This window comes from Notolepis coatsorum (assembly GCF_963971535.1).
Source record: "Notolepis coatsorum genome assembly, chromosome: 4".
Classification (NCBI taxonomy): domain Eukaryota; kingdom Metazoa; phylum Chordata; class Actinopteri; order Aulopiformes; family Paralepididae; genus Notolepis; species Notolepis coatsorum.
This window is the reverse complement of record NC_140168.1, coordinates 49736391-49880569: the sequence shown is the minus strand read 5'-3', so window position 1 is coordinate 49880569 and position 144179 is coordinate 49736391. Positions and strand designations below refer to the sequence as shown.

Sequence of the window (144179 nt, the reverse complement as noted above, 5' to 3'; positions counted from 1 at the left end):
GCGGCCGGCCATAGATTGATGTGGGGGACCCGCCCCGGGCCTAGGCCCGGGGCGGGTCCCCCACATCAATCTATCGGCCGCCGCCCATGCACGCACAGGGTGGGGTGTGGGAGGGCCTAGGAGGGGGAAGGGACATGTGGCACTGCAGGAGACAGGGACATTGGACGAGAGGAGGAAAGGGGAGGGATTTGCAAGTTCACTCACAGGATCCCCACACGATGCTAGTAAGGGTTTCGTTACTAGGATGAAATGGAGACTTTGAGTAATGAGGGGGCGTGTGCATGTGACGTAGGTTCTCTCTCTCTCTCTCTCTCTGTCTCTCTGTCTCTCTCTCTCTACGTGCATATTATAATGTCCCGCATGGGGCGGTGCTTGGTAGGATAACACAGTATCGGTGTAAAGTCATTGACACACTTATCCCACAGACATCGAGGTTCTCTATCTTAGAGATATATCTGTGGGATAGTTATGACAAGGGATTTACGTTCTATACATACAGGCGTACACATCCGCCGTATACAGCACCATAGGACCATGGGTAAGAGGCTACTAGGCTACTGGCTACTTTGCTACTAGGCACTAGGATACTAGGCTAATAGTAGGCTAATAGGCTACTAGGCTACTGGCTACTTTGCTACTAGGACGCTAGGCTAATAGCAGATTAAGAGGCTACTAGGCTACTGGCTACTTTGCTACTAGGATACTAGGCTAATAGTAGGCTAAGAGGCTACTAGGCTACTGGCTACTTTGCTACTAGGCACTAGGATACTAGGCTAATAGTAGGCTAATAGGCTACTGGCTACTTTGCTACTAGGACGCTAGGCTAATAGCAGGCTAAGAGGCTACTAGGCTACTGGCTACTTTGCTACTAGGATATTAGGTTAATAGCAGGCTAAGAGGCTACTAGGCTACTGGCTACTTTGCTACTAGGATACTAGGCTAATAGTAAGCTAAGAGGCTACTAGGCTACTGGCTACTTTGCTACTAGGCACTAGGATACTAGGCTAATAGTAGGCTAATAGGCTAATAGGCTACTGGCTACTTTGCTACTAGGACGTTAGGCTAATAGCAGGCTAAGAGGCTACTAGGCTACTGGCTACTTTGCTTACTAGGATATTAGGTTAATAGCAGGCTAGAGGCTACTAGGCTACTGGCTACTTTGCTACTAGGATACTAGGCTAATAGTAGGCTAAGAGGCTAATAGGCTACTGGCTACTTTGCTACTAGGCACTAGGGATACTAGGCTAATAGTAGGGATCAAATCACAGGACCCAAGATGGCAACAATATTAATGTAACATCACACAATGTAATGGGATGCATAAATATGTCATTGTCCTTCAATAAAGAATAATTAAACGCAAAGGTATTCGTCTGTATCTTATTCACAATAAGGAGTCATTTAATAAGACCACGTCAGCATGTCAAAGAGGTCATATTAGAAGTCATCTGCCATCTTACATAAACTAACCATAGACAGTCTTCAGGAGTGGTGCAGTGTCCACGTCTGCATGAGCCTTACATAGATGGAAGGCAGTGATCCAAGACCACTAATCACACACACACACACGTTCAGAGAGGAGAGAGAGAGAACCTACGTGGAGGTCCCCGGTTTGATTCCCGACCCTCCCGGGCAGTGTGTCGATGTGTCCTTGAGCAACACACTTCACCCCTAATTGATCCCGATGAGCAGGTTGGCACCTTGCATGGTCGCCTCCGCCATCAGTGTGTGAATGGGTCAATGTGAGGAACAAATTGTAAAGCGCTTTGATCAAAGTGCTATAGAGAGAGGAGAGAGAGAGAGAGAGAGAGAGAGAGAGAGAGAGAGAGAGAGAGAGAGAGAGAGAGAGAGAGAGAGAGAGAGATGAGAGAGAGAGAGAGAGAGAGAGAGAGAGAGAGAGAGAGAGAGAGAGAGAGAGAGAGAGAGAGAGAGAGAGAGAGAGAGAGAGAGAGAGAGAGAGAGAGAGAGAGAGGAGAGAGAGAGAGAGAGAGAGAGAGAGAGAGCTCTTGGAATGGGTGTCTGGGAGAAGGTGGGGGTCTTTCGATGTTGATTAAACGGCAAGCAACTAATGTCATGAGTGCCAAATTAAAGGACAATAAATCCAATCTAACTGAAATTGTGTAGCACAGACCGTTTCTATGGATCAAAACCTCAATATTATTATGGTGTAGTTAATACTTCATGTATCCTTAATCCTAGGCTAATGAGGCACTAAGATGTTAGTAAAAAAAAAAACATATGCCAATGACAGGAAGTAACGGTATATGTATGTGTGTGTCTCTGTGTGTGTGTGTGTGCACTGTGCATGAGTGCACATCTAGGGGCGGTGTGTAGATTTGGTCTCCCTGATGTTGACTCCTTAGCCACAGCCTTGGGTTGTTTAATACTGGACAAGTGTTTCATAACGGCCGTTGTGTGGGCCGGTTTCGGGGCCGGTGCGTGGGCCGGTGTGTGGGCTGGTGCGTCTGAATGTCCCGGGCTGAATTTGTGTCCCAGTCCGCCACTGGACTCGCCTGACCAAGAAAACTGCACCCGGAGACATTTGAATGTAACACGTGTATGAAAAAAAGGTTTCGAAGGGTGGGCGATACTGCCACTACCTGGATGCGTCCGGTATTGTACTCTAGCAATCTCAGAGTGGTTCCCTATGCTAACCCTGAGGTCCGTGTGAGAGAAATGAATAAAAATATCGAATAAAATAAATAACGATGAAAAAAAGTCTGGCGCTGATTGAGTTAAACAACCCCCCCACACACACAATAAAAAGCTGTATTACAGTAAAGCAAACTAAATGAAATAGCCCTGTAGTCATTACTAATCTGACCATTATGACATTAAATTGCCTATTTTCCCAAATTGTTTGTACCTTCTTTACTATTTGTCAATAAAATATCGTGCCAAATTGACTAGTCTCTACCTATGTATTGTTGATAATGTGTCTTTTGTCAGGTAATATCATATCAGGCCACTAGAAGGCGATGTATCACAAAGGATTCTTGCATTAACTCATTGACTGCCATGCTGTTTTCCCATCTCTAATCCCTGGCGCCACCGTTTCAGACCATTTTAACAATGTTTGTAGACCCATCGTATATTTTATATTATAGCTATGGAGACATACTATGGCTAATTTGAAATGCTTATATTTATACTCCCAACAGGGAACAAACCGTTTGTTTATACATACATCCGTTGTAATGCAATCCCAGGCTAAAGAGTGGGCATTTCCCAAAAGTCCCTGCAAATTTTCTAGGAAGAAAGATATCGCGTCTTTTCAGAATCATGCGCCTGGCTTGGAGTTGGACAAGACCCCCACATGTATTTGTAATCCATAAACGTACCTCGTCCTGTAACATTTGGGGTTTGCTCTCCTCAGGGAGAGGTTCTGGAAGGCGTTTTCTACCAGCCTCTGCACCTCCTGTCGTCCGGGTTCCACCCTCAATCCAACGGGCAGACAGAGCGCAACAACCAGGACCTGGAGGGTGTGCTGAGGTGCTATGTCTCCGGCAATCCACCAACTACACCCTGAGGCACCCAAGTGAACGTCAGGTGCCGTTCGTCAGGGGGGGATACTGTAACGTTTGGGGTTTGCTCTCCTCAGGGAGCAAACCTCTAGCATTACCTGGTGGGTAATTGACCTGCCTCCCTGTCCTAATTACACTCATTCGTACCTGCTGTGACTCGTTAATTGTCTCGTTATATTCTCTTCCGTGTCACACAGCCAGTGTCAGTCGATCAGCAAACTGTCCGTGAGTAATACCTACAGCTCGTAATACCGAGATGTCACTCCATGTTACCTGTTACCTGTTTACTGCACAATGTTGTTTTTTCATTTTTTGATTCTATTATATGTTGTACCACTGTATTGCACATCGTTGCGGGCAAGACCACCCGCATTTCATTGTATACCTGTATGCCGTGACAATTAAAACTCTTGACTTGACTTGAGCTCTAGTCTTATCATTCCTTGTCACGGAAGATAAGTATGTCGCTATGTGTTTGTATCACCATGTTATTATTGATTGACTATACGACCGGGGTGCCCATGTACATGTCAAAATACTTCCCAAAGGTCAGTGAATACCACAACCACTACACCAGAGGAAGCTCAACAAATCATGTTAAACCCAGATTCGGCTCAAACAAGGGACTAAACACGTTCCGCAATTATGCCACAACAATGTGGAACGCCCTACCCAAAGCTGTAAAGGAATGTGAATCCCTGCCCACATTCAAAACCGCCCTTAAAGAGCACCTACGGGAGGCTGCAATTCGAAACTGGCCACCGTAAATGCCCAAAACCCCCACCACCTCCTAATAGACAGTCTCCTCCCCACCGCATGTATATATTCCCTCCCCGCCGTATGTATATTTCCCTCCCACCCACCCACCCCCTCCTAATGTACAGTCCCCTCCCCATCATATGTATATACTCTGTCAGGATCTAGGGGTAACAGTACTGTATATTTGAATACCGCCTATGTCACAAATGTATCAGTACTAAATACCTATATGTCCCTATGCCATAAATGTCATGTATGTTGTGTATGTCATAAATGTCTATATGAATTGAAAATGGGGGACCCTGATGGACAAGACAAACGTCTTTCTCAGGTCTGCATCCCCTTAACAATTGTATGTATTGAGCCGTACTGTATTGTACCCATTCTGCAATCTGTTAAATAAAGTTTTCATTCATTCATTCATTCATTGCCGTGTGTATCCGCTATAGTGGAATATTATCGTATTGTGTGTGTGTGTATGCAACTCCGTCGTTTGATGTGTGTGCCAAGTAACGTGTTTTGGAGACAGTGCTCTCCACTTTGTTTTCCCCGTTTATCGTGTGAGTACCCTATGTATTGGGGATTCATATATAACGTGTTTTTGAGATGGAGATTCATCTCGCTTTTCATTTATACGCCATCGTCTGCGTGTGCCGCTCGTTACACAATTAAAGTAACCGTGCCTTGTTTGAAAACCAACATCTGCCTCTTGTCGTATCTGTTCTGTACTGCACCAACACACCTACCAACTCGTAACATCGTCCATTTTGTGTGCCAGCGAATTTGCAAGAAGGAGGCTGGGAAGAGTGGCGCTATGAGGAGCCAGAGCTATAGCCTCAGTCGCGCCAACTCTGCAGCCCCGCTTCTGCTTTCGATCCCTCTGCCGCCTACGAGGCCTCTTTGTCCGGGGAGGCGATGTAAACAGACCCGGTGTGCCCGGAGGTCTGACGATGATGTTCGGTCCATCGAAAAAGATGGTAATACCCAGTAATCTGACATGTGAACCAATGTCCAGTAGCTCTTGTCTTGTGTACAAAGTGTCAGTGCGAATATACTGGGCGAATAGACTGAACATGAGTATGCAAATAATAGTTTTATTATTTTTTTATTATTATCTTTTTCCCCCTCCTTTTTCCGGTTTTTCTCCCATCCCCACTGTTAGTCGTTATGCCAATTCCCCCTCCCCTTCCTGGTTGTTGCGCACCCCCCCTACTGTTGGTCCGAGAGGCCGGAGACTGTCACATGCTTTCCTCCGACGCATGTGCAGCCAGCCGGCAGCCAGCCTGGCAGCGCAGATTCTCACTGGGAGAGTGTAACGTGTGGAAGGTCGCACTACCTCTCTCCAGATCCTACCCTCGCTGTGCAGGCGCCCCGACCGAACTGTAGGGGTCACTGTCCACAATGCCCAGGACCCACCCATGGCTTCCCTCCCCCTAACTCAGCCAAACGAGTTAGTATAGCGATCAGCCCAAGCCAAGGCAATGCTGACTCTCCGGGAGTCGAGACGCAAATAATAGTTGATTTGCCGTTCCTGGCGAGACAAAAAGCTGCTGCTTGATCAAGCGCCGTCATCCTAGCAAATACATTTACTCAAAAGGTAGGCGAGACTGGGGAGGCTGGGTGGCGCAGCGGACTAAGCGCTCATCACCAACGCGAGAGACACTGGTATCGAATCCGGCTGTCAGCGTTGCCTCCGGCTTGGCCGGCCGGCATACTGGCTCAATTGGCAGAGTCAGCGGGAGGGAAGCCGGTGGGGTGGTATTCTGGTCGTTGTAAACAGCGACTCCTACAGGTCGGTCAGGGCGCCTGCACAGCGAGGGAGGGAGATGATGAGGGTAGTGTGACCTCCCACGTGTTACACCGCACCAATGAGAGTCCGCGCTGGCAGGTGAAAAGATGCTGCTGGCTGTCTCCTATGTCTCGGAGGAAGCATCTGATAGACTTCAGGGCTCCCTAGACCGACCAGTGGGGGGCACATGTGAGCAACGACCAGGAAGGGGAGGGGGGAATTGGCATAACGACTCAATTGGGATGGGAGAAAAAAAAAAAAAAAAGGTAGGCGAGACTGCCACCTATCAGGATTCGATCGTCATCACAGTGTTACCAAATCCATACAGAAGGTCCGGAACTGTCTAGTATCGTGTCATAATATCATCATAATAAAAAAAAATAAACAAAATTAATATACTAATTTTTTGGCGTTCAACGCATGGGCAGTCAAAGTGTTAACTCTTTGACTGCCACGCTGTTTTTCCATCTTTACTCCCTGGAGCCATCTTTTTTGACCATTTTCACTATGTTTGCAGACCCATCGTATATTCTATATTATAGCTATGGAGACAATAGTATGGCTCATTTGACAGGCACTATTTATACTCCAACATGGAAACAAACTTTTATTTCTACATGCCTTCGTTCGTGCTCTATCCCATGCAAAAAATCGTCCCGTTTCAAAATAATCCAGTCTCGCTTCCTGGAACGGGAGATATGATGTGTTTTGTGCAGCATGCGCAAAATTTGTCCGGGTTGCTCGCCTGAAACCTATATTATTTCCAGGTCAAAGGTAAACACGATCATATAGATGTTTCTATTCAGAAAGCCCTGTGATGTCACAGACCAGAGACTCCGGTTTTCTTCTCTAATTGGCTTACCACGAAGAGACTGTCTCCCCTCTCCAAATAAGGAAGTGAAATGACTATTTCGGGCGTTTTTTTCCTTTTAATGAGACGGACTAACATTGTTGGTTGATTGAATAAATTAATGAATGAATACTTTACTAACAGATTGCAGAATGGGTACAGCACAGCACAATACATACAACTGCCAAGGGGATGTAGACCAGAGAAAGACCTTTGTCCGTGTTTACATCAGGGTCCCCAATTTTCAATTCATATTAACCTATATGACCTGATTTTGCAATTACAGTTAAAACCCTCTTATTAGCACTTCTTAACACACACAATTTTCCAACAGATGAGAAATACAGTATTGTTAACTCTAGTCATTCATTTTCTAGTTTTACTAAATGCTTTTTTACTGTTACATTCCAGACTGTGCTAGACTAGATAATCCTATAACATGATATAGTATAATTCAGAATTAGACAATTGAGGTCACAGTTTTCAGTGAAAACATGTGTACAATGTTTGATGCAAAAACTCATAGTTAAGCAATGTATCAGGAGAAAAGGTAATACTGTTGTTTTAATCTTACTTTGTTTTAGTTTAAGTTCTAAACACACTATTTTGTTTAACTTGGTCTCCCGCTGGTAATAGTCTTAAATATTAGTTCTCAATTAACTAGAATCTTATTTCTTTGACAATGATATGGTTCTCCTATTTTATTAATGTTTTTAGTGGGTATGCCAGCATTTGATCCAATATTCACCCTCCAGCATGGAGGGAAACCTACATGTGGCTTTTTAGCAGCGAGTCTGTTTATTCCATTTATCAGTGGTCAATTAGTCTCATTTTTAGTGTCATTTTGCTTGTATTTCCTTGATGTCTTCTCTACATTATCTTTTAATTAATAATTCTTTATAGTTTTTGGAGTTTAGTCTTTTGCTCCCTTATCTAAATACTTAATCTCTACACAGCTGCGTTCTGCTATTTCCTCTCAAGGCCCTGTTTTTATCTGCTGACGGCCCTAACCGCCCTCTGACCTCCAACTGCCTGTTGGTTCTTGTTAAGTTATGTGACGCTTTGCCCACCTTCTGCTTCCTGACAAGAAGGTCTAACTGTAACAGGGGGGGTTGCACAAATGATCTGGTCTATTTTGACTCTAATCACCCACAACCTCCAGTTTGATCATTAGCATATAGTGGAGGGATCTATTTTATGACCTTAGCAAACCACTTTGTTGGGTGTCACCAGAATGTCTGCCACTCATCCAAAGTTTATTATTAACAAACCAGGGTATTTTACTGTTTACATGCTGAGACCTGTTTCCTTTGAGATGCTGTTTCTTAAATTCATTACTTAGCACTAGATTGTACATTTTTGATTTAATTAATTTACGACAAACCCTTCTCTGAGGGGTCTACCCTCATTATGTAACCAGTAAATTTCCAAAATAAAAAATGATATAATTACCATAAAATATAAACAATTTTAAAAAAATTCCAAAAATTCAAAAAATCCAAAATTTCACTTACCTCTTCTTCTTGCACAGTTATACACATTATCAGTTATTATTATGACATCCAGTCTAGGTCCGTCTCTCTATGCAAAGAGATGATCGTACCATTCTCAGCTTTTTTCGTTTAAGACTATATTTATCCATGTAATTACCACATGTGTCTATTTTGTGTAATGGACTCTGCAAGAAAAGATTTACCTCACACCAATATAAGACTAACAGTTCTAATAAAAACGAAGGAGACTTAAACCATAAACATAAAAAAAACCTTCTGAGGTCTATTCCCTCTTAGCTGCAATTTTACCAGTTATCCTCATTGAAACCTCTGAGGTCTATTGATAACCCTTTTTGGCCGTGGCTCTTTCGTTGCACTTGCGCTAAGCGCCCTCTCCTCCGGCGTCCTCGGTTCCGCTGCTGGTACTCCGCCAAAATCCACAGAGGAAAAATCATCATTTTCCAATTCCAATTCATGATCTCCTCTGTCTGGCTCCTGCAAAAATCCTTCATTTCCCCTAGAGGGACCATCATGTTAGCCCCTGTCTGGTTCCCCATAATCGTCTTCATTTTCCCCTTTGTCGTGCATTTCCTCCTGTTCTTGATCATTGAACAGGGGTTCGGATTCCAATTCTTGCCCATCTTGCAGGGCTTTTACGCAATGTGAAAGGTGAAACCACATTGAAGATCCTTTTACCTGTAGAGCTCTTTCCGTAGCTCTTACGACCTCGTACGGTCCTTCCCGCCGCGCGCCATACCACTTGCGTCTGAACACTTTGACATAAACGTAGTTCCCTGGTACTATCTGGGGAGCATTCCGCCTATCCTCCTCCTCCTCTGTCTCTCGTTTACTAGAGACATAATCATAGATTGCCCCGTGGAGCTTTGACATGTACTTCACGTACTCACGCATCTCGTGGTCTAGAATATCCAAACTCAGACCTTTTCCTGCTGCGCGCAATCCGGGCACAACCATACATCGGCCAAACAACATTTCGTGCGGAGTTAAACGCAGGCCCCGGATCTCGCTTGATCTACACGCCATCAGTGCTAACGGTAACGCGCTCAGCCAACTTAGACCTGTGTGTTGACAGATCTTAACCAATTTGTTCTTAAGTACCCCGTTCATGCGTTCCACAGCCCCCTGGCTCTGAGGGTGGTAAACGGACCCGAAACGCTGTTTTATCCCCATCTGTTGGAGTACTAAACGTACAGTTTTGTCCACAAATTCTTTTCCATTATCTGACGAGATCTTATCTGGAATTCCGTAACGGCTTACTACCTCACGGCATAAGAACTTAGCCACTGAGGCAGCATCCTTATGTTTAGTCGCGCAAGCCTCTACCCACTTCGAAAATCGACACACCACGACAAGAATGTACCTTTTTGGGTTAATCGGTTTTATCATGTCTACATAGTCAATCACAAGTTCTCTCATTGGGCCATTTGGGGTGGGGATGTGTCCCGGAGACACAACGATCCCTCTGCGTGCATTGTTCTTCAAACAAATGGCACATCTACTTATTACACAATCAATCTGCCGTAGCAGGTTTGGCGCCCAAAACCCATACTCCTCTATTTTCCTACTCACCTCTCTCCGGTGTGCATGACAGAACTCATGCGCAGTTTGGATCAGCAGTCCGACCAGGCCCGTTGGTGCAACCACAAGTCCTTCATGGTTCCGCCACAAACCTGCCCCATCCCTACTAGCCCCCCTTGCTGACCAGAGATTTCTCTCCACCTGACTCGCCTCTTCCTGAAAGGTCAAAACATCTTTGTAAGTAATCTTATCTTCCAACTCCACCTCATGTGTGATAACCAATACCTTACCTGCTCTGTCCGCACCTGTCACTTGTTTGGCAGCGACATCCGCCATGTTGTTACCTCTGGTCACCTTAGACTCATCAGACTGATGGGCAGCACATTTGATAATCGCAATTTGTTTGGGTTTCATTATTGCTTGCAACAAATCGGTTATCTGACTACAGTGTCTTATGGCGGTACCATCTGCTCTCTTAAAACCTCGCCCTTTCCACACCGCTCCGTAGAGAAAGGCTATGTTCTGCGCGTAGCTACTGTCTGTATAGATATTACAGCTCTTGCCTTCTGCCATTTTGCACGCTTCAGTCAGAGCGACTAGTTCCGCCAGCTGAGCTGAACAGGGTTGTGTCAAGGCTTCGGCCTTTTCTACGACAAACCCATCACCTTGTGATTTTACTACAGAGTAACCTGCTTTTAGGTCCTCTCCAACTCTGTAACATGAGCCGTCTGTCCATAGTTCCAAATCAGGACTGCTAAACGGGAAAGCCTGCAAGTCAGCTCTAAGTCTGGAGTACCTCTCAGCTTCCGCCACACAGTCGTGAGGTTCTCCATCCTCAGGCTTAGGAAGGGTCTGCGCTGGGTTCACTATGGAACACCTAGTCAAAGTAACATCTTCCTGTTCCAAAATCCTGTAATAATTTTTCAGACGGGGTATCGTTAGTGCAGATTTACCAGATTCCAACAAATTTTGGATCGCATGTCCTACCATAATATTGACTGGATACCCCATCATGATACTTGCAGCTTTCTCGTACATCAGGAAGACTCCGGCGCAATCTCGGTAGCACGGAGGCATTCCCATTTCCACCTCTGAATAGGCGATGGAGTAGTATCCTATTGGTTGTGGATGGATCCCCACTCCGGTGTTTTGTGCCAGTACTGCGCATGCATACCTCTGATCTGAAGAGGAAGAGACATACAGTATGAACTGCTTGGTATAATCAGGCAAAGTCAAGGCCGGGGCAGCTAACATACGGGTCTTTATGGTCTCAAATGCCCTCAGGCCCTCCTCAGTCCATGTTACTTTAGCACTCAACTTGTCATTTCCGCAAACTTTTATCATAGCTCTTAAAGGCCCTACTAGTTCTGTATAATTCTCCACCCAAGTGGAACTATACCCGACGATTCCCAAAAACATCATCATCTGTCTTACAGTCACTGGCTTGGGAGCTTTCTTAATAGCCACCAAATGTTCCTCTGTAATAGCTCGATGGCCTTTTGAAATCGTTTGACCTAGATATGCTACTTTAGGTCGACAGTACTGCAATTTTTTCAAAGACACCTTGTGTCCCTTCTCTGCTAGTAGTTGCAATAGTTCGATAGATTCCTTATGACATGTTGTCTGATCGTCGGCACACAAGATAATATCGTCCATATACTGAATGACTCGGGATTTTAATCTCAGGTCTAACCCGTCCAGATCCTCTCTCAAGATCTTGTTAAAGATGTGTGGGGAATGCTTTAATCCCTGTGGGAGCCTAGTGTACTCATAATGCTCATTCTTATAGGTAAAACCAAAAAAATGCTGGCACTCTTTGCTCAAAGGTACGCTAAAATAGGCGCTACACAAATCTATAACCGTAAAATACTCAGCTTGTGGCGGGATGAATGTCAGTAGTGTGTGGGGATCTGGGACATCGGCGGGATAGTCAATTAAAACCTCATTGACGGCCCTCAAGTCGTGTACCAGACGGTACGAGGTGTCAGGTTTCTCCACTGGCAGCAACGGCGTGTTGCTCTTGGGGCTCTTTGTCTTTCGTAGTACTCCGGCTTCTAGAAGTCCTTTGATTTGTGGCTCGATTCCGGCCACCGCTTTTTCCTTCAGTGGGTACTGACTTTTCCAGGGCAGGGTTGCTCCTGGTCTAAGCTCCACCCTCACTGGTTGAGCAGATTTGATCAGTCCAATGTCGGTGCTATGTTTTGACCACAGCACTTCTGGTATGGCCCCCATCATCTCCTCCTGGAGGCTCAATTTCTGGGGGGTTTCTTCTACTGTCTCCTGTGACAGCTGCACCGTCTGGGGACGTCCCATCCCTGTGCCTTGAATCATTATCTTGACGAACCGTTTGTCCGGGCTTATCCATATGAGTCGGTTCTCCGTCGTCTGTTCAAACTTTATTCCTTCTGCCTCTTTCATCATCCTTCCGATGTGTTGTTGGTCGCACGAGTCGGTCACTTTTAGCGTCACGTGGGGAATGCTGTCTGTGATCTCGTGTTCCTTTTGCAGATAGTTGCTCCGTGCAAGCCGTATTGCTGCTCCTTGGGGACCCATCACTATGCTGGTGGCGTTGAGCTGCACCTCCTCTGGTTGATTCCTTATCCACTCCTCGGCTTGTCTTTCATCCGCATCTTTATAGTACTGTAGTGTGCAATGGTATGGTGTCTCTGGGTTCTTTGCAGCTGGCATATTGGCGGTGATGAATGTCTCCCATTCCAACGCTGGTCCGAGCAATTCCCGGCTTAGGTTCCCCAACCAGTATACTTCCGGGGGTCGGGGGTCTGTTCTTTGCATCATTTCATAGTTTTGGTCTTCTGGAACGTCGATCACACAACCATCAGGCGTGCATAGAATGTTCATCCCCAACATACCAAGGCCGTCTCTGCCCAGTAAGCCAATGGGTGCGGTGTCGGAGACCAAGATGGAAACCGTCGCCTCTTTGCCTCTGTACTTCAGGGTGACAGGCTCTGTCACTGGAATCAGCTTCTTTATCCCTTCAAATCCAATGGTCCGTACATATCGACTGGACATGGGCAGGTGTGTCGCATCTTTAGGTTGGACCACAGTGTACGCCGCCCCGGTGTCTGCCATCATCCTGACAGATTTATTATTCACCGCTATGTGCACTATCGGTTCCTCCCTTAAGTGTGACAATGACAGCTGGCACCCCCCCATTGAACTCTCTGGGCCTCGTCAGAACTCCTGTTCCGGCCCTCTGGATGGATTTACTGGGCCCCTGTTCTGTTGCTGGTTCTGGTCTTGCATCTGGTCTTGGTCTTGGTTCTGATATTGGTTTGGTCCATACCACTGCTCCTGGGATCGGCCATAACCTCCTCGGCCACCTCCTCTGTTATTTCCTCGACCCCTGCCGCTGGGTCCTTGGCTCCGCCATCCTTTTTCACAGTTCCGGGCGAAATGTCCGATTTCTCCACAATGCCAACACTCCGCCGACGCCGGCCACCCCAGGGGTCCGCTTCTTGGCTGTCCATTTCCTCTTCGTGACTGCCCGTTTGATCCCCTCTGATTTTGTTGTTGAGTGGGTGCCGGTGCTTCCTGTTTGGTGGGCTGTGCTGTTTCCTGGTTGTTCAGTTGTCCACTATTCCCCGTCTCGGCTCTGGGCGGTGTGGCTTGTACCATGGCTTGGAGGTACTCTACCACCTTGATGGCCTCGACAGGCTGTTGGTACATGAGCTTTCGCTGACTTGCCGTTTCTTTGTCTTTGGCCTGTTGCTCCTTCTTCCTGTGCAGTTCCACTTGATGGCTCACGTTCTCCATGTATGCATCTAAAGGAAGGCTTCCCAGGCATACCACTTCGTTCAGTTTTTGTCTCACCTCGTTGGAGAGGCCCTTCTGTATTTTTTCTCTTAGCATCGCCTCTCCCATTGGATTTTGTGCGGGGTCTTGGCCAGTCATGTCTCTCCAGGTGGCGTAGGCTTTGGCCACATACTCTCTGGGGGGGGTATCAGGTCCCAAGGCACCAATGTGGATCTTGTCTGGATGCATCAGGGTTTGATAGGTTTCCCGCAGGACCCGCCACAGTGCTCCTCTGTGAGCGGCGAAGAGGTCCTGGTCGTGGGCTCCTGACACTACATACCGCACCATGGCAGCCTTGGTTAGTAGTTCTTCCATGCCAGCGACTCCTACTTTGTGAGAGAGTAGTCGCTTGACATCGCCGATAGCCAGCTGTTGGCCTACCATCATTTCCTCCAGCTTGGCAATCCACGGAAAAGCCCCATTCTGGAGGGAGGGCAACTTCTCCGATATTTGGGACATGTCTGAAGCATTCCATGGCTGGTACTCCAATCCCTGATGTCTTATCATCAAGGGTTGCATGCTGGCCGTATGCTCTCTGGTATCGGATCTGGTCACTCTTTTTTCTTCCGTCTTTTTCAACGCTTTGATTTCATCCTTTGCTTTTTTCATTTGTTCTTCCAATTCTCGTCGTGCGGTGGTGCCCCTTCTCCAGCGTTCGGCGCTTGCTCGGTATCCATCGGAAACATTGTCTTTGGCCTCGTGGTAGGACTGTATCTGTGCTTCCATCTCTCGGTTTTCCTTACTCATTCCCTGATGTCGTCGGTTTAATTCCTCCATGGTAGCCGTCAGGTTCAGCATCTGGGTGCTTTCTTCGAGGGTAGGTGCGGAAACGGAGAGTGGGGTAGTGAATCGTGGAGCAGGTCTTCTGCTTGGCGTCACTCCTCTGGGGGGTCTCTCCCTTCTCTCCTCTTCCTCTCATTCTCTGTCTTTCTCCTGGTATTTGTTCAGGGGCTCCCATGTCTGTTCCTCGTCCTCTGTGTCTTCCCAGTATTCGCGGGATGCGGGGGGAGAGAGCCGGCGACGGCTGGGAGCTTGTCTTGACCTCTCCTGGGGATAGTCTCTTCTGTGGCTGAGATTCCTGTCGTATAGACTATCTATTTGGTCATCTAACTCCCTGATGTCATCGCTTCGACGTCCCTCTCCTTCTGCCCAGAGAATTTCTTTGGCTGCGGAACTGAGTGGTGTATATATGCCTCGATGTCTCTCTTCGTCTCGATATCTCTCCGCCGCCCTGGGATAAGGAATACTGTGGGACTGAACGTCTCGCTCCCTTCTTCTCTCCCCCTCTGTTTCGTCTGCTTCAGGCGTTAGGGTGATTGTTGTCACTGCCCGTCCCATCTCTGTTCTAAGGCCGCTATTGTTGGTTATCTCGTATTGGCTATCCATGTCTATTATAGGCAGGATAGGGTAGATTGGTTCCCTATTCCTGCTGGCATAAGGTGGGGGTGCTATATTTACCTCAGTCCTTACCTGTTCTACTCTCGTCAGGGGTCCTTGGGTGAGCGGGACTACCTCAGCTGCTCTTTGGGAGGTGACTATTGTCCTATTAGGGGCCAGGGGAGTGATCGGGATGGGGGCTATCTCCTCTGTCGGCAGGGCCTCCTCATTGACAGTCGAACTGTCCTCTCCCTTACTCTTCCTTCTCTCAGCTTCCCGAGCGAATTTTGATAATGCGTCCATTTCTTGCATGCGTTTTTTCCCTCTAGTTGTCATCTTTCCCACTTTTTCCTCCCCCGTTCTATATGTCCTAATTAGAGCATGCAGATCTGATATTATTTCTAAATCAAAAGAGCCCTCAATAGGCCAGGGTTTGGTGATGTGTGGCCATCTTTTATTCCATTTCTTTGATAATTCAATAAGTCTTTCCACATAGTAAGGATTCTCCTCTGTGTAAGGATTATTTTTAGCAAGCACTTGTATCGGGTTATCCTCCATCCAACCAATTGGGGTACTCGCATCTTTATTTGCCTCCGTTTTCATTTTTCTATATGCGTTTCTTCTTCTCATGTACTAGAGTTTTTTAATTCCTCTTTCTGTGTCCTATTTTATTTTTAAAATGGCAGCAGGCAAGAGTGATCTTTGTATTCCCTGTCTAAATGTAGGTGTCTATGCTTTTGTGACTATCTCCTACTCGAACAACCGCTAACGGTACTTGTAGCCCTGTCTATTCTCTTCTTTCCCTTTTCACTGGTGATCTGTAGTCTTACCTGACTTGCGGTGCCCTTGTTGCCTGGCAGAACTGCTGAAAAAACAGAGCACAAAATACAACAGTTCTTTTTAATTTTCAACTGGAATTTCACTCTACTCCGTCTTTTCAGTATGAATATATCTTCTATCTAATATTCATACCACATCTAATTTTTGAGAGATTTTTTATCAACAGTATGAATAATCCTTTACTTAATTCATACAACTTTTTCAAATTTTTGAGAGATATTGTGATTGACAGTGGTGTTTGCGTTTCCGGTGTCTACTCCCTTATTTCCGCTTCTATGTTGACTCCTCCTTCGTCGAATTTCCGCTTTCCGATGTTTCCCCCGTGGTCCCGCTCCAATATTCTGTTTCACCTCAAAAATCACAAATTTTTTGATTAGTGTCTCAGCCCTCATTACACATTTCATTCATTCTTCTGTTTCCATTTTTCAATACTACTTCCCCCCCAGTGGACATTTGTCCTCCTCAGACACGTGTCCACCAACATTGTTCTTACGCACCTTCTGACATCACTCCCTGCACGCCGCGAGGCCCCACCCTCTGTTTTCCGAAGCGTCCATTACAGACTCCCCACAGAGGACAGGATAACCTCACCACAGGTACAAGGTAGTCAACGCCCAGGCACCCCACCTTGTCACCCAGTCTATTAACCCCAGGAAGCCCAGTGCCCTGCTAAACGGTCATGCATAACCGTACAGACTCAGCACCAGACCCCAGGGACCTAACAACACTCAACCCATTTCTTCTCCGTGTACCTATTATGGAAACAAAACTCATTCACAAAAACAAACATCACTTTTACAATATCCCCAGGCACGTCCCCCCAGTACCATACCCCTCTGCACACCCCATCCCCCACCCATCGACCCAGACTGTCCAGCAGTCCAGATCAAAAAATGACAGACAGGGCGTACTCATGGTACCTCGGCACCAACGGAACGCCCACCTCCGCTCGGCCCTCTTCCTCATCCTCCTCTACCGCCATCATCTTAGTCATAACAGGTGCAGCCGAGCGGAGTGACCCCTCCACCGCCGGGCCGGCTGCGCAGAGAGTCCCAATCAGATACCCAAAGCATGCTCTAATTACCGACACACACACAACCAATATCACAAATATCACCACTGCATAGAGAACGTACTTAATTATCACCCAACCTATATACCCCATCTGCTCCTGACCCCAATCTTCCCACGACCTCTCCCGAGTGTCATGGAGATCCCTCGTAATGTTCCTCAAATGTTCTATCACGTCTGGCATCCCTACTTCGTCATTATCGGGCACATACGTGCAGCATTCCTGACCAATTAACGCACACGTACCCCCTGAAGCTGCCAACAAAAAATCCATAGCCGCCCTTGTCTGCATCTCCATTAACCTCAACGACCGCATCTCCTCATTCTCTAGGCTAAACCCCTTCGTTGTAGTGGTCGACATCTCCTCAAACAATGCCGCCAAACGATCAATCTCCTGCCAATTAGCATATGTCCCATACGCAGGAAGTGCCACCCTAAAAAAATGATCCGCACTCACAGCTCGCGCCTTCCTAGCCCCAGGGTGCGTCGGCAAAACATCAGTTATCCTCATTGCCGGTACCAGATATCCCAACGCACACCTTCCTTTCCAACCCGCCGGTAACGCCGCATACGCATTTTCACCACAAATCCAATACGTACCCGGGGGAGCCCGCGCAGCCACCCTCGCAGCCCCCAGGCTCACCCCACCCACACAATTTCCTAGCGTGCCCACATATTTACCATTCTCGCCGTCCTCACATCTCGTAAACTCCTCTGGCCTAACTGCCACCGGAATAGGCGTAACATCCAACTTAGCCTGCTCCGCCACCGCCCCTAGCAACCCCTTTGTTTTATGATACACCTCTAACCTCTCCTCACTCACTCCCTTACATAGGAAAGGCAGATTAAAACCCTTCAACACAGAGTTATGACACTCAGTGACTGGGTGGGCCATAAGCAGTGTTGGGACTAACGCGTTACAAAGTAACACGTTACAGTAACGAAGTTACTTTTTGCCGTAACTAGTACTCTAACACATTACTTTTTAAATTCAGTAACGCTGTTACCGTTACTAAATGGTTTGTTAGTTCGTTACTGCGTTCTTTTTATGTAGATTCATAGCGAGCGTCCTCTTGACTCCTGTTTGATTTAGCCTGCGTTTGTTTTGTTTACTATAGTCTAGAGAGCGTCTATTACTTTCCGTAGCCGCATTTCCGGCGGACACTCTCTGATTGGCCACTGACTGACGTTCTCTGATCAGAGAGCGTCAGTCAGTGGCCATTGGCCAATCAGAGAGCGTCCGCCAGAAAATGCCAATAGTACCCAGCTGCAGCCGTTCAGACCAGCGCTTACAAGCCCCGCACATACAAGCCCGCACATAGCAACCCCTCGCTTCCATTGGCTGATTTTGGTCACGTGATTTTGGGTCACGTTGCACGTTGCACTGCGGGATTGATTGATTGATTGATTGAAAACTTTATTAACAGATTGCCGTATGATTTGGGTCACGTTGCACTGCGGGATTGATTGATTGATTGATTGATTGATTGATTGATTGATTCATTGATTGATTCATTGATTGATTGATTGAAAACTTTATTAACAGATTGATTGATTGATTGAAAACTTTATTAACAGATTGCCGAATGGGTACACGTGACCACAGGCCCTGATTGATTGATTGAAAACTTTATTAACAGATTGTAGAATGGGTACACGTGACCTGACCGATTGATTGATTGATTGATTGATTGATTGAAAACTTTATTAACAGATTGCAGAATGGGTACAGTGACCGATTGATTGATTGATTGATTTATTGATTGATTGATTGAAAACTTTATTAACAGATTGCAGAATGCAGTACAGCTCAATACACACAATTGTTAAGGGGATGCAGACCATGCAGTACTGTTACATTTGTGACATACAGTAAATATATACAAGGGGGAGGGAACTGTACATTTATGATGAAATGAAAATGGGGGACCCTGATGTAAACAAGACGGAAGTCTTTCTCTGGTCTGCATCCCCTTAACAATTGTGTGTATTGAGCTGTACTGCAGATATATTTCAATTGCCTTACTTATTTACATAAGTATTATAGGCCTACAGCAGTATTGTACAGACAGTCTGTGTGAAGTCTGTGTGGTTATCCAGCTGCACAAAGGCAGAGCAAGAGGCTCTACAGAGGGTGGTGATGATAAAGCCATGATAAAGACCTTCAATCAGCTGAAGGGGAATCCCTCCAAGCTGCTGTCAGCGCTACACACCTTCGGCCGCTCTGGTATCAGCCATGCATCAAAACGTGCACACGCACTCAGGCGAGTCGCTAACCGTGCTGGGCCAAGTATAGCGGCTCAACCCACCTCTGTTGCCCGTCGTAAAATGAAGCTCGGGGGTCGACGGCGGCTCGCTGCGGGGAGGCCGAAGAAAAGTGTGGTGAGCACAGACCATCGCTATAGTTTCCCAACAGGAGTAAAGTCTGGATCGCACCACAGCCTGTCACAAGCAGTAGAGATGTGTCGTAGCAATCCGAAGTGACATTGACCACCAATATAGCATGTACATAAAGACCCAGTGCCTCATCCGTAGCTAATATTGCACTACCACAGGACCTAGCATGTCCTACCATGCTCTGTAAATAACTTATGTACATATACCGATATGCCCTACTCTGTTTACTTGTTTTATTGCACAATGTCGTTCTATTGGATTCTATTATATGTTATTACTATTGTATTATGCACATCTTTGCGGGCACGACCACCCGCATTTAATTTTTTTTTTTTTTTTTGATATTTTTTGCACAAATCTCTCCAATATTCAAAACATCTCTTTCCACATCACCATATGCAACTTCCAAGATTTGCCTTTTTCTTTTTTGTAAGAACATACAAAACATGTAAAGGACTCATACAAATACATTAACAACTGACATGGAAAATAAAAAAGACTTACGAAAAAAAGAAAAATACTATACTATACATTGTGCGTATACATCCCTGATATATATACTTTGCATGTAGACCGATCTACCTGCGAGCAGGTATGTGCTGCATCCTCTATCGGGATGCCACCCTTCTCCATATTGCATGTGAGAGAAAGCGTCCCAGACACATGTAGGTGTGCATGATAGCATGCATGCATGTGTGTCTCCAACATATGTATGTGGGTACGTGTATCACGTAAGCATGTGTACATGCCTCACATGTGTGTGTGTGTGCATCTTCCAGGTATGCGACTGTACTCCTATCTCTTGTGTGTGTCTCGTATCCATGTGTGCCTCCGCCCCCTATGTGAGTGTATATCTCAGGTGTGCATATATATGTGCGTCTCAGCTACGTATGTGTGTGTCTCCTATGTACATGTATATCCCCCATATGTGTCAGTGAGAGCCTATACCTCAACTATGTGTATATGTAGGTGTGTGTATGCCTATTTCCTATAAGTGAGTATGTGCATGTATGTGTGCCCCTGACATGTATAACTTAGCCTTGTGCATATGAGTGTGTGTAAACCTATTATGTACACATACGAATATGTGTATCCTAGATACTTGTATGCGGCTAAACATGCGCATATGAGAGTGTGATAGAGACAGTGACCATTCCATAGATATACCATCCGGACATAAAATCCATGTACATACATATATAACACATTATAAAGTACAAGTACCATCAGATCAGATCCCCTTTTTCATATTCATCCTTGATATCATTGTAACCCCACCTTAATCATTTGTCCCCAGACCGTTCAGTCAGGTGTAGAAAACTGTCCCATAAACGTGTATGCAAATAAACAACTTGTGACAAATAAAACTCTTGACTTGACCACCAGCCTCTCTATCTAAATGTTATATTGTTAACTGTCTAGTTAGGCATTAACTGTGTTAATCTAAATGTTATATTGTTAACTGTCTAGTTAAGGCATTAACTGGGTTAATTAATCTAAATGTTATATTGTTAACTGTCTAGTTAAGGCATTAACTGGGTTAAGTGGGGAGTGCGTCATGGTACAGTTTCAGTAAGTGGGGAGTGTAAACAAGTTGAACGCGTCACGTGAAATAACGTTACGTGAATAAACATATAACGTTACAATGTACAGTTTCTGACAGCTGGCTGTGTTGTGAAATGTGCATAACGTTATGAATAAACCGCGAAGTCACGCGAAATAACGTTATAAACGCGAATCTGGTAGTATATTTATGTGTATCTTCTTGAGATGATAACATTACATCCGCATTTTACCGCATGGCGAGCTAAACCAATCAGAGAGGGGCTTCGCTCAACCAATCAAAGAGGGGGCTGCAGAAATGGAGCCCAACCAATCAGAGAGGCGTCTGCAGAACCTCAGCCATTGGGTGGGACCCAAATCACGTCACCAAAATCAGCCAATGGAAGCGAGGGGTTGCTATGTGCGGGGCTTGTATGTGCGGGGCTTGTAAGCGCTGGTCTGAACGGCTGCAGCTGGAAGCATCTCGAAAATGCGGCTACGGAAAGTAATAGACGCTCTCTAGAAATCAAAACAAACGCTATGAATCTAGCCGCCGACACACAGCCGACACACAGCAACTACTTGGAGAGATAATATAATACAACATGGAAACGAGATAAAGAACATGTTTGAGGGGCTGCTGGAGTCAGCTGGACTAACGTTACATCTCGACCACCGCAGACTTTGGTGAGTGCAACTGAAACTCAAGTTGATCAACGGATTTTGACTGTACGAATCTGCCATGGAATCTCATAATACTAATCAAACAATATAAATATAGTCCTTTCATGCACAATTGATATCCTAACTATTCTAATGTTGCAATGCTTTGATTGATATCTTAAACAACGTTGCAAGATGGTTATAATGAAACGCTCCGGCGACATCAAGGCTGTTCCTTCAACCTAATAAGCTGCGATACAATTAGGCACAGCGTATTTCTTATTATGTCGGGACTCTGGACAACATTTTTTGTGTCAGATTTGTGTTTGTATCTAGACCACATTGCTTAGCAGAGTTCAGTGATGTGAATGGAAACTGTCAAGTTGATCAACCGATTTTGAGTATCTGGGGCATGGGAGCAATTTTTTTTTAAGTAACTAAATAGTTACTTTTCACAGTAACTCATTACTTTTGGGTGTAAGTAACTAGTAAAGTAACGAAGTTACTTTGAAATGAAGTAACTAGTAAAGTAACTGAGTTACTATTTTTCAGTAACTAGCACAACACTGGCCATAAGCGGTAAACCGGCTGCAGAAGATTCTGGCGCTAGGCCGCACACATAACAATCAGTCTTATTCGCACTTTTCGCCACCTCCCTTGCTATTTTTATAAACATATTCGTGTGAGGCTCACGCAATTCCCGCTTGTCCACATCTATATTTATAAGCTCCCGCCCCTGGGGCCAAAAATAAAACAAAACTCCTGCCGTAAATAATACGAAAACCGTTACCAGAGTGCCCATCAACAACACGCACTCCGCACGCCTAGACAAACCAACCATCCTTTGACCGGCCTGCCCTCCTCCGCGTTATCCCTGCTTCCCTCCTCCTGCCGCGCGTTTCCTACTCTCCCTGCAACGCCCCACAAACAACAACCAACAACATCCCTTATTACAACATGTTCACCATACAACATACAACCCCGTCCTACACCCCCCTAACCAACCCTCCAATATATCCCTAATAGGAGAGTGGAAGAGAGGGGGTGGGAAGGCGCCCCCGGGCCGGGGATGGGGACACAGACTGGGAAGGGCCCGGGAGGGAGGGAGCACACCCAATTTCCCCAGAGGAGAGGAGACCAGGCAAGACTAGAGTACGTCATGCTAGACAGGAAGGGAGGGAACGTCTAGTGAGGGAGTATACCACTAGGGAGGGAGTGACGTACCTAGGAAAGGAGCTAGGAAAGGAGGGGAGGGAGGAAAAATTCTCGACGAGGGGGGGCCGAAACAACAATACCACCACATACCACAACACGACAACACAATCTATCTCTAACTGGAGGTCGGCGGTGCCCCCTAACCTTCCGATTTCGGTGGAGACCGCCAGCCAAATCTATCATGGGTTTTCACCAGAGTCTTAAAGGCAGCTTCTGCTTCCTTTTGACTCAAGGACACCCCATCTGCTCCCTCTCCCCCCCTAACCATGCGACTCTGACCCATCACTAAGCTAGTAGCAAACTGCCTCACAACAGCCTCCATGGTGTATGCGCTAGACCAACCACGTGGTGTCAACAATTCCATACATATGACCCCACCCTTACTCACATAACCATGTTCTAATGGCGGGGCGAGCACCCGCATGAAGGGCGGAGAGAACGGGAAATCCTGAGGGAAAGAGACACCCAGCAATATAAACTCCGTCTTAGTCTCCTTCATATCCTGCCACAACAAAGAGTCCACATCTAACTGAAACAACCTAACTTCCCAGCTGAACAGATTATCCTCAACCAACTCCACTGTAATAAAACCGCCGCCCAGTCGTCTGATCTCCTGAAGCTCCCTCATAAGCCTCTTTGACCGGACCAGGGCACCCCGAGTCATTGGTGATGATGTAGATGGTGTACTGGTTCCCCTCATTCTCGCGATTGTCCTTGCGAACCAGCCCTGTGGTGCAGACCGCCGTTCCACCGTCTGGCCATTCACCATCTTTCACTGGTCAGATTAGTCAAGCATTAGTCAACCTCAATAGTTCAATTAATCCCCATATTCAACATCCATACTTGTTAGTACCCTAGACCCTGCCTACAATGTCTCAGAGCCCAGACCGGATCCCCCTAAAGGGAACCCAGAAACAAGGAAAGAAAGCCAGGGCAGAAAACAGCGCGTGGGGGGGGGGGCGGGGGGGGGGGGCAAAAGAGCACTACATCCGTACGGGGGCACACACCACGTCATGGAGAGAACTGATATCTCAATCCTACAGCGGGGCGGGGGGCATACACCATAGTATAAAAGGGAATGAGGGAACGAGAGACTAGGAAGGGAGGGGAAGGAGGCACCTAGGGAAAGAGGGGAGGGTGCACCAATGTAGGGAGGGGGGGGTACTCCTAGGGAAGGAGCCACGTAGGGAGGGGAGGGGGAGTTCACACTAAACTTCCAGTATCACCACACCTCTGCTGCGCACACTGCACCACATAGGGAGGAAAAGAGAAGTGAGGGAGATTGGAAGGGAGAGAGAGAGAGACGGAGGGAGGGAGAGAGAAGTGAGGGAGAGGAAAGGAGGAAGGGAGAGGAAGGGAGGAGGGAGGGAGGGAGGGAGGGAGGGAGGGAGGGAGGGAGAGGAGAGGAGAGGAGAGGAGAGGAGAGGAGAGGAGGGGAGGGGAGGGGAGGGAGGGAGAGGAGAGGAGAGGGAGGGAGGGCGGGAGGAGGGAGGGAGGGGGGGGGGAGGAGAGGGAAAGAGGGAGGGAGGGAGGAGAGGAGAGGAAAGGAAAGGAAAGGAAAGGAGGGAGGGAGGGAGGGAGGGAAGGAGAGGAGAGGAGAGGAGAGGAGAGGAGAGGAGAGGAGAGGAGAGGAGAGGAGAGGAGAGGAGAGGGAAGGAGGGAGGAGAGGGAAGGAGGGGGGGGGGAGGGAGGGAGGAAGGAGAGGGAAGGAGGGAGGGAGGGAGGAGAGGAAAGGAAGGGAGGGAGGGAGGGAAGGAAGGGAGGGAGGGAGAGGAGAGGAGAGCAGAGGAGAGGAGAGGAGAGGAGAGGAGAGGAGAGGAGAGGAGAGGAGAGGAGAGGAGAGGGAGGGAGGGAGGGAGGGAGGAGGGAGGGAGGGGGGGGGAGGAGAGGGAAGGAGGGAGGGAGGGAGATGAGGGAGTTGAGGGAGCACTCAAGGGCGAGAGAGATCGAGAGCACCCCGCACAACACACACAGGGGGACCGTGGCACAACAGAGGCTATAATCATTTCTAAGACAATATCGCCCCCTGCTGCATTTTATCGCACATCACCCCTATTGCACCACAGTACCCCCAACATCCTGCAGGAGGCGCCCTCACTCTTCTAACATGTGCGTCAACACGCAGCCACTCCCCCCACGACGTCAGCCGACGTGCCCACTCAACTTTAACCCCAACTCCCAGAATCCCCTGCACCGAATCGTAGTTCGCTTTTTAGGACGTCCCCCCACAACACGTCGTCACCGAAATTACGTCACGTCCACAACTTCGAGGTCTCGTTGATCACCAGAATAGCATCACGCGAGGCTTCGTCACGGGACTTCCCATTTGTTTACAAAAAATATCTATTTCTCATTCATTCCTAACCTTCTAATTCAACTCATTTTCACCCCATCTCACACAACGCCACAGTCACACACATACTCTCATCCAGCATCATAATAATCTTTAGCCCTGGGCAGCCTCGTACAGCATGTAGCACCTAACGGTCTCCGCCGTTTTTATAGCAACCCGCGACGTCAATGCCAAGCCAATATTACACTCTGAATTAATACACAACACAATTTACATCCCCAACCCATATATTTATACATTTCTACACAGGTCCTCATTAGCCTCGCTACTAAACAGTGCTTTATATACTAACCCTAAACGCTTCCAAGTGCCTTTCTTTAATTCTAACATAAGCGCAGTTACCCCACGCTTTTCTCCCACAAGTGCATTATTCCAAAGGTTACTTTCCCCCCGTCATTCCAAACTCCCCATCCTCTCAATCTTCATATTAGCGCTGTCGGGGAGTCTACCTGTCGACCCCTTATTGGCATGAAATGTCGGCCTCGTAGCCACTCCGCGCTCAACGGACTGACCACAGACCCACATCGACTACTAAATCTCACCCAACAACCAATACCTCCCCAAGATTCATACTAAAGGCGAATCTTAAGCAGATTACGTCGGACCACGATACAACAGATCTGCATGAAACGTCTTTCAAAGCTCGTCTGTCATACGCGCCGATTCTAAGAGTGAAGCCGCTATAGACGGTCTGGCAAAAAGCAACAATCCCTTGGTTGACGCGGTCTGAACGAACACAATCCAGTCTATTCCTCTCTTTCCCAGGGACCACATTATGTTGACTGAGGGGACGGTCCTTTATAATAATAACCACGTCTCATTCATTCACTCGCCCTTGAGTGGACGTAGTTCAAATGAACAAACCGCGGTGTTATCACAACCAGTCCCTCAACCAACTGTATAGCCCCCAGCCTATTCCTTGTTCATAGCGTTCGCCGCTTCATAAACACTTCACCCTTTCATTCATGATTGCGTTCGTTTCGACTGACCGCGTCCTCTCCTCCTTCTTCAAGCGCTTAATTCACATCACAACGGCCGATACCAGTCCAATCTTGTGAGAATTGGAACCAAATCTTGGCCGCTTTGATATCATCAGTCGCTCCGTCTCAACCCTCGATCCACAGCTGTCCAATCTCCACCCTTCCAAACCCATCTCCCCTGCTTCAACTCACCGTTACTCTCCGCTGGCGCGTTGGATGTTTTGTAGAGTGTAAACAGCCAGCCGTCGTTGAAGACGTCGTTGCTCTGCTTCTGAGAGATCTTGAATTCCGAAGGATGGTAGAATCGGATTTTTCAGCCCAGGAACACGGCTCCAGATTAACGTGTCTTTTCAATGATTCTATTTGCTAAAGTCTCAGGATCGTATAGTGGATCGCTACTGTAACTCTGCTGATTGTACTCACACGTTGTTCAAATGTCTTATAAAAGATTTGGAGTCGGAGCCAGCGCTGCGGTACAAAGACAGTCTCGCCGTCGTTTATTGTTTAAAACAAACAGCCTAAAGTTCTTGCCAATTTCTCTATGTCTAAAACAGCATCAGCAGCACGTCTCGATTGGATAGTTTTCAGCGCTGGTGGGGTCTTCTCAAGCTGCTTTCTCCGTGCGTCCTCGTGGTGTTCTCGTCTCCGTGCGTGTGTTTCAATGTCTCTAACCTGTGGTAGATATAGGACTCAAAAACCCCGCCCCCAGTGGTCGAGTCTTAGCCCTGTGATGTCACAGACCAGAGACTCCGGTTTTCTTCTCTAATTGGCTTACCACGAAGAGACTGTCTCCCCTCTCCAAATAAGGAAGTGAAATGACTATTTCGGGCGGTTTTTTCCTTTTAATGAGACGGACTAACATTGTTGGTTGATTGAATAAATGAATGAATGAATACTTTACTAACAGATTGCAGAATGGGTACAGCACAGCACAATACATACAACTGCCAAGGGGATGTAGACCAGAGAAAGACCTTTGTCCGTGTTTACATCAGGGTCCCCAATTTTCAATTCATATTAACCTATATGACCTGATTTTGCAATTACAGTTAAAACCCTCTTATTAGCACTTCTTAACACACACAATTTTCCAACAGATGAGAAATACAGTATTGTTAACTCTAGTCATTCATTTTCTAGTTTTACTAAATGCTTTTTTACTGTTACATTCCAGACTGTGCTAGACTAGATAATCCTATAACATGATATAGTATAATTCAGAATTAGACAATTGAGGTCACAGTTTTCAGTGAAAACATGTGTACAATGTTTGATGCAAAAACTCATAGTTAAGCAATGTATCAGGAGAAAAGGTAATACTGTTGTTTTAATCTTACTTTGTTTTAGTTTAAGTTCTAAATACACTATTTTGTTTAACTTGGTCTCCCGCTGGTAATAGTCTTAAATATTAGTTCTCAATTAACTAGAATCTTATTTCTTTGACAATGATATGGTTCTCCTATTTTATTAATGTTTTTAGTGGGTATGCCAGCATTTGATCCAATATTCACCCTCCAGCATGGAGGGAAACCTACATGTGGCTTTTTAGCAGCGAGTCTGTTTATTCCATTTATCAGTGGTCAATTAGTCTCATTTTTAGTGTCATTTTGCTTGTATTTCCTTGATGTCTTCTCTACATTATCTTTTAATTAATAATTCTTTATAGTTTTTGGAGTTTAGTCTTTTGCTCCCTTATCTAAATACTTAATCTCTACACAGCTGCGTTCTGCTATTTCCTCTCAAGGCCCTGTTTTTATCTGCTGACGGCCCTAACCGCCCTCTGACCTCCAACTGCCTGTTGGTTCTTGTTAAGTTATGTGACGCTTTGCCCACCTTCTGCTTCCTGACAAAAAGGTCTAACTGTAACAGGGGGGGTTGCACAAATGATCTGGTCTATTTTGACTCTAATCACCCACAACCTCCAGTTTGATCATTAGCATATAGTGGAGGGATCTATTTTATGACCTTAGCAAACCACTTTGTTGGGTGTCACCAGAATGTCTGCCACTCATCCAAAGTTTATTATTAACAAACCAGGGTATTTTACTGTTTACATGCTGAGACCTGTTTCCTTTGAGATGCTGTTTCTTAAATTCATTACTTAGCACTAGATTGTACATTTTTGATTTAATTAATTTACGACACTGCCTATAGATTATCGATAGGGAGCCCTTTAGAGTGGGAAGAGGGGCAAGAAAAGTGATGCTGCCTGTGATCTGAAAGTTCGCTTTTCTCTACTTTCTCAGCAACCGAGCAACTGAGCAGTACACAGATTTTGCCATTGAAATCTACACTAATTGTACGTCAAAGCCAGTTAGTGTTTCAGTCACTAAGATGCATTTTGAGAAATCACAACGTGCTTGAGACTTCAGTTTTTATTTGTAATCCTTTATTTAACCAGTGTAATCACATTGTTATGTACACCTCTTTTTCAAGGCAGCATACAGAAAATGTTCACATATTAAAACAAACACAAAATATAGCCGCAAACGGCGATTACTAAGTTTCAAGCCAATATTGATCATACAATTGCACAAAGTTCACACAAAGTCCCCTAGTGGTAAATTTTTATGATATTTTCAGGGTATATTCTGGGTCGTTATCTGGACATACCCTGCGAATTTGGTGATGATTGGCCAGATGTGAACAGTTGTTGACTTGCATCTATTTATGTGCTGAGCTACGCCTTTTTGAAGTTCATTGGTTAATATTGTGAAAACAAAATATATATAAACAAGCCTTATACTGACTTTAATCAGCGCATCCAATAATGATCCACAGCTAATTTGCTAGCAATCGGACTTAGGTTCAGGGGGAGATTTGATGTCAGAATTTGTAAGTTGCTTTGGATAAAAGCGTTCAGCTAAATGACTAAATGTAATGTAAATATCTGTATTATTTAGTATCACTGTAAAGAGAGCAGTTCGTCATCATCAGCAGTCATCAGTTGGTTCTTTTCTGTCTGATGACAGACTCAATCTCCCCCAGCAACAGGTGCTTATTGTTAGCGATGTTCTCGCCAGCCTTCGCCATCAGCTCATCAATCATCTCTGGGCTGTAACTGGACTGAAATGTGCTGTACTTCTCTCGCCACCAGCCTACACCCTTCTCGCCTGTTAGAAAATACAAACACTCTCAGAAAGCTTCACGTTAGCAATCTACAAATGATAAATGACACTTGTTGTTTCGGGAGGCACTGCATTATCCGTGAAGCATTTATCTTTGTCTGAGACTTAATTGGGAGCACAAAACACTGAAAAAAATACATTTTCCCTGATTTAAAACTCACCACAATTGACATGGTTGAACAACGGCAGGTGAATCACAGTGGGAACTTCACCAGAACCCCTGAACACGTACATGTCCTTTGGACATTGGCTGTCGGTATTACTGGCTTCGACCGTCGGGAAGGGAATCCCCATTTTCTGACACATTGCATATGCATTCACCACAGTCTGAGTCAACCAAAGAAACAGAGGTGATGTGTATTGGTGTGAATGGACAATCAACAATGGAATGCATGCAGCAGAGTCTTTCAGTTTTCCCACACACTTCAAATGTGGTACAGGTTTTATTATGTTTTTATTAAGTGTGGGAAGATATCTTTTATCGAGGCAGCTGGATTCACAAGATCACGCAAGAATCCATTTAGTCAGGCCTCAAGTTATGCGCTTCTGGCTGAACCACTGTGGTTTGGATCAATCAGCGTTCTATGAGGAACTACTGGCAGCTACGGGCGTGGTTTAGGTGTTACGTTTGCTACAGTACCTTCTTTGAATCAAATATGTTTTCGTATTCGTATTTCCTTACACCAATAATTGTCTACCTACATGCTAACTACATAGTTAGCTACATAGCTAGCTATCTCTCCAGCACTCTCCTATTAAGTAAATGGTAATTAATTAAGTAATAATAAATATTAAGTCATATTGATCTGATTGGTTGAAGTTAGCCTGTTATAGACAGCGATAAACAGATGGTTCATCCAATCACCTGCCAAGTATTTCTTTGAAAGTGCCTGCCCTTTTCCGAACGGTTTCAAGGACGACTTCTCATCTGGTGCACCAGGTTAACGTATCTTACCTTCATAGGGTCCCCTTCACTGAAGTCCAAGGAGATGATGAGGTCTATCTTTCTCCCAGGCCTTAGTGCACTGAAGTACGGAGAGTTCAGCATCAAACCAGCGTCCTCAAAGTGACGTACAGGCTCTTCCAGAATTGGATGATCAATTGTCTGATCAGCTAAATATGCTGGAAGAAGAATTTTTTTTTTTTTTTTTTTTTTACATTTTTTTACAGCTGCAATCCTAAATCCAAAACCAAATAAAAATGCAATATGTTACATATCTGGGTGCAGACGCCTAAGGCAAGTAAACCGGGACGTTACCTTTGTCGTGGTATAGGAAGTTATAAGTCGTTCCCCAAATCCAGACTCCATTCAAAATCGTCTCAACCCTTTCCAGTAGTATATCCATTACACTCCCATAACTTGCTACAGTATTAGGAAAAATGCAAACATGACTTTGACAATGTGATTCAAATAAGAATGTATAGAAGATATTGACAGTTGACAGTTTGATTTTTGTTAATCTTGTAGTGAGCAGAGTCATGTCAAGTCAGATTTATGTGTATAGCTCAAAACCCCATTGCATGTCTCAATGGCCTTCACAGGCCCATAACGACCCCCTGGCTTAACCCCCAAAGAAGATCAGGAAAAACGCCACAGAAAGAAACCCTTAGGAAACCTTAGATAAAATGAGAGATCCCCTCAAACTAGGATGGCCAGACGTGCAGTAGGTGTTGAAGTGGGCAATAATTTGTTAAAGAAATACAATGAGGGAATAATAATAATAATAATAATAATAATAATAATAATAATAATAATAATAATAATAATAATAATAATAATAATAATTAATAATTGCAATAATAGTAATTGCAATAATAGTAATAATAATAATAACTAGACCGACAGTGGCTATATCCCTGAACGGTCTGAATTCTCAATCCAGCTTTTGACCATGCCCCATCCGATTTGTTGTGGAGTAGTTGTGTTTTTAGTATTATGAGAATAGCGCCACCATGAGGCACGATGACTCAGAACTTCTCAGGCCTCCTTGCAAACATATTTTGTAAATTTTGGTGGGCAGTGCATTCACAAATAACAAATAATTTCCTTATCATGAGTTTCATGACTATATGACAAAGGGATAAGGATAAACTAATAAACGTTTGGCCTAATGGGGTCACCAAAATCAATAGACCTGTTGCTCTAGGGCAGGGGTGGCCAACCAGTCAGAGACTAAGAGCCACAAAAAAATGACTGTGGTACCACAAAGAGCCACACCATATACTAGCGTTTCTCAACCTTTTTTTTCAGTCACGACACCCTTCATGTGTTTATAGGTCTCACCCTCTGGCCTCTGAAGTTGCTAATGTCTTTTTTATTTGGGCCTCACAGGGTTAAAAGTACCCTGTGAGACCCACGGTTGCAAAATTACAAAATCACTTTTAGCCATTTAAAAAAATAATGTTTATTTAAAAAATGTTAAAGGGGAACTATTTTACTATTTCTTTCACCATTTGGGACTTTTACACAATTCCTGTGAGTCTATGGAACACCTAGGTTTTTTTCAAAAAAAATGCATTGTTTTGTATTTCTAATCAAGTACTAAAAACCGCATTTTTCTACCTCAAGATCTTAAGCCGTTTTGAGGCTGGGCTCCAACCACTGTGTGGCCTGGTGCCAACTGCCACATCAACTGCCACATTATTATGCAGCTGAGAAATCTCTGACATCACAGATATGCACATTTTCAGATGACTCAGTTCAGTGAGGGTGAATATTGTGAGAGGAGAATTGGAAGAATTCGCCAATATGAGAATTAGAGACATATATCCTATTAATATAAGTCCACATAGCTAAGAAACAATGGTAAACACTGAAAAAAGCCATTTATAAGATAGTTCCCCTTTAAGCACATGTATAGTCAATTGGTCCTGTTGTTCAGCCTCACAATGCTATTTGATAGTAAATGTGTTTATATGTCCCACCCTCTGGCCTCTGAAGTTGCTAATTTCTTTTTAATTTGGGCCTCACAGGGTTAACCTCTTAAGCCCGAGATATACAGTAAAAGTGTATATTTTCAGCATTATGTTTGTTTACCAATTATTTTAACTGTTATTAGTGAAATATAAGATTATAGAAATCTCAGGGCATTGAGTCGGAAACCGGCGCATATTGACAGGAGGAAGTGGCACAGCCAAAAGTGAGTGTAGTCTTTTGAAGGAAGAGACTCAGGGCTTTCAAATTTCGAAAAACTACCCTACCCAGCTCACACCAGCCCCTGTCAATCATCTGACTTCTGGATTTACTTTTTAATTTCTCTTATTTTTTGGGATTATCTCCCACAAACCTGAACGTTATTGCCATAAAACAGAACGCAGTTAGTTTCTCTACCTTTCTGTGAACGTCTTGCAAAAAACGGTGTTGCAATATGATGAAGAATGGTGGAGAAATTTACATTATAAAAAAGATGGCAGAATTCAGTACTGTATCTACAAAACCTTCTGTTTAATCATCTTCCCTTTATTCATTTGCTTAGATTTTTCAGGTCTGGTCAATTTTAGCATGGTGTTATTTACAGTCAAAGATAATTTTTTTTTTAAATAGAATTGATATTCTCCTTTGGTTCATTACAATTTACTCAAGCCTAGTAACAGACACACTATTTCTGACACTGATCCATATAATGTCCCTACATGTAGATTCAGATACCAAGAACATGCAAATGGACCATTTAAAAAAAAATTGTAAATGTTTATTCTACGTCCTTATGGAATGAGTGACATAAAAAAAAAAAAAAAGTAAAAAATAAAAAAAAAAAAAAAAATTTTTTAAAAAAAAAATTTTTTTTTTATTTTTTTTTATGGATGGAAGAGCCGCACATTGACGGGCAAAGAGCCGCATGCGGCTCGCGAGCCGCGGGTTGGCCACCCCTGCTCTAGGGGGCATGGATGTGCACAGCAAATAAGAAAATATTTGAACAAAAGGTATTTGAGATACCCTAATTCGAAAATCAAAGGTTTGGCCTGATGGTGGTGCTAAAGGAAACGTCATGGGGTCACCAAAATCAATAAGGTTGGTCCTATAGGAATCATAAATATGTACCGCAAACTTGAAAAGATTGGAATGAAAGCTCTTTGAGTTATCATGTTCACAATAAACAAATGTAATTGAAGGTTTGGTCTGACAGCGGCACTAGAGGCAAGGTCATGGGGTCACCAAAATCAATAAAGTTCATCCGCTAGGAGTCATAAATGTACACTACAAATTTGAAAGGATTCAAATGAAAGCTATTTGAGTTATTGCATTCATGCGGCGGCCACAGCGGTCAGGGTAAATCCATAATATTCCCTGAATCAGTCATTCAGGAATGATCATCAATCATAGAAAGGCATAACAGGTAACCAGAGACAACAGCATAATAATAATAATAATAATAATAATAATAATAATAATAATAATAATAATAATAATAATAATAATAATAATAATAATAATAATAATAATAATAATAATAATACATCTATTTTATATAGAGCTTTTCCAGATGCTCAAAGACGCTGTCCAAAGAGATGCCAGAGGTGCTGTCCAAAGAGATGCCAGAGGTGCTGTACCTATGTTCAGATCCCCAAACCAGTTGAAGAAGGAATGACAGATGTCCATGTTGAGTCTCAGCACCATGTCCTCCCTGGCCACTGGGCCAGCTTTCCATGTTCCCAGCTCCACATCTTGGCCCCTTAAATTCTTCTTTCCTGTGAGTCAATATTCAGCTCTCATTTAAAGAATTGCAAGTTTGTGGGATAATTTAAATTCAGTTTACGGAGTATATGAGAGTTTCCTGTATTTCTGGCACAAGCTATTAGATCTCTCTAATGGGAAAAAGAAAATCAACATTTTTGTCCAATGACCCCAATCGAACAGTCCATATTTTTCAATGAAACATGACTGGAATCAGTAGGCTACTCTGTATCAGCTTATTGTATATACTTAATGTTTAGGACTCATAATCAGTATTGGCAGGGAAGAAGTGGTATTGTTGCATTACTAATACTCATGGATACTTGGTTTCCGATACAAACTAGTGTCATCAATTGATACAAATTGCTGTCACAGGTTGACAGAAATATTTCTTGTATTTTTTCCAGGAAAAATGAATGACCATTTGGCATCACGCCTCATTGAAAACATTGACATTGACCATGATTACTAGACGAGAGGCAGCTTTGACTATGTGTACTATTGGATGTTATGTGTTGTGCCTGCCTAGTGCAAAGTGGCTTGCGTAGTTGTACTGCTACTGCCTGTCCAACAGAGGGCCCCCTGAGACGCTCAGTGGGAGAGTCATTGGCTGCCCTCCCACCAGTTGCTTTTTTCCCCAAGTGTTTGTTATTCCTAGCATCTGTTGTGTCTGTCCCCTCTGTCTGGGAACCTACTACACTCCTTCTCTTTAGGTCGACCTGTGACATTGCCACCTGGAATTTTTTTTTCTGTTTATAGTACAGTGAATGTATAATATAAATATAATATTGCAGTTTAGCATAACAGGATAATATAGCATAGCATTGTATAGGCTAGTAGGAGTATAGTAATATAGTATATAGCAGCTTAACATAGAATAATAATAATATATTAAAATATTGTATTATACTGTATACCAATATAATATAGTGTAGTATAAATAGTATGATTTAGTTATATTATAATAAAATACAAATACAATTATATAGTATAGTATATAGAAGTATAATATAGAATAATACATTATATAAATATCTAGATAAATGTGTGTGTGTGTATAAATAAATGAACCTAAATATGCAATTTAACTGATAGATACACAAAATGTATTTATTTTGTGTTGATGTTTCCATTTCTGCAAAATAAGTATGTACATTTTGTTTGGTTTGGTAAACATTGCACTTAGTCTATGTGTGTAGGGGCAGGTAGGCTACAATAAGAATTGTCTTCTTCCTGTTCCTTTCGGCCATGGAATTTAGTGGAGCATATTAAGTGAACTATATGTACTGTTGGACTGTAACAATTCCATGTACGAATAAATAAAAATGAAATGAAATGAAAAAATGTGATTTGATGTTATTTGCAGTTTGTACCTTTGAGCATCTCGTTCAATTTGCTGATCAGAGTGGGACAGTCTTCACCTCCGAGGACATGGTAATTCACTTCCAGCAACGTGAGAAGCAGTTTATGGCCCTCAGTCTCAGTCATCCCATGCATGCTTGTCTCTTCTACAGGATGGTGAAAATAAGATCATTAAGACAACAGTCAGACTCTTGATCTATTCTCTTAACAGATAATATGAGTGTTCTTTTATGTGCCCATTTTACATCTGGGTTGTACCGCACCTTTACATTATTCCTGGTTGTGTCTATCCACAGTAAGCATAGTTGGAGATATATCAGGGTTAATTTTCCTACGTTTCAGAAAAAGCCAAAAAGCAAAATTTCCAGACTTGAACATTTACTTGAAATTCTAACCCATCACAAATAAGTGAAACCGGTCTCATTTGACATGCCCTGAGTGGGAGTCGAACCCCGGTCTCCCGCACCGCGGGCGACATCGCAGACCACTATACCAAGAGGTGAATTCACCTCTAAGTAATGGGTCTGGCTGCCTTTTAACACTTTAACTGCCACACACGAGATATCTCGGGTTTATTTTTATGTGGTTGAAAGCCACTCACGAGATTTCTCTGAATCTTTTATTTAAATTTTTTTTAGCGATCTGAAATCATATTGCATCACGCGAGCCTACCCGAGTATACACGAGCTCCGCCGGAGATCATATGTGGAAAAAAGCGGCCCCTATCGTCTTTCAGATGACATAAGGGATTTTGGAATGGACTCAATGAAAATGGATGGGGAAAAAAATCCGGTACTCCACATTTTCCAGTCCACTGATCCAGCCGGGGTTACCACAGTTCATTCTGGAGCCTCTGAGCCCCGCTGATCATGGAGTTCTACTGTATCACGTTGGATCTATACACTTATCGATTTTTTCGAATGGTGATCAGGAATTGGAATATACCAGTTGGATACCATCTGATGTCAGGTAAGGACTCTATGTTATCAGTGTTAGGATAATCAGACTAATTTTGATGAAGTTATAAGCTGTTTTGTGAAATGGGCTCTTTCGGTTTCACTGTAAAAGTCCAAGAGGAAATCAACGCGGCGATTATCCGTGCGCGGCCCGAATGTGCTTGCGTGCACGTATAATATTGATCATCTAGCGTTTATTTGAAAACGATTCATAAAAAGGCAGACGAATATCAACGTTGTGGAATATTCCAGTAAAAGACGATTTTCATAGAATGGTCCAGAATGGGCTGTTTTTTATCTCAAAACGGGTGCTCTTCTAAATGCTCTGAAACGGAAATGACGCGATAAAAAAACAATCTGCCTTGACAGCACTGACTGGAAAATAGTCTTTGATAATGCGATGGGCAGATTAGACACATAGCCATAATTTAAAACATAGATTAGGCGATATTAACGTTAACATTGGCGCCGATGGTGGCATTCAGGGGGTAAAAAGGAAAACCCGGCGTGGCACTCAAAGTGTTAAGGGGAGTGAGTTTACTTGCAGTACCGCTACATGCCACAGTCACTGTGGAACGCCCTACCCAAAGCTGTAAAGGAATGTGAATCACTACCCACTTTCAAAAACACTCTCAAAGAACACCTACGGGAGACTGCAATTCGAAACTGGCCCATGTAAATGTCCTAACCCAACCCCCTCCAATGTACAGTAAATGACCAAGTATGGTTTTGTCAATATTCAAATGTACAGTTTTGCTTGTACAGTTCTACAGTGTTCCCCACCCACCCCTCCTACCCAACCCCCACCCCACCCACAGAACCACCTCCAATGTACAGCCCCCCCCCCACCCACCCCACCTACCCAACCTCCCCCAATGTACAGTTTTCACGTCAAATGTATATACTCTTTTCTAGACTCTTTTTGTATCACAAACAGTACTGTATTTGCAAATCTGGTATGTCATAAATGTATAGATGTAGCAGTACTGTCTATCTGTATGTCATGTATGTAAAATATGTCCTGATTAATTGAAAATGGGGGACCCTGATGTAAACAAGATGAAAGTCTTTCTCTGGTCTGCATCCCCTTAACAATTGTGTGTATTGAGCTGTACCGTATTGTACCCATTCTGCAATCTGTTAATAAAGTTTTCAATCAATCAATCAATCAATCAGACCTCCGTTACATAAGTACAGTTTCCGAACCATGATTATTCTTTAAAGGACTATGCACCCAATAAATAAATGCAGGGAAAGAAACTGTAGCCAATTATGTGTGAATGAAATAAAAGATGAGACCAGCATCTTACTTTTCATCCAATCCATTAAAGTCTGCATTTTTCCTGCATGGTCAGCTGGAGCAAGACCGCCCAGAGCTACCACACAGAGAGAGAGAGAGAGAGAGAGAGAGAGAGAGAGAGAGAGAGAGAGAGAGAGAGAGAGAGAGAGAGAGAGAGAGAATTAACATCTATAATTTTCAGTTGGTGAGAAATTGCTCATACAAGTGATGTTTTTCATAAAAATATAGATATTTTTTGTCTATTTGGGGTGTTGTATTTTACTAAAACAATGCATGGTTTTGGTAAAGCAATACTTAAAATCCACATGTCTTATTACGTATTTAACATGTTACAATGGCTTATTTCAGTATATTAACATGTGTACCTTTGAAGCACGGCTGAACTGGTAATCTGGCATACCGGGCATTTTCCTGGTGGGCCAAGGCACCTTGGGGCCGATATAATTTGATTTATAAAATGTAAAAAAAAATTATTTGGTCAACGACTGGCCCATAAAGCAGGGACAGCGGCCCATTGGTTAATTTTCTATACTGACACTGGGCTGGCCCAATCACATCTCTTACTAAGCCCCACCCCCTCCCTCAGACAGACCTCTCTGTTTCTCGAGTCAGACTCAGATCAGATGCCGCTCAGAGCAGACCTGTCATGAAAGGGACAGAGTGAGCAGGGGGAGGAGAGTGTAGCAGTAAGCAGGGAGTAGTATTGTTTTGTTTTTTTTGGCTTTGGCAATGTAAACGTATGTTTCCCATGTCAATAAAGCCCCTTTGAATTGAATTGCATTGAGTAGTACCTTCATGATTAATAGGGACTCGCAGGGAGGTAGCGTGTGCCATGATGACGATGATGATGATTAATTCAATTAATGTCGATAATAATATGATAACATACTCATAACGCTATCATAAAGTGAGACCGTCAACTACAGCTGGTGGTCTCTCAGTCAGCCAATGTCAAATAGTGCAGCATAAGCTATTGGCATTATTTTTGTAGCTTACTGTAGCTGCTACTGTAGCATAGTTCCCGAATGCAGTCGCAACTCCTATTCTACTATTGTAACGTTAACTAGCTAACGTTATTTTAGCTAATGTTACACATTCACAACAGGCAGCAACGTTTATTTTCAGCCAGTGTGTAAACCTTATGCAATATTCATGATTGATATTTGGATACTTGAAATCTGTATGAACTGAGTAGTTAGTATCAAATTAAATAAGATGGAACAGCTCCATGCATTAATTGAATAAACAACTATTTGCTCATTACCAGTATGGGATATTGTTTAAATTATACAGCGTTTTGCACATCTTTGTCAGGGAATTCCAACAATTCTGGACCTGAATGTACCAGTTCATTTGAATCATCTGTTATGGTTTGTAACCGACCCCAATCGCACAACACAAGACAGGTATGATGGTTTGCCAAGAAACAGAGATTTATTGAAACACAGGGAAAAACAGGGAAAAGGGCACTGTCCCTTTAAGGGAGAATCACAAATACAGGAATATAATATGAGGGGAAGGAAGGGTGCCTTTAAGAGGCGGGCAGGAAAAAGGGAACACTATGGGAAGGTAAGGGAACGCCTAAGGGAAGGTTAAGGGAACGCCTTGGGACAGAGGAACTAGAGACTAGGTAAACAAGGGACAAGGAGAACTAGGGAGAGAGTACTAGGGACTAGGAGAGCTAGGGATAGAGGACTAGGGACTAGGAGAACTAGGGAGAGAGGACTAGGGACTAGGAGAGCTAGGGATTGAGGACTAGGGACTAGGAGAACTAGGGAGAGAGGACTAGGGACTAGGAGAGCTAGGGATAGAGGACTAGGGACTAGGAGAACTAGGGAGAGAGGACTAGGGACTAGGAGAGCTAGGGATAGAGGACTAGGGACTAGGAGAACTAGGGAGAGAGGACTAGGGACTAGGAGAGCTAGGGATAGAGGACTAGGGACTAGGAGAACTAGGGAAAGAGGACTAGGGACTAGGAGAACTAGGGAAAGAGGACTAGGGACTAGGAGAGCTAGGGATAGAGGACTAGGGACTAGGAGAACTAGGGAAAGAGGACTAGGGACTAGGAGAGCTAGGGATAGAGGACTAGGGACTAGGGGACTGAGGATAGAGGACTAGGGACTAGGGGACTGAGGCCCGCGGAGGCGGGCTGGGGAACAGGGAGGAACTGGGAGGACTGGTGGAAATCATCTGGGCCGCTCTGCAGGACAGAGGAGATAGTTAATGCACAAAGGGAAAAAACAGAGCAGGTGCAGAACAGTCCAAATAACAAAGTGAACAAAGTAATAATATCTTCGTGTGACAAACACACAGGGGGAGATGTAAAGTCCAAAAATACTATTCTAAGTGAGAACCAAAAACAGAGGCAAAACGCTGGGAGATGAAATGTCCAAACTAACTAACAGAGGCAATACGCTGGGAGATGAAATGTCCAAACTAACTAACAGAGGCAATACGCTGGGAGAGTGACATCACAATCAAAACTCACCCAGCGTATGCGTAATGGTACAGGAACAGCAGCGGCGGGGTGCCGGCTGTCCGAGCCGAGGACAGAGTGGTGCTGGAACAGGCGGCGGTGGCGAGGGTATCGCCACCGGGGAGCCGGCAGTCCGAGCCGAGGACAGAGTGGTGCTGGAACAGGCGGCGGTGGCGAAGGTGTCGTCACCGGGTAGCCGACTGTCGGAGCCGAGGAACAGAGTGGTGCGCCACTGCTTGAGTGCGCACCGGAACCGAGGGACGCGTCGGGGTGCGTCTGCGAGGAGGAGTGTGCCAAGCTCGAGGGTTCTTGGAAGATGCGCGTTGCGCGCTGGTCTGGAGAGCGTGCCAAGCTCGAGCGTCCTTGGAAGATGCGCGTTGCGCGCTGGTCTGGAGAGCGTGCCAAGCTCGAGGGTTCTTGGAAGATGCGCGTTGCGCGCTGGTCTGGAGAGCGTGCCAAGCTCGAGCGTCCTTGGAAGATGCGCGTTGCGCGCTGGTCTGGAGAGCGTGCCAAGCTCGAGCGTCCTTGGAAGATGCGCGTTGCGCGCTGAGGACTGGAGAGCGTCTGCGCTGGTCTGGATGTGCGTCAGGACGAACAGCTGCGCGGGGGTCTGCAGTGGAACGCTGGGGTGCCTCCCGTGGAAGTACAGGGAGCGCAGACCAGTCTCCCCCACAGGCAACGGCGACAGCTGGCGAAGGCTGGAGCAAACATCTCGACGCCGGAGAATGGAACAGCATAGGCAGACAGAGGATCTCCCGAAAGAGTCTAGATGTTTAGAGAATATGACTCGGCAAGTATACAACACGACCCCACGCCAAAACGAGGGGAAGCGCCCTGGTATTTAAAGCCCACAGGGGGACTAATTAGCCTGCCACCACAGGTGCGAGAGATAATAGAATATCGAACAGGTGTGGCCACTAAGGGTAAGGAACGAGAGGGTGGGGGCTAGAGAGAGTGAGTGAGTAGGGAAATAAACAGTATAGGCTTAAAGAAACAGAGAAAAGGTAGTGAGCAGCGGGAAAAACCTCACATCATCTCTCTCTCTCCTTATGTCTGGTCGAGCCAGGTTGTGGAGGAGAGAGACGGGGAGGAACAGGCTGTAGACTACTTTGCCCGTCCTGAGCCTGCTATGATGCAGGTGTTTTACATCACCACCCAAAACAAGATTCAGCCAAGAGCGAGTGAGTACACTGGTCCATTTGCACTGGTACACCTGTCCATGGCACTTACTACCCAGCTTTGTAGTCGTTTGGGGGAATAGTACAGTAGGTACGCATATTTAAGGGGTTAGGGTTAGGGTTAGGGTTAGGGTTGCTTTGAAGCTACATGATTTGGCATCATTTGATATTCAATGGAACATACCTTGCCAGAATAGATACAATTATAAAGAGATTGTTATAAATCTGGTGCTCTCCTCTTCCCAACAGTGTATGAAACTCAAAATGTGTCTGATGGATAATGTGACTGAAAAAAGAGCAAGCCATAAATATAAACAAGGCAACATTAACCAGTGACAATATGTCACCCCACCCATGTCAATGTAGTACAGGTGTGTATCTCAATTAGGCTATTATGCTAAGTTCGGTGTTGATGGGTCAAAAAGAAAATTGAAAACTGGCAGGAAATCTGACTATGTACATTGATACACTATGGCAATCTTTTAGGATAAGCATAGCTGGATACTATACCAGATCATTTAGATATGGTTTGGTGACATTTAACATTTTGAAGTTAACCAATGACATAGTGCCCTTCTTGGCACCCTTTTGTAAATGAGGGAACACAAGAGGCATCATTATCTAGAAGGTTGTAAAATTAGATCAATGATGTCTGAGATTTAAGACAAATTAATGGACAACGTGCATCCCCCTTTGCCCAATCAGTGAAATCCTTTTCATTCCTGAGTGCAGACGGACAGAGATCAATACTCCTGTGATTTCATTTTGTGGTTGACAACGAATGATGATTAGGGCTGGGTATTGTTTGAAAATGTTCAATACCGGTGCCAATACCTGGGATTCCATACAGATACCAAAACAATACTTCTTTCCATATGTTTGTATATGTATATGTATGTATACATTTTGGATGATTCTGGATTGTGGTTGAACAGAAGAAATGTTATATCTTTCAACAAACATTAACTACTTAGGTATCCCACAGTATTTCTCGATACTCAATAGTATTGAAGCAATTCGATCGACACCCAGCCCTAATGATGATGCATAAAATAGTGGTCTGTAAAGTCACCTCTCTGGTGAAAGCTCTGTGGGAAGTGGTGAGTCAAGGCATTCTCTGATGCTTCCTGAAGTACCCCCTCAAGGGACTTTACCGCAACTGTCCACATGTCTGAAAGGAGAAGAAGGAAACACTTTATGATGAACAAGGAAAAACGAATCAGTTTTGGTGAATGTGGTGGAACAGATGGGCCAAACAACGTACCATTGTCACTCAACTCCGTGTACCAGTGGTCGTGGAAGGAATGGCACACATCCAAGGTATGTCTTTGAACGTATTCCCTGATCTTTGTGCCTGGACTTTTCCACTCCTCTGTGTTGATTTGAGCTTTATTTGTGCTGTTTTGCAAGAAGTACTTATCTGTGAACATTATGAACATGAGTCAACAGTAGTTGGGTAGGGTAAAGGGGAGTGCGTAAGATCATGAGAGTTTGTAAGTTTTCCACAGTCAGAATATATATAATTGAAAACTAACAAATTAAGCTGAGTGTAGTACCTTTGAGCAGACTATTCAAGTCTTTCACCACAGGAGTACAGTCCAGGTCACTGTGCACATGGAGGTTGAGCTTCACAGCGTTATGAAGAACCTGCACACCTGGGTGATCCTTCATCTTCATCCTATCTGCCCCACCTTATGCAAGATGGGAACATTTTGGTTATCTTCTCTTCCTCTTAAAAGATTGATGATCTTACGATCAAGCACATTTAATTTTAGACATCGTTTAGGAAATAAAGGTCTGTAAAATATTTTTGAAGCATGTGTGCAAATGTAAATAGATTGTGTGATGTGAATATACTGGACTGTGGATACTATTAATAGGATTAAGGAACTGGTCTTGCCCAAGTTTTACAGTACCCCAAAAAGACAGTTCTGCAGATCCTACAGAACAAAATGTTTTGTTTCCTTAGCTGTTAGGCAAGTATACACCCTTTGCTGTCAGCCACCAACAGTATCGGTTTAGTTTGTGAGATGCTTGTAAGGAGCACCTCTATAATCATATTTTGCATTTTGTGGGTTGGTTGGTTCACTCATACGTGTGTATGTATGTGAATGCATCCACTTGATCCCTTCCTCAGTCACACAGTTGATTCGTCATCCACACACTCACCTGCACATCCTAACGAGCACCTAGAAAGAGCTTTTGCACTTGATTTATTTTTAGAGTTATGAATATGATTACTTTTCTTGTGTCTTGCCAATGTTGGTGGGAAAATATCTTTGCCCTGTGAATTATTGGATGATTCATTATCATAAGAATAGGCAGGTGGATTAACCTACTCTCAATCCATTCCTTCAAAGTCTTCAGGATCACTTTCTTGTCAGCAAGGGCACTACCACACACACCTGCCAGATAGATTGGTACATTATATACAACAATAACAACAACAACAACAACAACATTATTATTATTATTAGTAGTAGTAGTACAAACTAAATACAAACAGAATGGTGAAAACACAATTTGTGCAAAATATTAACAGGGAGAAACAAAAGAACAGTGATAGAAGCCAATCCAAAATAAACAAGTAAAGACAAGTCTATAAATTATATAAAACAAAACAGATAGTCAATAACAAGGCAACATAACAACAACAGCATCATCATAACAATAAAATAGGCAGCCAGCAATCAACCCAACCACCACCCAAAACATACAAAACACAAGGAATAGGGACAAGACACTAACAGGGGAGCATGGAGGACCAGAGACACACTGGGATACAAAGTAACAGAGGAAGCACAGAGATTAACACAGAGAACAGAACTAGGCCCAAGAGCCTGAGCAGTAGTGCGGCCAATTGTCCAGCAGAGGGAGGTAGAAGTTTGTACAAAGGTGGGGGCGAGTGAGGAGCAGGGAGAGGAATCTGGGCAGGAAAGGGTGGACCGTAACAGGTGGCAATAGGGAGGTGTAGTCTGACGTCACTGGTTGTTCCACCCATATAGGGATTCATCATTGGGAAAATGGATTATCGGCTATTGTAACAATTCTGCCGCATGGAAATTGACAAGCTTCCATTTTTGCACAAAATTAGTTCCCTTCTACCACTAACATTATTGTTTAAGCATTTTTGGTTGAAATAAAGGTAGTTATAAGGTTTTTAATTTGTCGTAAAAAAATAACTACATTTACCAGTAGGCAGCCTGTTGTTCACTAGGCAGCCTGTTCAGTGCTGTCGCCTAATCCACGTCACGGCCAGCTGATACCAAGCTAGCTAGCTAGCTAACGTTAATGTTACCTCGCTAAACGTACTAGACGTTAGCAATGTCTACTGTCGTTAACCATTTGAAATCGGGGCATGTAGAGGCGTTTCGGGACCGAGTAAAATGTGCAGGTCCTCTTCTCAGACCTGTGCACTGCATGCATCATGCCGGCTAGCAAGCTAGCTAGCTAGACGTCACGGCCGTCTGATACCACGATAGCTAACTAACGTTAACGTTAGCAATGGGGAAATACATTAAGTGGAACAGAGGGTGGTACAGGAAAAAACGAAAATGACATAACCACTACACCTCCCTATAGGTATACTGTTCGTTTTCCCTTATAAAAGGTGGCAATAGGCTACTGTTCCCAAAGTTGTCAGGCCGCGATCCCAGAAATAACGAGCCGCGACCCCCACTATTATAGGAGGTGGTTGAAGCATGCAAATGTTCACACGCACACGCACTAATAAGCATTGGATGCTTTTAACACGCACAATAACTAAAATAACACAATAATCGGGACTTCCGGTATGCCGTTGAAGGGCACAGACGCATAGAGAGGCCGAGCTCCCGGGTAACTCATAACTCTCCCACTCAAAAATCCAATAAATGCCTACATACAAGTCTGGAAGCTAGATGAGTGGACGAAGGAAAGGGAGAGACCGGAAAAATAGGAAAAAAACGTTTAAAAACTTAAAATACGAGGTTTCAGAGGAGTCCGACGTCGAAGCTAACGCTGACGCTAGCTTAGACGAAGTACTGCAAGCTGACCATGCAACATCAAAGCCCCGGAAGAGCATGTAACAGGACAAAATTGTTGAGCTGATAAAAGAGGCGATAAAAGAACTAAAAGCCAAACTCAAACAAGAGATATACCAGCTGGGCCAAGAAATAAAGTGCAAACTCGACAACATCGTGGCAGAGATTCAGAGCCTGGGCGAGCGAGTGGAGGAGGTGGAGAACCGAGTGGAGAAAATAGAGGACTGAGTAACGGAGCTGTCCGAAGCATTCAGTATAAGCTTGGATCAACATCGAACAAGCCTGGAACAACATCGTGCCACACAGCATAAGTTAACCGACTTGGAATCCAGGTCGAGGAGAAATAACATCTGCATATTCGGAGTGGCAGAGGAAGAAGAGGGCGACTCGGTTCCAAAGTTTATCGAAAGACCTTAAAGGAGAGTGTCATAATCACAGCACGGGCCTACTTCACTCCCCCTCCTTTTCCCCTCACGTCCTCCACACGCTCCTCTTCATCCCCCTCTCTATCCGCTGCGCACTCCTCATCATCCTCTCTTTCTTCAGTCACTCCTTCCTTCACCCTCATTCACCCAGCTGTAGTCCATCCCCCTAATTCACACACGGGCAAACACCCCACTCTCCCCAGCTGCACCCTATCCTCCCCTGATGAGGGGACTATATCTGCACCTCGACGCTGACCAGAAGCTGTCGTGGTATTAATAACCACTGCCCAGGTACGACGTCTCTGCCACAAGCTCTACTGCTAGATACCCTCCGTGTATTGGCTTACTCTAACCCGTTTCTCTCCTGTGCCCCAAAGGACCGCCGTCCCTGTCTGGACGTCACCTGTTCCTGAGAGGAACACCTATTCTCCCGCTGCCACCCAGCAGCTCCAGCGTCCCTGTCTGGAGTGGACGTCACCTGTTCCCGAGAGGAACACCTATTCTCCCGCTGCCACCCAGCAGCTCCAGCGTCCCTGTCTGGACGTCACCTGTTCCCGAAGAGGAACACCTATTTACCCGCTGCCACCCAGCAGCTCCCCCGACAAGCACCAGGACCGCTTGCTCGCTCACTGCCGCCGTGGCAGCCACAGGACAGAACATTAACCCCGTTCTATTTTCCCCCCAATTCCTGTGTTGCTCAATTCCATTAAACACCCTTGAAACCGCTCCCTTTCTCTTCTCGTGTATTCAGCAATTGGGCTGTGCTCCAGACTCCAGTTCTCACAGAATACCACGACCAAGATGACAGCACCAGCTGTACACGAGACCGAGGAATGGAAGAAGTTTCAGAAGCAGTCTGTGAGTATCATCAACGGCCAGACCGCCCGGGTAGACCAACTCGCCCACTCCCTAGACGCCGTCACGGCACAGCTGGCCGCTCTCGCCCTCGACTCCGTTGAGCGAGAAAAACAGTATCTACTTATCGAGGCACACTTGGCACAGCAGGGCTCATCAGCCGCTAGCCCCGCTGCACCAAGCCCCCCGCATAGGGAACCCCCTGTCCCCGCACCAGAACGTTATGACGGAAGCGTCTCCAAATGCCGTGCGTTTTTATTCCAGTGCTCGTTAGTGTTCGAACAACAACCCCACACATTTCACAGCGATAGGTCTAAAGTGGCTTACCTGTCGGCGCTGCTCACAGGCGTGGCGTTGAGATGGGCCACCGCTCTCCACTTCAACAATTCCTTCCTCTGCAATTCGTACTCACAATACGTCGACGACATGCGTAAGGTGTTTGACCACCCTCCAGATGACTCAGAGGGGGCCTCCGGCTTGTTTTCTATCCACCAGGGAAGCCGCAGCGTAAGCGAATACGCTATCGATTTCCACATCCTCGCCGCCGGCTCCGACTGGGGGGACACACCGTTGCGAGGCACCTTTCGCCAGGGCTTGAACGACGCTATTAAAGACGAGCTTGCGTCCAAAGAAAGACCCACCTCCCTGGGCGAATTAATCCATTTGGCCAGAGAACTGGACCTGCGCCTTCGGGAACATCGTCGGGAGAAAGCTAGCACCACTCGTCCGCCTGTACCCGGTCCGCCTCGTCGCGCTGCCCGCGCCGAAGAAAATAGGTCCTCCGAGCCCATGGATCTCGACCGCTCACGTCTCCCTCCCAGCGAACGCCGACACAGGCTCGCTACTGGAGCATGCCTGTACTGCGGTCAAACGGGTCACTCAGTTGCCTCTTGCTCGCTTCGCCCAAACGACGGGGCTCGACAGTAGCGCTGGGCGTCTGTTCGAGTTTAGATATCGCTCCCAGCTCTGGCCCAAACATGCTATTCCGCGCCACGCTGTGTCTGAATAACCAAACACTCCCGTTATCTGCCCTGGTTGACTCAGGGGCTGACGAGAACCTCATCGACGCCGGAGTAGTCTCCCGTTACAACATCGCTACTGACGCCCTGCCGATACCCCGCGACGCCCGGGGGTTAAACGGGAAACTACTCACGCGGATTACTCGCCACACCGTACCCCTTCGCCTTCTGCTATCCGGGAATCACAGCGAGAGTATTCGGTTTCACGTTACCAACTCTCCCCACAATCCCATTGTTCTTGGCATGCCTTGGCCCAAGTTACACAATCCCGTTATCAATTGGCCTACTGGCCTGGTGACCAGCTGGAGCGCCCACTGTCACGTTGCTTGTCTACAGTCGGCTCGGTCGCCACTAGAGGGCGCCGGTTCGTACCCCCCCAAAGAGAACATAGATCTGTCTGCTATTCCGCCGGCCTACCACGATTTGAAGGCAGTTTTCAGCAAACAACAGGCTCTCTCCCTGCCTCCCCATCGCCAATACGACTGCGCCATTGATTTACTCCCCGGGGCGCCACTCCCCGCTAGTCGCCTGTTCAACCTCTCGCGCCCAGAGAGAGAATCAATGGAGAAGTACGTTCACGAATCCCTGGCCTCGGGCATAATCTCCCCCTCTTCTTCTCCTGTCGGCGCAGGATTCTTCTTCGTTTCCAAGAAGGATCGTTCCCTTCGCCCCTGTATCGATTACCGGGGTCTCAACAACATCACGGTAAAGAACAAATACCCCCTACCTTTAATCGACTCTGCTTTTGAGCCCCTGCAAGGTGCCACCATCTTCACAAAACTGGACCTCAGGAACGCCTACCACCTTGTCCGCATGCGGGAAGGAGACGAGTGGAAGACGGCCTTCAAGACACCACTCGGCCACTTCGAGTACAAGGTAATGCCTTTCGGTCTGACCAACGCCCCTGCTGTCTTCCAGGCCCTCGTCAATGACGTTCTCCGTGACGTACTCCACCGCTCCGTATTCGTCTACCTAGATGACATCCTGATCTTCTCCCGCTCCTTGGACGAGCATGTCCAGCACGTCCGCCGGGTCCTCCAGCATCTTCTAGAGAACAAGCTGTTTGTCAAGGCGGAGAAATGTGAGTTCCACGTCTCCTCCATTGGCTTCCTTGGCTACATCATAGAGGGCGGCAAGATCCGGGCGGACCCCGAGAAGATCAGAGTGGTGTCCGACTGGCCCCGTCCCACCAACGTTAAACAGCTCCAACGCTTCCTGGGATTCGCCAACTTTTATCGGTGCTTCATCAGGGACTACAGCCTGGTCGCGGCGCCTCTCACCCAACTCACCTCGCCTTCGGTGCCCTTCGTCTCGTCCGACGCAGTGGACTCCGCCTTCGCCGAGCTGCGCCGGTGCTTCACCACCGCTCCCATCCTCGTCCAGCCGGACACGTCCCGCCAGTTCGTGGTGGAGGTGGACGCCTCCTGCACCGGAGTAGGGGCGGTTCTTTCCCAGCGCTCTGCCACCGACCAGAAGCTGCACCCCTGCGCCTTTTTCTCACGCCGCCTAACCCCAGCCGAGGTCAACTACGACATCGGGAACCTGGAGCTCCTGGCGGTCAAGTTAGCCCTGGAGGAATGGAGGCACTGGCTGGAGGGATCGGAGGTCCCCTTCCTGGTTTGGACGGACCACAAGAACCTCGCCTACGTCTCAACGGCCAAGAGCCTGAACTCTCGCCAGGCTCGCTGGCCGCTGTTCTTCGCTAGGTTTAACTTCACCCTGACCTACCGGCCTGGTTCCAAGAACACCAAGCCAGACGCCCTCTCCCGGCAGTTCGTCCCTGAGGAGGGGTCCACACACCCCGACACCATCCTCTCTACCTCCTGTCTGGTGGCCACCGCCACCTGGGAGATCCAGTCCGTCGTCAGGGAGGCACAGCGTGCCCAGCCGGACCCAGGTAACGGTCCACCTAACCGGCTTTTTGTCCCTGACCTCGTCCGCTCCCAGGTGCTCGAGTGGGTTCACGCTTCCCGGTTCGCGTGCCACCCGGGGATCGACCGGACACTATCTCTGCTGAAGAGGCACTTCTGGTGGGTCACCATGAGAGAAGACACCCGCGCTTTCGTCCTGGCGTGCACCGTGTGTGCTCGTGCGAAGGCCTCCCACCGACCGCCCGCCGGACTCATTCGTCCACTCCCAGTCCCCAGTCGGCCCTGGTCGCACGTCGCCCTGGACTTCGTCACCGGCCTTCCCCTCTCACACGGTAACACTGCCATCCTCACCATTGTTGACCGTTTCTCAAAGGCTGTGCACTTCGTTGCTCTCCCCAAACTCCCCTCTGCTGCAGAGACTGCTGACCTGATGGTACTCCATGTCTTCCGACTCCATGGGATCCCAGCTGACATCGTCTCCGACAGAGGCCCTCAGTTCATATCCCAGGTCTGGAGGGCTTTCTGTCGGGCTCTGGGGGCCACGGTCAGCCTCTCCTCCGGGTTCCACCCTCAGACCAACGGCCAGTCGGAGCGGGCCAACCAGGACCTGGGATCCGCACTCCGCTGCGTGACAGCTACGGGACCCCTCCGGCTGGAGCGCCTTCCTGCCATGGGTGGAATACGCCCACAATTCCCTCTCTTCGGCGGCCACAGGTCAGTCCCCCTTTGAGTCATCTTTGGGCTACCAACCCCCGCTGTTCCCTGCCCAGGAAGAGGAGATCGCCGTACCATCGGTGCAGGACCATCTCCGTCGCTGCAGGACGATCTGGGAGGAGACAAGGGCTGCGCTGCTCCGGACTGCGGACCAGAACCGGCGCTTCACCGACCGCTACCGGACCCCGGCTCCCGCCTATGTACCAGGTCAGATGGTATGGCTCTCGTCTCGGGACCTGCCTCTCAAATCCGTCTCACGAAAGCTAAACCCCCGTTTCGTGGGGCCCTACAAGATCCTGTCCCTCATTAATCCCTCTGTTGTCAAGCTCCAGCTCCCCCCCCATATGCGCATTCACCCTTCCTTCCATGTCTCCCAGCTCAAACCGGTGGTCTCCAGTCCCCTGTCTCCCCCTGCTCCAGAGCCCCCTCCTCCGCTGGTGATAGACGACCACCCGGCCTACGTGGTCCGGGAGTTGCTGGGCGTGCGGCGACGCGGCCGCGGCTTCCAGTACCTGGTCGACTGGGAGGGCTACGGCCCGGAGGAGCGGAGCTGGATCTCCCGGCCAATGATCCTGGACCCAACTCTCGTCCAGGACTTTCATCGGGCTCACCCTGACAAGCCTGGGCCGCCGGGAGGCGCTTGTCGAGGGGGGGGTCCTGTCATAATCACAGCACGGGCCTACTTCACTCCCCCTCCTTTTCCCCTCACGTCCTCCACACGCTCCTCTTCATCCCCCTCTCTATCCGCTGCGCACTCCTCATCATCCTCTCTTTCTTCAGTCACTCCTTCCTTCACCCTCATTCACCCAGCTGTAGTCCATCCCCCTAATTCACACACGGGCAAACACCCCACTCTCCCCAGCTGCACCCTATCCTCCCCTGATGAGGGGACTATATCTGCACTTCGACGCTGACCAGAAGCTGTCGTGGTATTAATTACCACTGCCCAGGTACGACGTCTCTGCCACAAGCTCTACTGCTAGATACCCTCCGTGTATTGGCTTACTCTAACCCGTTTCTCTCCTGTGCCCCAAAGGACCGCCGTCCCTGTCTGGACGTCACCTGTTCCCGAGAGGAACACCTATTCTCCCGCTGCCACCCAGCAGCTCCAGCGTTCCTGTCTGGACGTCACCTGTTCCCGAGAGGAACACCTATTCTCCCGCTGCCACCCAGCAGCTCCAGCGTCCCTGTCTGGACGTCACCTGTTCCCGAAGAGGAACACCTATTCTCCCGCTGCCACCCAGCAGCTCCAGCGTTCCTGTCTGGACGTCACCTGTTCCCGAGAGGAACACCTATTCTCCCGCTGCCACCCAGCAGCTCCAGCGTCCCTGTCTGGACGTCACCTGTTCCCGAAGAGGAACACCTATTTACCCGCTGCCACCCAGCAGCTCCCCCGACAAGCACCAGGACCGCTTGCTCGCTCACTGCCGCCGTGGCAGCCACAGGACAGAACATTAACCCCGTTCTATTTTCCCCCCAATTCCTGTGTTGCTCAATTCCATTAAACACCCTTGAAACCGCTCCCATTCTCTTCTCGTGTATTCAGCAATTGGGCTGTGCTCCAGACTCCAGTTCTCACAGAGAGTCCCGCCTGGACTATTGCAACTCCCTCCTCACTGGCATCACCTCCCGCTCCCTCCATAAACTGCAGATGGTCCAGAACTCAGCCGCCCGCCTCCTCACTAACACCCGGTCCTGTGAACACATCACTCCTGTCCTCCACTCCCTCCACTGGCTCCCAATCAAGGAACGCATCAACTTCAAAACACTACTCCTCACCTTCAAAGCCCTCCATAGCCAGGGCGGCTAGATGGTGTAGTGGGCAAGGCGCTCGCCACCAATGCAGGAGACGCTGGGTTCGAGCCCAGCTCTCCGCATTGCTATCAGCTTGGCTGGTCGTTCATACTAACACAATTGGCAGTGTTAGGGGTGGGAAAGCTGATGGGTGGGGATCGGACGCTGTGGACAGCGACTCCTACAGGTCGGTTGGTGCGCCTGTGCAGCAAAATCAGGAAGCGACGGGGGCGGCGTGTCCCTCCCACGCAGACCCCCGCCACTGAGAGATTGCGCTGTGCAGGTGAAAAGATGCGACGGCTGCTTCCTTGAGTACCGGAGGGGACACGTGATGTAAGGCTTCGTCCACATTGCAGCCGGCTTGTGGGAGGCATGGCCTAACAGCGTTCGAGACAGGGGAGGGTAGAATTGGACGATACGAAATTGGGATGGGAGAAAAAAGTAGATACAAAAAATAAAGCCCTCCATAGACTCCATAGTGAGACTCTCCCTCACTCTCCACCTTTAAATCCCGACTCAAAACCTACCTGTTCTCCCAAGCATACAACCTTCCCTACGCATAACCACCCTCCTCCAACCTACCACCTCCCTTTCCCCTTCCCTACTTTCTCTCCCTCTCCTGCCCCCCCCCCTCCCATCTGTTTCCTTACTTCCCTGACTGTTCCCCTACTGGATTCTGTATCTGTTACTTGTTACCCGTGGTTGTATGTCCTGCGTCTTCATACTGTTGCTTATTCCCTGTGGTTCTTTGTTTCTCTGTTCATTTGTTTTGCTCATTGTCAGCGTCTTTATTGTTTATTATTATTATTATTAGTTGCCGCTCCCACCAGATATGGACCTCAAAATACAAAGAGCCCACCGCTCACTGGCCGTGAAACCCCCAGCTGGTGCTGCACCGCAAAACATTATCATCAACTTTCAGCAATACACTACCAAAGAGCTGGTGCTGAGAGAGGCCTGGAAGAAGGGAAAGATTCAGCTGAGAAACAAGACCATCTACTTTGATCACGACTACGCAGCCGAAATCGCCAAAAAACTGAGGGAGTACAACTGCATTAAAAAAGCACTATAGATAAAGGGAATCTGCTTCCAGACGCCAAACTCCAACATGAGGATCCAATGGGACACCGGAACCAAGACACCAGCGCAACCGAGGCGCACGGAGAGCTGAAAAAACGAGGCATCCCAGTAGAAGAAATCGAACGAGCCAAAGAGGGAGACGGCGTGACGGGAACGCTGAGGAGCGAGAGGCGGGACGAACCACGGCACCACCGACAGGCAGGCAGAGGGGCCGCGTAGCTGCCCTGTGAGCGAGAGAGAGACTCAGCGAGTATATGCACCCTAAAAAATAATGAGGAGAATTGTTTGGACCCACCGGAATTAATTTTTTAGTTCTTGCTAGAACAGGAGGAGGGGAGTGGCAACCCTAATCTCAAACTCTCTCAACTTTGAGCTGATAAAGGAGAAAAAGGAGAAAGAAGGGAGATACTCGATAGTTAAAGGAAAACTCCAACATTTTGGGAAATTTGCTTATTTAACATCTTCTCTGGAGTTAGACAAGAAGATACATACCTTTTTTGTCTCTCTGCATGCATTAGGCTTAGGGAACGCCCGCACCGTTAGCATAGCTTAGCTTCATCACTGGAAGTGGGTCAGACCTTTACCCTGAAGTTCCCTACAGTCCCCTACAGTCACGAAATACACTCCAAATACAACTCCAAACGTTCCTGTAAACATGTTGTGACCTGCAGGGCCGCCTGGGAGAAATGCGAGGCCCTGTGCGAGATTTAACGCGAGCCCTCCCCCCCCCCCCCCCCCCCAAAAGGTTAAAAAAAATAAAAATAAAAAAAATTATATATATATATATATATATATTTTTTTTTTTTTTTTTTTTTTCATACAGTCAACATATTCTTAAATAATAGCGCTGCCCGAGGCGGGGCATGATACAGTCAACATATAGCAAAAGAGAGAGCGAGAGAGAGCTCCCGTTCTACAGTCAATATACAGTGTACAGAGAGAGAGAGAGAGAGAGACACATTGGAAAGAAATTGAAATGCTATTTGGCCCTAAACAGAGAGTACACAGTGGCAGAATACCTGAGCACTGTGACTGAAGATCCTTGACTATACAGACTCAGCGAGCACAGCCTAGCCATCGAGAAAGGCCGCCATAGGCAGACTGTGTGTGTTAGAAAGAGAGAGAGAGAGAGAGAGAGCATGTGTGTTAGAGAGAGAGCATGTATGAGAGAGAGAGAGAGAGAGAGAGAGAGAGAGAGAGAGAGAGAGAGAGAGAGAGAGAGAGAGCGCATGTGTGTGTGTGTGTTAGAGAGAGAGCATGTATGAGAGATCAAAAAGGACAAAGATCAACACTTAAATCCAAAGAGAAGAGGGTCTATACTAGAGAAACCAAAGCAGCAAGGAGCCAATGGCCGACATCAGCTAAATAGGCTAGCCAGGTACTGTGACACACACAGCTTTGGCCAACGGCCCAACGCTACCCAAGCTACACAAACGACCAAGACATTCACACACAGCACATGTCGTATCTCCAAATGTTGTGAAGTAGCATATGTTTTGCCTGGAAAAAAACATTGTTATTAACAAAACATTCGGGAGGGGAAGGAAGGAAGAGTGGGGTAATGTCATGACATTTTCATTAATCTTACCTGCACCAAGGAACGCAGGGCGAAAGGCCGTAACACAGGTCTCCACGTTGACGAAAGGCCTCTCGCTGTCGGGACAAAATAAGCTGCTGCCAGAGCCTTGTCATGGTGCAGGCCCGACTACATCTTCTGTCAAAGATGATGTCGTAGTCAGAGTGCCAGAACCCCCTGCTATTCTCACAGCTAATGTCAATGGTCGTAGCACAAGCTAACAGCTAACTCAAGGCTAACTGATAGCATCAAACGAACGTTCCCAGCCGAGCGCAGCCGGCAGTTAAGGTCGAAGCTAAACAGCTAACTGGCTAACAGTTAGCTCAATCAGGCACCTGGCTGTATGTAGCCGCATAGCTTGCTTCTGCGTTAGCTAATGGTTAGCACAAGCTAACAGCTAATTAGCTAACAGCTGATTGAGCTAACTGTTAGCCAGTTAGCTGTTTAGCTTCGACGTTAACTGCCGGCTGCGCTCGGCTGGGAACGTTCGTTTGATGCTATCAGTTAGCCTTGAGTTAGCTGTTAGCTTGTGCTAACCATTAGCTAACGCAGAAGCAAGCTATGCGGCTACATACAGCCAGGTGCTGACACCAGGCACACACCGTTAGCTACTAGTAGTACTATTAGCTAGTCGACCAGTTTGGCTCCAGAGAGAGAGAAAGAGAGATAGGTCCACGGCGGGAATATAATAATAGTTGACTCACCATAACGCAGTATCATGCCAATGGTAAAGTTGGAAGGAGACTTTCTTGGCCCACGGTGTAATTTCTTCTGATCCATGCTGCTTTTGAAAAGACATCCACTGGCTCCTCTGAATAGCGCTGAATTATCTACCTTGTGTGTCTTCTTCTTCTTCTATTTGGTATTACGGCGGACGGGAGAAGAGCCCGGGCCGGAAACACTATCCTAAAATCTGTAGAGCAGCAAATCCGCAGAAACCGGAAAACTGCAGTCTGCAGAGCCGCAGAGGCAGGAACAAGTCAGACACATTCTACAAACATGTCTAATGTGAAATATATAAGCATATAAGCCAAACTAGATTTTAGGTCTGTGATGAAAAAGGGCGTCGCGGGAAGGGGGGCCTCGCAAAAAAAAAAAAAAAAAAAAAAAAAATTATTTTGCGAGGCCCCCCTTCCCGCGAGGCCCTGTGCGACCGCACTGCTCGCACACCCCCTGAGGCGGCCCTGGTGACCTGTGTATTTACCACGTGGAGAAATAAGAAATAATTTAATTCAACATTTACGTTTTCTAAGCAAATATACTCTGAATAATTTTTTGCCGAACCACTCCTCTCTGGGCTCAGTGATTTCACATCACCAGTGCTACTTTCTAACGCTAACGCCAGTGTTTGTTTACATTTTCATTTCATTCAAAGGATCCGAACCGATTGAAGTTTATGGATACCATGACTGTGGTAAGTTTTCATTTATGTTTTTAGATGGAAGGCTGTATTCCATCTGTCTAACGTTAGCGAATATTGTGAGATTGATGAATAGGACAGGCACAACGTTGCTGGACTATCAACCTATAGTTAGCCCCTTTCATGACTGCGATGCACGGCTACAGGGTTTGGGCGAGTGAATCCACACTTGTGGTATTATTATAACTAATTTATTGTGTAACGCTAGCCCCTTAAAACTTACCACAGTCATGGTATCCATAAACTTCAATCGGTTCGGATCCTTTGAATGAAATGAAAATGTAAACAAACACTGGCGTTAGCGTTAGAAAGTAGCACTGGTGACGTGAAATCACTGAGCCCAGAGAGGAGTGGTTCGGCAAAAAATTGTTCAGAGTATAATTTGCTTAGAAAACGTAAATGTCGAATTCAATTATTTTTTATTTCTCCACGTGGTAAATACACAGGTCACAACATGTTTACAGGAACGTTTTGGAGTTGTATCTGGAGTGTATTTCGTGACTGTAGGGGACTGTAGGTGTAACTGAGGGGTACAATTCCCTGACTGTATTGTTAGATATGATACTTACTACCACTACCTCTTGTACTTTAGACTCTGGCCACCCAGTACTAGGCATAAATAATTATGGTAAACACTCCCACGTAGATGAAACGATCCAACACAAATGTACCAAGTCGAAAGTCTGCGTTTAATAATAATTAATACATAGCAAAAGGTATGTAGAGCAATCACTTAATTACATTTATGATTTGAAATAGGATGCACTTTTATGGCAAATGAGTATTCGTTGGTATATCAATAGAGAACGTCCAATCTCTGGTGGCGCAGGCGGTAAATATACAACCTGGAATATTTAAGGAATAATAGCAATGATACTTTAATGATTATAGAACTGGATACACTAGGGGGGGATTCCGGTCGCTTGTAAGACAACTGGAGAAGGGGGGGGGGGGTAGAGTCTGGCTGTATCCGTCTGGCCGAGGGTATCCTGGGAGAACCCACGGTTGTGCGGCTCGGTGCCTCAGCGATCCTCGATCCACAGATGAAAGCAGTTGGACTCTCTGTGGGCCGGCTTCCTCCGGTCCACGATGGAGAGACGTGAAGCGACCTCGTCGTGTAGAGCGTCTCCTCACCTGTCGTCCTCTCCGGGGGGGGGGGTTTCCAACACACGGCAGTGTTGGTCTTTATCCATAGAATAATCACTGTATACAAAGCATAATCCGTGCCTGGGAAGGCGGGCTGTCGTCGGTAGAATAATCCGGTATGCAGGTCCACTCGCTCGTCGGCTCTGGGGCTCCTCGGGTGCAGCCTCACATGGGGTCGGCCACCCTGGATAAGCAGCCAGTTCTACCCGAAACGATGGGGGTACTGACTACGATAGTATTCTCACCGCACGAAGCACTACATATGAATAGACTATTATTAGCTTAATAGACTACGTCCAACTCGACGATATAGTGCCAAATATGACTATTCAAATATTAATATACACGATGTCTCAATACCGATGGTAGGCCGAACTTGGCCTTACTCCCACACGTGGCGTTGCGGGGAGGCTTTACGTCTGTCACTCTATTGGAGGGTAAGAAACTGGACTAAAAAGGAAGTCCTACTTTAGTAGCGCAGTATATATACGCACTATGAACAAATAGTACCATTAGTGGTGCGTTAGCCAGATTCCTACGCGGAACTAGGACTTGTTCGTACATGTTGAGCGGTACGTTTGAACTGGGTCTGGGGGGTATGGCAGCCTGGCACCAAGGTCTCGACCAATAGTAGAATGGAGACTATTATGGGATGTTCAGTAGGCTAGAATGGATATTCAATGCATATTGTACAAGGAATATACAAGGGATATCAGGGAATATTAGAGAATATACAAATACAATTAAATATATATATATAAATAAATATATATATTCGGTTTAATCTGGCCCTTCACAACAGCCACCCCCTGATTGGTCCCAGACCTAATCAGTTAAGCAGAGACAGATTAATCGCGTTGTCTATTTACACATAAGGGTTTGCTGTAGGGGTCAGTCAACTTCACAAAGTCATAGGGTTATAGGGTCATGGTCATCATCGATTGTGTCTGGGAGTCGGGGCAGTTCTATGAGCCTCGCCACGGGACGGGTGTAAGTGCGACCCTGGACAAGCACTTCAGCTGCTCGGACCTTGCCGTCGGCACCGGTGATCACTTTGCTTACGCGGCCGGCCGGCCACATAGCTCTGGGCAGTGATTGATCAATAATCATGACGACTGTTCCTTCTGTCAAATTGTCTCTCTCCTTTACCCACTTCTGGCGGGTCTGTAGAGACGGTAGGTAGTGCAGTAGGAAACTGCTCCAAAACTTGTCGGCTAATACTTGGCTGTACCTCCACATTCGTCGGCCGTTCGCTTCTTCAGGCCGGTACATTGTCTGGGGTAACGCGGGATCTAGCCGCCCCATCAGGAGTGTGTTGGGGGTAACTGGGTCGATATCAGCCACATCGCTGGAGACGTAGCCGAGGGGCTTAGAGTTCAATACTCCCTCAATCTCCGTGAGGACTGTCATTAGGACTTCTTCCGCCACAGTCTGGGCCCCAAGTACTGCGTACAGGGCTGTCTTTATGGAACGCACTTCCCGTTCCCAAGTACCACCGAAGTGGGGTGCGTTTGGGGGGTTGAATTGGAAGTCAATCTGTGCTGGAGCGAGGTGGGTCTTAAGTTCTGGGCCCATAGCTTGGAAGCTCTCTCTCAGCTCTCTTTCGCCGCCTTTGAAGTTTGTCCCATGATCGGACAATAGTGTAGACGGTCTTCCTTTCCGTGATGTGAATCTACGGAAGGCCATAAGGAATGAGTCTGTGCTCATGGTCGGGAGAAGCTCGATGTGTATCGCTCTGGTGGTCATGCATTTGAATACAATACCCCACCGCTTCTCGGTTCCTCTTCCTTTCTTTATGTGCAGCGGGCCAAAGCAGTCCATACCCGTTGAGTGGAATGGCTTGTCACCGATTCGGAGGCGACATGGAGGAAGGTCAGCCATCCATGGTATGCTGGGCTGCGCACGCCACTTGCGGCAGTCTAGACATGTTCGCTGGAAGCGTCGTACCGCCTCTCTTCCTTGTAGGATCCAGTAACGACGTCTGATCTCCGCGAAGACTCTTTCTGCTCCTGCGTGATGTACATCCTCATCGTATTTCTTTATAATCAGCTCTGTGACCTTGTGTCGGCTGTTCAATACGATCGGGTATTTAATGTCATCCGGTAGATTGGGGGCTCTGCGTAGGCGACCACCCACTCTGATGAGGGTATGAGCGTCGCTCTCGGGGGCCAGATGAATTAATCTGCTGTCGGATGGGACGGGCTTTCCTCCCTGTAGACAGGCCAATTCATCGGGGAACGAGTCTCTCTGGGCTCGCTGCAGTAGAAGCAATTCTGCTTCCTCGTAGTTAGCTGCTGACATTTCAGCGGGGGACTTACACTCCGGGTGGTGCCGCAGGAATGTCCTTTGTTGTGCACTCTCTATGGTAGTGCAATCATCTATGTTGGGGTCTGCGGAGATAACAGTGCTCAATCCACAGAACATAGGTTTCTTATTCTCAGCCTCCTCTTGACTGGCTTCCCTCGGGATAGGCGTGGGCCACTCTCCTTCCGGGAGCTTTAGGAATGCTGGGCCGTCACTGTAGACATTGCGACGGGTGAGGTCATCTAGGGGCCTTCCCCGGGTGATGACGTCAGCTGGGTTCTGTTTTGTATCAACGTAGCGCCACTCTGTTTCTCCGGTTAACTCTTCGGTTAAGTCTTGAATCTCGGTGACTCTGACTCCCACGAAGACTTTGTACTTGCATGAGTCCGATTTGATCCAGGCGAGTACTGTCGTGGAATCTGACCACAGGATTGTTCTAGACACCGGTATGGTGAGCTCACGTTGGATGAGCGTGGCTAGGTGCGCTCCGGCTAGGGCTGCGCAGAGCTCTAGACGTGGGATAGATTGTTGCTTGCGTGGGGCTATTCTCGAGCGGGCGAGGACAAATGCTGTGTAGATCTCTCCCCCCTCTTCTTGGGCCCGCAAGTAGGCTACTGATCCGTATGCAACCTCTGAGGCGTCACTGAAGACGTGTAAGTCCATTTTACATGTCTCTGGCCTCACCGTGGGTGGGAAGTAGCTTCGGCGCATATTAACGCCTGGGAGTGAGTGGAGCTCCATCTCCCACTCTCTCCAGGTGGATGCAAGATGTGCGGGAATGGGGTCGTCCCAGCCCTGGTCCTTGTCCCACAATGCTCGTACAATCATTTTTGCCCTGGTGGTGTACGGTAGAATACATCCTAGCGGGTCATATTGTCGGGCGAGTGTTGTGTACACACTCCGTCTGGTGGTCGGCGCCGCCGCCGGCCTTCCCTGCTCCGTAGTCAGGGGCTTGTGTCTGTAGTGAAGCGAATCTGTTTTGAATCGCCACACCAATCCCAGGGTCATCTCCTGGGCTTCTCCCGGGATTGTAGCCATCCAGGTCTCGCTGCTGGCTGCCTTGTCCTCGGAGGAGAGGCTGCGCAGTACTTGCGGATCGCTGCTGGCCCACTGCCTGAGATCAAAGCCGCCTTTGATCAATGAGGCGCGGAGTTTAATCAGGAGAGCCTCGGCTTCTTCCTGGGTTGAAAGGCTTTGTAGACAGTTGTCTACGTAGAAGCTGTTCTTTACGCTGTGTCGGACCTCTTCGTCCGCTGCTGGGTCCTCTGCTACATGTTTCTGTAGTGCAAATGTAGCACAGCAGGGGCTGCACGTCGTTCCGAAGGGGAGGACTTCCCATTGGTAGATGGCTGGGTGCTCATCTCCTGGCTTCTCTCTCCATAGGAACCGTAACAGGGGCTTGTCCTCCTCTACTAATCTCACCTGCAGGAACATTCCTTTAATGTCCCCGCTGATGGCCACCTTTTCCTGGCGGAAGCGGAGTAGAACGCCGAGTAGGGAGGGGCCGAGTGTGGGACCGGGCAGTAACTCTTTATTCAGATTTTGGGATCCGATCTGGTAGCTGCAGTTAAATACTATGCGGTCTTTACCGTTGTGATGGACCTTGTGGTGAGGCACGTACCACGATTCAGTGGTCTGGTCAGCCTCTTTAATGTCCATCTTTGTGACGTGTCCCGCTGTGATGAGCTTCTCAATCTCGGCGCGGTATACACTCTCTTGGGCGGGGTTCTTGGCTAAGCGCCGCTCCGTGTTCAGCAGGTACCGTTCTGTGGCGTCTGTCTTGGCGTGGAAAGTAGGCATTCCTTCTCGCCGCAGGAGTGGCGTGGCGTATCTCAACACGCCGTTGACCGGGACTCTCTTGGTCCCTGTCTCGAGGAGGTGAATGGCGTAAATGTCATCTTTAGAGCGAATGTCTTTCTTTCCGTTCTTAAAGGGCATTTGTTCCAAGGTCCATAGCCGCTCTACGTGTTGCAGGAGTGCGGTTTCTCCCTCTGTGACTCGGGAGTGGAGACATCTAGTGGCTGTACTTCGGTTGAGAGATTTGGCGAGCGGGCCTTGGAGAGTCCATCCCAAACGGGTCTCGACTGCTGCAGGACAGCCTCGGGGTCCGGTATGAACCTGGTCTATCGGGACAATGAGGTCTGCATGGTCGGAGCCTATCAACAGGGTCGGCATAGCATTGTCTATGAGCGGGATCGGTAACTTGCGCAGATGTGCATATTTCTCCATCAGCTTGGCGACGGGGTATGTGTACCGCGACAGTCCTATTTCTTGGCTGGTGAAAGCGTCTGTAATCTGGTACCGTCGCTCAGGCTGGCCGCTTGCTGCGATAGAGAATGAGACATTCTCGCCCTTTATCGTCTTCAAATCTCGTCTTATTGTCCGAATTGTCATTTGGGTTTCGCTTCCCCGCAGCCCTAGCTGGGCCGCAGCGGAGGCGAGCAGAAGGGTCTTCTCTGACCCGTCATCGAGGACGGCGTAAGTGTCCAGGACTTTATTCTGGTAGCTTAGTGTCACACGCACTACTTTTAGGAGTACTCGGGCTCCACTGCTGCTGGCGGGATCGATGTACATGACGCTCGCTTTGCTGCTGGATGGTGCGGGTGAAGGGCGCCGTCTGTTACTGTCGTGAAGTATGTCCAGATGGGCTCCATCGCACTTGGTGCACCTTTTCTTTAAGCGGCATTCGGCTGCCATGTGTGAGCGCGCACAGCGAAAACAGCGCTTGTTGGACTTTATCCATTGACTTGCTTCCTCCGCGTTCAGCTTGGGGAAGGAGTCACATTGCGCTAGCCAGTGTTCTTTCTCACAGTAGGGGCACACTATCTTCCACTTCTCCGTTCTGGAGGGGGTACTGTTCCTGCTCCTGCTGCTCGGTACTGACTCCGATTGGTGCATCACAGTCACCGATCTTCTTCCATCATTTAGTCGTCTGGTTCCGTCTCTGGAGCCAGGGGTGCTCCGTCCGAATGTATCTAGCCGTAGGCTGCTGACTTCTCTCGCCAGGAAGTCTGCTAGATCGAGGAGGTTCGGTTCGGGGCCATTCGGGTCTCGGTGGTCTCTCTGCCGCCTAAAACGCTCCTGTCGAGCGGGCGGCAGCTTCTCCAAGATCCTTTCCACATTTGAGTTGGCGTAAAGTTCATGCCTCCCCTTCTCTCTCTGCGCTCCCAACATCCCTACCAGGGACTGCACTCTGATGGACAGGTCGTCCAGTGCTCGATTGTCTATTGCTGGGGGTAAGCGGTCGATGTGTCGGATCTCCTGGATCACGTAATCCCATATGCGCCCATACCTCTGGTCCAATGCTACCAGCGCTGCTGTGTATGGGGTGGTGGAAGTCGCGTAGGCGAGCGCTATATTATGTGCGCGGGGTACCTTTAAGTGCTTCAGTAGGATGGCGTATTTATGGCGTTCATCCAATACATCCACCAACATGGTCTCCAGACACATGCGGAGTTCTGTATACTGGGCCCGGTTCTCTTGGGTGAAGTCGGGTACCATAGGCGTGCCAATGTATGACGCTGACTGTGGATACATCGGCGAGCGTTGGGGGAGAGGCCTCCTAGGCGAGTCTCCTCCCGCTCCTTGGTATGGGCTGGTACCGGCAGTGTACCATGGCCCGCTTGTCCAGGTGCTGTTCCTCGGTGCGGGTCGTGCGTCGTGCTCACCCGTGTATAGAGTCGGGGGTCTGTAGCGCAGCTCCGCGGGAGTATAGCCTGGGCTGTACCGGACCTCCTGGTCCGGTAGAGTACTGTGCTGTCGTCGGGCGTGGTTCTCCTCCTCTTCCTCTTCGTCTTCAGTTAGGTCATCCAGTGCTTGTAGTCTCTGGTTTAGCCTCTCCACAGGATATGCTGCTCCTTCCCGGTTGCTAGGTCTCGCTTGGACCGGTGGGGGGAGGTGGTCTGTGGGGGGTATAGACCTCGTCTGTTGGTCAAGTTCAGGGTTGTTTACTCGGCTAGGGGATGCCGCCCTGGAGGTGTGTCTAGACGAGTTCCTGGAGCCTCTGGCGGAGGGAGAGGGTGTTGTCCGTCTGATCAGCTGTTCTATTAGTTGCGCTTGCTGTCTGTCGCGCTCTGCGTCCCGTAGAGCACCAGCGGCTGCTCGCTGGCTGTCTGCTCGGTCTCGGGCCACATTCTCTTCCATCTGAATGCGTCTTATTTCTAGACGTATATGCTCTTCTTCGCTCCGCTGCTGGATCTGCAGTCGGTCGCGTTCAGCAGCGGCGTTCAGGCTGATGAGGAAGGCCTGCTGTAGGGTCCTCTCTGCCTCGCTGGGAGAAGGCGGTTGTATAGGGGAGCCTTCCCTCGGGGTACTCCTTGCGGAGCCTTGGAGCTCTATCTCCACGGTGCTCTCCCCGTCTTCTTCCGTGCCGAGTTCTCTCTCGGTAGCGTTGTATTCCTCCCGGGACTCATCGGGGACTACTTCTTCAGTACTGGCGGGGTGTGAAGTCACTGGTCCCCACCGTGAGCTTGGTCAGTTACATTAGAACCCGTAGGGGCCTCTATGGTCGGGGTAGTCTGGGCGTTGGGGTTAGACATACTTTTACTTTCTAGTTTTACCGCGTTTACTGTTAGTAGAAGACTAGGTTGTTGACTGACAGCGTAAGCCTCTAAGTACTGAGGGAGCCGTCGTTCGCGCTGCGGGTGTTGGTTAGGAGGATCGTTTCGTGGAGTGTTCATCATAGGCCATTTCAATATTAATAACACTATATTAATATTACACTAATTACCCTCCGGCTCGAAGGACCAATTGTAACTGAGGGGTACAATTCCCTGACTGTATTGTTAGATATGATACTTACTACCACTACCTCTTGTACTTTAGACTCTGGCCACCCAGTACTAGGCATAAATAATTATGGTAAACACTCCCACGTAGATGAAACGATCCAACACAAATGTACCAAGTCGAAAGTCTGCGTTTAATAATAATTAATACATAGCAAAAGGTATGTAGAGCAATCACTTAATTACATTTATGATTTGAAATAGGATGCACTTTTATGGCAAATGAGTATTCGTTGGTATATCAATAGAGAACGTCCAATCTCTGGTGGCGCAGGCGGTAAATATACAACCTGGAATATTTAAGGAATAATAGCAATGATACTTTAATGATTATAGAACTGGATACACTAGGGGGGGATTCCGGTCGCTTGTAAGACAACTGGAGAAGGGGGGGGGGGGGTAGAGTCTGGCTGTATCCGTCTGGCCGAGGGTATCCTGGGAGAACCCACGGTTGTGCGGCTCGGTGCCTCAGCGATCCTCGATCCACAGATGAAAGCAGTTGGACTCTCTGTGGGCCGGCTTCCTCCGGTCCACGATGGAGAGACGTGAAGCGACCTCGTCGTGTAGAGCGTCTCCTCACCTGTCGTCCTCTCCGGGGGGGGGGTTTCCAACACACGGCAGTGTTGGTCTTTATCCATAGAATAATCACTGTATACAAAGCATAATCCGTGCCTGGGAAGGCGGGCTGTCGTCGGTAGAATAATCCGGTATGCAGGTCCACTCGCTCGTCGGCTCTGGGGCTCCTCGGGTGCAGCCTCACATGGGGTCGGCCACCCTGGATAAGCAGCCAGTTCTACCCGAAACGATGGGGGTACTGACTACGATAGTATTCTCACCGCACGAAGCACTACATATGAATAGACTATTATTAGCTTAATAGACTACGTCCAACTCGACGATATAGTGCCAAATATGACTATTCAAATATTAATATACACGATGTCTCAATACCGATGGTAGGCCGAACTTGGCCTTACTCCCACACGTGGCGTCGCGGGGAGGCTTTACGTCTGTCACTCTATTGGAGGGTAAGAAACTGGACTAAAAAGGAAGTCCTACTTTAGTAGCGCAGTATATATACGCACTATGAACAAATAGTACCATTAGTGGTGCGGTAGCCAGATTCCTACGCGGAACTAGGACTTGTTCGTACATGTTGAGCGGTACGTTTGAACTGGGTCTGGGGGGTATGGCAGCCTGGCACCAAGGTCTCGACCAATAGTAGAATGGAGACTATTATGGGATGTTCAGTAGGCTAGAATGGATATTCAATGCATATTGTACAAGGAATATACAAGGGATATCAGGGAATATTAGAGAATATACAAATACAATTAAATATATATATATAAATAAATATATATATTCGGTTTAATCTGGCCCTTCACAACAGTAGGGAACTTCAGGGTAAAGGTCTGACCCACTTCCAGTGATGAAGCTAAGCTACGCTAACGGTGCGGGCGTTCCCTAAGCCTAATGCATGCAGAGAGACAAAAAAGGTATGTATCTTCTTGTCTAACTCCAGGGAAGATGTTAAAATAAGCTAATTTCCCAACATTTTGGAGTTTTCCTTTAAAGGTAAAATAGACAATGATAATGATAACCCTAGTGAACACATACACCCCTTCTTTAAACTCCTATTTGATACAATAACCTCTGAGGCGGAAGGGATACTAATATGTGCAGGGGACTGGAATACTATACTGAACTATTCTCTAGATACATCAAGTAAAACCAGACACAACTCTCAGATCAAAGGATCTGAATATTCTGATAAAGGAAGCGGGGTTGACGGAGGTGTGGAGAAACCTGAATGCAGGAGTTAGAGATGTTACTCATTATTCTGCGACTCACAACGTACACTCCAGGCTAGATTTCTTCTTAATAGACGTGACAGAGAGAGACATAGGGTGGTGAGCTGCTCAATAGGAACGGACATCTCAGATCACAACATGATATATCTGAATATATATCTGAACAACAGACAACGAGACACACTCTGGAGGCTAAATGTGGGGATTTTAAATAATGAAGTCGTGAATCAGATCAGGAAGGAAATAACCGAATATATTAAAAATAACATGAACAGCCATGTAAACCCGACCATCATATGGGACACAATTAAAGCGATTATGAGAGGGTACCTAATCTCAAAGACGGCTTATCTAAATAAGAACAGGAGATTAAGATATGCCGAACTACAGAGACCTTGAGAAAACTCGAGAAGCAAGCACAGGGAGGGGAGGGGGAGGCTACAAGGGACCAGATAAAGGGAATAAAGAAACAGTTAGAAGAGATGGGGATACTGGCGGCTGGGTAGCGCAGCGGACTAAGCACCTGCCTACCACCGCAGAGACACTGGTATCGAATCGAGCTGTCAGCGGTACCTCCGGCTTGGTTGGTCGTCCATACTAACACAATTGGCAGTGTTAGCGGGTGGGAAGCCGGTGGGGTGTTTATCCTGGTCGTTGTAAACAGTGACTCCTACAGGTCGGTCGGGGCTCCTGCTCAGCGAGGAAGGGAACTGGGGGAAGTAGTGTGATCCTCCCACGCGTTACGCTCCCCCAGTGAGAGTCCTCGCTGTCAGGTGAAAAGAAGCGACTGGCTGACTCCACATGTATCGGAGGAGACATATGATAGTATCTATCAACCCTCCCTAGGCCGGCAAGTGGGGGGAAAATGCGCGCAACGACCAGGAAGGGAATTGGTATAATGACTAAATTGGGATGGGAGAAAAATACAGAAAAAGGGGGAGAAAAAGTAGATAAAAAAAAGAAGAGATGGGGATAGAAGAATTAGAAAAGAAACTGAGATTTGCAAAACAAACCTTTTACGAATCGGGACCAAGGGCAACCAAAATTCTAGCAAAACGACTCAGGGCTCAACAAAACAGACACTTCATACACAAGATCAGGGAACCCCAATCAGAGGAAGCGACATATGAGCCCGACGAAATTCAACGTATATTCAAAGAATACTACGAGAAGCTATATTCACAACCCGAGATGGAAAATTAGGATTTTTTTTTACAGTTCTTGTCATCTTTAGAACTCCCGAGTATAGGAAAAATAGAGAACAGAGCCTTAATCTCCCCCATCACGAAAGAAGAATTGGATATAGCCATAGGAAAACTGAAAGCAAACAAAACTCCAGGGAGCGACGGGTTCCCAAACGCGTGGTATAGAATATTTAAAGAAGACTTGGCCCCAATAATGTTAGAATCTTTCAATTAGACATTAGAAAAAGCAGAGGCCCCTCCGTCCTGGAAGCCTATTCTTTATTCCCAGCGGAAGTGCTGCCGAGTGCTTCCGCGTTTTCCCTGATTGGCTGCGACACGCCCCGCGGCAGCCACAGAGCCGGGCGGCAGAGCTTGCGGCATTATGTAGCCGTAATCCCCGATGTTTTTCATTCGATGCTTAGCTCAACTGGTATGCCGCCGTGCTGTGGATCCTGCGGTCTGTTGGTGACAAGTTCGATTACCTTCATTTTTTTTTTTAACATGCATTCTTTCGCCGGTTAAGTTTAGGCATGTTAACTTTAAGCATTGTTTCGGAGTTGGTTATGGTTAAGGTTAGGCATTGTTTCGGAGTTGGTTAAGGTTAGAAGGGTTAAGTTTAGGCGCTGTTAAGGAGCTGGTTAAGGTTAGAGTTTGTCTTAGAGAATGGCAATATTCTTTCGGAGTTGGTTATGGTTAAGGTTAAGGTTAGGCATTGTTTCGGAGTTGGTTAAGGTTAGAAGGGTTAAGTTTAGGCGCTGTTAAGGAGCTGGTTAAGGTTAGAGTTTGTCTTAGAGAATGGCAATAGACAGCCTATTTCCGCACTGCCGCTCTCTCGCGCTGCCGCAGCCAATCAGGGAAAACGCGGAAGCACGCGACGCACTCTTCCGCTGGGAATAAGCTACACGCGTCCTGGAAAGAGGCTGTGATATCTGTCATACCAAAGGAAGGGAAGAATAAAGAATATTGCGAATCATACCGTCCCATATCATTGCTAAACGGGGATTACAAGCTGTTCACATCTATACTAACTAAGAGAATGGAAGACATCCTGCCTGACCTGATTCATGAAGACCAGACGGGATTCATAATAGGTAGACAGACACAGGACGTTAGGCGCACCCTACACGTAATAGAGCAGGTGAAAAAACAACAACTCCCAGCAGCCCTGGTGAGAAACGCACTTTATCGTCCATAATCATCATCCATATAATCCATTTTGTCTTTTTCATAATATCCAATAATTAGCTCTAGGCGATCGCGATTGTCGAACGTGTCCTGCTCACTGAATGAATGAATGAATGAAAACTTTATTTAACAGATTGCAGAATGGGTACAATACAGTACGGCTCAATACACACAATTGTTAACACTTTCAGAGCCCAAGCTTAATCTTGATTTACCGCTTGAATGCCCACCATCCACTTCAATGTTAGTGTTAATAACGCCTAATCTATGTTTTAAATTATGGCTATGTGCAGGCACGTGCATACATAGGGGTGAAGGGGTGCCCGGGCACCTGCCTTTTTCATTTCTCATTAGAAAGTGCCCTTTTTATGCCACCCTCTTTTTTTTTTTTTTTTTTTTTTACAGTTGCACATATATATATACTGCCCTGCCCTTCCAAATGAAAGATGTCACGATAGAATCTAAATATTAGGTAAAGAAAGAGAGAGAAATGCCACCCCTCTCGTAAATAATAGGTCCTTCCAGCCTACGCAGCATACTCTCTCTCTCTCTCTCTCTCTCTCTCTCTCTCTCATTTTTTTCCTTAGCCGCATTTCGCGGAGACGTTCTCTCTGATTGGCCAACACCATTTTCTGGCTGTGTTGTTGTGAGATGCAGCTATTTGTCTTAGAGCGTGAAGGCAAGTTCTTTCGACGGTTAACTAAGCTTAGGCACTCTTTCAAAGTTGGTTATGGTTAGAGTTTGTCTTAGAGCAGGGCGATAGAACGCCAGGTAGTTTGCAGGCTGTTTGATGAGGAAATGGGCAAAGACACAGCTCTGCACAGTACTTGTTGCCGTTGTTGGCTAACAACAAGCTATATGGATGCAGTGTGGACAACTGGACATGCATGGACAATGGACATCAACACAGTCTGGACAGTGGAGTGGAGTGGATATACTTTATCAAGCCATTCTGCCCTGCTGGACCACTGTGCGTTTCAACTTAACAAGGTATAGTTGCGATGATGCGATCTCTCTCTCTCTCTCTCTCTCTCTCTCTCTCTCTCTCTCTCTCTCTCTCTCTCTCTCTCTCTCTCTCTCTCTCTCTCTCTCTCTCTCTCTCTCTCTCTCGCAGCTGTTGGTCTGGAGCGCATATTGTGTTATTAAAGGGACAGTATGTAGTTTTGGTGACATCTATCGGTGAAACTGAATGTACCATGATAGACTTGTATTAACCCCAAAAATCGGGCTCGCGCGCTGCGCGCGCTCGCCTTACATTTACTAATTAATGCCCTTTTATGATTCCGGGCACCTGCCTTTCTAAAGTCCTGTGCACGTCCCTGGCTATGTGTCTAATCTGCCCGTCGCTTATCAATGACTCGTTTTCCAGTCAACATTGTCGAAGCGGATTGTTTTTTTATCGGTTCATTTTCGTTTTATAGCATTTTGAAAAGCCCTCAACAAAAAGACATACTCAACATACATGACATTTATGGCATAGGGACATACAGGTATTTAGTACTGTTACATTTGTGACATATACGATATTCAAATATACAGTACTGTAGTGTTACCCATAGATCCTGACAGAGTATATACATATGATGGGGAGGGGACTGTACATTAGGAGGGGGTGGGTGGGAGAGAAATATACATACGGTGGGGAGGAGACTGTACATTTGGATGGGGTGGGTGGGTGGGAGAGAAATATACATACGGCGGGGAGAGAATATATACATACGGTGGGGAGGAGACTGTCTATTAGGAGGGGGTGGGGGGTTTGGACATTTACGGTGGCCAGTTTCGAATTGCAGCCTCCCGTAGCTGCTCACAATAAGTCCCTAGTTGTTTGGGGGGCTGTGGGGCAGGCACTAAGCTGGCCCATGCATGTTCATAAGGTAGGCGATACTGCCACCTGGCGAGATTCGATCGTCATTGCAATTAATAATATAATATAATAATAATAATAATAATAATAATAATAATAATAATAATAATAATAATAATAATAATAATAATAATAATAATAATAATGCAGGACCTCTTTAGGGGTCTTTATTCGGCATGCAACAAACTGGACATGCAATGGGAGCGGCACACACACTCATGCATTGTATTTTTCTCAGTCGCCGATGCGATTGAGTCTCTGCACTTGACCCATCCCGTCGTCCTTCCCCCCAAGGGCAGCCGGGAGCAGACAGGGCGTCAACGAGGGGCCGCGCCCGGGGACCAATCCAAGTGCTCCTGCCCATCTTCGTCAAGGACGCGATAGCGTCAGCGATCTGTTGGTTGTGCATGTTTTTCCATTGGGTTTCTCTTATCGGGGGGGGGAACCCTTGCGAGCACGGGGAGAACATGCAAACTCCACACAGAAAGGCCTGGGAGATACCCCACCTGGGTACCTGGCAACGCAGAAACCTGGTCCCCAAGCGGGAATCGAACCCTGGACCTTCTTGCTGTGAGGCGACAGTGTTAACCACTACACCACGTGCCGTTCCAACATAGGCAGATGTGCCAGGGTGTTTAGAACGGGGATCAAAGAAAGAATATCGAAGTATCTAAAAACGAGATATTACATTTTTGGCGCTCAAGTGTTGGCGGCGAAACACGGGATATTACGTTTTTGGCGCCCAATGAGTTAAGGTTTGGTCGCTTGATTTCCTCAGGGAAATCGTAATTTTTTTTATCCACTTTTTTTCCAAATTTTTCTATCTTTTTCTCCCATCCCAATTTCGTGTTGCCAATTCTCCCCACCCCTGTCTTGAACGTTGCTAGACTATGCCCCCCCCTGGTCGGTTGTAGTCAGGATAGAAGCCTTGCATCACCCTCCGGTACACGAGGAGGCAGCCTGTCGCATCTTTTCACCAGACAGCGCGGACTCTCAGTGGCGAGGAGTAATGTGTGGGAGGCTCACGCTGCCCCCTGATACTTCCTGTCTCTGCTGTGCAGGCATCACCCAACCGACCTGAATGGATATCGCTAATAAAATGAATAACGATTCAAACCCGACTATACTTGTGATTGGCGTTGAATGAGTTAAGGTGTAATGGGACTGATGACATACAGGTGTGTGTGTTACCAGTAAGTGTCATGACTCATGATCAGGGCTCGAGCCTGCCAGATGAGGAGCAATCAGCGCGGCTGCAAGGGGTTACCTAATCAAGAGGCTCCTACTGTATATCAACTGGCAGATTCTGTCATCCGGTGTCGCAGTGTTAAACTGCCTTCCCAGGTACGACGTCTCGACCTGAAGCCCTGCTACCCGCTCTTATTGTTATTCCCTGTTCTAACCTGATGAGAATGGCGCTGCAATGACCGGCTGCCTTTCTGTTCGCTCCGTCGAGACTGTGCTTACTTTTGTTAATATTTATAGTTTTAAGAGTTTTGTCTGTACCAACAGTAGGTGCATTTAATGTGTATGACCGTCAGTCACTTATAGACATCGGATTACGGGAAACTTACTGATTGGATTACTCACTGGACCAGCTTTCCGAACCGCAACAATGGCCTGAGGAGATTCTCCGGAGAATGGGACCAGATCCTTTGTTCAAAGGAACCAGACGGCGTGGGAAGAGAGCTGGGATCCGTAACAGGCTGAGATCCAGACGCCACCGAACGCCATTGCCCAGTATATTGCTAGCCAATGTACAATCAATTGACAATAAACTGGATGACATCCGAGCAAGGATTCAATACCAAAGAGACGTCAGAGACTGCAACGTTCTCTGCTTCACCAAAACGTGGCTCACGCCGGACGTTCCAGACCACGCAATCCAACCAGCCGAACACTTCTTTATCCACCGCAAGGATCGTACAGCAGAGTCCGGTAAACAACGTGGAGGAGGTATTGCCTTCATGTTTAACAACAATTGGAGCGATCCAACTAACGTGAAGGAATTATCCAACCACTGCTGCCCAGACCTGGAATATATAACCATCAAGTGTCGTCCTTTCTTCCTCCCGAGGGAGTTAACGGCGATCATCCTTGTAGGAGTGTATATTCCACCGCAAGCCAGTAACAACGTCGCGCTCTCCAGACTCCACGACGAGGTAAATAGAATACAAGCGGCGAACGTTAACGCCGCCATTTTAGTGCTGGGTGATTTCAATAGCGCCAATCTGAGAAAGGTATTACCTGACTTCTATCAGCATGTGACTTGCAACACCAGAGGCGGTAACATCCTAGATCACTGTTACACACAATTTAAAGGTGGCTACAAGGCTCATTCTGATAGTGGCTTTGGTAAATCAGATCACGCGTCCATCTTTCTTTCACCAATGTACAAACAGAGAATCAAAAGTACTCCTGTAGTCTTGCGAGAGGTGCAGAAATGGGATTTGACGTCAGAGGAGACGCTCCAGTCTGCGTTTGACTGCACAGACTGGAATGTGTTCCGTGACACAGATAACATTAATGTCTACACGGAGACAGTGCTGGACTATGTTTGTACTTTGGTGGAAGAAACAATCCCCACTACCAAAATGAGAGTTTACCCAAATCAAAAACCCTGGGTAGACAAATCCGTCCGTGAAGCTCTGAGAGAGCGCACCAAAGCATACAACGACGGCCTAGTGGCAGGCAACATGAATGACCACAAGGTGGCGCGATACAACGTAAGGAGGACAGTGTCAGAGGCCAAACGGCGCTACAGGGATAAAATTGAACTCCAGTTTGAACAAGCTGACTCTAGAGCTATGTGGCAGGGGCTCAAAACGATGACAGACTACAAAGGCGCCTCCCTCAAACTGAACAGTGACATCTCCTTAGCAAATGACCTCAATACCTTCTATGCGAGGTTTGATGCTGGTAATAACAACACCAGCTCACAAGCCACGGCAATGGGGGTGGGGGGGGTCGGCTGCTGATGGAGGCGCAGTGTTCAGGGTAACAGAGCATGAGGTGAGGCGGACCTTTAAAAAAGTGAATATCAGGAAGGCAGCAGGTCCGGACGGCATCCCCGGCCGCGTCCTAAAAGTCTGTGCCGACCAACTGGCCCCAGTATTCACTGACATATTTAACCTGTCCTTAGAACAGGCTGTCATCCCCACCTGCCTGAAGAAGTCCACTATTATCCCTGTACCCAAAAAAATCCAAGCCTGCTTGCCTCAACGACTACCGCCCTGTAGCTCTCACCTCCATAGCCATGAAGTGCTTTGAGAAGCTAGTAAAGGGCTACATCTGCTCCTCCCTCCCCATCAACATGGACCCCCTGCAATTTGCATACCGCCCCAACAGGTCCACGGAGGACGCCATAGCCCATGTGCTGCACACAGCAGCATCACACCTGGACAAGAGGCAGGGGAACTATGTGAGAATGCTATTCATCGACTACAGCTCGGCATTCAATACCATAGTCCCCTCCATACTCATAGCCAAGCTCAGGGACCTGGGCTTGAACTATGACCTCTGCCAGTGGGTCTTGGACTTCCTGACTGGCAGACCCCAGGTGGTGAGAGCAGGCAACTGCACCTCCTCATCCATCACCCTCAACATAGGGGCCCCCCAGGGCTGTGTTCTGAGTCCCCTCCTCTACTCCCTGTACACACACGACTGTGTGGCTCAGCGGAGTAGCAATACAATCATCAAATTTGCTGACGACACAGTGGTGGTGGGCCTGATCTCTGCCAACGACGAGAGGGCCTACCTGGAAGAGGTCAAGGTCCTGGCGGGATGGTGCCAGGAAAACAGCCTCTCCCTGAACGTCAGCAAAACAAAGGAGATGATTGTGGACTTCAGGAGGTCGGGGGTCAAGGACTACAGCCCCCTCAGCATCGACGGGGCACCGGTTGAGAGAGTCAACAGCTTTAAGTACCTCGGAGCCTACATATCCGAGGACTTGACATGGACCACACACATTGACAGTGTTGTGAAGAAGGCACGACAACGCCTCTACTTCCTCAGGCGCCTAAGGAAGTTCCAAGTCAGTCAGAAGATCCTTAAGAACTTCTACTCATGTACAATAGAGAGCATCTTGACCGGCAACATCACCTCCTGGTTTGGGAATAGCACTGCACAAGACCGAAGCAGACTACAAAGAGTGACACGTTCAGCCGAACGCACAATTGGAGGGGGGCTCCCCACCCTCCAGAACATTTACAACAAGCGTTGCAAGGGCAAGGCTAAGAGAATCATTAAAGACTCCAGTCACCCGAACAACTGCCTCTTTGAACTGCTGCGGTCAGGCAAGCGATACCGGAGTCTCAAGGCGAGCACAGAAAGACTCAGAAGAAGCTTCTATCCCCAGGCCATCAGGCTGCTAAACGAACAATGAACACTACACAACAACAACCACCAAACGCACATAGCACACACATCCACACGCACACACTCACTTTAAACAAACACACTGTAGCACCCACTCCACACACTTTATAGCACACACCCACTTTAAACAAACACACTGTAGCACCCACTCCCCACACTTTATATATATTGATGAAGGATTGCACTACAACTCGTACACCTTACTGTAAATTGTACCTAAATTGTACCTCATCCCATTTCTGCTTTGCACTATATAGTACTGTACATTAGTACACTGCATAGTATTGTATATTATATGGTAACTCAGAACATTGTACATATGTCTATACCGAACACTGTGACCTCATTTTCTTCTTCTAAATTACATGCTATACTATGTTATTTGATACTATCTTGTCTAGCACAGTCTCTGGAGCGTAACAGTAAGAAGCATTTTGTATGAAAGTATTCTGTACTTCTGTATGACAACTATTAAAGAAACTTGAAACTTGAAACTTGAATCTCCCTCAGGCATCACCCAACCGACCTGTAGAAGTCTCTGTCCACAACGTCCAATCCCCACCCATCGACTTCCCTCCCGCTGACTCTGCCAAATGAGCCAGTACGACGGCTGGCCCAAATCGAAGGCAATGTTGAGACTGGGATTCGATACCGGAGTCTCTTGCATTGGTGACGAGCGCAATCTCCGCTATGCCACCCAGCCGCGCTAGGGAAATACTTTTTAAACCATTCATATAGTCATGGGTGTAGACTAATGGGGATCCATAAAATAAACAAATAAACCAATCAAGCTCTGGAAACATAAATCCGGACAATTTCTACTCCAGCGCTCGAGTTTCCTCGTGAACGCTTGTATTTTATCATTGAGCGACAGGATGGTTGTGTTTTCACCTTGTAGTGACAGATTAAGTCCATTCATTTTAGCAAATATGCAAGACAATATGCTATTATAGCCTTGTTATCCAGTCGGGATCGGAGAGGTGGGCAGCGAGCTGGGACGCATTCTCCGTCAGAAACAAGCGTGCCTCATCCTGCAGCTAAAACAGGTGCCGTAGCTATGATGTGCATTATGTAGGAAATCCATAGCCAATTTACATTCGTGGAATGCCAGGTTAGGATCCTTTCTGACCCACTTATCGGCGACATCCAGGATCAACCAACCATAAAAGATGGATTGAGGCACAAAAGTCTCAGCCTCAGTCCAAGTTTGGCAGAGCTGAAGGCAACAGCTTTGCTACAACTGTGACACTTCTGGACTTCAAATAACCAGACTCAGGCTCTGTCCATAGGAGGCAGGATTTCAAAGTGGAGAAATCTGAGTCTTGTGTGTGCTGCTCTTGGGATCACTCTCTGGCGGAGTGCTCACGGCTGAAAGGCAAGAAGCACAATGATAAAATTATCTTTGTAAAGCAAAACAGGATTTGTTTTGGATGTTTGCGTTTTGGTCACATGAGTGGTGATTGCGACAAGCGCCTAACCTGCAAGGTTTGTGGAAAAAACCATCAACCATGCTTCATATTGACAGGCCTTACTCCAGCACAGACCACCAGCCTAAGGCATCTGCAAGTGTCACTTCAGCTGTCAAGCCAAGTGTCACTATAGCCACGCAGACTTGTGCTCTTACTGGGGCCGGCGGAGGGGATTGTAAGCTGTCCATTTTGCCAGTCCAAGTCAAGTCCACAAATGGAGACAAGATACTGCAAACTTACGCCTTTCTCGACCCTGGCAGTTCTGCAACATTTTATTCTGACCACTTGATGAAGGCATTGAGCGTGACTGGACAACAGACCAACTTCCTTCTGCACACTTTGAGCCAGGAGAAGGTGGTCCCAAGTACCTCACTGAAAGGTTTGGAGGTCTCTGGTCTCAATGGGGACACCTTCTATAGCCTTCCAGAAGTCCTTTCACAAAGGAAAATGCCTGTGACCAGTAACAATATTGTATCACAGGAAGATTTGGTGAAGTGGCCTTACCTGTCCACACACGCCTTACCGATGTCCAAATTCCCAGCATAAAGGCAAATGTTGACTTATTGATTGGCACCAATGCTCCCAAGTTATTGGAACCTTGGGAGGTGGTCAACGGCCGTGGAAATGGTCCGTATGCTGAGAACTGTTCTGGAATGGGTGGTCAATGGCCCCCTGCAAGCAAATGATGGTCCTGAAAATGGGATTTAGTGGCCAATGTCAATATGATTGCCGTGAGCAGATTAGAAGAGATACTGAGCAAGCAGGGAACTTCACTGAACAGTCAGAGAGGCGGATTCACCTTGAACCTTGAAGTGGACCAGCAACAGCCAGTCAGTACTGCCGTCAGTTGCAGAAGAACACCGGGCAAGGGACTCGAAAGAGTTGAATCTGGACAGAGAAAAGCGTCCAATGGAGAGAGCCCTAGGGCTACTGCGGTGTGTGGAAACGGACTCCTTTGAAGTCAAAATGGTGAAGGAGCGGCCGCATACCCGGCAAGATCTGCTGTCCGTCGTGAGGTCGGTGTGCAATCCCCTGGGTTTCCTTGGCCCAGTTACACTGCCTGCCAAGTCCATGCTGCTCGAACTGTGTAGAAGAGGGTGCAGCTGGGATAAAAACATTCCCAAAGATATTGAGGGCCAATGGACAAGATGGCTGGAGATATAATTGTTGTTGTCGACTCTGCAGAGTTTTGGAGGCCTTCCCAGATGGGAACGGCTTGGTGCACTCGTGCGTCTAAGGGCCAAGACGGGCGTCTAGGAGCGACCAGTGACCGGGCTTTGTTCTATATTAGTTTTATGCACAAGGCCTCAGAGACTTGATTTGTTGTTATGGCACACTTTGGCTCATTGGTTTCATTTCATGGTGTAATTGTTATGTTATGACATGTAACAATTAAAATATATCTTTAATTATGGCTATCGGTCTAATACACCCGTCAATTATCAGTGAGTTGCTTGCAGTCAACATGTACAAAACGGATTGTTTTTTTAATCTGTACATTCTCGTTTTATACCGTTAATAAGCGATAATAGCCCTTTAGTGGAATACACAAAACACATTGTCATTTTTCGGCTGATTATCGAATCTTCCTGAAATCAACGCTAGATCATCATTATTATTCCTTGTGCATACATGAAATGGCCCCTGTAGCGCCCCCCCCCCCCCCACCTCCTGCACCCAACGGAAAACAGCCACACATACACACACAGATATAGCGTCGATCGGGGTAGAAATACATATCAGATCAACGATCAAATGTATATATAATGTTCTTACCTTGTATCTGATGTAATGCAAAAGAAATAATCCAATTATCTGATCGCCATTTGAAGTACTGGGCGTGGAGGTCCGTGCCACATTCAACAGCAGCCTCGCAGATGTATCGTTGAAATCAGGTTACCTCGCCTGAGTATTTAAACCACGCCCGCATGGCTTGGATCGTCCCAGAAAATAAACTATACCATTCCCAGTGGAGTGCAATACCAGCCGGAAGGCGTAGGGGGCGGTATTTGCCCTTTTGCAAGCTCAGACCCATTCCCAACGATAACATCAGGCTGGATGGATGAAAATGAATGGATATCGATAATAAAATGAATAACGATTCAAACCCGACTATACTCGTGATTGGCGCTGAACAGTCGGCGAGTTAACCCGACTATCATCGGGTCTGGCGTTGAATGAGTTAAGGTGTAATGGGACTGATGACATACAGGTGTGTGTGTTACCAGTAAGTGTCATGATCAGGGCTCGAGCCTGCCAGATGAGGAGCAATCAGCGCGGCTGCAAGGGGTTACCTAATCAAGAGGCTCCTATATCAACTGGCAGATTCTGTCATCCGGTGTCGCAGTGTTAAACTGCCTTCCCAGGTACGACGTCTCGACCTGAAGCCCTGCTACCCGCTCTTATTGTTATTCCCTGTTCTAACCTCCCTCTCTTGTGCCCAAGGACCTCCGTTCCAGCGTGCCCGTCTGGACCCCTGGTGCTGGACTACGGAGTTCCTGTTCTCAACCCCGACACAGTCGGTGTCTACCTTCCTCCCGCACTGCACTAGGAGTGCACCTGCCCAAGGAACATTCTCTCATACTGCATGAGGAGTGCACCTGCTCAAGGACCATTCACTCGTACTGCAGAAGGAGTACCCCTGTGCTACCCCCCCAAGAACATTCATCCCCATCTGTTGTACATTCCTGCATGTGATTCTTGTCTGCTTGGGGGAAACAATTAAAACACCCTAAACCGCTCCATTCTCTCTACTCCTGTGTTCGCTATTGGGCTCCACAAGAACCCCTATCCTCACAGAACACTGCGACCATGACGTCGAACCCAGCGCCACAGGACGCCGGGGAATGGAGCAGGTACATCCAGGCCGCCGTCATCGGACACGCCATTCTGGTAAATAAACACACACAACTACTGGAAGAAACCATGTCCCAGCTCGGCACCTTCACGCTCAGCTCCGCGGAGCGAGACAAACAATTTGAACGATTCACTGCATATGTAGCATCCCAGCTAATCGTTTTCCCCCGTTGTCTCTCCACCCGTGGTGTCTCCACCTGTTGCATCCCAGTACAGGGAGCCCCACGTACCCGCGCCAGAGCGTTACGACGGAAACGTTGCCAAGTGTCATGCCTTTCTCTTCCAATGCTCTTTAGTATTTGGGCAACAACCACTAACCTACCAGAGCAACAAATCCAAGATCTCCTACCTGTCTGGTTTGCTCACGGGTCCTGCGTTAGAGTGGGCAACCGCCCTCCACTTCAGTAATTCCTCCCTCTGCGATTCGTACTCCAATTACATCGGTGACATGCGAAAAGTTTTCGACCATTCCCCCGGTGGTTCAGATAGAACGGCCACTTTATTCACCATCCGCCAAGGACACCGCAGCGTGAGCGAGTATGCTATTGAATTCCGTATCCTGGCAGCTGGTTCCCAGTGGAACAATCAGCCATTACTAGGGGCTTTCCGCCAGGGCCTCAGCGACGTCCTAAAAGACTAATTGGCGTCTAAAGAGAAGCCCACTTCCCTTGACAATTTGATTAACTTGGCCAGAGATTTGGACGCGCGTCTTCAGGAGCGCCGCCGTGAAAAAGCCAGCGCCGTCAACAGTGTGCCGCTGCAGAGCCGCAGATCCGGAGCACACCGTTAACAGTGTGCCGCTGCAGAGCCGCAGAGCCGACGACTCGGAGCCTATGGAACTCGACCGCTCTCGCCTCCCTCTCCGCGAACGACGTCACAGACTCAGGACAGGGGCATGTCTGTACTGCGGGCAACTAGGCCACTCCATCGCTTCATGTTCGGTTCGCCCAAACAACGGGGCTCGACAGTGACGCTGGGCGCATGCACAAGCCTTAAATTTGTTCCCAGCTCCGGCCCAAACATGCAATTCAGTGCCACGCTTTACCACAACGGTCAATCACTCCCTCTGTCCGCACTGACTCGGGCGCAGACGAAAACCTCATTGACGCTGGGGTAGTGTCCCACTACCACATTGCCACCGACGCCTTGCCAATTCCCTGTGATGCTCAAGGCCTAAACGGGTTGCTCTCGCAAATAACCCGCCACACCACGCCTCTCCGCCTTCAACTCTCCGGTAATCATAGCGAGGAGATCCTTTTCCACGTCATTGAATCCCCCCATAATCCCATCGTGCTAGGCATGCCTTGGCTAAAGCTACACAACCCTGTAATAAATTGGCCAACGGGCTCAGTCACGAGCTGGAGTGCTCACTGCCACGCCTCTTGTCTACGGTCGGCGCGGTCGCAACTGGGAGCCGCAGGTTCTCCTGTTCCTCCAATTTATCACGATCTAGAGGCTGTGTTTAGTAAACAACAGGCTCTCTCCCTGCCACCTCATCGCCAGTACGACTGTGCTATTGATTTGCTCCCGGGAGCCCCGCTCCCCGCTAGTCGCCTGTTTAACCTCTCACGCCCAGAGAGAGAGTCTATGGAGAAATACGTCCCTGGCCTCTGGCATTATTACCCCCTCCTCCTCTCCTGTCGGCGCGGGGTTCTTTTTTGTGTCCAAAAAGGATGGCTCCCTTCGCCCCTGTATCGACTACCGGGGTCTCAACAACATCACGGTCAAGAACAAGTACCCCCTGCCATTGATTAACTCTGCTTTCGAACCCCTGCAAGGTGCCACCATTTTCTCGAAGTTGGACCTCAGAAATGCCTATCACCTTGTCCGTGTCCGGGAGGGTGACGAATGGAAGACAGCCTTTAAGACCTCGCTCGGACACTTCGAGTACAAGGTAATGCCTTTTGGGTTGACCAACGCCCCTGCTGTCTTCCAGGACCTTGTCAACGACGTGCTCCATGATGTCCTTAACCGATCTGTCTTTGTTTATCTGGACGACATTCTGATTTTCTCCCGCTCTATGGAAGAGCACATCCAGCATGTCCGCCGGGTCCTCCAACACCTGCTGGAGAACAAGCTGTTCGTCAAGGCGGAGAAGTGTGAGTTCCACGTCTCCTCCATCGGGTTCCTCGGCTACATCATCGAGGGCGGCAAGATCCGGGCGGACCCCGAGAAGATCAAGGCGGTGACCGACTGGCCCCATCCCACCAACGTCAAGCAGCTCCAATGCTTCCTGGGGTTTGCTAACTTCTATCTGCGTTTCATCAGGGACTACAGCCGGGTCGCTGCACCCCTCACCCAGCTCACCTCGCCTTCCGTGCCCATCGTCTGGTCAGACAGAGTGGACTCCGCCTTCGCTGAGCTGCGCCGGCGCTTCACCTCCGCGCCCATCCTCGTCCAGCCAGACACGTCCCGCCAGTTCGTGGTGGAGGTGGACGCCTCAAGTACCGGAGTAGGGGCGGTCCTCTCCCAACGCTCCGCTCTCGACCAGAGACTGCATCCCTGCGCCTTCTTCTCTCGCCGCCTGACCCCAGCGGAGGTCAATTACGATATCGGGAACCTGGAGCTCCTGGCAGTCAAACTGGCTCTGGAGGAATGGAGGCACTGGCTGGAGGGATAGGAGATCCCCTTCCTGGTCTGGACTGAACACAAGAACCTCGCCTACGTCCAGACAGCCAAGCGCCTGAACTCCCACCAGGCACGCTGGGCACTGTTCTTCACCAGGTTCAATTTCACCCTGACCTACAGGCCTGGCTCCAAGAATATCAAGCCAGACGCCCTCTCCAGGCAGTTTTTCCCCGAAGAGGGTTCCGCGCACCCGGACACTATCCTCCCCTCCTCCTGCCTGGTGGCCGCCGCCACCTGGGAGATCCAGTCCATCGTCCGGGAGGCCCAGCGCGTCCAGCCTGATCCAGGTAACGGCCCACCTAACCGGCTTTTTGTCCCCGACCTTGTCCGCTCCCAGGTGCTCCAGTGGGTCCACGCTTCCCGGTTCGCCTGTCATCCTGGGATCAACCGTACCCTGTCCCTGCTGAAGAGGCACTTCTGGTGGGTCACCATGAGGGAGGACACCCGCGACTTCGTCCTTGCGTGCACCGTCTGTGCTCGTGGGAAGGCTTCCCACCAACAACCTGCCGGGCTCCTCCGGCCGCTCCCTGTTCCCGGTCGGCCCTGGTCGCACGTCGCCCTGGACTTCGTCACCGGTCTGCCTCCCTCACACGGTAACACAGTCATTCTCACTATTGTGGACCGTTTCTCGAAAGCCGTGCACTTTGTTGCTCTCCCCAAACTCCCCTCTGCTTCAGAAACCGCGGACCTGATGGTGCTCCACCTCTTCCGCCTCCACGGGATCCCGGTGGACACCGTCTCCGACAGGGGCCCGCAATTCATCTCGCAGGTCTGGAAGGCCTTCTGTCAGGCTCTGGGGGCCACGGTCAGTCTCTCCTCCGGGTTCCACCCGCAGACCAACGGTCAGTCGGAGCGGGCCAACCAGGACCTGGGATCCGCCCTCCGCTGCGTGATGACCCAGGACCCCTCCGACTGGAGTACGTTCCTGCCGTGGATTGAGTACGCCCACAACTCGCTGTCCTCCGCGGCCACAGGTCAGTCTCCCTTTGAGTCCTGTCTGGGCTACCAACCCCCGCTGTTCCCTGCACAGGAAGAGGAGATCGCCGTTCCTTCGGTGCAGGACCACCTTCGACGCTGCAGGAGGATATGGGAGGACACGAGGGACACGCTTCTCCGCACCGCTGAGCAGAACCGTCGCTTCGCCGACCGCCAGCGGACTCCGGCTCCCGACTACCAACCAGGTCAGATGGTTTGGCTCTCGTCCAGAGACCTGCCACTCAAGTCTTTGTCCCGCAAACTCACCCCCCGTTTTGTTGGTCCGTATAAGATCTTGTCCATTATTAACCCCTCGGTCGTTAAACTCCAGCTCCCCGCCATCATGCGCATTCACCCCTCCTTCCATGTCTCACAGCTGAAGCCGGTACTCTCCAGTCCCCTGTCTCCTCCTGCTCCAGAGCCTCCCCCTCCGCTGGTCATCGATAACCACCCGGCCTACATTGTCCGGCAGCTGCTGGACGTGCGTCCTCGTGGCCGTGGACACCAATATCTTGTGGACTGGGAGGGCTATGGCCCGGAGGAGCGCAGCTGGGTCTCCCGCGGGATGATCCTGGACCCCGATCTCATCCGGGACTTCTATCGACGTCACCCGGACAAGCCTGGAGGGCCGCCAGGAGGCGCCCGTCGAGGGGGGGCTCCTGTCACGATCAGGGCTCAAGCCTGCCAGATGAGGAGCAATCAGCGTGGCTGCAAGGGGTTACCTAATCAAGAGGCTCCTATATCAACTGGCAGATCCTGTCATCCGGTGTCGCAGTGTTAAACTGCCTTCCCAGGTACGACGTCTCGACCTGAAGCCCTGCTACCCGCTCTTATTGTTATTCCCTGTTCTAACCTCCCTCTCTTGTGCCCAAGGACCTCCGTTCCAGCGTGCCCGTCTGGACCCCTGGTGCTGGACTACGGAGTTCCTGTTCTCAACCCCGACACAGTCGGTGTCTACCTTCCTCCCACACTGCACTAGGAGTGCACCTGCCCAAGGAACATTTTCTCATACTGCACGAGGAGTGCACCTGCTCAAGGACCATTATCTCGTACTGCACAAGGAGTACCCCTGTGCTACCCCCCCAAGAACATTCATCTCCATCTGTTGTACATTCCTGCATGTGATTCTTGTCTGCTTGGGGGAAACAATTAAAACACCCTAAACCGCTCCATTCTCTCTACTCCCGTGTTCGCTATTGGGCTCCACAAGAACCCCTATCCTCACAGTAAGGGCCAACAGTTTTGACCGGCGTCTATGCAACGTTGTTTCGTTTTCGTATGTTGAACAAGATAGTACCGTTTACTTTATATTATATGCAAATTGTGCATTTGGTTATTGTTTGGTGTAAATAAATACACACTATTGAGTATTATCGTAACGGACCTTGTGGACATTCGGTCTTTGATCTGACAAGTAGCCACAGACGCGTCAGCCACGTTCTAGTCGGTATTCAGACAGCTCACTGGCTTGTAGGTTTATTGTTTTTATTGTATTAGTTAATTCAAGCCTTTACAGGCTGAATATGATTTATTATCAGCATTTTAGGTCTATTAATTTACATTTTAAAAGCATTTCTTTTACCAGTTTAATGTATTTTAATTGTTTTTAATTATAGGCCTATTTCACACATCCTATGAAATCATTACATTCTGTAAATTATCTTGCGACCCCACACGGCTGCCCACTGTTAGTTGTTAGATGCCACTGTCCTGATGAAGGCTGAATAGCCGAAACGTTGACGACAATAAAAGCAGAGAAAAAGTGAGTGCGGGAATTGTAAATTTTTTCATCTGATGACAATTAAGGGGAGCAATTCCCAGCACAACAATATTTTTTGAGAGAGTGCATGTTGATTTTTCACTATAGACACTGTTAGTTTCATACCTTGAATGTAGTTCATGTCCCTTTCAGGCAGTTCCTTTGTCAGGATGCCCTTGTTGTACTGAGACCCAAAGTTGGATGCCTTGATAAAGGCACCAGATAAAGTGTAACCAGCTTCAAGAGGGGTTAGCTCAAAAATAGCATCTGTTGAAAAAGTTGGAAAACGATTCATTGTCTTGATTTAGAATTGCAAGTAATTTAGTTTTTCATTCACACTCACACATAATACCTTTTGTTTGTTTTGCATATTTACTCTGCTGGTCAACCATAGTAAAGATTGGAAAAGGATCCTTGTCATGGCCAAATTCATAGCTGGAGAGGGTACGTTCATCTATCTGAGGAAAGACATAAACCTGAAGATTTTCTAGGAACAAGTGTTTTCAACAGCATGTTAATCTCACTCTGTAAACATCCACTGATAAACTCTAGTACTGTATACATTTCATTTATAAGTTATAATAGTTATAATTCCACCAAAATTGGCTTTTGGGTTGTTATGCGGCAAAAGAATATATATATATATTCGAAGCTTTTATTGAAATAGACTTTTGTCTGTAATTCTTTTTCCAAAATATTTGACAAGATTACTCCCAACAAAAAGGAAAATGCAATGCTATGACAATCATAACATCAAATTACACTGCCTGGGGTGGCCCCCACCCGCTGGAACTCTCTCATGGCTAAGATCTCACAGCTCTGAAAACCCACCTGTTTACAAATGCCTATACAACCTCTAGTCGTCTCCCTGTCCTTGTTATTATTATTATTATTATTATTATTATTATTATTATTATTATTATTATTATTATTATTATTATTATTATTATTATTATTATTATTATTATTATTATTTATTTTGTTTATTCCATATGTCTCTTTTTTGTTGCCTTGTAAAGCATCCTTGGGTTTCTTGAAATGCGCTATATAAATCTGAGTTATTATTATTGTTATTGTTGTTGTTAGTTATTATTATTATTATAGAAAAAAAAACATGTCAATGTTTAACACTTTGGACGCCGGAGCGATATGCGTGATGTGTGGTTAACACAATGGCGCCTGTCGCCCGACCACGGAGATCTCCGTGTTTCGATTCCACCCGTTGTGGACAGAAGCACGGATATATCCGTGGCAAGTTGTTTTTGCTTTTATTCCATTTTAATAACCTATTCAAGGTCGCCGAGATGCATTGCAGATGTACCCTACTCTTTGAATTTGAGAAAGTGCAATACCGGCCAGATCCTCTTAGGGGCGCTATCGCGATAATGCAGTGTGCCCTGTGGCTGAACGGAGCAGTCTTTTTTGTACTTTCAATGGAGTTTTCAGTTAGCAGGATTCTGGATGTGCATCATGTAGCTTGGATTACGTTTTGGAATGCGGATTTCACTATGCAATAAGGGGATTTATCATCAGCCAATGGACCTATCGATCTACCAGATGGCGATCGATAACGGGGAAATGTCCCACCGGCCCACGGTAAGATCTTTTTCACGTAAAGTACATCCCGATCGGGCCTTGTTTTGATAGCCATCCATCCGATCAATGAATGAGGCTAATGAGGCTAACGCGGTTATTGGTAATCAATAATCAGAAACGACGTCCCCCGCCCCCCCCCCCCTTTCATGCATACATGCTTGAGGATTGTGCCGATCATATGCAGTTTGAGTTATTTCTGTAGCATATGTATAACGGAAATGCCATTGGATATAACGGTAGTAGCTATTAGCCCTGTATCTCGCCTTCCAGGAAATATACTAGACCAAATCCCGTATAACGCTTATATTCACGGCGCTATAAAATGAGAACCAATTGATGACGTTTTTTTTTCTTTAAGCCATTTTGAAGGGACGGTTTATGGTCTCAATTGACAATGAGAATGGACAGATAGCAATACTATAAAGTATAGATTTAGCTCTACAAACAGCCCCACGTCTGTTTACATTTCCTGGTCCTCTTGAGATTTATTAGACTCATCCCAGTGGCCGCAATTGTGTTAAAAGGCGCAGCGTTCAAAAGTATAGGAATACGTGGCGGTGTTTGCAGGGCTATAACTATATTCTATATTATAGCTATGGATACAATACTATGGCCCATTTGACATCGAGTATCTATTGTTCAATATGAGAAAAATAAAAATAAATTTCATACATTCCCGTTTTATACCGTGGTGAATATGACTATAGTTTTAGAATAATCCTGTCTAATCCCAGAAAACGACGCTATGCAGCAATACGTGCAATTCACTAAAAACGTTGTCATTTCTCACCTGTACATGCTACTGTTTGACATAACATCTATATTATAGGTATTATGTTTCATCATGAATGCATGAAAGGGTGGGGGGAGGGGTAGTTTTTTGATGCTTTGATCATCACCAAGTAAATACACACATATATTCTGATCGAAGTGAAACATTGTTGGATCACAGCAGGATTGATACCATATAGGCCTTACCTTGGATGTGCCCCAAAAAGAATATTCCAATTATCTGATCGCGAGTCCCAGTATTGGTGTCGATCATGTCGCCAACATAATCCGCCACACATCATGGACCAAGAGCATTTCACGTTTCTCAATCCGATCGGGACAACCGGTCCCCTTGCCCGACCAATAGAAATCCGACTGGAGACCTCTGATCAAGCCACAGGCCAAGATATCATGTTTCAAAGGGTGCTCGATACTGCCACCTGGGTGGATGCGGCCGGTATTGCACATTGGCATTCTCAAAATGACTCCCCATGTTAACCCAGATGTCCGTGCGTCTGTAATGAATGGAAATATCGAATAAAAGAAATAACGATGAAAACCAACTATACTCTGATTTTCGGGGGTCCTGTCGCTGAACGTTCGGCGAGTTAACCCGACTATCATCAGGTATGGTGTCCAAAGTGTTAATGTAGATACAGGAACATGACTGGTCATAAAACGATAGGTTATGACTATAACCAAGTTCTGTTAGTTAGGGGCGATGCTTGGCATCACACTGCACTATCTCGCGTACGTGCACGCGTACTGAATAAACCACAAATGTACCTCTAATACCAGTATTAGTCTGACCACACCCCTCATCAGCTTACCTTCATAAGCAGGTGTGTGGTCACCTGCTCTCCTCCTTCCCAAACTTTCACCACAAGGTGAGGTCAAGGGCTGCAGCGGCCGTCTGATGCCAAGCATCGCCCCTAACTAACAGAACTTGGTTATAGTCATAACCTATCGTTCTGTATCGTTAGTGGCTTAGCTTGGCATCACACTGCACAAGGGAGGCCAAGCGGAGCCACTGGCTGACAAATACACCCCGCTGACAGCCCCCCAAAACCATCAGAACAGGGAGGGCCGAGCCCCCCCGACCCCCCCTAATGGAGGGTATCCCCCCTATTAGAGGCTTCACGGGAAGGCGACGGACCCGACCGTGCGAAGAGGCACTCAAGCAACTTAACGCACAGGGTGAGCAGACCGTGGCTTGACCCCACGACTACACACACGCACAACCCGCATGCCACCCGGGAACGAACGGAGGAACAACCTCGTTACTGCCCCCAGAATCACGGGGTCAAGGGCAAACCCAACCCCGTGGCAAGGCCGTAGCAGCGGAGCGCGAAGGAAGACCCAGACCCACCAAAAGGACTGGACTCCCTGGAATGGGGGCCCGGAGAAGTCCATGATGCCAGCATCAAGACCCCACCAGGTGGGCACGTAGTGCCCCGCCCCCCACATCGCCAGCGTATTCGGACAAAGGCCCCCCAGTTACTGCACCTGGTAATCCCAGGCGGTATCCCAACCAAGTACTAACCAGGCCAGAACCTGCTTAGCTTCCGAGATCGGACGAGATCGGGCGTGTCCAGGTCGGTATGGCCGTAAGCCGAGCGGGCCCCGTCCCCCCAACAGTACACCGCCTGGCACACTAACCCTGCAGAACAGACAGTCAGCATGGCCGTAAGCACACAAAAAAGGTTAACCAACGGAAGCAGGCAGCGCACCGGGGAAAAACCAGGCAACAGGCTGTTAACCCTAGCCTGGAGACTGCGGACGAGACAGGCGCCAGAGGGGACAGCTGAACACAGCCGCCCCGGCGGAAGGAGCGTAAGCTGGCGGTGTTGCATGACCAAGCCTCCATTTAAAAACCCCCACCCAGAGGGGTCGAGGCAGAGAAGGCTGACACGATTGGCAGACGTCATGAACGTGCAGGGGCACCCTCAAACGGTGAACCCGGGAGTTGACACTGCTCCAACACACCAGGGAATCAACCACCTCGGTGTTACCCAATGCGGTGGTTGTTCCTATAACCCCTCAAGAAAAAACTCCAAAACACACCTGCGGGTATACACCGGCTATACCGCAGTACAAGTGTTTCAGTTTCCAAAAAGGGTTAACCCAGGCCTACGGGTCGCAAACATCACTTCGGACCGGGCCTGGCGGTACGGGAAGCACAGGGTCACCAGAGGAGGTCAAAAAACCACCCCCACAGGCCCCTCTTCGCCATGCGTGAGAGAGGAGCGAAAAATAATGGAGAACCAGCCCCTAAGCACACCGTACCTGGTATTCCCCGGCGGTCTCCCAACCAAGTACCAACCAGGACCAACCTGTGTAGCGGCCGAGATCCGACGAGATCGAGCGCGTACAGAATGGCATGGCTGTAAGCCATGACGACAGTGCTGAGTAAAAACATACCCAACCAGGGTCTCCATAGCGCTTAACCCTGTGACACCCAGACCGACCTGGCATTCTTCCCCCTGAAAAAAGCCCAAGTCCCTCAGGGTACCAGAACAGCAGATCTGCATCCCCGGCGGACAACGGGTTCAACTGATCTGGACCAGCGTGACCAGAACCAGTCCCGTGCCCTAACCACGCCGACATGCCTACTCCAGGAGAAGGGCAGATATGCGTGTTGATCTTAACATGAAAAGAAGGCGCCACCCAGACGTTCGGACGAACCGCGCCTGGTGGCCCACCCCAAGGGCGTGAGACCCCACCACATATGTTCAGATCCATCCCGTCATCATCCCCCAGACATGAACGAGAATCCGTCGACAACCCACCCAGGTCATGGGATGTGGTCGTCGGAAGAGGAAAAACCCCCCTCTCAGTTGCTTTATAAAAACGCTGTTTCAACCACAAGCAACCAAGGCGTGCCAGTCAATCGCCTGTTTACAGCGAGCTAGCACTATACGTGCGTCGGGACACACCCCCATCAATGAACAGGCTATTTATTTGAATCCCCAAGGCGCCCAGGGGAACGACAAGAGGGGTGTGACACTCCCTAACTCCAACACTTCTGGAATAGAAAGAAGGAAGCATCAACAGTATGTATCCCAGTCTACACAGCCGGGGTAAAAAATGTTCACATTTTTACATCCCACCACCCTCCCATAGGAAAGAGACGGGGATCCCCAGAGAGACTTCCCACGCGAGCTGTACAGATTGAAAAGAATATATTGCACCTTGAGCCATGTAAAAAACTGGTTTTAAGGCCTCCGGGGAAGAGGCACTGAACCCATACACACTCAATAAACGAATTGAATCGAATATACATACAATAGAAAAGGACCCTTCTAGAGGGTCCACTCACTTTGACAATCTGAGGAGGAAGGCTCTGTACTCTGATGGAGGCTTCCTCACATGGAAGAAGGAGTCCGAACTCACAGAAGGCCTGAATAGGCGCTTGGTGAGGAGGAGCCCTGACCACCCCCCCTGAAAACAGATCCATCACATGGACCTGAACAGCACACGGAAGTCCTACCAACAGAGACGCGCACGGTGACGTACTCTATGGCGGGGGAATTCCTGCGGTGCACACGCCCAATATACCAGGCCGTGGGACCAGGAACTCCCTCCCCCCCCCCCCCCCCCCCCCATAACGTGCCGAACCGCCACGTGACGGGAACCTTGAAGGACAGGGGGTGTACCCCTGACCGACAGAACAATGGGGAGAGGAAAGGTTACCAGTTCACCCCTTTACGACCCCACACCCATGATACGACGTAACGACAAAAAGAGAATATGACACAGTCATAGTCAGCTCCATGAAGCGTTTCACAGCTCCACACAGCGCATGAGCTAACCTGCTATCTGATTTTTACTAAGGAAAAACACAGAATAGAGAGGGCTCTAAGAACCCCGGTCCAACATACACATGTGCTTCTGTGGCCAGTACAACCCAGTTGTAGGTCACATGACACACACAACCCATCATCACCTACAAAAAATGGCAAAAACACTCAACAGAGGAACGCCGTTTTTTTCACAATGAGAGAATACATCATTCTTGATTAGTATCGACCACAGGCCTTGCTAAGCACACATGACAGCAACCAAACCAATTTCCCTTTAGGAAATAAGTTTCTCCAGCAGATTTAGCACAACCTCAGCAATCAAGCTAAGAGTTACATCGTATCCCTACCACACAAAAGACACAATTAATGCACAACATGTCTGATAGGAGGTGATAAAGTCCCCAGGGAACCGGGGGGGAAAACACAATCCTCCTATTTTACCCTCAATACGGCCAGTTAAAACAGGAAAACCTGTTAATGTGTGAACACACTGTTCATTGTCATTACAGTCTGAGAAAGAACATTCTCTTACTCACTTGTCACCAAGCATAGCTTCATAGGTTAGTTACCTTAGTTGTGAGTACACGGCCGTGTTTCTCACACAACAACCAGATCATTACATCCCGTTTGCACGGAGAAGCTAACTGCCAGTGACAAAAACAGCTCACACATAACCCGCAACGTATCCTAAATGCATTGTAGCAACACACGTTTTGGGAAAAACACCGTTATTCACAATACATTTAGCAAAGTAAAACCAGAAGACGTGTTATGAGGTCTGGTCAACCCCGTTCCTACCCGGAACGCAGATCAGCGAAGTGCAGTCTCAAGACACCGTAGAAACACAGCCGTCCTGTGTTGTTCGATCCGGGCAGCGTCGCCGCTCTACCCGTCGCAACGGTCCCTTTGTTGATGCAATCCTTGCCGTCCTGGCTCAGGGCAGGGTCGACGAAAACATCCCCTGTCAAGGATGACGTCGTGGTCAAGAGTGTAAAACATGTTAAAATCAAAGCACGTTCAACAGAATAGCATCAAGCTAACGATCAGAAGCGAGCTCACGACGGCGCGCGAGAAGCTAAGCTACCCCGCGCCAGGCCATGGCCATAGCAGCAAGCTAACGTTACCTAGCGACCACGACATGCTAGCCCCGCAGCTAACAGCTGACTGGCTAATGGTAGGCCCTAAGCAGGCCATGCAGCGATCCAGCAGGCTAACGCAGCAGTTAACAGCTGACTGGCTAACCGTAAGCTATGAACATGTAAACAATGACATAACACTCACCCAGACAGGCCGCCGTTCTGAACCTCTCCTCACTTTTTAAGAGAAAAGAGAAAACAAGATGTCAACACCGCTTCACAACGGTGACTTTACCACATCCGACGGAAATCAGCACAGTACCAACTGGCCTGTGTAGCTGACTTTGAACATGAATCTGCCGCTATCGCACATTACATGCACATATCCCCTCGTGAAGGAATACTCTCATTTGGATATGAAAGATGGGGCCTTAACACGGTGACAGAGAGAATCCACTCGTCCAGAACACACAGGGATCACCAGTGTCAATGGTCGCGGCCCACTAGTTAAAACTATAATGGTCTCCAGACCAAGGCCTTCTGTCGCCTAGGTGGCTGAACAAAGGACCCTAGCCTGGGGCCGGTTTCCATAAACTTTGTCAAGTAGCCCCCATAGCACTAACAGACAAGTGGAGCCCGCCAGCAAACACTACTCACCCAACCTGGAACGCACCGCTCCTCACAACAGCGGCATGTCCGACAGTTCAGCTGTGGCCTGACAGGTTTCACCCCAACAAACACAGCAAGGAACTGCAGTTGAGAAGCATGCAGCGGCGTGCTCCCAATACGAAAACCGGTGGAGGGTTTTTAGAATGATCATCATCTTCTAGACACTCCAGTACGAAGACAATATCGCCGTATTTTCTCGAAAAATAGTGAGAGAGAAAATAAAGATATGATGTCAACGTATCCTTGTTTCCCAAAGCTGTTCCTAATCCAATTTCTTCCATCATGGTGTCAAGTGTGGGGATCTACCGAGGCACTTCTTCCTTGTGGTGAAAGCGAGAAGGAGGAGAGCAGGTGACCACACACCTGCTTATGAAGGTAAGCTGATGAGGGGTGTGGTCAGACTAATACTGGTATTAGAGGTACATTTGTGGTTTATTCAGTACGCGTGCACGTACGCGAGATAGTGCAGTGTGATGCCAAGCTAAGCCACTAACGATACAGAACCTCCAGTCATCTCAATCAATATAATTCAATGATATCATTCAGAGGGGGGCGCCAAAAAAATATATATATGTTTTTATTTAAAAAAAATGTTTGCTCTGCGCAGTTTTGGCGCCCCCCTCTATATCTGCAACCATTATTTTTACATTAAAAAAATTCTAACATAAGAGGAAATTAGCCAAAAATCTAAAACGGTTGGTCGGTCTGAGCCTCAGCTTTAGGTGTTCACAGTCAGAACATGCTAGAGCGCTGTGCATTGATGGGTATCGGTCAAGTGTTTATAGAATTGAGCGTTGAGGAAAGAAAGACTAATGTTAGAGAAATATGAAGAGGCAAAAGCCATCCGGCCATCCAGTATAAAAAGAGAAGAAAATAAGAAGACGAGAAACGTGCCAAGGTGAAAGGTATGCAATTTTGTACAACTTCCAAGACCTGCCACACCAAGAGCTGATGAAGCAAGCAGAGGCACTTGTACACACCTTAAACCATGGAGGGCAATCTGATTTGGATGGGAAGGAGCTGGCTCAAGAGTTGGACAATTTGATGTGATTGATGACTTTGCAGCGAGGACGGCCAGAAGGATTGCACTGTAAATGGAAACCAGTTGGAGCTACAGGCTAACCTTGAAGTGTGATGATAGGGAGTGGAATGTAAATAGTTCTTTAGACAAAGTGAATTTGTAATTTTTATTTATTTGTTTGTTTATTTAGCATATTATATTTTGATTATATATGTGTAACATATTTTACAATACATAATTTCCTTTTAATGCAAATTTGCACGTTATTTTATTGTTTGTTATTGTTATTATTATTATTGATTGTTAGCTAAGTTGTTTGTTTTAATTCTTTAGTGTGCACTTTACATTTCGTCTTAATTTTCTTTGAAAGCAAATTTGCACATTATTTTATTGTTTGTTATTATTATTATTATTATTATTATTATTATTATTATTATTATTATTATTATTATTATTATTATTATTATTATTATTATTATTATTATTATTATTATTATTATTATTATTATTATTATTATTATTATTATTATTATTATTATTGTTGTTGTGTGTTAGCTAAGTTGTTTATTTGTTTTAATTCTTTAGGGTGCACTTTACATTTATTCTTAGCTCTTGTTCTTGCTTGTAAAAAATAAAGGTGCAGTACTTTACTGTATAACTGTTAACCCTTTCACTGCCACACGACGGAGGGTTAACCCTTTACTATCACACAACCAACGGTCGTGAAAGGGTTAACCTTCGGTGTATTGTCGCAGTGAAAAGGGTTAGTTAGTCGGCGATGTTTTGATTTATTTTTGGGGGGGGGGGGGGGGGGGGGGCGCAGTGGTGCACCTCGCCTAGGGCGCCAAATGTGCTATGTCCGCCCCTGCACACACAGCTCTGCAAACATCGTGAAACACTGCAAAAGTCACCATTTGAATCTGGCCTGGAGTGGTAGAGATACGGAAAGCGTATGGCGATGAATGAGTTAAAGCTGTCCATCAAATGCTCTTTTGATAATCTCAGACAATGCATCTCATAAAGTAATGGGGGGAAACATATACATCTTTACGTATATTTGTGCAGAATAACAACTAACGATAGGTTATGTATATAACCTAGTTATATGAGTATTGGCTGAGCGTCCCGCTCAAGCCTATTGAGATACCCCTTATCTCCTTGTACCTACTGTACACCACCACGAACACAACTTATACACCCACACCTGACCGGGTCCCGCCTCTATGGAGGCGTAGCCTATAAGACCATGGTCCTGGTCACCAAACACCCTTCCTCGCCAAAATCCCGTTCCAGTAAAAGATCCCTCAAAAGAGAACTCAGGGCCGCTTAGAGCGGGACGCTCAGCCAATACTCATATAACTAGGTTATATACATAACCTATCATTATATTTCGTATGGCTTATCGCGTACCGCTCAAGCCTATTGAGATATGGGTTAGAGCGGACGCGAGACCCGACAGATGTACCCCCTGAGGACCCGTAAGCCCACATCAAGGGGTGCGGGGAGCCCTGTCACCCCATCCTTCCTAACGAAGGGGGGGCGCAGTCAACTCCACCTGAGTGCGAACAAGAGGGAACTAGAACCCCTTGAACACACAGCACAGGCGGAACCACGTGTGACCTAACACACTGTGGCCCATACCCACACACTCCTGCTACCCTACCAAAGGACGGGAAGCAGGAAAGGCCACAGACCCCAGAACCGCCTGGGAGACAGAACCCCCGGTCATGTCCATGAGGTAAAACCTTACAAAGGGGCCCAGGAGAGTGGCAGAGGCAGCCACCCCACGAGTGGAGTGCGCCCTGACGCCCCCAGGGGGATCCTGCCCAGCCAACGTGTAGCAGAGGGCAATGCCCTCGCACAACCAATGGGACAGGCGTTGTTCGATAGTGCCTTACCGGCATGAGAACCACCGTGACAGACAAAAAGCTGAACGGTGACCCCGAGGTCGGCTGAGGTAACTCACTAACGTGAGGAGGCGGATGAAGCGCCTGAACCACAATATCCCTGGAGCGGAAGAACTCCGGATATTTACAGGCATGAAGGCAGGATTAGGCCGCAGAGTGGCACCGCAATCGGACGAAAGACAGGCACTCTGGACGTACCGAGAGAGCACAAAGCACACCCACGCGTCAGCGGAGGTGACGGCCAGCAAGAACGCGGTCTTGAACGACAGCTGTTCCAACGGCGCCTGCTCGAGCGGCTCAAACGGGGGCCAAGGACAACCGACCGAGGACCAATTGAAGATCCCAAGTCGGAGCCAAGGAGCGTTGCACCGGCTTAACGCGTCGAGCGCCAAGCAGGAAACGCTTCACAAGAGGGTGGCTGAACAAGACATCCCCTCAAATCCCTCATGATAGGAGGATATAGCTGCTGCATATACCCTCACCGTCGAAGCCGACAGTCTATCAAGGAGAGACTGGAAGTAACTAAGGACAGCATCCAGGGGGCAGGAGACTGGGTCCCGGCCCCCCGCCTTACACCACACTTGGAACATACGTCATCTGCCCGCGTAAGCGCGACAGTGGAGGGAGCATGCGCATTCCGGATGGTAACACCATCAGGATCAAGAACCTGCGCCCCTCAACGTACCCGTCCCAACAACTGACCTAACAGATGTATGGGGAAGAATCTCAGGCGGCACGGCATCGGTCCCAGACCTGCCTGGCTATGTCCGGACGTAATCCCCACCCGTCAGGATGAGGACCACCCCGCGACAGTACACCTGTACCCACATCCTCCCTGCCGGGGATGTGGGGAGCCCTCAGGCCGCGCAGATGGAGGACGCCCATAGCCAGCCGCCCGCCGCCTGGTGCAGACGGGGGGAGCGTACTCCTCCCTGTCTGTCGATACACGACACTGACGTCGTATCGTCCGTCCTGATCAACACCGTTTGAGGACCAGAAGGACCGCTTTCAACACCAACACATTGAACGGAGCGCAGACCGGGCAGCATGGTTTGCCAGCTGCCCCCTACTGCATTGGCCCGACGCGTCACCAGCGAGGGAGGCGTCGGTGAAAAACGTGATGTGAGACAGCGCCGTAACCGTCCTAGGACGGAACCTCCCGAGCGTGTTGACAACACGCTCTGAGAGGGATGCCCATAGCCCTCCAACCGTTGACTGGGAAGAGGAGCACTCTACTTCCAGTCCACAGCAACCCCAGGCTGGTAGGGACCTGCCTGGTACGAGACCTGATGATCCACCTTGACCGCGAAGGACCAGAACGTCGTCAGGGCAGAATACACTCCGTAACCCCTGACGACGCAGAGGCCCCAGTGCGGCCTCCATGCACTTGGTGAAGATGCGGGGAGCCAGAGAAAACCCACAGAGTTTTTTTGGATTGGATCTCGTTGACCAGAGCTGTCACTGCTGGAGACCCTGACAATAGGGTCTGTACCAAACCCGAAAACGGGTGGGGTTGTGTAAACACAAGTCCCCGCCTCAGCGTTCTCTCCATCCACCTCGACATATGGTACTGCCGTAGTCATATGTGATGACACTCCCAACGCACCCGCCGCCATGTGGCGCAGGTCCGCCAGGAACTGTAGATAGTTGGCCCGGTCCCACCCGCTGTGCGTAGCCAACCCTGGAACCGTGCGAGCAGAGCGTTCCGTGTCAGGACATCTGACCCTGACACCACCCATGAGGCAATCGCACCCAAGGGGGGACCCCGACAGAAAGGGCCGGTTTGATACGGGGGGTTTTCTAGGTGAAAAAAGCCCCCCCACTGAACACCCCTCCAGAACATGCTGAGGAGTTGTTCTGCAGCCGGACATGCAAGGTGTAAGGACCCCATGGGTTCCTACACACCGTAGCCCTGCAGTGATATTACTACCACCCAAATCACGCGTGCCTGCGAGACCACTGCCAATCTTTCAGGAGTGGGAGGCACCAACATGATACCTGGCCTGGCGAAGGCGAGGCCGGGGAAGCCCACACTGTGTGCCTCAAAAGGTTTCGAGCCCCCCTGCTGACAACACTTATAGTTGACAGACGTAACACCAGGCTCAACCAACACAGCTTATGGTGTGGGAGCCGCTTGACAGCACAACATTCTCACGGACAGACCCAGGCTCAGCCATCAACTGGGTGTCAGCCCCTGTCCCCATGAGAAGCGAAAAGTGGGGCCGCCCGCGCTTCAACGAAGGCACGCGGCCCGCAGCCAAAGGAAACAATCAGAGCCCACTTTTTCCGCTGGTGTTAGGGAAGGGAGTGATCGGAGAGCGGGCTGCTCGCGGCAGGACGGTAACGGCTTGTTGTTCAAGCCGAACCCATCCAACATGGCCGATCCCTCGGCCGCCAAGGCTGTCGGCCTTGTGGACACCTGTCGATTCAACGCCCAGGATACCTCCGGCGGGGGAAAACATGGCCGCCTGTCGAGGGCCTCGTCATCGCCGCTGACGAGGCCGTGCTCTCTCTTCTTCTGGCTGCGCGGTGTGAGGCGGTGTGGGGCCTAGGACAATACCGCCCGCGCTCCAGCAGAAGACCAAAATCCCCTGCGGAGAGGGGAACCCTGAGCGGTTATAGCTTGCGGCTGGGTCGAACACAGTTCTAATCGCTGCCAATTCCATACCGTGGCGGTACAGGCTTTAGCAGCCCACCAGCCACTCGCCAGGCCGACCCACCCATGGCGTCGGCCGGGCGGGGCACTGTTTCAATATGTCAAAAGCAAAGGACTGATGTTAACACGGAGCACCATTGGTGGTTGCAAACAGCAACCTCCACTGTGGTGTGCACCATGAAAGGGTTAAATGAATAAAAGAACTAAACCACAAAATACTGTAGAATGAGCAAACCCATATACACAACGTTAAGGGGAGGCGGACCAGAGCGAACTAGTCCCGCCTTCATTCAAAATATTCACAACAGCACACCAGCCCTAGCTTAGCCCATTTACCAAAAAAGGTAAACAAAGCCCCCCCCGCATACTCCCCCAATAGACACCGATTGACCGTCAGCATGAATGGTTGAGAGGAGAGAAAGCTGTAGCATAGACAGACCTTCTCATAGCAGAGTGACAGAACAAAACAGTAGCCCACTACACTACTACAGCCTAGCGTGAGGCGATGTGGAACCCAGATCAACAACCGCCTGCGCACAACACGCAACATGTTTACAATGTCGGCTGGACCCATAGCCCCACTACCCGACGCCAATGTGGATAGGAACTAGCCAGCTGAGCCCTAACCCGCCGTTAAGTCCCATCCTGCAGTAGTATAGCTCTACTGCTACACCGCCGAGCTCACGCATCGGCTCCCAGATGGGGACACCGTTCAACAGACCCCGCCGGAACACAAAGGTAGCGTACCTGGCTAGGCTACCTAGCCACGGCCTACCCTGTTGTCAACCCATTTACCCGTAAAAGGTAAATAGGACTCAGCAAAACCCCCACATCAGCTACCGACTGACCTTCATTGATGAACCGGGCAAGAGGAGGGAGAAGTGACAACATCTCATGGCGGAGACATTAGAACAGCGTAGCAGTAGAGTTCAGCATGTAGCATTAGTATTAGCATGTAGCTAGCATTAGTTGTTTAACAGCACGCTTGCAGGACCGTTTGGAACCCGTTCACCGCAGTGAACGTTCACTAAACCATCCCCCCCTGGCGCCGACACACAACATGGTTGTGTAACAACAACCCAGCATTACTAACACTAATACCCGTGCCTAATGACACAGGGCTCACCGTTGTACAACCCGGCTCGATAGCCAACCTTGTACGCTGCACCTTGATCTGGCTGCCGACAGATGAGGAACATCAACATAGGCCCGTCGTGTCGCTGAAACATGCCTCGAAGATGCCAGGGGCACGCAACCTCCGGTAAACTTTCAACATTACGCAATTCCTCCAATCTTTTTCATACTACTAGTTACATAAGGTGCATTGCATCCAATATGATGGAACGAAAATAGAGGAAGGGTGTTTGGTGACCAGGACCATGGTCTTATAGGCTACGCCTCCATAGAGGCGGGACCCGGTCAGGTGTGGGTGTATAAGTTGTGTTCGTGGTGGTGTACAGTAGGTACAAGGAGATAAGGGGTATCTCAATAGGCTTGAGCGGGACGCGATAAGCAATACGAAATATAACACCTTTACATAAAGGTTAAAGGAATTTTTAGTGGCCGCTTGTCGCTCCCCAATGATGCACCCACCAGATATTTCCTATACTCAGCAATCAAAGTTGTGGATGTTGAATGAGTTGAATGTCCAAGTTGCAGCCGATGTTGTTTGCAGGGTTTTATTGTCCAAAGGAAAGATGAATGATGATGAAGTTGATGATGATTGTTGACTTTTTTTGTTTTTTTCTGGATTTTGTTTGTTTGTTTGTTATATTTTGAAAACTTAAACTTTTTTGGATTTGTTTTTGAATTAGGGGTAGGTTGCTCTATAAGCCTTCGGCTTCAAACCTATCCTTTTCGTTTGTTTATTTGTAAAAAAATTCAAAAATAATTTGTTTATGTTTATTTATTTGTATGTGTAAACATTCGAAATAAAATAATTCATTCATTCATTCATTCAACAGAACAGTTGTCAATTGTTTGTTACAGATAAGCAGTTCCAACAGTGAAAGCAGGTTTGCGAGTGAATCCTTGCAGGTGCATACCTATAGGCAGGGCCGCCTGGGAGAAATGCGAGGCCCTGTGCGAGATTTAACGCGAGCCCCCCCCCCCCCCCCCCAAAAGGTTTAAAAAAAATAAATAAAAAATTATATATATATATATATATATATATATTTTTTTTTTTCATACAGTCAACATATTCTTAAATAATAGCGCTGCCCGAGGCGGGGCATGATACAGTCAACATATAGCAAAAGAGAGAGCGAGAGAGAGCTCCCGTTCTACAGTCAATATACAGTGTACAGAGAGAGAGAGAGAGAGAGAGACACATTGGAAAGAAATTGAAATGCTATTTGGCCCTAAACAGAGAGTACACAGTGGCAGAATACCTGAGCACTGTGACTGAAGATCCTTGACTATACAGACTCAGCGAGCACAGCCTAGCCATCGAGAAAGGCCGCCATAGGCAGACTGTGTGTGTTAGAAAGAGAGAGAGAGAGAGAGAGAGCATGTGTGTTAGAGAGAGAGCATGTATGAGAGAGAAAGAGAGAGAGAGAGAGAGAGAGAGAGAGAGAGAGAGAGAGAGAGAGAGCATGTGTGTGTGTTAGAGAGAGAGCATGTATGAGAGATAAAAAAGGACAAAGATCAACACTTAAATCCAAAGAGAAGAGGGTCTATACTAGAGAAACCAAAGCAGCAAGGAGCCAATGGCCGACATCAGCTAAATAGGCTAGCCAGGTACTGTGACACACACAGCTTTGGCCAACGGCCCAACGCTACCCAAGCTACACAAACGACCAAGACATTCACACACAGCACATGTCGTATCTCCAAATGTTGTGAAGTAGCATATGTTTTGCCTGGAAAAAAACATCGTTATTAACAAAACATTCGGGAGGGGAAGGAAGGAAGAGTGGGGTAATGTCATGACATTTTCATTAATCTTACCTGCACCAAGGAACGCAGGGCGAAAGGCCGTAACACAGATCTCCACGTTGACGAAAGGCCTCTCGCTGTCGGGACAAAATAAGCTGCTGCCAGAGCCTTGTCATGGTGCAGGCCCGACTACATCTTCTGTCAAAGATGATGTCGTAGTCAGAGTGCCAGAACCCCCTGCTATTCTCACAGCTAATGTCAATGGTCGTAGCACAAGCTAACAGCTAACTCAAGGCTAACTGATAGCATCAAACGAACGTTCCCAGCCGAGCGCAGCCGGCAGTTAACGTCGAAGCTAAACAGCTAATTGGCTAACAGTTAGCTCAATCAGGCACCTGGCTGTATGTAGCCGCATAGCTTGCTTCTGCGTTAGCTAATGGTTAGCACAAGCTAACAGCTAATTAGCTAACAGCTGATTGAGCTAACTGTTAGCCAGTTAGCTGTTTAGCTTCGACGTTAACTGCCGGCTGCGCTCGGCTGGGAACGTTCGTTTGATGCTATCAGTTAGCCTTGAGTTAGCTGTTAGCTTGTGCTAACCATTAGCTAACGCAGAAGCAAGCTATGCGGCTACATACAGCCAGGTGCTGACACCAGGCACACACCGTTAGCTACTAGTAGTACTATTAGCTAGTCGACCAGTTTGGCTCCAGAGAGAGAGAGAGAGAGATAGGTCCACGGCGGGAATATTATAATAGCTTGACTCACCATAACGCAGTATCATGCCAATGGTAAAGTTGGAAGGAGACTTTCTTGGCCCACGGTGTAATTTCTTCTGATCCATGCTGCTTTTGAAAAGACATCCACTGGCTCCTATGAATAGCGCTGAATTATCTACCTCGTGTGTCTTCTTCTTCTTCTATTTGGTATTACGGCGGACGGGAGAAGAGCCCGGGCCGGAAACACTATCCTAAAATCTGTAGAGCAGCAAAACCGCAGAAACCGGAAAACTGCAGTCTGCAGAGCCGCAGAGGCAGGAACAAGTCAGACACATTCTACAAACGTGTCTAATGTGAAATATATAAGCATATAAGCAAAACTAGATTTTAGGTCTGTGATGAAAAAGGGCCTCGCAGGAAAAATATTTTCTTTTTTATTTTTTTTTATTTTTTATTTTGCGAGGCCCCCCTTCCCGCGAGGCCCTGTGCGACCGCACTGCTCGCACACCCCCTGAGGCGGCCCTGCCTATAGGCTCTGATTACAGAGCCTCTTATAATAGAGGTGGTGTGCCCCCTAGTGTCCAAACATAAATACACCATTCAAACATAATACAACTTCTAATAATGTCAGTTTTGGCTTCTACAGAATTACTGGTGGTATATCTTCTGGTCTGACTCTGGAGAAAACGAGCATTTCCCATAATGTTGCCGTATTCCTAAAATGCCCGCAATGACCGCACCTAAAGTGTCATGGACAGGGACCCTGTCGGCCACCCGCCCCCTGCGGACGGGTGTCCCCCAGGGCTCAGTCCTAGGACCCCTTCTCTTCTCCCTCTACACTAAATCACTGGGTAACATTATCACGTCTCATAGCTTCTCGTATCATTGTTATGCCGATGATACTCAACTCTTCCTCTCCTTCCCTCCCTCAGATATCCACGTCTCTGAGCGGATCTCGGCCTGTCTGTCCGACATCTCCGCCTGGATGACGACCAACCACCTCAAACTAAACCTAAGCAAAACAGAATTGCTCCACCTGCCGGCCAAATCCTCCCCCCTGACTGACCTTTCCATCACAGTCGAGAATGCAGCTGTGACCACGTCCCCGACCGCCAAGAACCTTGGTGTTGTCCTCGACGACCAGTTGAACTTCTCTGCTCACATCGCAGCGACAACCAGAACCTGCAGATTCCTCCTGAGCAACGTCAGAAGGATACGCCCCTTCCTGACAAAAGAAGCCACCCAACTCCTCGTCCAATCAACAGTCATCTCCCGCCTCGACTACTGCAACGCACTGCTCGCTGGCCTCCCGGCCACTGCCACCAAGCCTCTTCAACTCATTCAGAACGCAGCGGCTCGCCTGATCTCAAACCTACCGAAGTCGGCCCATGTCACCCCACTTCTTAGGGACCTGCACTGGCTCCCCATTGCTGCATGTATCCGCTTCAAGGCCCTCGACCTAGCATACCGTGCGGCAAAGGGAACCGCTCCCGCCTACCTCCGGTCAATGGTCTCTAACTACACACCCTCAAGACCCCTACGCTCTGCATCTTCTGGCCGCCTCAGACCTACTCCTATCCAAGCCCCGGGAGGGTCATCAAAGAGATGCCGCCTATTCTCAGTCCTTGCCCCACAATGGTGGAATGAACTACCCACCCCAGTTAGGACAGCCGAAACCCGTCCAATCTTCCACCGTCGACTTAAGACGCACTTCTTCAACCATTATCTGAAATAATAATATAAAAAATATATATATATAAAAAATAAAATAAAAATAACCTTACTGTCATGCACTTGTCCTAATAAACGAACCTACACTGTAACACGCAACACTTTGATGAACATTGTTACTCAGCTGATAGAGTTGTACCCTTCCTGATGACTTGTCATACAGAACTTGTAAGTCGCTTTGGATAAAAGCGTCAGCTAAATGACTAAATGTAAATGTAAATGCCACAGTGCTTACTGCTTAAGTCAGGGGTTGGCAACCTTTACTATCAAAAGAGCCATTTTGCCCCATCCTGCACGAAATAAAATGAATCTGGATCTGCAAAACCTATTTACCCTTAAAATGAAGATAACACAGTGTATAACGTATAAGTAGATTATTCGTTTTTGTTTATTTATTAAGTTAATATAAAACCGTGTTTAGAAAATGTTTTAGTTTGTTAAATACATGCTTTTGATTTTCTTTGAGTGGCAAGGGAATTTTTTTTATTGTTTGCTAATTTCTCGCCACATATCAAGCATACAGGTAAGCCTGCATCGTTAACGCTGAATTAAACCCTCTATTTTAAATTATTATAATTCTTATTTATCCATGGCTAGCTTATTGGGGGGTCGGAAACTCAAGATTAGCCACCTGCAGACGGCAATGTGATGTATATTTTAGTTGATGAAATATTAAACACTTTTATTTCAGTTCACAGTATCACCTCGATCTCCAAAAGAAGAAGTGTTCCTTTTGAAATAAAAATTAAAAATTAATTAAAATAGACGTTATTTATTTCCATATTATAATTATTTTTAAAGGTGACATGTACTATAAATGTCATTTTTCAGTCTCTAGCATTGTATTATAGTAATAGGAGTTCGTATCAATGTGTTTTAGTGTCTAAATACCATATTGGCGGATTGCTCTGATTCAGCTCAGCCCCTTTCCTCCTCCAGTAAATCAGGCCATTTTGATTTGAACGTCTGGCCCTGTTTAGACGGAAACGCTAGCAGGTGAATCCGCAAAAATATTTTTTCGGATGTGCCTTTCGTTTATACGGAAACAGCGTTTTTATGGGGTGAAACCGCAAAAAAGTGAGACTACCTTCCAGGGTGGAATTCCTAGAAACGATAAACCTTTGCGCTATCATCTAAACTGTCAAACCGCATAAAACGATGACGAAAGAGTTGTCAAGGCTCTCGTCGCGCGTACTGCTTACATCACAGGCATGCACCAGTAGCCTAGAAGCGTAAACAAAGCATGTCTGATTCTATCCATGGCGATCACCTGAAGGCTACATTGGCAGTACTTTTAAATACACAAGAATCTGTCCCGCGGCGTGACTGGACCCACTGTCTGTGAGTGACTCTGCTTTGGTCCAATCACATTCCCCACCCACAGTCTGCGAATCAGAGGCAGAGTAGGGCGGGTCTTCACAGCACGTCATGTGACATATGCGCCAATCGTGTGACAGTGGGGCTCAGTCGTCTCGAGTTGTTACAGCCTCGTCTGCACGGAGAATTCCATCCCAAAACGCTAGTCTAAACGCAAAATTAAAAGTGAGACCGTAAGACGACTTTTGCGGTTTCTGTTCAGACTCTCTCCGTCTAAACGTAGCCTGAGTCACGTCATTCGGACGCTGGGTAGCGCACAGTGATGCGATTGGCTCTGTGGTTGGAGCTAATGCCCGCCTACTTCCTCATACTGCAGGCAGATTGAAACCCGACACCTCTGCATACTCTGGAGGGAGAGAGAGAGAGAGAGATAGAGAGGGAAAGAGAGGGAGAGAGAGGGAGAGACAGAGAGAGAGAGAGAGGGAGACAGAGAGAGAGAGGGAGGGAGCACTTGGGGGGGGGGGGACCTGCCACGCCACACGGGAGGTGGGACCCTCTCGAAAACGAGGGGGGGGGCCTCCCTTCCTCCCCTCTCCCGTGTGGCGCGGCAGGTCCCCCCCCCCCCCAAGTGCTCCCTCCCTCTCTCTTCTCCCTCTCTCTCTCTCTCTGTCTCTCCCTCTCCCTCTCTCTATCTCTCTCTCTCTCTCCCTCCAGAGTATGCAGAGGTGTCGGGTTTCAATCTGCCCCGGCCTGTCTTTTTCTCTCTCTCTCTCTCTCTCTCTCTCTCTCTCTCTCTCTCTCTCTCTCTCTCTTCTCTCTCTCTCTCTCTCCTCTCTCTCTCTCTCTCTCTCTCTCTCTCTCTCTCTCTCTCTCTCTCTCTCTCTCTCTCTCTCTCTCGCACCCCCCCCCCCTCTCTCTCTCTCTCTCTCTCTCTCTCTCTCTCTATCTCTCTCTGTCTACCTCTCTCTCTGTCTATTCATTCATTTTCATTCATTCATTCATTCATACCAGTCGCAGACTGTGTGGACTGACTGTCACTCAAAGTGCTTATGGGCGGAGCCAGGCCATAACAGCCTGAAATCTTGGAGCTGAAAAATGATGGTTTTGAGTACTTGATTAGAAATATAAAACAATGCATTTTTTTTTGAAAAAAACCTTCAATAGACTACCAGGAATTGTGTAAAGTTGCCCAAATAGTGCTAGGAATAGCAGTACATAGCCCCTTTAAAACCTACAGGGAGCCACTGCAGAGTGGCTGAAGAGCCGCATGCACCTCCAGAACCGCGAGTTGCCGGCCCATGGCTTAACCAGCTTTAAAAAAAGAAATACGGCGATTCATTTGTTTACTGTACCTTTTTCACAATGTCAGGCACAACCAGAGCAGCCCAGACATCCGTCATATTGAAATGATCACTTTGGTGGTAATACTGAATCAGCTTCGATCCTCTTTCCGTTATGCTGACGTTACCACTGCCAATCCTATAAGCCACTTGCTGTTTCACCTGCTCCATCTTGGTGGACCAGTTCGGCTGATCATAAAGGGAGGCCATGCACCTGTGGTGATAATTAATATTTATATCATTTAAGACCCACTGACTTTGATATGATGTGTTATGATACACCCTAAAATGAAAAAGATAAACTTTCATTGCAGCAAGGCGAGGGGAAATGGCACTGTACATTCAATCAGAGTGTAACAATCTCGAAGAAAAGGCACAGTTTCTATTTGTATACACACTTGGTTTCACCTGTCCTATTGTGATTCTTCAAGTATCAAAGAGCAGAATGCTCTTTCATTCCTTGTCTTTTCTTTCTATATTTAACCTTTATTTCAATTTTAGCCTCAACTTTTTCACCAGGTACATGTGGCTTAAACGTGACATACTTTAAAGGTTATCTACAGAAAGATCTTGGAGTTCTAGCATCTGAAACAAGAAATGGAAAAGCCACAGAATTACCCAGTATTTAAAGGCCCAGTGAAAATGTACATTCAAATTAGTGAAGTGAGTAAGACGTATCATTTTATGACACACCTGGCTATGTCACAGACAAATCTCAAAGCAATGCTCTCTTGCAGGTCTGCCATTCACATGTAGTTTCCTAGCTGTAAATTCATAATTGACCAGTACCAGAATACATAATGCAAGGCATAAAGTCTTACCATGTGGAGCCTGACACTCCACACAAGTATAGGAAGCTGTCCAGAAGGTCCTCCTTTCCCAGCTGGGCCAGTGCTCCCAACAGCGCAATCATGGCCCTCTCACCACCTCCAGAGCCCAGCACTGCAATGTTGGGAACCTCATTCTGCACAAACATACTCGTTATTCAGAGGAGTGATTATCTCCACCAGGCAGAACGCCTGGGGAGAGATCATGTAATTTTGTGTGTGTGTGTGTGTGTGTGTGTGTGTGTGTGTGTGTGTGTGTGTGTGTGTGTGTGTGTGTGTGTGTGTGTGTGTGTGTGTGTGTGTGTGTGTGTGTGTGTGTGTGTGTGTGTGTGTGTGTGTGTGTGTGTGTGTGTGTGTGTGTGTGTGTGTGTGTGTGTGTGTGTGTGTGTGTGTGTGTGTGTGTGTGTGTGTGTGTGTGTGTGTGTGTGTGTGTGTGTGTGTGTGTGTGTGTGTGTGTGTGTGTGTGTGTGTGTGTGTGTGTGTGTGTGTGTGTGTGTGTGTGTGTGCATGTCTATAGGTACTTGCGAGGACATACTATGCTCCGCCAACCTTCATTGTGAGGTCAAATCCACTTGCGAGGACTTTTTCCTGGTCCCCAGAAATAATATACTTTAGATGACTTTAAAATGATCTTTAAGTCCCTAATATACATTTTTTAGACTAGGTCCTCACACTGGTATAATTGTTGATTTCACCCGACTCTACAGCATTCCTACAGGACACACTCGAGTACTGCAGGGGGAAATATGCGTTTGGCGCAGATGTGTGTGAGGACCTTTGGAGACTATTTTTGATTGGTTGGTCTGAGAGGGGATTGTTTTGATTGGCTGCTCGTGACCTGTCACTCATCTGCTAGCTACGTGACCTCACGTGGTCTGAGAGGGGATTTTTTTATTGGCTGCTCATGACCTAACGTGCATTCTGGGTAGTGTAGTACAATACTATCATATAATAATTCTACTATTATACAACGAGGGCGCCTATAGCACTGCTATCTTATGCAATGACACTATTGCATAGATTATGCAAATTAATGTTTGGCTGAACATCATAATCAAAATCGTAAAGGAGAATGAACGCTAGCTAGCAGGCTATAGATATCTATGACTATGAGCTAAAACGCTAGCTAGCAGGCTAGCAAGCTAAAAGTGACCTCACGTGGTCTGAGAGGGGATTTTTTTATTGGCTGCTCATGACCTAACGTGCATTCTGGGTAGTGTAGTACAGTACTAGCATATAATAATTATACTATTATACAACGAGGGCGCCTATAGCACTGCTATTTTATGCAATGACACTATTGCATAGATTATGCAAAGTAATGTTTGGCTGAACATCATAATCAAAATCGTAAAGGAGAATGAATGCTAGCTAGCAGGCTAGCAAGCTAAAACGCTAGCTAGCAGGCTAGCAGCAGCTGGGCAATCCAAAAGGAGAATGAATTAATGAAAACTTTATTAACAGATTGCAGAATGGGTACAATACAGTACGGCTCAATACACACAATTGTTAATGGGATGCAGACCAGAGAAAGACATTTGTCTTGTTTACAATAGTCATAATTAACAGTTTGTTATTCATTTAGATAATTATAAGATAAGATATTCCTTTATTGATCCCCTTGAGGAAATTCAGGCATCATAGCAGCATGGGGGAGGGGGGAGTTTGGATGATTGATTGAACATTTTATTAACAGATTGCAGAATGGGTACAATACAGTACAGCTCAATACACACAATTGTTAAGGGGATGCAGACCAGAGAAAGACTATTGTTTACAATAGTCATAATTAACAGTTTGTTATTAATTTAGATAATTATAAGATAAGATATTCCTTTATTGATCCCCTTGAGGAAATTCAGGCATCATAGCAGCATGGGGGAGGGGGGAGTTTGGTTGATTGATTGAACATTTTATTAACAGATTGCAGAATGGGTACAATACAGTACAGCTCAATACACACAATTGTTAAGGGGATGCAGACCAGAGAAAGACTTTCGTCTTGTTTACATCAGGGTCCCCCATTTTCAATTCATCAAAACATAACATGTTTTAGGACCATTGCTATTTTTATTGTACATAAATGATGGGGGGGGAGGCCTTACAGGTTTGATTGATTGATTGATTGATTGATTGATTGATTGATTGATTGATTGATTGATTGATTGAAAACTTTATTAACAGATTGCAGAATGGGTACAATACAGTACAGCTCAATACACACAATTGTTAAGGGGATGCAGACCAGAGAAAGACTTTCGTCTTGTTTACATCAGGGTCCCCCATTTTCAATTCATCAGGAAACTGGGTACTGGGTAAGGTAAATGCCCGCACCAGGTTTTAAAGCAGGGAAGGCCTAAAGGCCTCTACATGCTACAGCAACTTCTGCTTGTTATCAATGGGTTGGTTGAGAAGGGAAGTGTCATCTATCTAGGGAACCTAGCTACATACCGGGTACAATGTTACATTAGGCTGTGCGTCGATGTTGCAGAAGCATAAAGGCAGAGTGTTTGCAACACCGTTGCTTTGTCGATGTTGTGGTGCAGTAGACTCTATAGGTCCTACAGGCTACCACTAACAACATGAGTTAGCCCTGGCTAGTGCTGTAATGTAGACTATATAGCTCCTACAGGCTAACACTAACAACATGAGTTAGCCCTGGCTAGCGCCGTAATGTAGACTATATAGCTCCTACAGGCTAACACTAACAACATGAGTTAGCCCTGGCTAGTGCTGTAATGTAGACTCTATATAGCTCCTACAGGCTACCACTAACAACATGAGTTAGCCCTGGCTAGCGCTGTAATGTATACTATAGAGCTCCTACAGGCTACCACTAACAACATGAGTTAGCCCTGGCTAGCGCCGCCATGTAGACTATAGAGCTCCTACTGGCTACCACTAACAACATGAGTTAGCCCTGGCTAGCATGTAATGTAGACTATAGCTCCTACAGGCTACCACTAACAACATGAGTTAGCCCTGGCTAGCGCCGCCATGTAGACTATAGCTCCTACAGGCTACCACTAACAACATGAGTTAACCCTGGCTAGCGCTGTAATGTAAAGAGAAAGACTTTCGTCTTGTTTACATCAGGGTCCCCCATTTTCAATTCATCAGGAAACTGGGTACTGGGTAAGGTAAATGCCCGCACCAGGTTTTAAAGCAGGGAAGGCCTAAAGGCCTCTACATGCTACAGCAACTTCTGCTTGTTATCAATGGGTTGGTTGAGAAGGGAAGTGTCATCTATCTAGGGAACCTAGCTACATACCGGGTACAATGTTACATTAGGCTGTGCGTCGATGTTGCAGAAGCATAAAGGCAGAGTGTTTGCAACACCGTTGCTTTGTCGATGTTGTGGTGCAGTAGACTCTATAGGTCCTACAGGCTACCACTAACAACATGAGTTAGCCCTGGCTAGTGCTGTAATGTAGACTATATAGCTCCTACAGGCTAACACTAACAACATGAGTTAGCCCTGGCTAGCGCCGTAATGTAGACTATATAGCTCCTACAGGCTAACACTAACAACATGAGTTAGCCCTGGCTAGTGCTGTAATGTAGACTCTATATAGCTCCTACAGGCTACCACTAACAACATGAGTTAGCCCTGGCTAGCGCTGTAATGTATACTATAGAGCTCCTACAGGCTACCACTAACAACATGAGTTAGCCCTGGCTAGCGCTGTAATGTAGACTATAGCGACTTGTGTGACTGGGAGACTTGTGTGACTTGGAGACTTGTGTGACTGGGAGACTTGTGTGACTGGGAGACTCGTGTGACTGGGAGACTCGTGTGACTTGTGTGACTTGGAGACTTGTGTGACTGGGAGACTTGTGTGACTTGTGTGACTTGGAGACTTGTGTGACTGGGAGACTTGTGTGACTGGGAGACTTGTGTGACTTGGACACTTGTGTGACTGAGAGACTCATGTGACTTGGAGACTTGTGTGACTGGGAGACTCGGGAGACTTGTGTGACTGGGAGACTCGTGTGACTAGGATACTTGTGACTGGGAGACTCGTGTGACTTGGAGACTTGTGTGACTGGGAGACTCGTGTGACTTGTATGACTTGGAGACTTGTGTGACTGGGAGACTTGTGTGACTTGGAGACTTGTGTGACTGGGAGACTCATGTGACTTGTGTGACTTGGAGACTTGTGTGACTGGGAGACTTGTGTGACTGGGAGACTTGTGTGACTTGGAGACTTGTGTGACTGGGAGACTCGGGAGACTTGTGTGACTGGGCGACTTGTGTGACTGGGAGACTTGTGTGACTGGAAGATTTGTGTGACTTGGAGACTTGTGTGACTGGGAGACTTGTGTGACTGGGAGACTTGTGTGACTGGGAGACTCGTGTGACTTGTGTGACTTGGAGACTTGTGTGACTGGGAGACTTGTGTGACTTGTGTGACTTGGAGACTTGTGTGACTGGGAGACTCGTGTGACTTGTATGACTTGGAGACTTGTGTGACTTGGAGACTTGTGTGACTGGGAGACTTGTGTGACTTGGAGACTTGTGTGACTGGGAGACTTGTGTGACTGGGAGACTCGTGTGACTGGGAGACTCGTGTGACTTGTGTGACTTGGAGACTTGTGTGACTGGGAGACTTGTGTGACTTGTGTGACTTGGAGACTTGTGTGACTGGGAGACTTGTGTGACTGGGAGACTTGTGTGACTTGGACACTTGTGTGACTGAGAGACTCATGTGACTTGGAGACTTGTGTGACTGGGAGACTCGGGAGACTTGTGTGACTGGGAGACTCGTGTGACTAGGATACTTGTGACTGGGAGACTCGTGTGACTTGGAGACTTGTGTGACTGGGAGACTCGTGTGACTTGTATGACTTGGAGACTTGTGTGACTGGGAGACTTGTGTGACTTGGAGACTTGTGTGACTGGGAGACTCATGTGACTTGTGTGACTTGGAGACTTGTGTGACTGGGAGACTTGTGTGACTGGGAGACTTGTGTGACTTGGAGACTTGTGTGACTGGGAGACTCGGGAGACTTGTGTGACTGGGCGACTTGTGTGACTGGGAGACTTGTGTGACTGGAAGATTTGTGTGACTTGGAGACTTGTGTGACTGGGAGACTTGTGTGACTGGGAGACTTGTGTGACTGGGAGACTCGTGTGACTTGTGTGACTTGGAGACTTGTGTGACTGGGAGACTTGTGTGACTTGTGTGACTTGGAGACTTGTGTGACTGGGAGACTCGTGTGACTTGTATGACTTGGAGACTTGTGTGACTTGGAGACTTGTGTGACTGGGAGACTCGTGTGACTTGTATGACTTGGAGACTTGTGTGACTGGGAGACTTGTGTGACTGGGAGACTCGGGAGACTTGTGTGACTGGGAGACTCGTGTGACTTGGAGACTTGTGTGACTGGGAGACTCGTGTGACTTGTATGACTTGGAGACTTGTGTGACTTGGAGACTTGTGTGACTGGGAGACTCGTGTGACTTGTATGACTTGGAGACTTGTGTGACTGGGAGACTTGTGTGACTGGGAGACTCGGGAGACTTGTGTGACTGGGAGACTTGTGTGACTTGTGTGACTTGGAGACTTGTGTGACTGGGAGACTTGTGTGACTGGGAGACAAGTGTGACCTTTGGCTGTAGCTAACATGTTTATACACGGAGGAGACAGAGGAACATGTTTGGACAGCTTGGCACCGGGGTACCTCTCGGACCTGCTGGAACCTTATGTTCCTCCAAGGTCCCTCAGGTCCTCTGACCAGCTCCTCTAGGCCGTTCCAAAGTCCAGGCTGAAGCTATGGGGGGGCCGTACTTTTGCTGTGGCAGCCCCAACGCTCTGGAATGAGCTGCCACTGCATGTTAGGCAGGCCCCCACTCTGCAGGTGTTCAAATCACGCTTCAAGACACATCTATTTGCTCTGGCTTTCGGTGTTTTAAACAGTTTTTGAGAGACCTGCCTTTTTATGTGACACATTGTACTGTTTTTATTGTGTGCTTTTATTAAAATGTTTTATGTTTTATGTTTTATCTTATGTTGTGGACTTGTACAGCACTTTGGTCAACTTTGTTGTTTTTAAATGTGCTTTATAAATAAAGTGGATTGGATTGGATGATATGTGCATATTTAATGTGGGAAGTGCCTCATTTGCATATATAAACATCAAATTCAGAAAACTTGTAATACATTTTTTCTTAGTTTATATGTACATAACAAGCTGGGAACGTTTAAGTGATATCTATCCAAGTATCACCTTAATAAAATTTTCAATCAATCAATCAATCTACTGCCACTCTCAAAGACTCAGCTCAGCTCAAAATTGTGTAGCCTACTGCTGCATGCACCCCTCCCCCACAGGTTGAAAACATTATCATTAGTTGCAGTGTGGGGGAGGGGTAGTTTGTGGCGTTTGTGTGTCTCGACTCTCGACTCCTCTAAAATCCGAATTAACCCTTTCACAGTCGGCGGCATGTTGGAGGATTAGGTTCTATTAATCTGATGATAAACCCACGCTCCAATTTGAAATGTAAGTCTTATCTTGCATACAGCTTGTGTCATTTGGATATAAACGGTGTAATTTCAGTTTAGTTTATAGTAGATTAACACTAGCTATAGTGTTTCATGTGTTTGCTAAAAGGATTGTCACCGTGACGTTAGCCTGTAGCTACCAGGCTAATATAACACAGCTAAATTACTAGCAACGTGTTTCGCAGACTGCAGATTTACTAGCCAAGTTAAAAGAACGCCAACATTTTGGGATATTAGCTTATTATCGTCTTCTCCAGAGAGAGACAAGAAGATAGATACCAGTTTCCTCTCTGTGCGTTCAGTAGAAAGCTATCTGGCTGCATGTTAGCCTTAGCTTAGCACAATGAATGGAAGCGAACATGACCAGTTAGCCTTCGGGAGCGGTGTTAGTTGGACAATGCCTAGGCTAACCGGTCATGTCCGCTTCCATTCATTGTGCTAAGCTAAGGCTAACGTGCAGCCAGATAGCTTTCTACTGAACGCACAGAGAGGAAACTGGTATCTATCTTCTTGTCTTTTTCTGGAGAAGACTGTAAGCTAATTTCCATGTTAAAAACAAGTCACAGCAATGTGTTTGTTTTGATTGATTGATGTAATACAGTACAGCTCAATACACACAATTGTTAAGGGGATGCAGACCAGAGAAAGACTTTCGTCTTGTTTACATCAGGGTCCCCCATTTTCAATTCATCAGGACATATATGACATACAGATAGACAGTCCTGCTACATCTATACATTTATGACATACCAGATTTGCAAATACAGTACTGTTTGTGATACAAAAAGAGTCCAGAAAAGGGAGTATATACATTTGACGTTAAAAACTGTGCATAGGAGGAGGTTGGGTGGGGTTGTGTGGGACATATATATAATATATACATATATTATCTTTCAAATGCATGCATAAGAACAGATAATGAAATCTACTGTAATCTACTGTACTTTTAAATTGTCCCCACAGTGCAACCGTTTTTAAACTAATTTCAGATCTAATTGTTCCTACATGTTAACAATAGGGAAAGCATTTCATATAAAAGTATTCTGTATTCTTGTATGACAACTAATAAAGAAACTTGAACTTGAAACTTCCTGTTCATCATCGCTGACAATAATATTAACAACTATTGTCCATTTTATTCTCTACCTTCCAGAACTGTCTGATCAGGGTGACGTCGCAAGGCCGGGATGCCCTGGTCACTGACTTCGGCCTGGTCAGGGAGGTGGTCGAGCAGCCAGTCCAAGACCCCCCGGCAGGAAGCGCTACAATTGTGTGTATTGAGCCGTACTGTATTGTACCCATTCTGCAATCTGTTAAATATTGATTGATTGATTGATTGATTGTTATTAACAGATTGCAGAATGGGTACAATACAGTACAGCTCAATACACACAATTGTTAAGGGGATGCAGACCAGAGAAAGACGTTCGTCTTGTTTACATCAGGGTCCCCCATTTTCAATTCATTCATTTGGGTTTCTCTCCCAAACCAGAAAATTGAGAAGTAAGAATCAAACCTGTGATGTCATCAAGTATAAAGTCTGGACCCACAGAACTTTTGTTTACTTTTTTTTATATCCAAATTATCTTTATTCTATAGTAGAACATGTACCTACGAACTCAGAACATTCACCTGGGTGCTCAGTCTCACCTATAACATATTTCAAAATTCATTGTCTATTGAGCAGCTTCAGTGAGAGTTGGAGTTTTTTTTCATGTTCACTAATATTTTTGTACTTGTATGTTCAATTGTACAGAGGTATAACTGAAGGAATAAATTGTGAAATTGCATGTAGTTCCTCTTTAATGTTTTTCTCACTAACTTTCTCTTTTCTTATTTTACAGCTGCATGTCCATCTTGAACAGTGTACAGTGAGTACCTCCCCTCACCAGAACCAGCAGTACCGCTTTTGGAGTTCGCAAAGTTCTAGAGGAAGCAAGGTAAGCAAAAAAAGCCATATAATGCGCAGCTCCTCCCCCTCAGGGAATGCTACACCCATTTGCAAGGGGGCAGAACAGGAAGCACAGCCCCCCTCGTCCTTCGCATTGGCTTAGCGGGGCAGGCAAAGCAGAAAGCTTCAGAGAGTCCCCCATTTTCAATTCATCATAACATATGACATACATGACATACAGATAGACAATACTGCTACATCTATACATTTATGACATACCAGATTTACAAATACAGTATTGTTTGTGATACAATAAGAGTCTAAAAAAAGAGTATATACATTTGACGAAGAAACTGTACATTGGAGGAGGGGGGGGGGGGGGGGCTGTACATTGGAGGTGGTTGGGTGGGAGGGGGGGGGGGTAACTGTACATTGGATTATCCACGAAACCGAAACAAGTAGGCTCCCTTAAAACGCTAACGCTATTAAAAAAAAATTCAGTGGAGGTTAAAATAAGAATATGACTTGGCCTGAAAAAAAGTTCAGTCAGGTGATTTAGTTTTTTGCTTTAATCCCTGCCCATACTGCTGCAGTGCTGGCATGGCAACAGCATTCGAGAATATGTTCCAGATGTGGCATATTCCGAAAGAAAATATTCATGTCATACTCCAATGCCCGAAACGTGGTCAAGACGCAGGATTACAACGTTTGGGATGTATGGCCCACGGCGCGCTTCAGCTGGCTGTCCAGTGTCCCCGCCAATGTTCTGAGACATATTTATATATTTGTATAATTGTTAGGCTATTTGAATCCACCATTTAGGGCTGGTGTATTCAAATAGCCTAACAAATAAAATGTAATATGTCTCGGAACATTGGCCGGCAGATGCACCACTGCAAACCAAAGAAATGTGAACTCAAGAAGCCAAAACGAAGTTTAGCCTGTTTTAAAAGGCTATAGCCTAAAAGAAAAAGTTGCCTTTTACCACCGCTTGGCCTATATTTTATGCAGTGTTTAGCCTATTAAATAGGCTAATTTTTTTTTTTTTCGTTTTAACTTTCAGCCTGTTAATAAATGTGTCATTAATTCAGTATTTAACTTCTTGAATTCATATTTATTTAGGCTATGCTAATTAAAAACACAAATGTTATGGACATCTAATTTAATTATCTGCTTATTTATTAATGCTTCAATTCATTCAGAAACGTTGCAGCAAACAATCCATATGTGCATTTGTTTACATTAGGGGTGCACGATATTGATTTTTTGACCCCGATACCGATAACTTTCTGCTCCTCAAGGCCGATACCGATAACCGGTATTTATTGTATTATAATATTTTTTTTAAATGTATATTCCTGTAGTTTTGACCTAACCAGATTTATCATGACATGAGCGTTATGAACAAAAAAAAGCCAAGACAACAGTTTTTCCAAATAAATATAATTTGAATCAGAAAATTCACAATCCGTCAATAACTTATAATACATCCAACCTAACAAGTCACCTGCAACATCACCACCGTAAAGCTGCTGTGAATCCAAAGCCAGCTACAAAGGAACCCGCAGCGATTGTACCTATTGACGAGGCGTTTGCTAAATTAAAGAAGTTTGACAGAAATGACCCAAGGGCTCAAGCCGCTAGCTTTTAAGCAGTGCTTGGTGGTGCAAATTAACCTGGCTACTACAGAGCAATAAGTGACTGCGTATTCAACCAAGGGTTGCATCACAGTCATGAAAGGGGCTAGATTTGCGTGTCGTCGTAGGCTTTTAACACACCATCGTAGCGGTGGTGATGTTGCAGGTGACTTGTTAGGTTGGATGTATTATAAGTTGTTGCCCGTTTCCCTCCTCATGGAACTTCTGCATTGCATTTGTTACAAATAGCAAGTGAACTTTTTTCCTCTAAAACTATTCCCACACTACTGACGCCATCTTTGTTTACATCCGCGCTGCTTCTGAAACTTACGTGGCTACGTCACAGCCAAGAATGGGAGTGCTGGATTTGTGTAAAACGCCCTCTTCCTAAACCACACGCTATCAGTCGTACCACAGTACTGGCAAAACGGGAGGAGCCTACAGTAAAAACAAACGCCCTTCATCCCAATTCACCCGCACCGCATTTTTTTTTACCAAAAAATATATTATATTATCGGAGCTATCACCGTTATCGGGATGATGTCATAATTGCTGATATCGGCCCGATAATTATCGTGCATCCCTAGTTTACATAATGATAACGTACATAAATAACATTATTGAGGGAGGAAAAAAAGGAAACTGATACCTACCTACTTCACCCTGTTAGTCAAGTTGAACTATCGCTCTGACTCAGACTGGATGTCTCGCAGATAATACAATAGTATAATTATATAATATATTTTTTTTCTGTAGGTAACGTTACATTTGGTTGACAATTTACTGACTGACTTTCACGACACTCCATATTTACGTAGCTATCTAACCGGCACTCTAAACCGGACCCAGCCCAAACCATTACCGTGACGTCACCATCCAGCTATATCTAAAATGGCGGCCCCCATGGCAAAAACGGGGAAATTACATTTGAGTTTTCAGACAAATAAGCAGGATTTCACATTTGATTATAGGACCATGTCTTACCCAAGGTACACAACAAACAAACTAGGCTCATATTGTTTAACGCTTCATCTCCCCTTTAAAGTATTCCATAAGAAACCTCACTCATATCACCACTGTCAGATTCTTCAGAGGTACCATTTTTTTAGTTTTGCCAATTTAATTTTTTTAAACATGCTATTGTTATTTACAAGACCCTACATGGTCTGTGCCCGCCCCCTCTGAGGGAATTCATAGAAAGGAAGCCCGATAGAGGATTCAGCACTAGAGGGGATTGCGAAGTGCCCGGCCGGCAAACCGCCTTTGCTAAAAACACCCTCTCAGTCCAGGGATGTTTAATCTGGAATGATCTACCACTGACCATACGAGATTGTACATCATTTCCATCTTTTAAATTCAATCTAAAAAAAATTGTTACTCGACAACCAAACCTGGGCAATGATGGGCAAATACACTACACATGCAATCGGTCATACAACTAATCCATCCATCCATTTCTCTCTCTCTCCAGGTGCAGTGGTTCTGATCCACGGGGAGGTGATCCACCGCAGTCCCCAGAACACCCACTGGAGCCCAGAGAACTGGTGAGTCACTGCGAAATCTGATTCTATATCAGTGGTGGAACAAGTACACAGTTACTTTACTTAAGAAATACCCAGATATCTGCTTCAGAGAGCCCATCTGCTTCAGCTATCTGCTTCAGAGAGCCCATCTGCTTCAGCTATCTGCTTCAGCTATCTGCTTCAGAGAGCCTATCTGCTTCAGAGAGCCTATCTGCTTCAGCTATCTGCTTCAGAGAGCCTATCTGCTTCAGCTATCTGCTTCAGAGAGCCCAACTGCTTCAGCTATCTGCTTCAGAGAGCCCATCTGCTTCAGCTATCTGCTTCAGAGAGCCTATCTGCTTCAGCTATCTGCTTCAGAGAGCCTATCTGCTTCAGCTATCTGCTTCAGCTATCTGCTTCAGAGAGCCTATCTGCTTCAGCTATCTGCTTCAGCTATCTGCTTCAGAGAGCCTATCTGCTTCAGCTATCTGCTTCAGAGAGCCTATCTGCTTCAGCTATCTGCTTCAGAGAGCCTATCTGCTTCAGCTATCTGCTTCAGAGAGCCTATCTGCTTCAGCTATCTGCTTCAGAGAGCCTATCTGCTTCAGCTATCTGCTTCAGAGAGCCTATCTGCTTCAGCTATCTGCTTCAGAGAGCCTATCTGCTTCAGAGAGCCTATCTGCTTCAGCTATCTGCTTCAGAGAGGCTAACTGCTTCAGCTATCTGCTTCAGCTATCTGCTTCAGCTATCTGTACACACCATATACTATACATACTGTGCACACCATATACTGTACACTTCAGAGAGCCTATCTGCTTCAGCTATCTGCTTCAGAGAGCCTATCTGCTTCAGCTATCTGCTTCAGAGAGCCTATCTGCTTCAGCTATCTGCTTCAGCTATCTGCTTCAGAGAGCCTATCTGCTTCAGCTATCTGCTTCAGCTATCTGCTTCAGAGAGCCTATCTGCTTCAGCTATCTGCTTCAGCTATCTGCTTCAGCTATCTGCTTCAGAGAGCCCATCTGCTTCAGCTATCTGCTTCAGAGAGCCCAACTGCTTCAGCTATCTGCTTCAGAGAGCCCATCTGCTTCAGCAACTGCTTCAGAGAGCCTATCTGCTTCAGCTATCTGCTTCAGCTATCTGCTTCAGAGAGCCTATCTGCTTCAGCTATCTGCTTCAGCTATCTGCTTCAGCTATCTGCTTCAGAGAGCCTATCTGCTTCAGCTATCTGCTTCAGAGAGCCTATCTGCTTCAGCTATCTGCTTCAGAGAGCCTATCTGCTTCAGCTATCTGCTTCAGCTATCTGTACACACCATATACTATACATACTGTGCACACCATATACTGTACACACCATATACTGTACACTGTACACAACATATACTGTACACAACATATACTGTACACACTGTACACACCATATACTCTACATACTGTACACAACATATACTGTACACACTGTACACACCATATACTGTACATACTGTACACACCATATACTGTACACAACATATACTGTACACACTGTACACACCATATACTGTACACTGTACACACCATATACTGTACACTGTACACACCATATACTGTACACTGTACACACCATATACTGTACACACCATATACTCTACACACTGTACACACCATATACTGTACACACTGTACACACCATATACTGTACACACTGTACACACCATATACTGTACACACCATATACTGTACACAACATATACTGTACACACTGTACACACCATATACTGTACACACTGTACACACCATATACTGTACACACCATATACTGTACACTGTACACACCATATACTGTACACAACATATACTGTACACACTGTACACAACATATACTGTACACACTGTACACAACATATACTGTACACAACATATACTGTACACACTGTACACAACATATACTGTACACAATGTACACAACATATACTGTACACACCATATACTGTACACACCATATACTGTACACACCATATACTGTACACTGTACACCATATACTGTACACACTGCACACACCATATACTGTACACACCATATACTGTACACACCATATACTGTACACTGTACACACCATATACTGTACACACTGTACACACCATATACTGTACACACCATATACTGTACACACCATATACTGTACACTGTACACACCATATACTGTACACACCATATACTGTACACTGTACACACCATATACTGTACACTGTACACACCATATACTGTACACACCATATACTGTACACAACATACTGTACACTGTACACACCATATACTGTACACTGTACACACCATATACTGTACACAACACATACTGTACACACTGTACACAACATATACTGTACACAACATATACTGTACACACTGTACACACCATATACTGTACACACTGTACACACCATATACTGTACACACTGTACACACCATATACTGTACACACCATATACTGTACACAACATATACTGTACACACTGTACACACCATATACTGTACACTGTACACACCATATACTGTACACACCATATAATGTACATACTGTACACAACATATACTGTACACAACATATACTGTACATACTGTACACAACACATACTGTACACACCATATACTGTACACACTGTACACAACACACACTGTACACAACACATACTGTACACAACATATACTGTACACACTGTACACAACACACACTGTACACAACACATACTGTACACAACATATACTGTACACAACACATACTATACACAACAACATATACTGTACACAACATATACTGTACACACTGTACACAACATATACTGTACATACTGTACACAACACATACTGTACATACTGTACACAACATATACTGTACACACTGTACACCATATACTGTACACAACATATACTGTACACACTGTAAACATATACTGTACACAACATATACTGTACACACTGTACACAACATATACTGTACACACTGTACACACCATATACTGTACACACTGTACACACCATATACTGTACACACTGTACACAACATATACTGTACACACCATGTACCCTCTACTGTGAGCGATTTGTAGTGTAAAATTTCCCTGTGGATGATTAATTTCTATTCTGTCTAGGTGTCTGCGTGCTCCACCGTCCACCCAGGGGTCCTTCAACCTACAGACATGGTCCAGAGGAGAGTAAAGGTATATGCTTTATGTATTTTTATACCTGTTTATTATGTCTATTTTATTATTTTGTATTATTGCACAATCGAAGCGGGCATATACACAACATATACTGTACACTGTACACACCATATACTGTACACACCATATACTGTACACAACATATACTGTACACAACATATACTGTACACAACATATACTGTACACACTGTACACACACAACATATACTGTACACACTGTACACAACATATACTGTACACACTGTACAAACCATATACTGTACACACTGTACACACCATATACTGTACACACCATATACTGTACACACTGTACACACCATATACTGTACACTGTACACATCATATACTGTACACACTGTACACACCATATAATGTACATACTGTACACAACATATACTGTACACAACATATACTGTACACACTGTACACAACACATACTGTACACACCATATACTGTACACACTGTACACAACACACACTACACACCATACTGTACACACTGTACACAACACACACTGTACACAACACATACTGTACACAACATATACTGTACACACTGTACACAACACACACTGTACACAACACATACTGTACATAACATATACTGTACACAACACATACTATACACAACAACATATACTGTACACAACATATACTGTACACACTGTACACAACATATACTGTACATACTGTACACAACACATACTGTACATACTGTACACAACATATACTGTACACACTGTACACCATATACTGTACACAACATATACTGTACACACTGTAAACATATACTGTACACAACATATACTGTACACACTGTACACAACATATACTGTACACACTGTACACACCATATACTGTACACACTGTACACACCATATACTGTACACACTGTACACAACATATACTGTACACACCATGTACCCTCTACTGTGAGCGATTTGTAGTGTAAAATTTCCCTGTGGATGATTAATTTCTATTCTGTCTAGGTGTCTGCGTGCTCCACCGTCCACCCAGGGGTCCTTCAACCTACAGACATGGTCCAGAGGAGAGTAAAGGTATATGCTTTATGTATTTTTATACCTGTTTATTATGTCTATTTTATTATTTTGTATTATTGCACAATCGAAGCGGGCATATACACAACATATACTGTACACTGTACACACCATATACTGTACACACCATATACTGTACACAACATATACTGTACACAACATATACTGTACACAACATATACTGTACACACTGTACACACACAACATATACTGTACACACTGTACACAACATATACTGTACACACTGTACAAACCATATACTGTACACACTGTACACACCATATACTGTACACACCATATACTGTACACACTGTACACACCATATACTGTACACTGTACACATCATATACTGTACACACTGTACACACCATATAATGTACATACTGTACACAACATATACTGTACACAACATATACTGTACACACTGTACACAACACATACTGTACACACCATATACTGTACACACTGTACACAACACACACTGTACACACCATACTGTACACACTGTACACAACACACACTGTACACAACACATACTGTACACAACATATACTGTACACACTGTACACAACACACACTGTACACAACACATACTGTACATAACATATACTGTACACAACACATACTATACACAACAACATATACTGTACACAACATATACTGTACACACTGTACACAACATATACTGTACATACTGTACACAACACATACTGTACAGACTGTACACAACATATACTGTACACACTGTACACAACATATACTGTACACACCATATACTGTACACACTGTAAACATATACTGTACACAACATATACTGTACACATTGTACACAACATATACTGTACACACTGTACACACCATATACTGTACACACTGTACACAACATATACTGTACACACTGTACACAACATATACTGTACACACCATGTACCCTCTACTGTGAGCGATTTGTAGTGTAAAATTTCCCTGTGGATGATTAATTTCTATTCTATTCTATTCTGTCTAGGTGTCTGCGTGCTCCACCGTCCACCCAGGGGTCCTTCAACCTACAGACATGGTCCAGAGGAGAGTAAAGGTATATGCTTTATGTATTTTTATACCTGTTTATTATGTCTATTTTATTATTTTGTATTATTGCACAATCGAAGCGGGCATGGCCACCCGCATTTCACTGTATGTATGTGATGAATAAAACTCTTGAATCTCTTGAATCTTGAAGGTGCATGGGGTCTGGACGATCAAGATGTTTCGTAGTCCCACCACCATGATTCACTACAACAAATTCATGGGCGGAGTTGACCTTTCAGACCAGCTGATCCAGTACTACTCCACACACCGCAGAACTTCCCACTGGTACCGGACCATGTTCTTCCACTTTGTGGACATCGCGAGCACCAACGCCTACATCCTCCACTGTGAAATCAGTAAGGCAAAACAGGAGGCACACATGACTCACAAGGACTTCATGTGCGAGATAGCGCGTGAGTTGTGTGGCGTGGACATCACACTAGCTCCTCTTGACAGGAAGGTAGACCATATCCCTGTTGCCATCGCAGCACCTACAGAGGACGTCAGACAGAAAGCCACACATGGCCGCAGGATCTGCCAGCAGTGTCACAAAGGGGGGAAAAGGACCCTGACTCCCTGGAAATGCAAGCGCTGTGATGTAGCCCTCTGTCTCGTCATTGGCAAACTGTTTCGAATTGTGGCACAGTTGAGCACACAGTACAGCACAGTACAATGTCGCACACACACACATATGTATATGATGTACAGTAGTCTACAGTAGTCTATATAGTGTATATATGTATATTGAATATTCCTCTTTACTTTTACTATTATTATATTATAGTATTTTTATTGCACATTACTTTAGTTACATTCCATAATGATGCTATATTTTTTTTTTACTTTTACTTACTTTTTTACTGACTATTTCTAAAAAAGCATGATGGTGAGATTTTCCAGTTGAGAATCTACATTTCGTCTGGGTTTATTACCTGTGTATTAAGAAAATACTTGTTTTTGAATTGAATTCTGCCCTTTTCTCTTTTGTTTATGTAAATATGCTACCTGAGGGGGCATTTCCACTGTTTTATATGCTTGATTGAATATGTTTGCATTGGTTCATAGTAAAAAGAACACATTTCTCAATCCGATTTTGTGTTTTGTGTTGTACAGTATACAGTAGTATATACAGTATTATGCAGTATGAAAACTGTCAGGTCATATATGTGAGGCTGTGCTGGAAAAAAAAGATACCAAACATACCATGGTAAAACATTTTAAAATGGGAATTATACCATTTAAATCAAAATTAGCTAAAACATTGAAAATATCCCACAACTCCGAAGAGAAATAATGTTTAACCCTTATGTGGTGGTAGGGTCTCCAGCGACCCGTTTCAAGGTTATAATATGTAATAACTATCATGTAGTTGATTTGATTAGAACAAGGCTTTATGATATCCTCCACAACACATATTATACATATTATATAAGCGCAGAAAAACTGTCACCATTTTGAAAATTCTGAAGGTATCTGCAGAAAAAAAGGTACGACTGTGGTGTTAGGGTCATTCTTGACCGGGCAAGGTAAACTATACCATAAAAATACTAAATATAAATAAATAAAATAATAAATATACTAAACTTTTTTTCAGTAGTTATATTCTAATATTGTTCTATTATAGTCAGAAAACATTATCTATGGGTTTCACATTTAGTATATTATGATTGAACAACCTCATTTTCATCTAAAAAATAAGGGACATGATGTGATTGTAATACAATCAAATTACAATGGGATTATATGGTTATGAATGCATATAATGTTAGTTAGGATGTAGTATTAACTATATTGAGTGATACTCCTTTCTTTTTAGTGGTCAGGACTGAGTTAGACCCCGGGTCAACATTGACCCGCTAACCGGTCAGTGGTGCCAATTCCTAACACAACATGAGGGTTAAGGAGGTGGACTGTAATGAGCATAGCTGCCTATAAATTCTCGACAGGTAGCCCTTTAGAGTGGGAAGAGGGTAAGAAAAATGTCGAGTTATTATGTTTCATATCAAACCTGAAGGCAGAAACTATGTTTCTTATAAAACCTTCTGAATGCAGAAATGATATATTTACCTTCTGAATGCAGAAACTATATGTTTCTTATAAAACCTTCTGGAGACAGAAACTAGGCCTATATGTTTCATATAAAACCATATAAAACCTTCTGGAGGCAGAAATGATATGTTATAACACCTTCTGAAGGCAGAAACTATATGTATTTATATAGACGTGTGTGTTCCGGTGTATATGCTTTTCTGAGGACAGGCGTGTGTATTCTTATTTATACGCTTCTCTGAGGACCCTCATGTCCCGCCCCACGTCTGTATCTGATTGGCTTACACCACTAGTCCTCACGAGTCTGTCCCATGACATAACATAACACAAAAAACAAACATGTGTGTTAAATTATTTTGAAGTCAGTTTCCAGCAGTTGAGCGCCATCTATTGGTAAATATATTTTTTTCATGGTCCAAATCACAGCGGAAAGGGGGGTCCTCGCAACCTTATTGATATCTCAAGGTCCTCGGGAGTACCTGTAAACACGTGTGTGTGTGTGTGTGTGTGTGTGTGTGTGTGTGTGTGTGTGTGTGTGTGTGTGTGTGTGTGTGTGTGTGTGTGTGTGTGTGTGTGTGTGTGTGTGTGTGTGTGTGTGTGTGTGTGTGTGTGTGTGTGTGTGTGTGTGTGTGTGTGTGTGTGTGTGTGTGTGTGTGTGTGTGTGTGTGTGTGTGTGTGTGTGTGTGTGTGTGTGTGTGTGTGTGTGTGTGTGTGTGTGTGTGTGTGTGTGTGTGTGTGTGTGTGTGTGTGTGTGTGTGTGTGTGTGTGTGTGTGTGTGTGTGTGTGTGTGTGTGTGTGTGTGTGTGTGTGTGTGTGTGTGTGTGTGTGTGTGTGTGTGTGTGTGTGTGTGTGTGTGTGTGTGTGTGTGTGTGTGTGTGTGTGTGTGTGTGTGTGTGTGTGTGTGTGTGTGTGTGTGTGTGTGTGTGTGTGTGTGTGTGTGTGTGTGTGTGTGTGTGTGTGTGTGTGTGTGTGTGTGTGTGTGTGTGTGTGTGTGTGTGTGTGTGTGTGTGTGTGTGTGTGTGTGTGTGTGTGTGTGTGTGTGTGTGTGTGTGTGTGTGTGTGTGTGTGTGTGTGTGTGTGTGTGTGTGTGTGTGTGTGTGTGTGTGTGTGTGTGTGTGTGTGTGTGTGTGTGTGTGTGTGTCTCTCTCTCTCTCTATCCGGAGCTAATACTGCCAACTACAAAGCTGTGGTAGATGAATGAATGAATGAATGAATGAATGAATGAATGAATGAAAACTTTATTTAACAGATTGCAGAATGGGTACAATACAGTACGGCTCAATACATACAATTGTTAAGGGGATGCAGACCAGAGAAAGACGTTTGTCTTGTTTACATCAGGGTCCCCCATTTTCAATTCATAGTGAGATGAAACTTGCCTCATAGGTAGTGGACTAGTGGAATAGTGGAATACTGAACTAGTATGCAATAGTGAAATAGTGTAATATTGTAATAGTTTGTAATAGTGCACCTTTCTATTTCAGATCTGCATCAGCAACCAGTTTTTTCATTGATCAAAGTGCATGTAATCTTCTTCCTCTTCAGACGATTAATACTGTCAGCAATATACATTTTATCTTTATCACTGTGTGTGCAACCCTAAATTAGTATAGTGAAACAGTGTAATAGTGTCATAGTGTGTAATAGTACAGTATACTAGGGTGTAATAGTGTGTACTTGTGTGTAATAGTGTGTAACAGTGCAAGTGTGTAATAGTACAGTATACTAGTGTAAAGGTGTAATGGTGTGTAATAGTGTATACTAGTGTACTAGTGTGTACTAGTGTAAAAGTGTGTAATACTGTCATAATGTAATAGTGTGCTAGTGTATTAGGAATGCTGCTAGGATATCTGCTTCCATTGGTCTATGTTTTCCCTGCCCCCTAAACTTAACACTAACATGTAAGCTACTAGAAAATAAATGGATGTCTGCCGCCTGGTGGAGATTTAAAAGGAAATTTGGGATGCAGCCTTTGCAAATGATGCACCAAAGCTATGGAACACCATACCTATGGACATTAGGGAGGCTAGATCTCTAAATATTTTAGCTTGATAAAGTATGCTAAAAACCTACCTCTTCACCATAGCCTTATAATACACTCCGCTACTATTTTAGTCTATTATATGCTAATGTATGTCTATTTTATTGCACTGCTCTTATTCTGTCTATTTTCATACTCATTCTATGTACTTTATGCTTTTATTTTGCACGATTCCCAATACAAGTGGGGCCTCAAACCCTGGAGGTGGGTGGGACCTGTGCAGGATTCCCTCTTGGGACAGAAATCTATCAAAATCTTTCTTATAGATTTTAAGAACATAAATCTATTAAACATTTTCATGGAGGTTTCAATATAAATTCTCTGCTCATTTTATGCCTATTGTCTATTTATATGTCTACATCACTGCATGCTGTGAAACACTTTGCGCTGCAATCCTTGTATGAAAGGTGATATACGAATAAAGTGTATTATGATTATTATTATTAACGCACCTTTCTAGTTTCAGATCTGCATCATCAACCAGTTTCTTCATTGATCAGACTTGCCAAAGTGCATGTCATATTTTTCCGGTTAATACTGTCAGCAATATACCTTTTCTCATGTCCAACCCAAATGTATTATTGTGAAACAGTGTACTAGTGACATAGTGTACAGTACTAGTGTGTATTAGTGCCATAGTGTCATATGTGTGTAATAAACCAATCAACCAGTCAACCAGTTTCTTCATTGATCAGACTCACCAAAGTGCATGTAATCTCATTCCTTTTCAGACAGCTGTAAACACGTTGTTTTCTGCCAGCAATAAATGTTTTCTCTTTATCACAGAGAGTGTCTCCAACCCTAATGTATTCATGATGTCAATAAATAAAATAAAAAGAAACCAGAACAACATGTGTAAAAGATCATTTGAAGCAAGTCCATTTATCTGAAAGAAAGCGTGAACCTTTCAATACCACACTACAGGTTAGCCATACCTGTAGTGTGGTAGTGAAAGGGTTAACCTTCTGTAGTGTGGTTGTGAAAGGGTTAACCCTTTGTCATGTGGCAGTGAAAGGGGTTAACCTTCTGTATTGTTGCAGTGAAAGGGTTAACCCTGGGAGTGTGACAGTGAAAGGGTTAAAATAGAGTAGGCTTACCTGCTCTGTGCCATCTGTTAGAGTGAGGACATGCAAATTGTTACCTATCAAACTTACTTAAAGTCATCTCAAATGTAAAATCTCAAAGTTAATGAAAGTTAAATATATCTGAAAGTCATTGGAAACAAATCCTGAAATCCATATAGACAGCTACTGTATGAACAATCTCTTAAATCTTTTTAAACTTTTTCTAAAATCCATTCATATATTCTGTTCTAAAAATAAGCAAACAAACAAATGAATAACAATAATTATAATAAATAACTACACAAATTACCTCAACCTGTTATTGTCAGCGGATGGCTGTGTCATAATAAGCTATAATATCAATCAAATTAAAATAATGTTGATGGGAATGCCCAGATGATTCTCTACCTACCTTGACGGTCAATGATAGTTTCTTGCGTGCAACCTTGTCTGATCAGATGTCATCTCAAATCAACTTTCACCTCTGGATTTATAGGCTCCATCAGAATGGGATGGGGAGGTGTCTAGGGGTGGATACAGAAAGGAGTTGAAATGTGTCAAACACACAAGAAAAAAGCTGAAACGAAACATTCTAGCATTTTACTGTATCTGTTGCGAAAGTGTCAGTTGACAGCTGCATCAAGAATCAGCAAGCTATTCTATTATCTGACTGCAATATCCAATCAACTATCAATTTGTATGCAGCAAGTGCACATATAGACTGTATCACATTCACTGTACATTATACAACAACTCTGTACATATATCTGATTAGCACTACACTCAGTACTGATTTATTTTTGTACCCAGTTTAATCACCTGTACACTTTATATTGCTGTTGCACTTTGCACTACATTTGCACTGTCAGCTGTCAGGGCGCATCGAGACAGAGAATACTGCGTGTTGACAGAATTCGGCTATAGGGTGACAATAATGTGGTCAAGAGGCATGGTTTCTATCTTGAGCCTTAACTGGCGTGGTTTATTTATTCACATGGCAGAGCAGCAGTTCTACAGGTCTCCTCTCACTGAGAGGCTGGGGGAAAGGGAAAGAATGGGAGGAGACATCTCTATTTATACTCGCCACCTGGTGGTGTTCCTGAGTGACTCCGCCTAGAGTGCCCTCTAGTGGAAACATTTATATATGCAGTTAGACAGTTACTAGTGGAAACAGTTATATATGCAGTTAGACAGTTACTAACAATCCTACACAGAACCTCTGATTTCAACACTCCCACTTAGGGTTTGTATTGCATACTGGATAACTTATTTGAAAAACATTTTACAAAGGAAATAATATAATCCAAAACATCAACAGGGTATGACAGTCAATATTTACACATTAAACATGACCCTTGCAAATCCCTTCAATTTTAATTTGGAACAGGTTTCCTACTTTCCTCATAGTGTCTGCTACCCTGTCGTCCGTTGGACAGTAAACCAGTGTCATCCTTTCTTCTCTGATGACAGATCTGATGGTATGGTATTTTCTATATTGTCATGTTTACATCTATGTTGACACACTGGGTTCCTAGCAATCACAATGGTTTCCTGGTTGCCCTCATAAACAGCAGCCTTCATATAGTGTCCATCATTTTTAAATGACGTTGACAAAACACCCCTCATTTTCAAGAACCACCTTTATAGAGGATAGTGTGTGTGTGTGTGTGTGTGTGTGTGTGTGTGTGTGTGTGTGTGTGTGTGTGTGTGTGTGTGTGTGTGTGTGTGTGTGTGTGTGTGTGTGTGTGTGTGTGTGTGTGTGTGTGTGTGTGTGTGTGTGTGTGACGATGAAAACGTTTGACTCATTTGTCCCCCACATGATGAACGAGCCACCTGTGCCTGATCCCTTTTCGCCTCTCGTGCCACTCAACAGGGACCGTGTTGAGCCTCCATTGCCACTATATACAACGTGTGTTTAGGTGACAAGAGAATTGTAAATTAACCTTAGTCTGGGCACAGAGGTCTTTCCACCAGGTGTGTTAACCAAGAGTTTGTTTTCTCTCCAATCTGGAATAATCCCTTTCGGTTACAATTTAAACAGCCATATCAGTGCGTATTCTCATTAACCGTGACCTCAGGATTAGTCTGTGTAAAGATGAGCATTCTGAAGAACAAGGAAGTGTTTGCCATGATCAGGATGAACCTAGTTCAGCTGAATTCCCCACATAGACACGATTAGTCAGGAACTAGTTTATTTCCTGTTCACCAGGGTAGCATATCAGAGTTATTACATTAGTAGCCTTCCCATCACTAGAGCATAACTACTGAACAGTGTGTGTTGCTGTTACATCATTTGTGCCTCTGTTGGTAAATGAGGGAAAGACCAAATAAAGCTGTAGGCAAACGTCTGATATGAATTCCTAATTCAGCTTTTTTTTCGTGGAGCATATCCTTCTGACATGTCTTGTAATGACCAAACTCACTCCGTGCTTAGTGTTTCTGTGATTACAGTGCACATTAAGTTTGATTTTCAGATCAAACTTTTTTGCCTTTGGTACCCAGATCCAAACCACTGCAGTGTTGGTACGAAGGCTCTTTTACAAGCGCCAGTGTGGATCTCTGGAGAGCTATTCGTACGACAGCACTGTTGACAGTGTTTCAGGGCTGGCTGTGTCTTCTGTTATCCGGGCTTCATGATGTAGACACTGGGTAATTTATCTAAGGTCAGTGGTGATTGGAAAGTTGCCAGGGCAAGGACAGTGCAGAGTGAAGGGGAGTATGTGGGTCTGACCTGACCACTTTAAGTCAGGGGTCAGTGAGAACCGGATCAGACTCGCACCAAGCAAAGAATTATTATGGGTTTGGAAATAGGCAACCTATAAGTGCGTGTGAGGAATGCGCTTAAAGGGACTATATTTGGAACGCTAGGTCTATGGAAACAGTACATGGGAATATATTTTTTATTTATGAGTAAATTGTTCAAATTGGGAAGCCTATTTTTTTCTGTTAGCAGTTGCCAACATGAGTGATAGTGGCAAGTGACTTCCGTTCTTTTGGCATTGGCATTGACATTTTTACAGACAACTAAAATATACCAAATCTATACATCAAATATCCCATTATATTTTAATTGATAAAATACTGCTAAATTATCCCATCCCACTGTATTGTTATTTCATTGTAATTAGTGTATATACATGACCACATCTTGCCCAGTTGTACAGCCCTGGCCTATTCCTATTCTTATTAGATTTTTTTACTTATAATTAATTGTACTATATTCTATTGTGCTATATTTAATTTAGTTTATATCCCATATTTTTCTATTTGACCTCTTTATTTACAGTTGTACAGCCCTGGCCTATATTTTATTTCATAATTATATTATATTCTATTGTGCTTAACCTCTTAACTGGCGCCCCCAAAAGTGGCCATTCTTTTACTTGAACTTGAGGACTGCATACTTTTTTTGCAAACCAAAATATTATACTTTATACTTATAGCACATGCATGACCCTGGTCTCTTTTGAAAGATAACATTCTGAAGTTTCTGATACAATAAAGATAATTCACTTTTAGTGCTAATGAAATTTGTTCTTAATTGCTTGCCTGGATAAATAAAGGTTAAATAAAAAAAATAAAAGTTGTAGAAAAACTTGTAGTTGCAATATCCAAAAGTATATTTCCAAAAAAATTGGTATGGCTGAAAAAACTGAAGTCTTGTGTAGTACATGTCCAAATTTCATAAAAATCCGTTCAGAAATGAGTGATGTAGAGCGATTTTGGTAAAATATGAGAAAAAAAAGGTCTGCAGTTAATCATTTCCTCATTGACTTCAATGCATTCGGCGGAAATTTCTCTTCCTGTTTTCGCTTGTGACTTTTTACCTATAGATCCCTGATTCGCTCATCCCCACGTGGGATAGCATTGGAAAGCCACACTCATTGGTTACAACCCTGTCCTATAATGTTCGACATCGCCAAATGATTGACGGAGGTAGAGCCACGGGAGTCGGGAGTGGTATTCAAAAAAATAAAAGGTCTTACACGCCTTACATATCGGCATGTAACTCGAGAACTGCTGAACGGATAAATAAATATGCACACCCGAGCCACTAGAGGTCGCCAAAGTGGCGTTGGGCGCTGGCGTGCAAATCGTCCTCAAGAGTTAAGTTAAGTAATTTTATTTTACTCCACCTCTTTATTTTATTATCTGTCTGTTTGTCTGTCTGAAAACGACCAAAGCTAATTCCTTGTATGTGAAAACTACTTCAAGTTCAAGTTCAAGTTTCTTTATTAGTTGTCATACAGAAATACAGAATACTTTTGCATGAAATGCTTCTTTCTGTTTTTCTCCTGAGAGTGTGCTAGATAAAATAAAAAGATAGTATAAAATAAGTATAATATAAGTATAAAATAGAAAGTCAAGTACGTAAACAAGTGTAAACAAAACAAACATTTTCAATATACATATATACAGTATAATGTACAGTATATACAATGCAGATACAGTACAGTGTAGAAATGGTGAGGTATAGCTTAGCTTGTGGTGCCACCTTGTGGTGGTGAGGTGCACTGAGGTATGAGATTGATGTGCAGATCTCCTTACCAATAAATATAAAGTGTGTTAGTGTCTAAAGTGGGTAAAGTGGGTGCTACAGTGTGTTGTTTATTTAAAGTGAGTGTGTGCGTGTGGATGTGTGTGCTGTGGGTGTATTTGATGGTTTGTTATTGTTCATTGAGCATCCTGATGGCCTGGGGATTAGTGATGTTAAGATTCACCGATTCGCATCGGTGCACCGGCATAAACTTTCACGATGCGAGTGCACCGGTGGAATAAGTGCGCATCGGCTAGAATTCAGGTTGAACTCGCGATGCATCTGTTGTAGCATCTGTTGCAACTTGCATCGGTCAAAACCGATTCATTCATAATTTCCTCTCATCCACTTCTGTCAGCAGTGCAGTGCACACAGCAGATACTATCTTTGCTTCGCTACTACAGAAGGCGAGAGCCGCGTCACAGTTATCAACAAACAGTGGAAGTCGAGACATGAATAGAATTGATCAACTGGCTAACGTTAGTAGCCGCTGGCTAACGTTAGCCAGTTCTGTATCATTAGGGGATCCGCTTGGCATCACTCATGCACTCCCTCGCGTACGCGCACGCGCACTGAATAAATTCCACAAATGTACCTTTAATACCAGTATTAGTCTGACCACACCCCTCATCAGCTTACCTTCATAAGCAGGTGTGTGGTCACCTGCTCCCCTCCTTCTCGCTTTCACCACAAGGAAGTGCCTCGGTAGTACCCCACTTGACGCGTTGATTAGTTGAAAAGAGTTGTGACAAGTCTACATTGTGCTAAATTTTTTCTTCTCTCATATATGTTGTAAAGAAAAAGTTTGGGTCATAATGTATTCTGCGGAGAGTAGACCCGCTAGACCTACTCTTCACCAGCGGTTCTCCATTCCCGCCTCCGTCGTGCGTTCTGGTGCTGGGCTGTTGCCACTTTCGTGGTTGCCGACCCAGCCCAGGAGACAGCGATGGATAGTTTGCCTCTCCGAAGAGCTGAGGAGTCTGTGCCGTCGCTCCGGCGATGGCCTGATCTCGACTCTGGTTCCTCTGGTTCCAGGGAATCGTCCGTTGGTGAACGGGGGGTTGTCCTGGAGCCGGAGGATTTGCGACGCAAACTTTTCGCGTCTGCCCGTTCACGTCGCAAGATGGTAGCATGCAGGCGCGAACGGCCTGGGTTTGGGGAACTGCTGGAGACCAGCGAGGATGCGTCTGGCTCTGGATTTCCGATGGAAACTGAGGACTTCATGGAAGAGGCGGACGGATTCTTGTATGATGGTCCCGTGGAGGAGAGTATCCCTCTTATCCAAGAAACACCGGAGGGGGGAGAAATGGCTCCATGGGACTCCCTGTTCGAGGATGTCGAGGAACCACCTTGGCCTCATCAGCAGGATGCCCTACTATCGGCCACATCAGACTGTGGCTCCTTGACCAGTTGCAGCCTGCTGCATGTGAGGGATGCGGGTTCGGTGGAGGAAGGTCTGCAGGGGGAACTGCAGGCTTTGTTTCCCGAGCTCATGGCGGTAGCCGCTGCCGCAAACAGCGTGCCGCTGCCGCTGCCATTGCCTGCACCTGTCCCTGATGATCTCATAGGTCATCGCTGGCAGCGTCGCCCAGTGAGAGGGGTGGATGTTGTATACCCATTTTTCCCCTCAATGGGGGCCTATGTTCGTCAGGGTCAGGCGGTTGCCAACATCATGGGACTAACCCCCGCCTACGTACCAGTTACGCGGGTGTCGGGGTTAGTCAAAGGTATGGGGGAGGGCGTGCCTCGGCTTGACAGTCCGATGGCCGCTCTCCTCTGTCCGGATATGGTGTGGGAACCCTTATGCAAGCCGGTCCTCCAGGGTAAATCGGCTAGGCGATTGGCATATTGGGGTGACCAGTCATTCATAGCTGGTACACAATCGCTGGCTGCGGCGTCTAACATCGCCCACCTGGCTAGATTTGTATCGGGGATTATGACGGGGGGCACGGATTTGAACGAGGTAAAATGCGATCAGATCACCCAGGCGGCAGGAGCTGTCCTGCACCTTTCCCAGGTGCTGGCCATAGCCATGGGGAAAGTGCGCGCCCTGGCTACCCTGGGCCAGCGTCATCTTTGGCTGGAGCAGGCCCGTGTGCTGGAACGGAAGAGAGCCCCTCTTCTGACGGCCGCCCTCTCCGACGCTGGTCTGTTCGGGAAGGCCCTGCGGTTGATGACCTCAACATGCAGAGAGATGGCAGAGGAGAGATCCATCCTCCAACCCCATTTTCCACCTCCCGTCCTTGCCGGTGGAGTCAGAAGGCTTCTACGACGTCGAGCTGTCTCCGTCGTCCCTACCACTGCCTCCGCCGCCGCTGCTGGCCCCTCCAAGAAGGCCAGGAGAAGAGACGGCGCTTCTGCTACCGCCGGCCCATCCACGACCGGAGGAGACGGTAGGGAACGTCGTGACCAGCAGACAGTAACCTACCGTCCCTCCGGGGCTCCTCGGGGTGGCAAGACTCGAGCGGCGCGAGGTGGCAGACGCCGCTGAGAGTGACTTTTCCCCTCTGTGTCCCCTCTCCTTTACACCCTCCCCGGCCCCTCTATGATTTTGTGCCTTAAAACAACTTGTGATAATAAAGAAGTTCCCCGACATAAGGGGGACTATGTTTTGGCCGAACAAACTGTGTGTTTCTTCAACAAATCATATGGTGGGGTTGTGTAAATATGGATCTGCACTTTTACGTTGTGAGATGAGTCGTGTTGTGTTACGAGATTAAGCAAGGTCTGCAACATACACTCAGTAATAGGTTCTATTAGCCTGATGCTCCACATGCAGGTAGAAACTGGTGTTATTCCATTGCTTGAACTAAGTATATGTGTCTCACAATGCTGTGTTGTTAGTTGCAGTAATACTCGTACACACACGTTCCACGGCCTAGCCGTTACTCTCGGTCAGCGTTTTTTGCTATGTACGACATAGTCAACGGGTGTAGGATTCACACACATGCGACTTGTTTTTGTTGTAAATCCTGTTCACATTTTGTGGGTAGCGGGCATTGTATTAGCTTACGCTATACATTAGCATTCTACCGGAGGGGAGGTTTTCAAAATGGCTACGGTTGTTCTGTGTGTAGGGAACGAAGGTTTTTTTTGTGAGGGGGTGTCGAATAAACCCCTCCTTCCCACTTGATTGGTTTAGGAGATTTTTATCTCTTCTGCTGAGCCAGTCAGGGCCGAGCCGGTGAGACGTCTTGGCAGGGGGGGGAGGGTTATCCTGCCAACTCCTATTACAGAGAGGAGCCGGCAGAATTTCCCCCCGTCATAGCGGTGTTGCTATGGCGACGCCTTCCATGAGTTACGGTGTCTTAAGGTGTCGAGTTAGAGCGTAGGGCTCACGGGTCTGCTGCGCTCGATTTATGTGTAAACTTGAGTCAGTTGGTCACGTGACTCACAGTTGGCATGTCTTTCTCATGACTACCACTCGTGTGGGAAGGTTTTTCTGGGAGGGTCTAGTCTTTACTCTCTGATTAAAAAAGAGTGACTGGATGTAAAATCATGTGAAAACGGGTTTTTTACTCCCAGCTGTGCAGTTGGGTTCATACGGGTGATGCTTCTTCTTTATTATTATAAAGAGTTGGATGTGTCTAGATGAATTGGAAATGGGGGCCCCTGATGGAAACAAGACTAACGTCTTTCTCAGGTCTGCCTTCCCTTACCGATTGTGTGTATTGAGCCGTACTATGTTGTACCCTTTCTGCAATCTGTTGGTTAAAGTTTTCATTCATTCATTCATGGAGTTGGTTGCATCCCGCCCTCTTGTCGTTCCCCTGGGCGTCTTGGGGATTCAATAAAATGGTCTAAATAGCCTATTATTGATGTGGATATGCCCAACGCACACATAGTGCTAACTCAGGATGTTCTGTTGGACATTAGGTAACTGACTGGCGCGCCATGATTGCTTGGGGTTAAAACAGCGTTTTTATAGAGCAATCGGGATGGGGGTTTTTCCTCTTCCGACACCCTGTGTGGTTGTCGACGGGTTCTCGTTCATATCAGGGGATGATAACGGAATGGATCTGAACATATGTGGAAGGGTCTCACGCCCTGGGGGTGGGCTGCCGGGCGCGGTTCGCACCGGAACGTCTGAGTGGCGCCTTTTTTTTATGTTTAAGATCGACACGCATATCTGCCCCTTCTCCTGGAGTTGGCATGTCGGCGTGGTTAGGGCACGGGACTGGTTCTGGTCGCGCTGGTCCGGATCAGTTGGACCCGTTGTCCGCCGGGGATGCAGATCTGCTGTTCTGGTACCCTGAGGGACTTGGGTTTTTTTCAGGGGGAAAAATGCTAGGTCGGTCCGGGTGTCACAGGGTTGAGCGCTATGGAACCCTTGTTGGGTACATTGTATTCTACTCTGTCGTAATGGCTTACGGCCGTGCCAACCTGTACGCGCCGGATCTCGTCGGATCTCGGCCGCCTTGCAGGTTGGTCTTGGTTAGTACTTGGTTGGGTGACCTCCTGGGAATACCAAGTACGGGGTGCTGGGGCTGGTTTTCCATTCTTACGCTCTTCTCTTACGCATGGCGAAGAGGGGCCTGTTGGGGTGGTCTTGACCTCCTCGGGGGACCCTGTGCTCCCCGTATCACCGGGCCCGGTCCGAAGTAATGTTTTCGTTGACCCGTAGGCCCGGGATAACCCTGTTGGAAACTGGAACACGGGCTGCGACAGCGCAGGTGTGTTTTGGGCTTTTTTTCCTGAGGGGTTATGGGACCAACCACCGCATGGGGTGACACCTGGGTGGTTGGTTCTCTGGTGTGTTGCTGCAGTGTCAACTCCCGGGTTAACCGGTTGAGGGTGCCCCTGCACGTTCATGACGTCTGCCAATCGTGTCAGCCTTCTCTGCCTCGACCCCTCTGGGTGGGTTTTTTTTGGATGAAGCCTTGGTCATGCAACTACGCCAGCATATGCCCCTTCCGCCGGGGCGGCTGTGTTCAGCTGTCCTTTCTGGCGCCTGTCTCGTCCGCAGTCTCCAGGCTAGGGTTAACAGCCTGTTGCCTGGTTTTCCTCGGTGCGCTGCCTGCTTCCGTTGGTTAACCTTTTTTGTGTGCTTACGGCCATGCTGACTGCCTGTTGCAGGGTCAGTGTGCCAGGCAGTGTACTATTGGGGAGGACAGGGCCCGCTCGGCTGAGGGGCCTTTTGTCCGTATACGCTGGCGATGTGGGGGGCGGGGCACTACGTGCCCACCTGGTGGGGTCTTGATGCTGGCATCATGGACTTCTCCGGGCCCCCGTTCCAGGGGGTCCAGTCCCTTTGGTGGGTCTGGGTCTTCCTTCGCGCTCCGCTGCTACGGCCTTGCCACGGGGTTGGGTTTGCCCTTGACCCCGTGATTCTGGGGGCAGTAACGAGGTTGTTTCCCTCCGTTCGTTCCCGGGTGGCATGCGGGTTGTGCGTGTGTGTAGTCGTGGGGTCAAGCCACGGTCTGCTCACCCTGTGTGTTGAGTTGCTTGAGTGCCTCTTCGCACGGTCGGGTCCGTCGCCCTCCCGGGAAACCTCTAATAGGGGGGGTGCCCTCCATTAGGGGGGGTCGGGGGGGCTCGGCCCTCCCTGTTCTGTTGGTTGTGGGGGGCCTTCAGCGTGGTGTATTTGTCGGCCAGTGGCTCCGCTTGGCCTCCCTGTGTGCATGAGTGATGCCAAGCGGATCCCCTAATGATACAGAACGATAGGTTATGACTATAACCAAGTTCTGTTAATTAGGGGTGACGCTTAGCCGTTCAGCTAACGCTAAACTACAGTATCTAACTAACTAACGTGACTCTGCAACACCAGTTCCATTAGTGAGGAAATGGGGGGGGGGTATATTGACGACGCTTGACAACAGGTTCAAAGATAACTTCATATTTTTGTATTTTATTTTTTTATTATTTTTTAAACAAACACATAAACAAACATGACAACACACGATAAGATATACAAGCATTAGTTGACAGTGCACATCCAATGAAATCACATTTTAGTTAATTGTCATATATAGGATATACCCTTAATACCTGTTATCTAAAAACCTACACACATATGCTCCAGCTCGTACCCCCCCCCCCTCCCGGACCCCCCATTGGATAATCCATCCATTTTCCCTCGCTCCTAACCAGACATTACCATTATATGCTAGCTTTTATTTTCTCCACCACTTCTAACCACAATGTCATTTTGGATTCATTGAGACCCAAAATTCTTGCTGTAGATATTTCTTGATAGATCACATCGAGATATGTAATAATCCAGACCTTTCGGCACATTTTTTCCGGTTGGAACCATCTTGATGCTATCAGCTTTTTAGCCACTGTGATACCCGATAAAACCAATCTCTTTAGCTGTGGATGTACTGCACACTCAAAAACATCATTCAGCAGTAATACAGAGGGGTGTACAGGTATATTCCAAGTTAAGAGATTTGATAATTGCTGGGTCACCTCTTTCCAGAATATCTTAACTGGTGGGCAGTCCCAGTACATGTGCATAAATGTCCCCTCGTCCCCATTTGTACATAAAGAGCATTTGGAGTCTTGTATAAGACCCATTTTTTTCAGTCTTATAGGAGTCAAGTATGTCCTGTAAATATAGTTAAGATTGATTTGTTGATGGTCCGGGTTCCTTGATGTGAGTCGAACATTTGCCCAGGCTTCTTGCCAATCAAAATCACTTTCCAGGTCTGGTATATCCCTCCTCCAGACCGAGTCTAGGTGGAGGGTTTCATATGAGGACGTTAGTAATTGATGATAAAAAACTGAAACAAAGATAACTTCATATTTATTGGCAATTCGTTTCTTTATATTGCTTCCTCCAGGTCCAAACTGTGTTGTTGACAAAATACCATCATGGTGTGGTTAGCTACGGAGCATCAGAACGCTCAAACTCAAATGCGCTCGCTCTCTCTCTCTCTCTCTCTCTCTCTCTCTCTCTCTCTCTCTCTCTCTCTCTCTCTCTCTCTCTCTCAATGATTTAAAGTGGCCAAACGTTACAATATAAATACTAACTGGATAGTTAATTTAATTTCATTATCTGAAATATTATAAAATCATTAAGTCTGCTATAAGCCATTATCCCTTTGTGTGTGATTATTATTGTCTCACAGTAGTGTGTATATGTGTGTTTTTATATAAATTGTCTTACAGTAGATTATTTTATTTTTAATAATAATATAAGCTGCATATAAGGAATACAACCAAATCCTCTGTCATACCATAAAATTGTATCATTATTTTGCATTGTGTTGAATCGCATCGAATCGCCCCAAATCGCCTTATGTTGAATCAAATCGTATCGTATCTCAACAGGGGTGAATCGTATCGCATCGCCCGGTGCTTCAAATGTATCGTTAATGTATCGTATCGTTGGCACCGTATCGAGATGCGCATCGCATCGGCCTCAGTGATGGAGATGCACATCCCTACTGGAGATAGAAGCTCCTTCTGAGTCTATCTGTGCTTGCCATGAGACTCCGGTATCACTTGCCTGACCGCAGCAGTTAAAAGAGGCAGTTGTTTGGGCGGCTGGGGTCTTTGATTATTCTCTTAGCCTTACCCATGCAGCGCTTGTTGTAAATGTCTTGGAGAGTGGGAAGCCCCCCTCCAATTGTGCGTTCGGCTGAACGGGCCACTCTCTGTAGTCTGCTACAGTCTTGTGCAGTGCTATTCCCAAACCAGGAGGTGATATTGCCAGTCAGGATGCTCTCTATTGTACATGAGTAGAAGTTCTTGAGAATCTTCTGACTCACTTGGAACTTCCTTAGGCGCCTAAGGAAGTAGAGGCGTTGTCGTGCCTTCTTGATAACACTGTCAATGTGTGTGGTCCATGTCAAGTCCTTGGATATGTGGACTCCGAGGTACTTAAAACTGTTCACTCTCTCAACCGGTGCCCCGTCGATGCTGAGGGGGCTGTAGTCCCTGACCCCCGACCTCCTAAAGTCCACCATCATCTCTTTTGTTTTGCTGACGTTCAGGGAGAGGCTGTTCTCTTGACACCATCCCGCTAGAACCTTTACCTCTTCCAGGTAGGCCCTCTCGTCGTTTGCAGAGATCAGGCCCACCACTACTGTGTCGTCAGCAAATTTGATGATTGTGTTGTTGTTCTGCTGTGCCACACAGTCATGTTAGTACAGGGAGTAGAGGAGGGGACTCAGAACACAGCCCTGGGGGGCCCCTATGTTGAGAGTGATGGATGAGGAGGTGCAGTTGCCTGCTCTCACCACCTGGGGTCTGCCCGTCAGACCCACTGGCAGAGGTCATAGTTCAAGCCCAGGTCCCTGAGCTTGGCTATGAGTTTGGAGGAGACTATGGTATTGAATGCTGAGCTGTAGTCGATGAATAGCATTCTCACATAGTTCCCCTGCCTCTTGTCCAGGTGTGATACTGCTGTGTGCAGCACATGGGCTATGGCGTCCTCTGTGGACCTGTTGGGGCGATATGCGAATTGCAGGGGGTCCAGGTTGATGGGGAGGGAGGAACAGATGTAGCCCTTCACTAGCTTCTCAAAGCACTTCATGGCTATGGAGGTGAGAGCTACAGGGCGGTAGTCGTTGAGGCAAGCAGGCTTGGATTTTTTGGGTACAGGGATAATGGTGGACTTCTTCAGACAGGTGGGGATGACAGCCTGTTCTAAGGACAGGTTAAATATGTCAGTGAATACCGGGGCCAGTTGGTCGGCACAGACTTTTAGGACGCGGCCGGGGATACCATCCGGTCCTGCTGCCTTCCTGATATTCACTTTCTTAAAGGTCCTCCTCACCTCATGTTCTGTTATCCTGAACACTGAGTCTCCATCGGCAGTGACCCCCCCCCTCCATTGCAGTGGTTTGTAGGCTGGTGTTGTTATTCACAGCCTCAAACCTCGCATAGAAGGTATTGAGATAATTTACCAATTGGATGTCACTGTTCAGCTTGAGAGAGGTGCCTTTGTAATCTGTCATCGTTCTGAGGCCCTGCCACATACCTCTAGAGTCAGCCTGTTCATATTGAAGTTCAATTGTATCCCTGTATCGCCGTTTTGCCTCTATTACTGTCCTCCTTACGTTGTATCTTGCTGCCTTGTGGTCATTCATGTTGCCTGTCACAAGCCCGTCGTTGTATGCTGAGGTGCACGCTTTCAGAGCCTCACGGACGGATTTGTCTACCCAGGGCTTTTGGTTTGGGTAAACTCTAATTGTGGTAGAGGGGATTGTTTCTTCTACCAAAGTACAAACAAAGTCTAGCACTGTTTCCGTGTAGTCATTAATATTGTCTGTGTTGTCGCGGATGGGGGCAATAAAGACCTTTCTGATTCTGATTCTCATTCTGAAAAAACGATTGAACCATTGAAAGGCGTTCATGATCAGTGGTGCAGTCGTGGTCACACCCGGTTACACGCCGTGTTACCAGATCACTGAGGCAGAAGTACGCGCGATCGCGCACGGATGTGTACTCGCGTGTACGCGCACACAAAAATGCGCTGTATCCATTCGTTGTGACTAAGTACCCGGCCACCGTTTTACATAACAAAAAGCGCAGGTAGACAAAGTGTCTGGGTGTTGGCTATCTGAATGCATCTCCCCCTTCATTCTGTGTGACACAGGCAGTGGAGGTGAATACTAATGTGGCTCAGAATTCGTGATGGGGGTCTACCTGCTTATGATATTGAATCAAGCGTCTGTGCTGCGCGCCAGCTTTCCACGCGCACATTCACACAAATAGAGAGCAAGAAGAGCTTGTATGATAGAAAGATTGCACTTGTGTATATGCGCTTGTGTGTGTGTGTGTGTGTGTGTGCGTGTGTGTGTGCGTGCGTGTGTGTGTGTGTGTATAAATCAGTTCTGTGCGCATGCACGTACCCGCGCGCGCGTGCACGTGGCGTGGCGTGTTACCAGTTCCCATATTACGACTGCACCACTGCTCATGATAGCAAATCAAATGTCTTCATCCGGATGTTCAATATGACATATATATATATCACTTAAAATATGCCGTCATAGCATAACTTAAAGAGTACAACAATGTGGAATGCCCTACCCACAGCCGTAAAATAATGTGAATCCCTACCCTCCTTCAAAACCGCTCTCAAAGAGCACCTACTGTTATGGTTTGTTACCAACCCCAACAGCACGGCACAGACAGGTAGTTCAGAGTTAGCCAAAAACCAGGGCGTATTTATTTCCAAAATAACAGGGGATAGAAGAAACAACAAAAGCACAAGTGGGGAATGTTCTTGGCAGAGTAGCCTGCGGCTCTGCAGCTCGTCTCGGTGCAGAGACGGCACAGCGGCGTTGCGCCTCTGACTCTGCGGCTCTGCAGCTACTCGAAGATCCAACTCGGGGAGGAACGGAGAGAGAGAGAGTTGTCAACAAACAAGCCAACGGAATACAAGGCAGTCCAGTCCTCCTTAGCTGAGTCCAGTATAAACACAAGGGACCTTCTCTGTCCAACTCGGTGATCTCACTTCCTCTGTGGCCCCCCTCACCTGCGGGGTGCCCCAAGGCTCGATATTGGGTCCCACTCTCTTCCTCCTATACATACTCCCCCTAGGCCAGATCTTGGCAAAACACAATATCTCATTTCACTGCTTCGCCGACGACGTGCAGGTTTACCTCCCCTTAAAGCCCACCCAAGGGAAGACGTCAATAGAACCACTGCTTGACTGCCTGGCAGAAATCAAGTGCTGGATGTCCGAAAACTCCCTGACATTGAACGAAGGGAAAACCGAGGTCATTGTTTTTAATAGTGCCCCCCCGCCCCCCCTCATTGACACACTTGGTCCCCTGGGCCCAAACCTCTCCACCTCTGTCAGGAACCTCTGGGTCATCTTCGACAGCAATTTTAAATTCGATAAACAGGTCAGCGCCGTAGTTAAAAACAGCTTTTACCACCTTAGACTCCTGGCGAAGACAAAGGCATACCTCTCCCAAAGTAACCTAGAGACGGTGATACATGCCTTTGTCACCACCC

At 46.5% G+C, this 144179-nt stretch overlaps 1 protein-coding gene across 1 annotated transcript; it reads right to left on the bottom strand.

The window, feature by feature from the left end:
- Nucleotides 1–28603: 28603 nt before the first annotated feature.
- LOC311226372 (cytosolic phospholipase A2 gamma-like) lies at nucleotides 28604–129174 on the bottom strand. The gene is made up of 17 exons (XM_084311801.1): nucleotides 129141–129174; nucleotides 128762–128775; nucleotides 128366–128465; nucleotides 106709–106851; nucleotides 105900–106101; nucleotides 84760–84865; nucleotides 84534–84674; nucleotides 43620–43685; nucleotides 42837–42971; nucleotides 42545–42700; nucleotides 42353–42451; nucleotides 37637–37702; nucleotides 35382–35516; nucleotides 33885–34022; nucleotides 30289–30455; nucleotides 29495–29660; nucleotides 28604–29318 (listed from the first exon to the last, which is right to left on the bottom strand). The coding sequence occupies exons 2-17, from the start codon at nucleotides 128773–128775 to the stop codon at nucleotides 29149–29151; spliced, it is 2004 nt and encodes a 667-aa protein (XP_084167927.1). The 5' UTR covers nucleotides 129141–129174; the 3' UTR covers nucleotides 28604–29148.
- Nucleotides 129175–144179: the final 15005 nt, after the last annotated feature.

Excerpts from the sequence above, each read along its gene's own strand:
- LOC311226372 (XM_084311801.1), bottom strand. Across the intron at positions 84,866-105,899 it reads TGCCTGACATTGTGAAAAAG|ATAGATGAACGTACCCTCTC; the intron begins GTACAGTAAACA and ends GTCTTTCCTCAG. Across the intron at positions 43,686-84,533 it reads GGACATGAACTACATTCAAG|GTGTGTGTGGTAGTGCCCTT; the intron begins GTATGAAACTAA and ends TCTATCTGGCAG.